Raw genomic sequence first — 144,179 nt, forward strand, 5'->3', positions numbered from 1 at the left:
CTCTGTTTGCTCATCACGCTTTGGTCAAAGTGGTTAGTAACATTTATTATTGACTTAAAGCAATATAATCAGTTTATTGGGAAATGTAGGTATAACATTAACCAAGTTGCAATGATGATTAGACAGCTATTGAGCCGCTACCACTCTAATCAATCAACAGGGATCTTAAGCATGTATACTAAGTTACATGAGGAAATCATAAGGCTGAATGCAACCTTGAATGGACAATTTCTCCGACTATGGCAGGTTACGTACTCGACCAAAGCGTTCACTATTGCCATTTGGTGGAAGTGCTTTGAGTTTTCTGTTTGGCACTGTGTCTGAGGCTGACCTTAGTACTATTAAGACAAATGTTCGTAGGCTTGCAGAAAATCAGGCAGGAATGGCACATGTTATACATGAAGGGCTCTCTATCCTTAATACAACAAGGATGCAAGTCTCAGAGAATCGCCACGCTATTAATGAAGTCGTTGACGATCTAGGTATGATCGAACAGGAGATTGCTAATGTCTCAGGGACATTGAGCAATCAAATAGCTAGGTTAGAATGGGCCACGAAGACCTATTTACAAATAGAATTGGCGATCGAAAATATTCGAACCTTTTTGTCCTATTTGGAACACCTCCAACTACAAATTAATATGTTGGCTTTTGGGCACTTGTCACCAAGCACCATAACGCCAAGTCAGTTACTGGCTCTACTGAACGACATCAAAGCTCACCTACCTTCTAAATTCCCGTTATATTAGTGAACGATCCTGTAGAAAATTTATGGAATTTCTATGACCTTGCTATGTACCACCGTACTGTTCGATGATAAGATATTAGTGATCACATCCATTCCGCTTTTGGATGTTAATGGTCAATTCGGAATTTACCAGGCTCATAATTTGTCGGTGCCACTAATAATGAATGGCATAAGCACGAAACCAAACGGCATCAATAACATGGTGGTAGAGTATCGGTTGGAAACAGAGGTGATGGCAGTCAATGCACAACGCACAAAGTATGCATTGCTGAAACCCTCGGAAGTACAGACATGTACAAAACCGTTTACGGGCTATTGCCGTATCCAAAGCCCAATCTACCCCATCAATCTCAGCCACCTATGTGTCATTTCCCTATTCATGAAAGATGAGACGAAGGTCCGACAGACATGTCACACGGAAGTCAGGCCTAATGCTATATTGCCTATGGCAGAATATCTGACCGCAGGACGTTGGGTGTTGACAACAAATAAGAGGTTGGACCTAGTAGTAGTGTGTAATAACAATAACCTGTTTTCTTACACTATAGCGGTTTTGCCCCCACTGGGAATAATTAAGTTGAATTTCCTCATTTTCTAATGACCATTTAACCTTACTCCCTTATTACCATAATGAAAGTCAGTATGAGTTGGAAGATAATCTCATACAGTCGGTCCATACACCCAATGTCTCAAACATGTTGCTATGGAAACCCTTTATGAAACCTGCCATAAAACTGAGCTTGACCAGGCTACCAGAAAAACTCAAGGGTATTAAGAATATTCCTATGAATCATCTGATTGATCAGCTGAATGATTTGCAGACTATAATACCAGATGATGAAACACCGGGTTGGAAGTATTTCTTAGGAGTAACCTTAATTATAGTAGGGATACTGGTAGGGATTTTTCTATATATAAAATTTATTAGACCCTGGCTAGCTAAACAAGGAAGGAGTAGGAGGAATGTCTTTGCTACAACCAACTTTGAGATGGCGCCAGTTGACACTGGAAGCGCAGGTCGCGCCTACAGAGGAACACTTCCTCTGCACCACTCTTGAGACGAGGAGACGAGGGGACCACGATCCAGCAGAGGTGGAACCAACTCCCGCCATACGGAGCATCTACCCGACGCTGGATACGGCTACCCAAGGACACCGTGAGGTCAACTAACCCCCGTTACTTGACGGAAGCACGACGGAAGTACAACAGAGAAGAGGTGACATCTCAACGAGCTGTCATCCTTGTATACGGTCTGAAGACCGTATTACACAATACACAACGCATGGCAGACGATCGGACACGTCGCTGTCGTCTTGCACCCCGGATCTGGGTGTGCAAAGATGTTTTATTATTTTGTGATTATATTTATGTGTGCGTATTAATTTCCTCTAAAGGTAATGAACAACGGTTGTGGTTGCATTGTACATATATAGATGGTATTAATGTATTAATCTGATTATTTGTAAGAAATTTTATGTGAAAAATGTCTTCAAATGGAAGGGGCGAATGTAACACTATTCAGTGTGGCCAGAGGCTGTATAGGCAGGTGGGCTCGTGGTGATCGGCACAGTAAAGAGATAGCCAGTGAACCGTATAAATGGAGGGGGAAACACCCTCCACACGTCAGGAAACCTCTGAGGGCTATATTGGAGAGTTTCCTGTCCAGGTGACCTAATGGTCACGATTGGAGAGTTACTGACTGACAGTTGCCGCCAGCTAATTGATGACCTTGATGCAGAAAGGCACAGAACAAGCAACACCAACCAAGACCAGATCGACAGAGCAGTCCCGGAGAACAGCCCAAGGTCTCTAACAGCCACCACAACTAACAACAGCCAGTCAACTTAGCTCCCAGCAGAACAACATACTAGGACAAGCTCTTGTCGCATCTGGTCGTGCCTGAACAATCACCACAGCCTTCTCACACAATCTCTGCCACGTTCGCCCGTTAAAACGTTTTGTAGAAACCAAGTGAATATAAAGTATTTTTAACTGTTATTAAAGAAACAATTGTAACCCTGAACGATTCGTTTGTTGTGCCTCAGAGAACTCTCATTGAAACTTAGAGTGGAGTGGAGTGAGTATGGTTTTACGCCGCTTTGAGCAATATTCCAGCAATATCACGGCGGGGGACACCAGAAATGGGCTTCACACATTGTACCCATGTCGGGAATCGAACCCGGGTCTTCGGCGTGACGAGCGAACGCTTTAACCACTAGGCTACCCGACCGCCCCTTTGAAACTTAGAAGAGAGCAGGCAATATTATCGTTCTGGGGACGAACATCAAACCATTTGGTTAAAAAGATATGGCAAGACAAAAACACTCGCGATGAAGCCCTAGCTCGGAAAAATCCGTCACTAAAGCCATCTTGGATATTAGATCGGGAACTCATTCAGCCGTCCTATGAGACTCGCTAAGTGCACTTCAAGCCATCAGCGGCAGAAACTGAAACTCCAGGCCAAACACAGTCAACAATATTCTGTACGAATATACAAAACTATCGAACCTAGGGCAACAGGTGAAGCTGTGTTGGATCCCCTCTCACGTAGATATTCATGGAAATGAAAACGTAGACACACTGGCGAAGCTAGCTCTAAGACAAAGCGGAGATACAGCCTATTCCCGAGAGGTAGACAATCGCTTGTGCCGCTTATAAAGAACATTTGGCCCAGGGATTAAAAGCACACATCCAATACTTGGATGCTGTTGGTCATCGTTTGAAACTTGGCTAGTGATTTATTGTGATTCACACATTGTACCGTGACGTGTAGTAGTGTAGTGTAGTAGTATGTGTGTAGTCGATTCTAGACCGTTTCTGTGCCGTTTTCGTGATACATAACGTTTTGACCTTTATTGACTTTGCAGTCTGACTGTGCTCCTAAATTTTCACAAAATTGTCCTCGCACTATAAACATCATCTTTCAGAAACGACTTGACCAATGAAGCTGAAACTTCACATGCTTTTTCCAAACTAATGAAGACAATGAATGTGTTCAAGAGATTTGTCTGTTTGTTTGTTTGTTTAACGCCGCACTCAGCAATATTCCAGCTATATAACGGCGGTATCAGGCTTCAAGAGATTGGAAGCTGACTTTCAATAACATGGCCACTACGGCACCTTCATTGAAAAAAATCGATTTCTGGCCGCTGCTCAGTCATTTCTGTTAAAAATGTACTGTTATGCTCTTCAATTTTATCACAATCTTTACCCAGAAAACATCTTCTGGTCCGAAATTACCTGACAGAGAAGTTCGCACGTTATGTTTCTCTTATGATGACAGTTAAAATCATAAACTAAGGTGTTTTGTAAAACAAATGGAAAACTTGAATTGTGTTAGAAACTTACTTCTCCTAAGAGTGAGTGAGTGAGTATGGTTTTACGCCGCTTTTAGCAATATTCCAGCAATATCACGGCGGGGAACACTAGAAATGGGCTTCACACATTGTACCCATGTCGGGGATCGAAACCGGGTCTTCGGCGTGACGAGCGAACGCTTTCACCACTAGGCTACCCGACCGCCCTACTTCTCCTAAGAGTGAGTGAGTGAGTTATATTTTACGCCGCTTTTAGCAATATTCCAGCAATATCACGGCGGGGGACACCAGAAATTGGCTTCACACATTGTACCCATGTCGGGAATCGAACCCGGGTCTTCGGCGTGACGAGCGAACGCTTTAACCACTAGGCTACCCGACCGCCCCTTCTCTTAAGAAGGTATATAAGTCTATATAAGAGGTATAAAGTAAATTGAACTGTTGTTCACTGCAACAATGTTCTTCAAAAGTACATTCATTCTTGCTTATTCAAAAAATAATGTGGAAATTTACTTGAATATGTGTTGATACCAATCCTCAGTATTAATGCAGAAAAGATTGTAATAACAATGCAAGTGGATGTTGGCAGTTTACACTATCCAGGTAAGCTACAGAGCCGTGCAGTGGCACAATTTCCCTTCAATTTCGTTATGAGAAAATCAGCGTGTATGCTTATTGTTTCACAGGTTCGCGAGCATTTTTGCTCTAAGGATAATACCGTCGTGGTTACGAGAAAAGGACACAGGCGGTGTATTTATACTGGCCCCATCGAAGAGCGCGTCAAACAGCTGCAGCAACATAGCAACACAGAAGAAGTACAGACAAACAAACAACAACAAAACTTTCAAGTTTCACAGAACATTCAGGCACCATTCCCAACAAACAGCAAGTACCGACAGAGCAGCCAGTCTTTTCGAAACAACACGATTCAACAGAACGCAAGAGACACGGAGGCTTCGGAAAATATCAAATTCCAACAGAACACTGTCACACTATCCTCAGGAGACACCAGCAACCAACAGAAGAGTCTCAAGGAAGATCCACGGATCCGGAACGGCAACCAACAGAACAGTCTCAAGCAAGCTCCAAAGAACGGCAACCAACAAAACGCTTCCATGATCGAGTTCCAACCATGCCAATACACGTGTAAGTGCTAAATGTTGATCAATCAAAGTCAATGAGTCAGTGTGGTTTTACGCCATTTTTAGCAATATTCCAGCAATATTCCAGCAATATCACGGCGGGGGACACCAGAAATGGGCTTCACACATTGTGCCCATGTCGGGACTCGAACCCGGGTCTTCGGCGGACGAGCGAACGATTTAACCACTAGGCTACCCGACCGCCCCTTGTTCAATCAGAACTCGGCCCCACACCGACTTGCTACTCTGTACTTTTCATTTGAATGGGTTTAGGGATTTGTCTCCATTTGACATTCGATTGACAAAATAATTAAAAAGTATTTTATGTGGTTCATTTTAAGGATTGGCCGAGCATTTATTTCGGTTTATTGACTTGAAAAACCGATGGTGAGAGGGTGTTTACTTTTTTTAAAATTTGGAATAACGTAATTCAAAATTTGGATAGTTTGGAATCAGAGCAATAGTTGTATCTTATACATCGTATATATTTTTTTGTAAAGATTACTTCAAACAGTCAACTTTTATATTATATCTTTCTTACATTATGATTCCACGTTTTTTCAACCCTGCACACTACCACGTTGACAGGCGTATCACGGGTTATTGTTTGCATGTTAATTAATAGTACATCCGGTATAGAATATGTCTTCAGCAACCCATGCTTGCCGTAAGAGGCGACCGACGTGATCGGGTGGTCAGGCTCGTTGACTTGGTTGATGCATGTCATCGTATCCTAATTACGAGGAATGACGCTTATGGCATCAATCACTGGATTTTCTGGTCAGGACTCGCTTATTTACAGACCGCCGTCACATAGCTGGAATATTGCAGAGTGCGGCGTTAAACAACAAACAAACAAAACTAAAAACCTTAACAGTAAATATATTTCATACTATTTATTAATTGACACCATGAACTCTTTTGTGTTGGATGCAATGGGTGACTTGATATAGTTCAGTAATTTGCAGTATAATAATAAATCTTTTCGGAATATGTTTACACCTTTCAGATATCAAGATTGAGTTCGATCGTTTAACTGCTCACAAATCATGCTCAGTTGACTCTAAAGGCAGCCTGACATGCGGAAAAGCAAGACGAGGGCGACACAAGGGGAAACGATCGGGACGCCGAGTAAAGCATTTCCCTGGGGCACTTGCAAACAGGTCTATCCAGCCAAGTAGCATACTTACTGTTATGACCTATCATATCACTGGAAAATCATGCGTGCTAGCCTTGTGTAGGGACAAGGGTAGGTTGTATAACACAATAATGTTAGTTAATGAAAACTGTTTCGGGATAGACATTCATCTTCAGGGGATGGGAAATGTTTGTTTGTTCGATTTCCAAGGCCAAATGAACCGAAAGATAAACAACAAGCGTCTCTGCAAGATATTAAGAAAGACAATCAAAATAACTGTCATAGTTGACAACGTCAAAGGAAATATATACTTCTATGAACACACACATCTAATACGTGTGAAATCCTATCGTGGGATTGAGGCTTCTGCTTTATGGCCAGTTGTGGACACTCACGGGCATTCAAAGGTAGAAAGCGTCAAGACATCTCAGGAACACCTCAAGGTTCTCATGAATACTGTCTTCACGTGTCAGTTGTTGCGAGATGAAGGGAATAGTTCTAGTAGCGCTGCAAAGAGGAATATGAACACACCTAAGAAATCGATGAAGCGGTGAAACAATTCGGGCGACGGACAGACAGACAGACAGACCCAAGAGGGTAAACATATCGGGGTTCATAAAAATCACATGTGCTCTGGGGTCATATCACGTCACGAGACAACAATGTATTGTATCCGTCATCCGGACGTCATCGTTGACGTCATTTGAACCTTATAGTGACGTGATGTCGGAATGACGTCAGCTAGAAACGACGTCATAGCTGAAGATTGTTGACGTCATTCGACAAATTGTGGTTCGCAGCATTTGCGACTTCTTGTCCTTATAGGTAAACACACAAATTCGTCTTGGTACATCTTCTGGTTATAAATGGAGCATTATATTCGTGCAGTAAACATATTATGACATGAACACTCATAAAATACCCTATACGTAGTAGTGTTGCACCCCAATACATAACATTAATGTTACATAATACACACATGAGCCACTTCATACGGAGTGAGGAGAGACTAGTCTAAAACGTATTCATGTACAGAAAACTACGTTTATAACGAACACGCTTATAACGAACTGGCGGATATAACGAACTGTTTTGGGGGTCCCGGCCATTTGCTGTACATATGCTGTATATATGCTTATAACGAACTACGGTTATAACGAACTAAAATTTGTGGTCCCTTTGAGTTCGTTATAACCGTAGTGTACTGTGTGTACAATATAAAATAAAATCTAAAGCTGACTAACAGCTGTATAAAAGACTTTTCCTTTTTGTAAAATATCATTAAGGTTTTGGGTGTAAATGGACATAAAATATTATCTTACGAAATATAAGCAGCTTTCTGCACATCACACACGTTTAACCCGTGAAACATGTTTAAAAGACAACGTCGCTCAGCATTATACACTGGTCAATTTAAAATAACTTGGCATTCACCTCAAACAACATTAACACAATGATGTCTTGTCATGTAAATGCATGTTGAGATACCGTCCTAATTCAGTTTGAATATGAACTGTGCCATAGCTAACCTCAGCCAAGGTGCGTCTGTGGGTTCGGGCAAAGGGCGAGTGGTGATATCCAATTTGTCAAATTCCCCAGATGTTGGACAGTTGAGTGGAGATGGCTTGTCAAACACTTACGAGATTTACCTATTGTCGTAATGGACCAGGGCCCATTTGCACAAAGCGATCTTAGCGCTACGACTACTGTAAGCCTATGTAAAAGTATGGGAGTTAAGATCATCTTAGCACTAAGATCGCTTTGTGCAAGTGGGCCCAGGTCATAAGGACTTAATCCTCTGTATGATTAAGATCTAATACATAAAGACGTTTGACGTTAAAGGGAAAAAATGGTCTACTCAGATACAATAGCAATATACAAGGTACACACAAGGGATAAGGTAGACCTCAATAGTTGGGCAACAAAGCCACCACAGTAGATGTGTCGCCCAATTCCATCACTATCAAATCATTTCACATTGTGACTCTTTCTTTAACTCGAGACTGTTGGATGGAGGCTGCATTCCTTGACTAAATATCTTGAGGTGGAGGTATAAGTGATATAGATGTTATCATGCGAGTGTGATTGAGGATGGTAAATATCCTGCATAAGGAATGAACATTGTATTTACAATTTAGCGAGCCTTGGCGAGGTTTCAAGCCGCAGAGGTCTACAAGCACAGATATGGCTACTGATCCAGCTTGTCTAGGCCTTGTGAGTGCCCTCGCAAAATTGTTTCGAAATTTATATCTCTAAAGTGCCTTAGCTGAGTCACAGTTAGACACTGATTTTCAGTATATTAGACTGTTCTTTGGATAATGATGGCAATTATACCTGTAGTTTATCCAGATTCCCGATGGTTAATGACAAGGGCGACGCCATGTTTGTTTATAAACACTGAAAGTAGTCCCTACTTGACCTTTGATATTTGCATCTCTATCCGCGTATGACCCCAACGGATATCGTTTTTATCCGTTGGCTTTATCCAGCCGAGAAACATACCCATTATATGATAAATTGTTTTACATTGCACACACATATATTTAACCAATGAACCATTTGATCATGAACGCGACGTAATTGTGTAAGTTCTCACCTCAGCTTCTTACAAGAATTTTGAGTTTTGTCAATTTACATGTTTTACAAATACAGACCTTGATTATATATTCAATACCAAAGGGCACACGAAGGTGAATAGTGAGTGAGTGAGTTGGGTTTAACGCCGCTTTTAACAGTGTCAGCTTAATGTTGGAGAGGAGACCGAAGTGATGCAGGTCTCAGACCCACGAGCACGGGTATGGTGCTGACAAACATAGAAACATAATCGGGGCGAACCGGGATTCGAACCCACGATCATAGGTTTCTGGCGTGCCAAGGGACGCAACTCAGCACAGCGACTCGCGGCGCCTTAGACGACTGGGCCAGCCGTGCCCCACAAAGGTGAATAACTCACACATTTTATAATGTACAGATTATTTTTTTTACAGAAAAATTAGGGTGAGAGTAGTGTAGATGGTGATAGTGCAAATAGTTGACGACCGGGTTTTAATGGGGAGGGGATCGGAGGAGGCTCAGGAGGGTTTATCAGTGGGTGGAGGGTTGGGGTTTAGAGGGGTTAGGGTGGTGGAAGGTTGGCGTTGGGGTGGTTGAGATGGTGGTTGATTGCATTATAGATGGCTGAGATGGAGATGGAGTTTTTGAGGATGGTTGAAGGGTGGGGTTTAGGGGGTATAATTGGTTGGATGGAGATTGTTGGTGTGGGGATGGTAGAGGGCTGGGGTAAAGTAGATGGGCCGAGAGGGTTGTGCTATTGGAGGTGGTAGATTTGCATGATGGTTGGGGGCTTGGGTTTTGCCGATGGTTTGGGGGCTGGGGTGTAGCGATAAGGTTGTTGGCTTGGTAGTTTGGGGTTGGGGGGCGGTGGGTTTGCGGCTGGGATGTAGGGATACTGTTAGTTGGGGACTGGGGATTAGGATATGGGTGAACTATATACTAATAAGAATAGTTTTGCCGTTTGTTAACATAATCCAGTGATGAAGCAGATAAAATAATAATATACAGAACAATCAAGGTATCCGATATTTCATAAATATATTTTTGTAAAGCTTTCGTCGCCTTCCTTTGAATTATCAGTACGGGTAATGACGAATCTTATACAAATAATATATAGTATTACGCTATTCAACTCAGGTTTGGCTTTTACACAACTTGACGGGATTCGAACCCAATTAAGGTTTTCAAAGAAAAGAAGGGTCAACGATCATTTCTCCCCATTATTTTTGAATACCATAATGATTATTAACTAAGTCTACCCGAAAATGCGTCGTTGATTTTGTTGAATAATGTGTAGCCATTGATGCGTCTTGGGTTCACCACTATCAGCCAGAGACTAAACAACAGCCAGAAGCAGTTCCGGAACGTCTCCTCTCAGCTAGCAAGGTGATGGCTTCGGTTTGCTAGGATTCCAAAGGAATCGTACTGGAGACTACCCCCCTCAATGTCAGACCATTAATGAACAATATTAATAATGCTAATCTGTTTTGGCAACTGCGTGAGTCTATCAAGTCTAAATGTTATGAAAAACTCACTCATTGTGTGTTGTGCCATCAGGACACTGCACCTGTTCACAAGTCTGTTGTTGCCATGGCTTCAATGTACGAATGTGGCTTTGAATTCATTCAACATCCTCAGTATTCACCAGATTTGACAGTGTCAGATTTCCACCTCTTCCCAAATTTACCCACCCCCAACAGAGCAGAGAAGAACGCCGGGTACAGCTATGACCACATTCCTGACGCTAAAGAGGGAGGTCATGGAAGATCAACAAATGTGAACACTGTAACAGTCTTCAACTTTACTGTTGGTGGTTTGACCACAAAGTCAACTTTTTTTACCCAACCTATTTTCTAATAGAGTGGTAATAGCCATGGCTTTCTTCCATTTGCTAAACCTAAACTGAATTAAATTGTTGCTGTTGTTGCCAGGCTATGATAATACTTCAGAAATAGAGGCAACAGAATTAGATCCAACATGCGAGTACATCCTGCGGAATGTTACCATCATGGTGATTTTCGATATTGATACTCATGAACGCATGGACCACTGAAGTCCACTGTGTATTTACATTCCCTGGAATAGACTGTTAAAGATGCACACTGGACGCAGGAAAACTAATAACGATGGTATTACCTTTTTAGATGTATCCAGAAATAATAATAATTTATATCATAAATGGTTGATTTGGCGTAGATAAAAAATAGTAAAACAATATGCAAGTGTGCTAACTACGCTCTTCCCTCAAGGAATGTACTTCTAACAACAACACATTTCGGTGTACCAGATTGTGACCCTGACATTGTATGGATCATAAAACTTTCAACAAACAAACGTTTATAATCGATATAGGGATTATCAAAATTGAGAAATAATGATATTTTGTAAAGTACGAAGAAACGATAATAAAGATGCGGACCTGCCCCAGCTTGATGAACTCATATGGTCATATTTTAAACGTAGTTCCTCATAACGATGGTACTAACTTGTAAGATGTATACAGAAATAATAATAATTCATATCATAAATGGTTGATTTGGCGTAGATAAAAAAATTGTAAAACAATATGCAAGTGTGTTAACAACGCTTTTTCCTCCAGGAATGTACTTCTAACAACAAGAAGAGACATAGAGATTATCAAAATTGAGAAATAATCCAGTAAAGTAAAGTACAAGAAACGATAACAAAGATTCGGACCTGCCCCAGCTTGATGAACTCATATTGTCATATTTTAATCGTAGCTATATAAAGTTGGGCCTCATAATCTCTCTGATCAGTATGATTATAACGAGGTAAAGGACGATCACACACGAAGACATTATGTTAACCATATAAAATGTCGCAATCATGTATTCTTTACTCTACTGGACATAGATACTGCAACTCTCATGCGTTAGTAAATGGTTCTCCACGTAAAAGTTAAACGACACAAGATTAAGCTTTGTTTGGTCATTGCAATCATTTATTTCATCTTCGTGGCTTGAAAACTGTGTTCATCGTATCCTATCTGACAACGCTAAGCACAATTGGAATGGGTATACTTCAAATTCAAGTAAATGTTCGACCTGCCCTATAATTATATCTTTAATTTAATTGTAAAGCTATTTGCAATTTATACCAAAGTTATTAACACTTACTTCTCACAACATATACTCAGTGTAATATGATAGCTGTTAGATAGAGAGGGAGAGGACGTTCAACAATATAATGACCATTGAATTTCAAATCTATTCGCGCCAGCTCTTATTTCGTCCTACAGTTAAACCGTCTAATAATTTGCCGCTGCCATTCGTTCCGGAAGCCGAGGTTGTATTGTCTTTTGCTATATTTCTTCAAACAGATCTCTGGTGTCCCCCGCCGTAATATTGCTGGAATATTGCTAAAAGCGGAGTAAAACCAAATTCACTCCCTCACTCACTCACTCAAACCGATCTGCCAATTCTGTGGACTGTGATTCTGTGATTTTGGTTACGAATCCATAACGTAATGTATAGAATATTAGACATGCTTCAGTTTGCTATCAAGTGTGTCCTGAGAGAGATAATTTACAATTTTCTTGATGATTACACCGAGGGCAACCTGGAAACTTATTTAATGAGGTACGTAAACTGTTTTGGGGTGGGGGCGAGGGCCTATTTACTATGTAGAGAAGCTAGGAAAAACATTTGATTGATAATGTATATACTCATGAATAAATCGTTTCATTTGTTGAGTTGAAAGTGTCCATATTCTTTACAAATGCATTTTCACGTGTGTTTTTTATGTTTTGTATTTTATCATTTAAAACTTAAGGAATATTTGCGGATAATAAAATAATAGAAACACACAATTATAAATTTGTATGTATTGACAATGCATACAGACAGAAGATGATACAAGTAGTATAACACATACACTGCCATACACTTAGCAGTCTTACAACATTGTAGATTCGGTGTACAACGCAAGCTTTACAGAAATATAGTCTCTAAACATGACATGAAGGCTCTACATACAAAGCCTCATCGGTTGACGCGTTTTCAAGATCAGCAGTTAATACATTTCACAGACGTTTCCCTAGGTACAAGTAATAGTAACAGCACAGTGATATACAGTTGGACATTTTAAACAACCAGATACCTACACATTGTCTCAGGAACTATGAAGCATTTTTTTTTTTTAAAAGTGTTTCTAAATTTGATGTTTCCATTAAAACTTTGGTACGTAAACATCAGTTCCATAAGAAATGCATGTAGGTAATTCCATATACTAGCATATCCGGCAATTCCACAATTCACATTATCAGCGTTACGGAAACCCCAGTGATTTCGATTGCTGCATTGATTTGTCTTTTGAAGGTGATTGTATGGTTCAACAAACTTATGGAAAATGTGATACATTAGAGTGTGATGGACTTGACAAGAGCATCGAGAGAATTAATGCCATAACGCTGGGGACATCTTGTACTGCCTATATCTTTCCCCTTCAGCTCGTCACCAACAATGATCTCCTTCCCCAGCTGCTTCTGACACCAGGCTATCACCTCATCATGGTAGGGTGTGGGGACGCCCGCGATCTGGGCTAGCCCTTTGGTCACCGCCAGGCCGTATGGTACATCCTCTGTCAAGTACCGGTAGCGAAAATCTGGAACAAATTTGCCATCTTCTGTTTCCTTCATCGGATGGACAAGGCCGTCATATGCCGTGTCTGTCTGCAAGACAGTTTGGAGACTAGTTGAATCTTTGATGTATGGTTTATGATCGCGAAGGTACCAGTCGTAAAGTTGAAGGACACCGGAAAGATTCACTTCCGGCCTCTGTGTCGCAATAGCTTTAGCCGTCGCCACTAACTCGTCACTTATACCGCCAAGATAACGAGCTTGATCTTCGTCAAGACCTTGATAGAAGAGGGGCTTCTTATCAAGTGGCTTACCATCCCAGTTCTTCCATTTGCCATACATTATCGGCGGATGGATTATAGCCTTCGTTGCAAGAATTGGTTCGATGTAATTATTTGCCACGGTAAGAATAGGTGCTTTTCCCATCACTCTCTGAACAGTTTCCATTGGATCATACGAAGGCATGCTCCGACCTCGAATTATACATCCCATGAGATTTACCTTTACCATCAGGATATGAACACATTTCCCAAATTCGGCGATCCTACATGCCCAAGGCAAAGACTCATACGACATGATGACACACTGATTGGCCTTGTCCTTAAGCACATCAAACACCTGGAACTCAAACCCAGGCTGACCGGGCATTCCAACAATGGTGGTGTTAGGTTGAATGTAGGGCTCAATGGCTTCAAGGTAGTTCTGATGGGCAAATGCTGGAGAAGTAAATATTATGACATCTGCTCCTGGAACCGCCTTTGATGCATCATTGGTGATGAAAGGCAGTTTAACATTGAAATCTATGGATTGTCCGTTTCTGATGCCAGTATCACCTTCGTCGATGGTAATTCTGAGATAATGATCCTTCATGATGTTCGTCCATCTTTCTGCACTGCCAGGAAACAACGTAAGGACCCTCGTTTCAATGTTCTCACGTGACGCGGCGAGGCCCGCTGCTGCATGGCCACCATTCCCTGCTCCACAAACAAGTACGGTAACTTGTTTTGCCATATATGAAGTTCAAAAGGTTGAAAATCTGAAAGTAGATAACACTTTATGTTGAAGGTGCGAGATGGGATTGGGAGCATTATATTTTCACATGCAGCCTACAATTGGCATAAATATGGAAACCAATTCCAAACATTATTATCCAACAAGGTGTATATTTGGTCAGTCAAAACTTAGCCCGGGATACTGACTGCACAATGACCCTACCACAAAGTGAATTCAAAATGGATTATTTTTACTACAGAAAGGCCGGCTTTCGCTGGGCTGACATGATCGTGCTGTTTTAGGACCTCGGGTACAATGTTTTCTACCCATAACTCTCCGCAATTTCCACATCGTATAGTCCTGTGCTTAAAGGAGTACAAAGCTCCGGCTAGTCTGTCTTCCAGACCCAAGAGAGTACAAACAGGGGTTAGAATGTTTTGGCAAGTCCAGTGTGCCTCAGCTCTGAAATTATGCATCGTTCTAGGCTCCATCTGAATTTTACTTAATATTTTGTGGATATATATTTTAAAACTAAATTATTTTATTTCTAGGACAAAAATGTTAGTTTAAGCTCAGGCTTCTACCCGGCTGTCAGACTGTACGCTGTTGGTTGTTCTTTGCAGATTTTTGTACAACAATCTTATTTCTTCAACTGGTGTTCAGTTCATATACTCAAAATATAATGTTTCAGGCAACTAAACGATGTTTCCAAGGATACGTTTGATGCCGCCCGTTATTAAGTAGCTCATGAAGTGCGCTTTTAACGCAGGATAAAGGACAGTCGGAGGTTTGATCTTTTAGCAAAGCAGAAAACAACAATCAATATGCCCTTTTTGTCGCCCATGATTCGTTGTATTTTTCAACACCCGTGTTGTTTTTATGTTGTTTAACGCCGCACTCAGGAATTTTTCAGCTAGACGACGGAAGACCAGACAATCCACTGTTTGACATCATGAGCAACGATCTACGCCACTAGGATACGATGACATGCATCAACCAAGTCAGCCAGCCTACTCCGCCGTCAGTTACCTTTTACAACAAGCACGAAGACCTATTCTAACACGAATCTCGCAATCTCATTAAATCCGATCTTAGTTATAGCTATGGCTTAACAAAGATTTGAGGACATCCCTTTACGGGTCACGTCACACCGACCTTGCGCGAACTTTGACCGACCAATAGAATGACCAATCAGAAGTCAGCTTTCTCGTGCTTTACGGCACTAATTTCAAATCGGCGACTACGCTTCGAAACATACTTTGGCAAATTCACGATTACAAATTTGAAATCTGAACTAAAGAACATTCTGGAATGGCTAATAGATTGTCTGGATTGTATGGATTCAGTTGTTAAACCCGTAACTATCGTTCGGAATACCCCGTGTTAAAGTTGCATGATTAGAAATCACATTCCGACTGTCACTTTCATAATCTGGTAAGCGATGCTCTGTTTGTCGGATGAAAGGTCGTTCTGACGTGACCCCTAATGGGATCTTGGTAGCGAGAACTAAGGTCTTTATTTACTAAGATTGCACGGGTCGTTATCTGCTAAAGCTCATAAACTGAGTTTCCCTCATCTACAGAATGCCAGTTTATGTCTGTTTTACAGGTATAATTAGTCGTAGCATGACTCCGTCCCTAAGAGAACCTGACAAAGACTGCGCACAATAAACATTCGCCTTCACTTGACATCGCCAACAACATGTATGCGGGCGACTTGGGATTTGGTTGTTCAGTATATTGGAGGTGTTTTACCGGGAGATCGACCTTTGATATTACAGCATAAATTGCTTTGATGTTGCCTGCAGGCAATGTGATGTTGTTATACGAGACATACTGGTGAGGGGTTGAAAAGTGCAACTGGGTTCCAAAATTGATTCAAATAGAGATTACATTATTTGAGTTTGAGCTCACCCACGACCAATCAGTGAGTTCAACTCATATGACATGAGTTCACTCACATAGTCACACAAGACGCTATTACTTTCAACTGTGGCAAATCAACAGATACGTCATATATTCGTTCCAACGTCACGCGAAAGAGAAATACACAGAACTACTTAAACACGGACTGCAGACTGCTGACATGGATGTCTTCCATTATGCCTCCCGCATGCTTCAATTGTCATGAACTGTGACAACTCAACTAAACATGTGTTCAAACTGTGACAACTCAACTAAACATGTGTTCAAACTGTGATACATGAGAAAACTGTGTTAGAAATGAACCACTCGCTTTGCTATTTTGTTACATCACAAAGGTCGATTTCACGGTCATTAACCAAATTGGAACGTCCACAGTAAGGCTAATTAAACAAAGGGTGGTTAGGTGAGATGGGGTTTACTTGTTATCTTTCCTGCTTAGCAAGCTGTCAAGTTTACAATTTAGACGAAGAGGGATTACGTTTAATAGAACAAAAGGATTAATCATCAGACTACCAATCAAGAATTCCAATACAATAATTGTAACAAATGAGAAATAAGTCCTTGACATCCATAAATTCTCTTCCTTAAATTAAAAATAGTCGCCATCAAAAACAAATATGCTACTCTGCTTCCTGAACATACTATGTAAGTCTTGAGTGGAATCTGGAATCTGTTCTGATACCATTGACCTTTATAATATTGAGAGCGCGTTTGTTTCAATGTAACTAGTCCAAAGACAAGTTTGTTTAGCGAATTGCGATTTTGCTGCGAATGTCAAATTATCGAGAGAAAAATCATAACATTCGTAAAAGATATTTAATAGTCCCAGTGGAGGTGCCGAAATCACATGTTACGTAATCGGCTTCCAAAACAAACCTGTTTGAGGGTGTGGCAGATATGCAGACTTGGTTGCAGCGTCCGGCTACTTCATAATTTATATTGTGATACTTAGTAGCTATGCATCCATTTTCTTTAAAAAAATGTCATGTTTTTTTATTGAATGAAGGAAGTTTACTGTCTAACAACACCAAGCTACTGCCATGTTTATCAACTCTCGTCAAGGCAGTCCTCATTGGACATTGAATATATTGTTGAGTGTGGGAAACGACCTTTGATCTTGACATCTCACTACTTACATCCTGTTTGGTACCATAAACCGCCTGTTGTGATTACATCACAAATAATCAGGGATTAATACAATAAAATGATGTATGTTCTCTGATTTTTCATAATATATTTCTGTTGTGTCTGTTCCTGCCGTTGGGGATGAGTTTTATTAAAGCCCTTTTCCAGTAGCGAATTATTTAAGTTCCCAAAGCAATCTATGAATGGCCAAAGATGTACAAATTACAAATGCATGTTTTCATTCCCGCAAGCGAAATGTTTGTTTAATATTTCTAAACTTATTAATGTAATAATTTCCAGTCCTATCACCTTGGTTATATTATTTAATGAACGTATATATGCATGCTTATGTACCACCGTTGTTTCTGAGAATAAATTCTAAATTGAATTACTAATTCTTGAAGTTGTGGAAACGATCATCTTTTTTTTCAAATTCGATTTCGGTCAAGCATTCGTGAGTACGCATTCCATGAAGCATTAAAATGTGCAAAGTTGCTGTGTTCATTTGACTTGGAGATAAGGATTATGGAGATACAAATGACGGAGAGGATTTCCTAGGCTTAACAAATGACATTATTAGTTCAAACTGATTATTAATACTGATAAATTAACAGTGATATTAAGTTACGTGTAAGAGTAAAGTATACTTTAAACGATGTACAGTACGACAGTTCGTATAATGGCTTCTGATGCAGAACACACGAAAGGTGTGCTTCACGCGATTCAATTGCCATGCATGCACATAAGATGTGTTTTACGCGATTCAATTAAGTAGTAATTCAGTTTTCATAAGATAATAAAGGAACTAATGTTAGTAGTTGCAATACATGTATAAACATGCTGCAGGCATACAGTATAACATGATATTCGGGTAACGTCGTATACAAAAAGGTCCTACCTGGAGGTAGAAATAGATGTAATGGTACAGGTGACGTAGAGCTATGTGCACACCGGGATCTTTTACAGGAGTAGGTCAATTAGATGGCGCTCACCTGGTCTTTTATTGCCAAAATGCTGATGACATAGAACGCAGTTTGCTCTGATTGGTCAAAATGTATTTTTATTGTTTTATATACGTAACTCAACCCAAGGATGATTTGACATGTGATTTCGTTTCTTGTGGATTTAACAATGCTCATGTAGGCAACGTAGTAAACATATTTGAATTGGCTTAGATAAAACAAAGGGGATTAAGCCGACGGCTACGCGAATCAAAGTCTCCAGGTGCCTTAAGGGCAACTACACGGTGCCTGCACGGTTTAACCTCACTGTGCCCTCACTCCAAATGTTGTTATACTGGATTATAGGGGATTAAGAGACACAGATCACTTAATGGCTTGGTATAGTCTGTGTCATTAAAGTGAACCCTCTTCTGAGGGTGAATTAATGTCTAACTGTTATTTGATGATAATAGGTGAACAGTTTTCTCATGTACATTATTAAATTCATAGGGATGATAAAAATTATATATGAGTGATTGATGTCAATCTTGGAAGTGTATAAAATGACATTTGGAAGTCATACTGCCATAACAAAATGGCTAATGTTCGATTTGTTGCTAATTCCCAAGGTGGACAGAACTTAGTTTTCAACGGACACAGATTCCGAATTAAGAACAGAAGAAACACCACCATACATTGGCGTTGCTGCAGGAAGGACTGTCCGGCGACAGGAGAGACGTGTGGAACCATTTTGGGACCCTGGATTCCAGGACAACCAATCACTTAGAAGGCTGGCACTCCAAGCTGATGAAATCGGGCCCAAGTCATCCAAACATCTTTAAATTTATTGACATTATCAAGAATGAACAATCACGTTCAGAGACATTATTGATGCAAATTCATGCCGGAGGACGACTGTCATCAAAGAGAAGGAAATATCTCCAAATTGACGACAACATCCTGATAGAGAAGGACAATTTGTTGACTGGCAGTCTGACACCATGTATATACTATTGAAATGTATATTTATTCATGCAATACGTAATCGATCAATATGAAATATATATGAAATTTTATGAAATATATGCTTCTGTTAAGTGAATGTACTGTTGAAATGTATATGAAATTTTATGAATCTGACAGATAGTAATTTTCTCTATATAGACATGCAGCAGACTATAGGTAATCCCCCTATTGTTACCCACTTAACCAAGGCCAACTGCACCTGTACCCTATAACAATAGGTGAGGTGTTCCCGCCTGCACACGAAACTGACATTTCATTTTCTTTGAAGTTTGCCTGTGTTTGTTTCGAGGATTACAATTTGGTAGCCATTGAGTAAAGTATTAGTAATGTTTTAATGAATAGATATTATCTGCATCATCATCTGTTTGTGTTCGGAGTGTACTTGGGGCTACAGCGCCGACAGACAGAACCCCATCGGCATCTATTCAAAATCTCAAAATTTCCAAATTCTATATAAGCAACCCCTAAAGCCCCCTCTTGGGTTGCTCACACCACTTTCGCCCCTTTCCGAAACACATTAAATGGCCTGGCCGGGCCCGTGTGCGAAATACGCATCAGTCGGAAAGCGCACGTTAAATCTCCAAAGTAAGTAAGTACAGACAGAAGACTATTTGTGTCTCACTCGTAGGATACATTCATAATATGTTTGTATGCACACAAAAACTACCTACGACCAATCGCCCAGCGATTTACCAGAGACCAAAATTACCAGGGACTTTCCGAGTTTATTCCCAGTTTGACCTCTCTTCATTTTACTATTCCCACTGTGACCACTCATCGTTAATTGGGATCTTTAAAAAAATAAAACAAAACAAAGTGTTTATATTAAGTATTTATTAACCGTTTGCATTGAAAAAGTTGTGTGTGTTTATTGTTAATTGTCACTCTTCACTTCACCTGTGTGACTGCTCACTGGTCATTTTAATTGTCAAATGCCTTTTCTACATCGCCACTGCACAGTGCTGTTCTTGTCCTTCCGTTTGTTGTATCTAAATCCATCAAACGAGGTGTCTAACCCGTGATGTTTACCGGTTACAATGTCACTTCTAGCATCCATAGTGAAATGTGACCAGTAGTTGTTGCTTTAAGTGTTTATGAGGTCGCCTTGTGCCTTAGCAATTTCGGCTGACCTGTTCCTCTTTAGGACTCATGTGTGATTTATACAATATTTATTTCCAAGAAAAAGGAATGGGATTGGTGAACAGGTTCAACCTATTTAAACACCTCTTCCTAAAAAGGACATTTAACAATTGTAAACTGTACATAAAATAATACATTTAGAGTAATTTTACCTACTGTTGCAAATGTTATGATGATATACAAGTCACACACAAATAGGTGTGTTATATGTAAGTTATAGCTTATAGACTTTTCAAAGGCATTTGACTCTGTCCATCGTTCTTATTTGTGGAAAGCACGATGTCAGCACGAAGATGTCCGAAATCAATTTATGGTAATATCAAGTCATGTGTCAGAAGTCATAACCTGTTGTCAAACCAATTTAAATGTAATTTAGGTGGTAGGCAAGGTTGCGTTTTAAACCCCTTCTTATTTCAATTGTTCATAAATGAAATTGTACACACAATGGAACATGAGCAGCTATATAGAGTACAGTTACATCCTGATATTATGCAAGTTTTATTATGACTCTTTGCAGATGATTTGATTTTAATTTCAGACACTATTGGGGGACTACAGAAGGACTTATCTATCTTAGATAAGTATTGTGTAGACTGGAGTATGTCAGTTAATATTGAAAAAACTAAAATTGTAGTTTTTCAGAAAGGTGGGCGGCTGAAAAAAAGTGAAAAATGGTATCTAAATGGACAACTTGTGGAATTCACACAAGAGTATAAATATTTAGGTTTGTATTTTAGCAGCAGGCTTTCATGGACACAGGCTTTAAGCAACATAGCAGTTCAAGCTAAAATGGTACTAATGAACCTACTACAAAGCATTTATTTAATTGTTTACAACCTTATTCTCCAAAATTTCTTTTCAGATGGTTTGACTCCAAGATATATCCTACATGTATGTCACTGTATGGGTAAGAAATATGGGCATTCCATAAAATGGAAGAAGTTGAGAAATTAATTTATATGCGTGTAAATGGTTATTGAATGTTAATAAATGTACATCAAGTAGCGCTGTATTGGGTGAATGTGGCAGATTCCCTTTACATATCAATGCAATGATGAGAGCTTTCAAATATTGGCTACGTTAAATGTATATGCCGGGTAACCGCTTACCTAAAAAGTGTTATGCAATGTTGTATTTATACGATAGTCAAGGAAAGAAGAATTGGGTTATTAATATTAGAACAACGTTATTTTCCCTCGGATTCGTTCATGTTTGGTTATCACAATCACCCGGTTATGTAAAGGTATTTAAGTTTAATAAGTTTAATATTCTTTTATATACAACCAACACAAAGCTCATTATCAATATCGCTAAATATCTGTATCACAGTAAAGAAGAAAGAACACGTATTTTATCATTGTGACTGTTGCCATAAATATGCCATACATTTTGTACAAAGGGCCTGTGGCCTCTATCGTACTGAATAAAGAATAATAAAAAAATACACAAATACACACATACATGTACATATATCCGTACATAAACAAACAGCATACCAGCATATCACACATACAAACAACTATTTGATCGATGTAATCGTTAAGAAGACATATTTAGATTTTAAATCTTTTAGATTTTGCAATGAACAAATGGACAGATTGTACAATAGCAAGGTTACTATCAGTAGATGTTGTAGCATTTCCATATCATACTGAATCCAAGTCATATCCGTTTATATAGTGGTACATATTGTTCCGAAGATTGCAGTAGTTGCGACATGAAAAGAATCAGAATCAGAATCAGTTTATTCTCAAAAACCATAAAGGTGGTACAAGAGCATATTACAATAAATAATTATGTATATGTACAAAAAGCAGACAAGATGGCAGTTAATAAACAACATGTGATTACCTAGCATTTTTATTACTAATGGACATTTTTACAACAGATCTCGATAAATTCTTTAGATCCTGTGTGTTTAAATTTGTTGTTGATAAGAGTTTTACAAATTTTATAATATTTAGCCATTCAGTATAATATGATGAGAGAAATGTTTGCCTCTCTCTTTTAAAAAAATTACATTTGAATAAGTAGTGAAATTCATCAGCAATAGATGGAGAATTACATAATTTACAGGTATAAGTGTCGACAATATCTAGAGTCTTATCAGAATAGTGAAATTTATGTTTCGAATTTTTCGATGGGGCTTACATCTCTTAACAGTCACACGTTACCAAAAAGTGAACTTCATCTTCAACAGTTTGGCCGTTACATAAATTATAGACGCGTTCAGAAACAGGGTTTTCGGGCGTGTATAACGACCTCTTTCTAATTCTAAGGGTAAAGTTCCACAGCGAAGTTTAGCTAAAGTGCTTCGTTGTGATCTATCCAGAATGTGACGTACATAAAATGAAACATTCAGTGTATTTTTAAGCAGTCTAAACGTTCTAAGCTTATTACCTGTAGTAGTATGGCCAGTGTCATTCCAAAGTCCACGAAATCAGTTTTCTTTATCAAGTTCTATCAATTTTTATTTCAAAATTTGGAAATCTATATTACCAATATTATACAGATAAAAAAAATGGTAGATCCAAAGAACCAAACATTCTTACAACTCTGCTGTCCCAGGACTTTCGGTATGATAGAGACCAATTTCTGATACGCGCTATAATTCTCTGCGGGGGAGCTGAATTCAACTTCTTCCAGAAACGCACAACTTCGATTTTATGTTTAGTAATAGTTGATGACCAACCCATCTCCCCTCTTTCGGCCAAATTAGGAGTAGTTTTTCCTACACCCAAGAAAAAGCGGCACGCTCTATTTTTGATGGCATTTATGCAACAAAATTCTCTGGTTCCCCAAATTGCTGCACCATACGTTAAGATAGGTTGTACAAGATTGTCGATTGTAGATGTTTTGGGTTGTAGCTATAGGCGTTTTGGGAGGACACCGTACTGGTTGCCTTTTTTAGAACGAAGGAAGTTTAATGTGATTACAAGCATTTGGGTAAACACTAATTGGGGAATGAAAAATAGACTCTTCTCACGTTTATTCACATATAACTATCTTTAACAATTTGTATCACAGTTTGAACACGTTTTGAAACAGTTGTCACAGTTCGTGGCAATTTAAGCAGGTGGGATGAAGCATCTGCATATGGAAGACATCCATGTCAGCAGTCTGCTGTCTGTGTTTAAATGGATTCAGACTTCTGTTAATGTCTGTATTTCTTTTTCCTTGGTGGCAATTTTTGCCCGGCGTCGATCGAACCTGTCGGAGCTCGTTCAGTTTCTCCTCTTCTTTGAGGAAAGACAGCATCTCGACGACATCAGGATGTGCCTTCTGTAACAACTGCATCAGTCTTCAATGCCATCCCTCCAAATGGTTATTGGTGCGGGGTCCGGTGGTCTGGAAGTGGTTGCACGAAATCAAAGGCCAAGTAATAGCGTCTCTTACTTACTTATATTGGAGATTTTACATGCGCTTTCCGACTGCAGCGTATTTCGCACACGGGCCCGGCCAGGCCATTTAATGTGTTTCCGAAAAGGGGAAAAAGTAGGGGTGTTTTAGTGGTTGCTTATATAGAATTTTGGAAATTTTGAGATTTGGAAAAAATGCCAAAAGGGTTTGGGGGGCGAACTAAGGGAGCTGAGTATGGAAGTTTGTTAGTTTGATTATGTGGTTTGGTTTTGGTAGTTTATTGGGGTTTTAAATGCGATTTATTAGTCCTGTTTTGATTAAGTATATGCCTAAGGCTTTGAATTTTTCTATTTTATTTTGTGGGTTTAGGATTGCTTCTAGAGTAAGAGCCTTATTTATATTTAGGGTGGTTTGTAGTGTAGTTCGGTGTGTTAGGTAGTGGGTGCAGTGTATGAGTGCGTGTTCTGGGGTTTCTTGTTGTTTGCAATGTGGGCAGGTTCCTGTTGCGTGTTTTCTTATTATTTTGAGGTGGTTATTTAGGTTGGTATGTCCTGTTTGGAGTTTAATGATTACTCTGTCGATTTTTTTGGACTGATGTAGAATTTTTGGTTTGGTTAGGTTTTTTTTGAGAACCTATTTGATTTGGCTATTTGAGTTTAGATATAGGTTATGCCATTTTTTGGTGATTTTTTGTTTGTTGACACTTTTAATTTCTGATTTGGAGATGGGTAGGTTTAAGCTTATTTCTGGGATTTTAAGGGATAGTTTAGTTTAGCGTCTCAAAATTATTCGGCATTTATACCCAAAACAACCAAAGTGAGTGAACTCACATTAGCAATGGTCATCCCATTATCACATTTATTTGAGTGACTGTCATGAGTGAGCTCAAGGTCAAATAATGTAATTTCTACTTAAATCATTTCACAGTTGCAACATCACATTGCCTGCATGTTTATGCCAAAACCTAGCTACTCGTTCAGCTGCATATATCAATAAGGGTATTCTACCTAGTTCGCCACAAGCCATAAAATGTGGGTTTGTATTTTTAAGACCACAGGCAATTTAAAAAACATCTTTTCAAGTATGTTCATATTTTCACACACCAAAATTTCACAGCCATGTAATGCAATACTATTACAAATAAGCATTATAAGTACGCATAATAATTAGTGTCTACGATCTAAATTTCCGTAATTTCCAAATAAGGAGATAGTCTACTGTTTTTGGACAGTCCGCGTCCCAATATAAAATCTTTAGTTTTGTTCTGTGTTGACGTCTAATTTTCAAATATTGCAATTCCTTTTTAAGAGAATCTGATGTATTCTGGAATTCAGTTGCAGGATCAACAAAGAGGACAGTGTCATCAGCATGCAGAAGGATTAAGAAACAGATATACATAAATGTACATGTAAATCGTTCACATCGCCAATTTTAACACTCGTGCATCCGTCTTTCATGAGGAATTTTTCAAGATCATTGATAAAGAGACAAAATACAAGCAATGTTCTCCTTGTCGCAAGCCTAAATAAAATAGGAAATAATAGGACACAACACCAAATGGCTAACGTTAGATTGATACTTTAACGACTGGAATACTAACGCTGGTATTTTATCCGGGACTCTCTATTATTCTCTATTATTCAACATAGTATTTTATGTCTAGCTGAACTACACGAAATTAACATATAGCCGCCAAATCGTTCTATTATTCTCTATTATTCAACATAGTATTTGATGTCTAGCTGAACTACACGAAATTAACATATAGCCGCCAAATCGCTCTATTATTCTCTATTAATCAACATAGTATTTGATGTCTAGCTGAACTACACGAAATTAACATAGAGCCGCCAAATCGTTCTATTATTCTCTATTATTCAACATAGTATTTGATGTCTAGTTGAACTACACGAAATTAACATATAGCCGCCAAATCGTTGATTTCAAACCGATCTTTTTGATCAACTGTAACATAAGTTCATTGTACCAGCAGAGCAACAAAGTAAGAATTATTTACAACTAGTTTTACAAAAAAATGGCAAAGTAATAAGTCAAAGTGACTTACCTTCAAAAACAGACAGAGAGGTTCTCAGGCGAAATGCAGGAACGACTCAATGGCAAGATACCCCTGCATTTATACCCGAGACCTCTAGTCCACGTTTGAAAGCATGTCACTACCCATCTGTCCAGTTTGGAATTGATAACAATGGCTTCCCACATTTTGGTCAAATTATGCAATTTTCGATGTGCTGACTTGCTTAGTTAATTGTTTTTTGGCTGGTCGGCTATGTTTGAAACTGGTCAGACGGGTCTAGAATTTCAGTAGCGATAGCTGATTAGCAATTGCTAGCTCGTTTGACTGGTTTCGACAGCCTGCATCTCCAAGCGTTACGTACGATGTATTATGATACAAGTCCTGTAAACTATACTGAACACCAAACGTTCCTGTGACATTGAATAAGATTTAATGCAAAGTTATGTTTTTTAACCAAATCTGAAACAATTTCGGTTTGCAACAGATAAGGACTCCTGTAAGTGTTCAAATGATTTAATTTGCCATACTGACTTCAGAAAATGTTTGATTTCTTAAAAAAAAAACATGAACATGCCAAAATGTCAATTTACAAATCAATAGCGTGTGTGTCCACCTCTGCTTGCGATGCAAGCAACATATCTTCGTCTAATGGAATGGACCAGGCGTCGCACAAAGTCCTGTGGGATATCTGTCCATATCTGCTTGAGCATGTTTCGAAGTTCCCGAAGTGTCTATGGAATACGTGGTTGACGTCGAAGGCGCCGATCTATCTCATCCCTTATGTGCTCGATTGGTGAGAGATCAGGGGAGCGAGCCGGCCAGGGGATGACATTCAAGTTGTTTTGTTGAAGAGTTCCTGAACAAGTCGAGCAATATGAGGCCGGGCGTTGTCATGTTGAAAGGTAATGCCTGGGCCATGACGGTAGAACAACAGGGCCGATGATCTCGTCGCGGTAGCGCTGTCCATTGAGATTTACCTCTGCCACTATCCAACGGGTCTTCTGTCTTCCTGTAATCCCACATCATACCATAACGCTGCCGCCCCGGAATCGATCTTCTTCCATGACACAATGATTGACGTAACGTTCACCTCGGCGTCGGTATACTCGAATCCGTCCATCGCTGTGGCTGAGGTGAAAAACGAGTCTTGTCAGTGAATAGAACTTGTCCCTATTGCATGGCCGTCCAGCGTAGACGCTGTCTGCTCCACTGGAGACGTGCTTGACGGTGGTTTCCTCTCAAAATGGGACGTCTGGCAGGTCTTCTTGCGACAGTCCCTGCACATCTGAGGCGACGACGTACGGTTTGTGAAGATATTCATCGCAGGCCATGGGTGCTTCTTGAAGTCTCTGTCGCTGGCTGGAATCGATTTCGTAGGTGTGTTGTTCGAATCCGGTTGTCTTGTCGAGTGTTACACGTGGCCTGACACTCCGAGGATGATCTCTGACTGCATTCGTCTGTTGACAACGTTGCCATAAACACCAAATGGTTCGCAGACGCTCATTTTCGGACAGGCGTGGTATTTAGTAATGTTGAATAATTGCGTAATTTTGTTGTTTTCTGAGTGGTTGTTGTCAGCACGATGCTAAACAATGCATATGGAATCCCGTTAACGCACATGTTTTTACACCCATTTTGGGGTAGTGAAATGCATGGGGCTTGCATAAAAGTCAATTTTTGCATGGAATGCATGCTTTTCTGTTGCAGTTGTGTTTTTGTGACTTGATTCCATACATGTACTACAATATTGAAAACCAAACTTTACTTGTTTGAAAACTACACTGAAAATTTGGTGTCACAGGAACTTTTGTTGTTGAGTATATGTAGCGTTTACTGGCTTGGGAATGTGAAACTTAAAGTAGTAGAATATATTTGAATTTGATAAAACTTGAAGAAAAATATAATGATTTTGACACTGTTATATCAGCGTTTTGATTCATAAAATATTTCACATATATTTCTACATTCTGTCCCAACCCAGGATTTGTTATTTTTACTTTTAACTCGGACCGAGGCGAACGGCACGCCCTTCACCAGACGTCACGCGTGCTGCATCAGTGAGCAGACGCACGATTTCATATGCAAATTCATCAATAGCACGTGCTGGGTCGTCATGACCTCTTGTTGACTTCAATAAATGTGGTCAGCATTGAGGCAGCTTCTGTATTGATGTTATTTACAAATACATTGACTTTATCCTTTTCATAATGTTTTGGTTTTGCATCGTGATGTTACGGGGATGTTTTGAACGGCACGCCCTTCACCAGTCGTCACGCGTGCTGCATCAGTGAGCAGACGCACGATTTCATATGCAAATTCATCAATAGCACGTGCTGGGTCGTCATGACCTTTTGTTGACTTCAATAAATGGGCCAGCATTGAGACAGCTTCTGTATTGATGTTATTTACAAATTCATTGACTTTATCCTTTTCATAATGTTTTGGTTTTGCATCGTGATGTTACGGGGATGTTTGAAATTTTATTTTGCTTACTATTAGTACTGACTATGTTTGTATTCCTATCATTTAAAGTAAGTGAAAACGTAACTGGGCAATGGATATCTGAGTACACATTGAGAAATTCAAAAATATCAAATTCATGAAAACATGGATGCACATACATGAAGGTAAGACATAATCATCTGAACGGTAATCTTTACAAGTAGCTTTACCAACTCCTTTGTCTTTATCTAGCCTGCCGTTACAAATATACATATTCTACTAACTTAAATCCTGTGCTATTGACTATTCCTTGATCTTGATTACTTCTTGTAGTTGGTAAAGATAAAAGATCGAGGTACAATTTTTAGGTTCATATATATCTTTCATTTCTTCATTATCTATATCCAGTTCGCCGATGATGTGTTTATCTACAATGAAGTAATCTTTCAGTGTTCTAGTCTTTGCATTAAACTCACCCATAAGTAAAATATGCTTGTGCAAAATGGATTGTTCTCAAAGGAAATAATATCATCTTTAGCACATTTAGAACCTGTTGGGGATAGATATAGTATTCCTAGACACAGGTCACTGTCAAAGTTAAATAATGATTTGGATCCACAGAGTCATTTAACATATTCACAATTGTAGTCAACAAGAGAGATATAGTCAGAGTATTTATTTCGGACTGCTAAACCAATCCCACAAGACTTCCTTTTGAAATTGTTTCCAAGTATAACAGATAACCTCTAATATCATTCTCATCAAGTGAATCTGTTTTTGTTTCTTTGCAAACGAATGATATCAGCTACATGTATATCAATTAGAGATGTACATTCTGGATATTCTAATTTCCTTCTATTTCAACATACAATAATTAAATTTTCGTTGTGTTCATGGAAATTCCTGCAATCTGATTAGCTGAATTGGTCACGTGTTATTGCATTCTTTTCCCAATGAATGTAAAACAATAAGCCACGCCCACCGCGGTGCACTACTTTTATTACTGTGGAATGTCGGGAATCCAAATATTACAGTCGAGGGAATTCCCTTTCTGCTCACGTGTATCGTCATACACAGGACATTAAGCGACTTTCATGCATATTCATTGTCCAAACTACCCTTTGAAACCGAAGGCCGAGAATGAATGAAACAGCAAACGTGCAGGCTCGCTCGCCTGTTTTTTTCTCGCTCGCTTCGGTTCAACTTCCATGTCTTCGGGTTTCATTTCTAACTAGCATTTCTCCAACTGTGTTTTACCGTTATCAGGGAAGTAATGTTTGAATCACGCAGTAATTGGCCATGTTATTTGAAACAGCCGCCTTCTCTCGGACATATTTCTTCCGGTTCGTTACAGTCTGACTGTTGCCTCTTGCCTTAATTGACATGTCCAATGAACATTGTTTTAATCCCACTCTCCGTTGATTGGCTACTGACTGTGTAGGCGTGTCAAGTTATGTGCATAAATTAAACGATCACCTGATTTATGTCACGCCACTGTATGTATTCCTACACCTGGAATGTTTGTCAATGTCGTCATTTTTGTCTGTTTTGATATATGCAACTGTTTTGGGTTAAACTATTGTAGATAAAACATGTTTTATGTTGTCGAATTTAATTATAAGCATTGACTGTATATACCCAGTCAATCCTTAATTAAGGCTGATAAACTTAAGTTTATTTACAGTGTTGGGAGAATAATGATCATTACACTTTTCCATGTTGTTTATAACGTCATGTACTTGGTATTCACAAGTATTCACACATATTCACAAGTATTCACTACCAATTCCCTCTTATAATAAATTCTTTCCTTTGGAATCCCCATCCGTTGATTACAAACCCTATCTACAGTCAGACAACATGGCAGTCTATATTCATTTCCAATTATATTTAGAGGTATATGTTATGTTTGATATTCCGGGTGGGTGGGGTCTAGGATTTTGTATTGAGACTCGATATTGTTTCAGCTTCAACTGCAAAACTTCCTGAACCGAGAGTGAGTATGGTTTTACGCCGCGTTAAGCAATATTCCAGCAATACCACGACGGGGGACACCAGAAATGGGCTTCACACATTGTACCCATGTCGGGAATCGAACCCGGGTCTTCGGCGTGACGAGCGTACGCTTTAACCACTAGGCTACCCGACCGCCCCCTTGACCTGAGAACTCATGTCTCAATTATGAAAAGAGAGTAGGTTTCTGAAGACGGGACACATTGCTTGGAAGCTGAAATGTCTCTATATGACAAACACGAGACAAACAATTCAGGAGAGTGAAAGACGAATTTTGATTTACTAAATATTTCCTTATTCGCTATTCAGTAAATTATACACGAATACTTATCAATGACGGTATGAATCGTTGTTCACAAAATCTATCACTGGATTATCCTGTCCAGAGAGTCTGTGAGTGAGTAAGGTTTTACGCCGCTTTGGCAATATTCCAGCAATATCACGGTCATGTCCATAAGGAAGTTGACCTGTTGACGGTATCTGAGGTATATTAGATTATTGTTTTATTGTTGACTCAAATTTTGCATGACATATTTATCAGACAAATCCCTTTGAATTGATAAGACGCAGATACATGTAACACAATTATGAAGATTGATGCATTACTAAGTGATTGCAGATTGCACAGATGTCAGAAATAGACCTAATTATCTATTAATCACATCTGATCATATTAATATACCTTAAGGGTAGATAAATGATAAGAGTTACATGCAATCACCATTGCTAATGAACTCATCATGATATCCATTGATGATATATATCATACCTAACGAGCTTTGGGAATATGCAATTGGAATGTTAAATACCTTTCTAGAATTAATCAGATCAGAAAATATCCTTCGAAATGCCACATGCATGTTTTCAGTGATGGCAGAAGAGTGTAGCGCACGTAGATGGACAGAGTGATGGTTGTAAAATTTCCTGCACATTGTCTTCGTGTATGGATTTATATAGATTTTAAACTCGTAAATGTTAAAATGAATATATATATGTTACTGTGTATCGTAGTGATCAATTAAAGGTCGAATATAATTTTATTATGTCGCTTTGCAGTGGTTATTAATATCACCATTTTTTATTCAGTTCAAATTGGCTTGTGATTGTTTGATTATCTGAAGATTGGCTGTTCCACGTGCGAATGTTCTTTTCTGGATCGAATAAATATTAAACGTATCTTCACTGTCACAGTGTACTGAATCTACCGTCATTGTAAAACATAAATACGGATCTGAAGACATCTGACCAGAAGTGATGGTATATTGAGCTTGAGCCCAAATATTCCCGGATCATGGAGTTTACATACGTTTTGTTAATTATGAATCGATGATGGTGTGATGTGATGACCACGACGTCCTTCTCTACTTGTAGAGGACGACGATGACATCAGCTATTATTATGATGACATAATGCAATCTGGAAGAGACGTCACTGTCTCGACAACGTGGATTGGTGAAAATAACGGATAAAGTTTGTATTCATATTTTAGATAAAGTATGTTCTTGTGATAATACTGACAATGAAATGCTTAAGTACACAATGCAACTCAGTGTTCTAAAAAGACATAAAACAATTCTAATGTCGATTTCATAGATTAAACATATTCAGAACCTTCTTAATTGGCCGATACTGGAATGATTACTCTTCACTAACATTAGAGTGTGGAGTATAGCAAGCAAGACTAATTTTAACATCTGGACTGATTTTGATTACTTTCAACGCAGACAATACTCAGTCAGGTGCATGACTGCGAACATGCGGATGATATTATGTACTTTATGCACTTAGAAATTTATGGAATAATATGTAAATGATATACTTCTACAAAGAAATGAAAAAAACTCATTAGATTATTTCATATTACTATAGTTCATTTGTCATTAACTGTAACCATAAGAACGAATCGGGTGTTCTTTAACTTCTTTTGAGTAGTATACGCCAGAACACTATTCTTAATTATATCAGAAACTGTTTAAATTATTTCATGATTACACTTTTAGATGTGTGAATCTGGATTTAATGGAGGTCAGTACTCCCCACAAACAGGGGGAAGTTCAGACATGATCAGCCAGATCAGTCTGTCCTTTGTGCAAGCATTCATGCCGAATTTAACATTTAGGACGTATATGATAACTTTTAATGCAATGGCCTGTCTTCCGACAGAGAACTATTATTAACCTCACAGAATTAGGGATTTGTTGGAATTTGACCGCCGCCACCACCAACGATGATTTATTTTCTAGGCCTACAACGAAACGATTGTTGACATTTGATGTTATTCTTCCATGGACTTCTTCCAAATGGCCTCGTGGAATGCGTTTGTCCTGACAAGGTCAAAGATCAAAGTCATAAAATAGAAGAAAAACTTAGAAAAACGTCTATGGTTACACTTTCTCAAAAGGTATTCATGCATTTGGCATTATACTTGATGTAAATCCTCTCTTGGACGGAGCACTTTTTGAAAAGGTTTTTCATTAAGTCAAAGGTTAAGGTAATTTTATAGTTACATCTTTATTAACAAATCCTACCATATCATATGTTAACTGCACTTTGGTCAAAGGAGCTAACCGTGCAATGTACGCCATATGCTATGAAATAGTCACGGTAACGAGACTAATACGTTTATGGTGACACTGTAGCAAAAGGTATTTATGGTACTTTAGTACATGTATTAACATTCATTAGGATGGGGCTCTCCTTTTGGAAAGCTTTTGATCAAAATAAGTCATTGGTCAAAGGTAAGCATTCAGATTTTCTTTTATACCATGGTTATATCATGTCAGTGTTTGATGAATGGTTACCTCTTCAGGTATGAAGAGATGGATCTTTACAAATCCTTACTCATGGAATGTTGGTGACGTGTCTGTCAACACTAACGGTCATCTTTGGGTGTATTATGGATACTTTTACTTGTACAATCCTGAGACTTTGATAATTGTTTCCAGACTGTAAGGGCATTTCATGATACTATTTTGCGAACTTCAATGCAACTTTTATTCATCAAAAAGGCACAATGTGGACCTGATTCTCCCCATAAAGTGTGGGTTCATTCAAGTTTGTTTTCATTTTCCTGCCATGAATAAATATGATATAAATATAATGTTGATACATATCATACCAACATTTCGGCATTTTATGCCTTATGGTTTCTGGGGAAATAAATAAAAACCGTTATAGAACACAGTTCTTTTTCCTATGCACTACTTATATCAACGGGGCAGGGCCTTCTCTCAGTCATTCATGTATTTGATATAAGCTTCGCACCAAATTAAGAAGAACATATAATATTTATGTTGTTGACTAATTTGTTACAGATAGTTTATAATCAAGAGTCCGTTGACACCGATACAACGATTTATTTTCATATGTGTTTCTTAGGATGAAAGTCCATAGCGACAAAACCATTTCTACCCTATAGAAAGTCCGTGTCTGATTCCGACAATTAGTATATCATAAGTGATTTCTTTTGATTATGGAATTGAGTTTTGTTCATGAATCGCTATCAATTGGTGATGACGCACGTTGTTCTTGAAAACAATGATAAGAATTTATGCTTGGAATAGATTTGAGTTTGATTGTAGTGCAAGATATCACCTGCATTTCATATTCATCCTATCAAAGGTTTTGGAGAAGACATCAAATATGTACATACACTCTTCAAGAAAAAGAAAGGCACGGGAAGATATTTAGTAAATGTATTGTATTTAAAAAAGTCGATATAATTAATTTAATATACATAGATACAAATATGAAATTTTGGAGCTCGATAGTCACATGTTGTCGTTGTACAAAGGCATTGAAAACTGTTCATTGTCATGTCACACAAGGTTGCACTGAACTCAGTATCTCGTGTGACCGACCCAGGCAGCAATCACGGCTCTGCATCTCCTCGGCACTGACTGGATAAGTGTACGAATTCTGTCCTGCGGAATTCTGCGCCATTCTGCTTGTAACGCGTTGGCCACATGTGGGAGTGTCTGTTGCATGTTCTGGCGTTGACGGACACGTCGATCGAGTTCATCCCAGAGGGGTTCGATTGGGTTAAGATCTGGAGATTTCGACGGCCAGGGCAAGTCGTTGATGTTGGCATTATGAAGGTAGTCTACCGTGACGAGAGTTATGTGCGGCGGAGCGTTGTCCTGTTGACACAGCTCCCTCTGGCGGTCAATGATTGGAAGAAGGTGAGGTTGAAGAATTTCATTCAGGTATCGATTCCCTGAACCACAACCAAGTCAGATCTCGTAGTGCAGGATATGGTCCCCAACACCATAACACTACCGCCATCGAAATTGTCGAATTCACGTACACAATTTAGGGCAAAACGCTTATTTCGACGACGATAAACACGTTGTCTTCCATCTCGCCGGTGAAGAAGAAATCGTGATACATCGCTAAACCACACTCGCCTCCAGTTTCTCAAATACCTAGACTGTAAGGTATGGCATCAATGCAAGCGTCGCTGTGATGGATCTGTTGCAAAACAGGGACGATAACTGGACCTCTGGGTCAGATTCCAGCCTCGCCAGTCTGGACCGATATCCTCCCCAAACCAGAGATGCTTCCTGTAGTCTCCTAAGCTGTGGCATTGCGATGACGTAGGTGGAACAGTCGAATGTAGCGATCCTGTGCAGGGGTGGTAACTCTTGGTCGGCCGGTTTTCGGCCTGCAGTGGAAGTGAACTGTGTATCGGTCCCAAGGGCGGAAAGTGGTGCTGTGGTGGACGTTTGAAGTGGCGTGCAACAGAAATCAGAGATTACCCTTTTTGGATACGTCCTATGACGATATTCCGATCGGCAGCGCTGAATCTCGGCGTTTTCGAACTTGAAAAATGTTAACAACTGAATGACACATTATTGGCTTATGCTTGCCATTTTATAGCCATTACCACGAGTTACGAATGTCATAACTTGCACGTGCATCTTGCTTTACTGTTTTTCTCATGACATTTTTTATCAAGTGTGAAAACAATGCCGTTTAAGACATTGCAAATTGACAATGGCTGCGTTTTGACGCGCCGTTTTGTTGAATAACCCGCTTACAACATTTTTCAATATCAGTATCAAATTTATGACCTGATTTTTTGGTGTAGTCAGGTTCAATGAATTACATACTTCCTGTGCGTTTCTTTTTTTGAAGAGTGCATTGTGGGCAAGGAGGCAGACGATGGACAAAGGAAAGTGTTACATAGGTGAGGTTATTTTGATCCTCGGTCTTGGTGAGCTAAAATACAAAATGTTGACATTTCAATTCCATATTTTCTAAACTCGAAATCGTTTCCTTGTATATTATTCAAACTCAAATGATTAAAAAGTGGCTTAAACATGATAAGGACTAACACACAATGTAGGGAAATTTAGAGCGACAAGCGACTATATACATTATTGATTTCACTAATTTTTGTGAAATGTTTACTTATAGTATGTATTTATTTGAGTACCAAATGGTACGTCATTCTCTCAAGTACAGGTACTTTGTATGTCATTGTGAGCAAGTAATGCGATGTCGAAATAAATATAATTTGACACACAAGAGAAAGCTTATCCTCTCTCAGAAGAATAATATTTATAAATATTCATGATAGGTTATCAAATTGCCAATTGCAATCTGCATGTCAACTATACGCGGCTCACATTACTGACCCACTAAGCATGTCGGGTAATTATGGAAATAACATGGAAAACGTAATCACTCTGTCACAATCTCTGTTTCATAATTTCAATAATTCGGCCATATATGATTGTTTGTACAGGGATTAATCTAAAGTTCATTCATTAAAAACGTTGATGACTTTGGGGCGGGATTATGATGATACCGTGGGCGAAGAAGACTTGTTTTCCAATGAAATTATGTTCCACTTTTTTTTATAAAAAATATGTATTACCAGATGAAAACCAACATCTGTTGAATTGAAGTAAGAATGCCCAAAACACAATCTCTGTAGATTCTTACATGGTTGTGACTTCTGCACATTAATTTTCTAACCTACGTCAAGTCGGGTAAAATGTTTACGTGCCGAATACTTGTATATGACAAAAGAAGTAATTTGTCTTGAAATCATTTTTGGGATGGCACATATGTACATTACATACATGCAAGGCAGTAAGGGGCCTTTAACTAGAACGAAAGTATCTCGATATCTGAGATCCCTGTTGCTATACTATTGGAATATGTGTAGCACTATTTTAATATCACCGTTACATGCTGGAATGTCCTATCGAGCTCAGTGCTTTTCTGGGGAAGTTGTTGACTTGTTAGTGTGACAAAAGGTGTTTCACATGTTCTGGTGTTTTATTTTCATATTATCGCATCTATCGAAGTAATTAACAGTTTGGGATGTTCAGGTACTTTCTCTCTTATATCAGTCTCGCATCTTCGTATGGGGTATTTCTGTATCATGTAATATTTACCCTCTCATAGTAATTCATAAGTATCAACCGGTCGTCAGTGGGTTGCGGGTGCGAAACCCTTACCAATATCAGATCAAGGCGACTCGGCATCCCACTACAGTGTGCGAAACCCCAACCAGCATCAGTTCAAGGCGACCCAACATCTCACTACAGTATGTGAAAAACCCAACCACAGTCAGTTCAAGGCGAATCGGTATCTCACTACAGTGTGCGAAACCCCAACCAATATATGATCAAGGCGACTCGGCATCCCTCTACAGAGTAAGAAACCCCAACCAATATCAGTTCAAGGCGAGTCAGCATCTCACTACAAGGTGCGAAACCCTAGCCAATATCAGTTCAAGGCGACCCGGCATTTCACTACAGGGTTCAAAACCGCAACCAATATCAGTTCAAGGCGACTCGGAATACCTTTAACCTTTAACCATATTGGAACCAACTTCCTTTATTTGTTGTCTAAAATGTCTAAATTGTCTTTTATCGTACCATCGATGAACTGCCACCAGGCTATAGACAATTACAATTCATCAATATCTTGAATACATTTGCTTAATGGCAGCGTAAGCCTTTACGTTTTGCAATTTTAACGATTGATTATTTATAAGATAAGAATAACTGGAACATATTCGACTGGCGTTATTGACTGTGTCAGAAAACATGAACTGAGATCAGATCTCCAGTCACCCTTAGTCGATGATATCAGACAGTTTTTTTCCTTAACCATAACCTTAATGACAGAATCTTGTCGAAACTGAAGCAAAGTTTTCATTTAGTATTGTATCGGTGAATATGTTTCCGTCAGAATGCTATTGATTTGGATTTGTTTCATATGTCATGTGTACATACCCATTTTCTGACGGAAAATGCAAAATTTGGGGTTATTATTATAATTGAAGTACTTGCAGTATTGTCTTTAGATTTTGTTTAAGAAGTAGCCATCTCTTATAGGCAACAACTGTGCTCCCATCCTTGTTGATCATTGTCTGTATGCCGCTAAATCGGAATTTGTGCTAGTATTGGCAAACCAAAACATGGACTTTTGGCCAAGAAGTCCACTTAACTTCAGGTACATCGATGTTCTCATATCGTCCAGTCACCGCCAAATTGTCAATTCCCTTCTACTGATTTACCCACCTGAACCAGAAATATCCCAGCAGATTTAAATGTGACGTATTAGTGACAAACATTTTATTTAATATGTTCTCGTATTTGTTATTTTGAATTTGATACATATTTCTTGTGATTATTGGGATGGTTTTGTCGCTTTTATTGTTACAAAAACAAAAAAAACAAGGTACTTTCTGAAACACACGCATAAAGCTGTAATGCATTCTGTGCCATGCCATTATGTTGCAGATGTTGTAAGGAGTACGCTTAAATGTTTATCTTAAAACAGATGACGGGGGATCTAAATCAAAACAGTTAGAAGTATTTCAAATTCATTTTAAATAAGCTTTTTCCTTAGGCCTCTTTCCATTGACACATACATTTATTTTATGCGATGCTTTTCTCTCAGTAGTTCATGTAACGACCAATCTGGCCCTTCGCTGTCAGTATCCAGTAAGGCAACATCAATCACTGACAAAACATTCATGACATACTTTACATCAATTTTTGTATTAAGGGACAATGCTAATGGACCTTTGCAAATGCAACAATATATGCAATGTTAGCAATAATACTACTTTCGTTCGATTACGTATTTGTCCAAATTACGTCTGCAGGGGTGTTCTCTTCTTTCTGCGAAGGTAATTGCTCTTTTTCTCTGACGACGTGTCAAAGCATTTTGATCCGAAGTAATGATCGGCACGGGTTATGTGGGATGTGCGAACGAAATTATCGTAGTCAATCGACAAGGGTATAAAAGACTCCTTGTCGTCCTTGCTGCATCACACGATCTCACAACGTCTTTGCAGTCAGCAACATCACCATGTGAGTACAAAACATATGTCGATATTGGTAGATATGTTTCTTTTCATGTCCTTGTGTTTGGTATCCAAACACAAAATGCCTAGTTTAAAACTGTTGTTGTTGCCAAATATTGCTGGATTCCAATTAGTGCTCTTTAGATGTATAGGTATGTTTAAGGGCTCAACCATTTCATATTCTGAGGGTAGGGTATGGGTAGTTGGTTGTGCTGGGTTTTTACAGAAGGAAAATAAACTGTCCCCTAACGTTCTTGAAAAACCAGTTGCCTGCCACAAAACTTACATGATGATTGTTGCAAGATGTTTTTCCTTTAAAAACTTCAGGCTCAATTGTTTTAGCTGCAGATGATATAATATCTAGTCTCGATACTAAATCCAAGCTCAAAACCTCCTGCTGACGACAGTAATTGACATGGCACAAGTATAATGGTTCATTCTCACTGCCATAATACTATTCTGTTTTCGTATTTTCATCATTAACAAATTAATCCATACTTTGTAAATTTCAACCATACGATGACAAACACACACGGTGACAATGTTAACTAAATTAACATCAAGACAATGGAATTAGTCTTCATTTTGTTGTATGACATTCATTCTGCTTTTTTCTTTACAGCCCTGTAAGAATCAAGATGCAGAGAATCACCTGTGTTGTTTTCGTCCTGGCCGTTGTTGCCATGGTATCTTCACGCAACCCTCTCACCAAGGCTGTCATGAAGGCCAGGGATGCAGCTGGAAACTCCGCACTTGTAAGTCTTCCTAGAAATCCAAAACCAACAGTAGAAAACTAAAACTTTCTCCTCCAATTATCATAAATAATTCAAATATACATATCTCTATTAGTTTTAAGCAGAGACCATATAATCTATTATATGGTCTCTGTTTAAAGTCATCTACTCGTTGTCATACCTTCGAATTCAACATATTCACTTCAAAATGAAGTATGGCTCTTAACATCATGTACATATAAATAAACACATATTATCTACTGGTGTTTTAACTGCGTCTCTACAATACTACCGTTATGAGTGCTTGCCACTGTTATTGTCTATCAGTATCCTTATTGTCTCGTAGACCGCTTCCGTGGTCTAGTGGTATAGCATCCAGCCGGAGAGCGGAATGTCCGCGTCATACCAAAAGACGTTAAAATATGGTACTTTTTGTTACCCTGTCTGGCTCTCAAGTGACGTTTTTTTTCCAAATAGACCGCCACCGTGATCTAATGGTAGGGCGTCCGCCCGGAGAGCATTAAGGGGCTAAAACAAAGACTGGCCGGCTCGGAGTCAGTATACTTTGTCTGAGTGGGGTATTCATGTTAAAACTGCGGCATGTTATCTCACTGAGCTGGCGCTATAAAATCGGTGTCAGACTAGTACAAGGACCCACATACACACACACGTGCATGAACGTCGCTACATAAGTGCAAAAATCGACGCGATTATTGGACGCGACGTTAAACCCATTTCACCTCAACCAATTGTCCCTTTTTCACGATCTGCATGTCTGATTATAAAATAAATATTACTTCGATATATTAATTGAGATATTACTTACCCAAATGTAAAGACACCAACTTAAGTAGTGAAGGGAAGTATGCAGGATTGTTCTAAAACACAAATAGATCCCATAATAAAATTAGGACATTAAAATAAGGTTGTGTAGCCACCTTGTGTTTCCGCAAAGTTTGAATAACACGTTGAACAAATGATGTGAGAATACTCCAGGTCAGAAGAACCGATTCACATAAGCCTTACTATTCACATATGTATTTATTTTCCTAGTCGGAGGGTGGTTCTGACCTGTACCGTGATGCTGAAGGCATGGCCGAGTCATGCGACGCTGGTGTGGTTTCTGAAATCGGTGGAATTTCCTTCGTCGATTCTGGGGATTCTGCTGCTGATGCTCTCGCATATGCATCCAAACTGGGTGCCCAAGCTGGACCAGTAAGTATTCTATTGACATGTGAAGTGGTAGCAACTCAGCTGTATGAAATCCCCTATTGGTATTGACGGTAGCGCCATTTACTACCGCTATCGCTTCCCTTAATCGAATTAGAACCGTGTGAGTGCTATATTGGAGCATTCATGCCAGTTTCTCTGTAGCGAAGAAATTGGTTGTTCATGGTTTAAGGTTCACACGTACCTCTTGCAAATTAGTATCCCTCAGGTCCCGGGATCTGTTAGACTTCATCACAGATTCGCCCTGGTTCAGATTTCAGTAAGGGGTCGAACATTCTTTAAAAAAAATATTTATGCTTCTGACTGTTGAAAAAAAAAAAAATCCTGCTACAAAAACTGACATTGTTGCAAGGTGTTTTCTTAAAACAATTAGGCTCATAGTTTTAAATAAGCAAGTATCAGGTTTTGCGGCTGTTGCTGAAAACAGTCTCTTTGGGCTTCTTTTTTGTATTCTATGCAGACCCGTTGCACTGTACATGTAAGTAAAATATTGTTCCAACCGGTGGAAATACATCTGGCATGGCAAGTATACATTCTTGAGGAGATAAGCCAGATACCTTTCTTGAAAGAAAAGAAACGTAGCTCGACGACTTGCAGTTATATATTGGTGTTATATGAATGTGCAAATGTGGCTTAGAGTAACTGTTCAAAGTCTTTCAAGGTGCCTTACACCATCGAAACCAGACCTCAAGAGAGAATGCTTTCACTTCTAGGTCACCGAACCTACGAAATAATACTGGAAATAATGTATCAACACCAAACAGTAAATGTTCGACTTTGGGCTTTATAACAAATCACGACTGATCGAATAATGATTCCTAACGCGAAGTTTTCTATTTCTATTTCCAGGCTGGCTCTTCCTCTATCGCCTGTGATTCTTACAAATGCCCGGATGGAACCGTCATTGGAGCCTGTGCCTTTGAGTAGAAGAAATGATTGCTGATAACAGAAAGGTCAGTGAATACAACGCCTAGAACGTTTGTGTCAGGGCTCACGTCGTAACGTCAACCACATCTTCCATGTTATATTTCATTCATAGTTTACGACGTAATCAATTAACAGTTGCACAACTAACCCCGTAAACCTACTTGAATCATACACAGCAATACTCTGATTTCAAATGAAATAGTTAAGTCCCTTTCAAAAGAAGTAAAATATACAACCTTAGGAAAACATTCCTTAAAGAATGAAGTAAAAGTATAGATTTGAGGAAACACGACATTACAGGACACCTTAAAAATATAGAATGTTTATGAACATATTATTTAAGAAAGATACATTCAGTTAAACATTCCAGGGTTATACATTCAGTATGTTTCTTTTGTTTCAGCTGAACCGAACGGAATTTCTCTTGGATATTCAGTCGTATTGTATTGAGTTGTGTTGATTAAAAAACGATGATCATCTAATGATAAGTGTTGATATTTTTGTTATGATTATGTTGGACCTTTCTTCGCATTTTGCAAAAGGAAAACAGTTGATGACACACAATCGGTCTGTAACTTAAAAGTATCCTGGAGACAAGTGTGGGTATGGGAATATATTCAACCATTAGCATTTGAACACAAGGGAACGGCGACTTACGTCCTTCACCAACAGACCGCCTCCGTGGTCTAGTGGATAGAGTGTCTTCTCGGAAAGTAGAAGGTCGGGGATCCAATCCCGGCCGCGTCATACCAAAAGACGTTTAAAGATGGTACTTGTTGTTACCCTGCCTGGCGCTCGGCATTAAGGGGATAAAACAAGGACTGGTCGCCTGGGAGTCAGTACACTGTGTCTGAGTGGGGTATTCATGTTTACCTGCGGCATGGTATCTCAGCGGGCATTGGTCTGGACCAGTAGAAGCAGTCACACCCACACCCACACCCACACCCACACCCACACCCACACCCACACACGTGCTTGCACGTCGCTATAGAAGTGCAATAATCTTGGACCTGACGTTAAACCCCATTTCACCTCACCTCATGTTAACCTGCGGCTTGATATCTCCAGCACTATAACAAGCAGCCACACACACACTACAATTGCATGCACCTCGCTATATATGAGCAATTATCTTGAACGCGACGTTATACCCCATTTCACCTCACCTCCTTCACCAGTACATTTTTTTTTAGATGGCCATTTCTTCACGTTGATGCTATAATTCCAAGAGGAAGCTTATTTGACGCCACACGATACGCCAACTTGTGTTTTATAAAGAGAGTTTATATCTTTTTTATAAGTTGGGTAAAGATTAAGGATTTCGTCAAATATCATGCAGTCAGTCAACTTTATTTCGTCATCTACCATCGACCACATCTTCTTTTAAAGCTATCGTATTGTCAGAGTCAGTGATAGCATATTGAACACATAGTGTGTCTAAGTTATTGTTAAATGACAACACTACGCGAGAGCTTTCGCAGTGAAAATACTCGGGAATATAATTTTGGTATTTCGTATTTGGTTGTTTAATTTACATGCGATTTTATCACAAACAAGGCCAGTGAAATCCAACTCAATCAACTACTCACTCACTTAAATAAAATCCAAGTAAGCCATGAAAAAAGGATAGAAAGGATTTTTTTTAAAACAAGCTGACTGTCTGGAACACTTCTTGCTGCCCCACATTGTCACGTCATCATTGTCGCTGTATGACGTGTAAAGGGTCATCTCAGGCAGAATTTTACAATTCTTAGGTAATGAAGTGTTTTAAGAAAGCATCTTTTCAAAATGTTCCTAGGAACATTATTGAGCGTAGTTTTCAATCCAAGGATAACTTTCCAAAATGTATCATGAATGTGTTCAATATGAGGAGAAGGATGAAACCCCAGTTTATGATCGGCATAACTTTGGCATAACTAATATGAGAAGAGAGTGAGCAGAACGTACCAGTGTTGACTGAATCAGCTGTATCACCTTCCATAATTGTTGTGCAAGCGTCATATACCAAGTCCAGATAAAGACAATTGGGCACCCATATATTTATAGTTTGGCACGATTTCGACAACTACATTGTCATTATTAAACTTTTCATAATATCTAAGCTTACCATCATATCTAAAACAACAGCACTTCATTTTTAACAATGTTAATACTTAACTTCCAGTTATCACAATATGCAGATAACTTGTCATGACGCATTTGCAATCCAATTGCAACAACACACACCTTCAGCAAGATTATGTCATCAGCAAATAGTGAGTGCGTGGGTTTAACGCCGTTTTTAAAAGTATTTATGTTATAACGCGGCGTGTCAGCTTTACGTGGGAGGAAAGCCCGAAGTGATGCAGGTCTCAGACGTTTACCACTTCGGTGAAACCCACGAGCGCGGGTATGGTGCTGACAAACCCTGAAACATTATCGGGGCGAACCGGGATTCGAACCCACATTCATAGGTTTCTGGCGTGCACAGCGAATCGCGGCGCCTTAGACGACTGGGCCACCCGTGACCCCACCAGCAAATAGAAGAATACAATAAATGTACATGTAGTTCCGACACAATTACATCCCAGAGAATCAACTGTATCATTTATCAAATTAGAAAATAAAAATGGGGTTAACTGACACCCTGGGAAGCACTTAAAAAGCCACCCTCTAGAAAGATACAGGATTTAACAAATGCATACATATTCTTTTGTTATTCAAACTATTCTACCTTTATGCCGCCTTTCCACACTTGAAGATCAAACCATTTCTGTACAGAAAATCCAAAGCACCCTCTACCCTGCCTTTTTCATGAGTATAAACTGACGTCCAAAAGAAACTTTACCTGAGTTTGAAATCACTCTTGCTCAAAAACAACAAAACATACATGCATGAAGTAAAGTGTATTGAGAAGATCAATATATCAACATAACCAACACTGAAAATGACAATCATACCGCGACCGAGAATGACGTCAGAGCCCCCCAAAGTTCAGAATCATGGACAATAGGCAGAGTACATAAACAATCGCTCACGTTCTATAACAAGTCATTAGTAGCATGTGTGACCACCAAATGCCTCAATCCAGGCAAAAACTCTTCGACGCACAGAAAAAGTCAGTCGTCTGATGAGGTCACGTGGGATTTGACGCCATTCTTCTTGGAGGGCCAAGATCAGTTCTTGCCGGTTGGTCGTCGAACACGACGATCCATCAAGTCCCAGAGGTGTTCTATGGGGGGCATGTCGGGTGAGCGCGCAGGCCACGGCAGGACGTTGACGTTGTTGGCTGCGAGGAAGTTAGTGACAATTCTTGCTGTATGGGCTCTAGCGTTGTTATACTGATAAATGACACCACGTGCCTGCTGTTGGAGAAATGGTAGGACAACTGGACGAAGAATGTTATCCTTGTAACGCTGAGCTGTCAAGTTCCGTCAAAGATGACCAGCGGTGTCCTCTCCTGCCCACAGATCCCTCCCCACACCATGACACTCCCTCCACCATATGGTACGACCTCCTGCACGCAACACGCCGCCGTTCGTTCACCCCTTCGGCGGTAAACATGCTGTCTCCATCAGCCCTAACCATACAGAATCGACTTTCGTCAGTGAAGACAACCATCTGCCAGTCACGTCGTTGCCAACGTCGTACAGTCCGGGCCCATCTCAATCGCAGACGACGATGTTGCGCTGTCAATAGCTGTCCTCTGTATGGTCTAAAAGCCCTGATTCCATGAGCCCTGAGTCTCCTGGCCACTGACTGTCGACTAACCCTGTGACCTAAGGCATTTGTCGCCGATGACGTCACTGTCCGGAAGCGATTTCGGAGGTGCAAGGTACGCAAGTACCGGTCATCATGGGGCGTGGTCACCCTGGGTCTGACTGTTCTTGGCCTGTCAGCGGTCCGCCCTGTCTGTCTGTAACGTTGCATCAAGTTGTTAACGGCAACACGGGAGCAACCGAAGGTTCGTGCAATATGGACGTGGGTGGCTCCCATCTGTACCATACCAAAGGCTCGTTCACGTTATTCGACTGTGAGTCGTGGCATTTCTTTTGTGTTGTTTTATCACTGTGGATGTCTGACTCGCCGTTGCAATCGTTTTATACCCTTACCCGCACGTGCATTTGCAGTTGTGCGTGGTGCACGTGTTTTTCACTTTTTCGCGTGTTATCTCGCAAACATGTAACAGACGATTAACATTTTCTGCATACACTATTGTTGTATTTAGGTTATGTGTTTTAGATAGACTTCATCGGAAAAAAAATTATACTTTGTCTGAAATTTATATTTTCAGTTGGTAAAGTTTCTTTTGGACGTCAGTTTATATTTTAGAATGTCAACGCCAGAGAATAAACAGTCTCATTATCTGCGGAAACAGATTCCATTGGGCGTAAAAGGCATAATAGTGGACACAATTATATGAATATATGATTTTCAGTGATGACACCGAAAAGGGTAAGTGTGCCCTAGTGTACTGGTAACACCCGCCACACACAATCTGCATGATTAAGTATGTGTTTGTTAGTTGTCTGACGCCACACAGCAGTACTCCTGCCATACGACGGCGGCCTGTAAACAATCGAGTCTTGATCAGAAAACTAAGAAATAGTGAATCAGACAATCCAGTGACATTCACCGATTTTGTTGAATCTAAAATCGATAAGTAAAGTTTCAACAATATAACATATTATCAGAAATGTGGAATTCTTTCCTGAATCCTGTATGTTCTTCCACCACCTACAAATAAAGTTGGTAAATATTTCCTTGGTCCTGGGGACTGCCATTGTTGAAAATAGAAAGCATTATACCATACGATCACTGTTCTGGAGATATGCTAAAACCGAATGCATTAAACATCTGTAATAACATCTCAGGATAAATGGTTGGGCATTATCAAAATCCTCAACAAATATTCCAGAATAGCCTGGGTCTCTGCTTAATTTCATGTCATCAAGTGCGAGCAATAGTTCCCCCATGGTAATATCTTTATCTTTTTCATTTGCAACATCCATAGAATTATCAACAAGGTCTTGGAAACAAACAAACAAAATTCTCAATTTATTAATATATAGCCACAAAGTCACTACATTCTCTGCTTCCTTGAAATAATGTTTCAAAATGAATAATCCTGTCATTGATACATATGTCTTTTGAGAGCAAGCATTGCTTGTTGGCTTCACGTAACATACTGTCATTATTCTTCAGGCACAACACCATGTAACACGTACTGTTCCGTCGGTGATATTGTGATTGTGACCAGTCCTTGTGTTGTTTCTATGCTGATGTATGTAATTTATAACTGTCTACTTGACTGATCCATGCATGAAACGCGTGGTGCCATCCACGTTCACATCCTCACATTCACAATCATACCATTTATTAAATGCATATACACATCCTCCCTTTAGGACTTCCTATTTTCCAAGTTGATATCCTGAGATACCAGACATTGTTATTGGCAAGACTAATACAGATTTCAACGAAAGGTAATTAATGGATGTTTATGGGGAATGTGACTGGTTAATGGTTAGATTCAACTTGTTCCAAATTTGTCACTATTGTAATTAACATTCTAATGTGTCATCGAAAAAAATCGATTCCAAATATAAATACAATTTACGAAAGCCTTTTTTTGTACACGCCGCAGTGATACTGATTGAATATTACAAAAGGCGTGGTAACTCACTTGTGTTTACTTCACAAGTATTAATTTTGGCGTATATCTAAACCATTGCAATATCACAACTTCAAAACGCCGACATCTTTCACTCCAAAATCTAAACAGAAATACACTGGATGGCATGGACTTTGTCCTATTTATTGCCATATACTACGCTTCCATATAATTTGTAATGTCAAACAACCCACTTCTAAAGGAACGATGCGCCCGTAAGAGGATACACAAGGCATGTACTCACCCCAAAAAGAAACGTGAACCATAGAAACATATAGAGAAGATGTACGTTAAGATGAGATGTTTCCAATGTGTACCAATTAATTATAAAACTAACAATCAGCCAAGTGTTACCACATAATGTCTTAAATATTCTTATCACGATATGCTGCATGTGATATCCAAACTTCACACGCTAATCCTGCACGAGACAAATGGTGCTTCTCGAGTCATGGATCTATGACGTCAAAAATGATGCGTTCATGAGTGTCGGTTCACACCACATGCCAGCATGTTCGTTTGTGCTTCCAACCAATCAAATATCTCTTGAATATGAGTAATTATTCATGTATTAACCAACATATATGGTATTCGCGTTTCTTTTGTCGGTGAGTATATATTATCTTGATTGGTTTGTCCACCGGCCGCCGTGTGTGTGTGTGTGTGTGTGTGTGTGTGTGTGTGTGTGTGTGTGTGTGTGTGTGTGTGTGTGTGTGTGTGTGTGTGTGTGTGTGTATGTGTGTGTGTGTGTGTGTGTGTGTAATACTAAACTCGCTCTTTCAATGTTTGCTAGTGCCAGTTCCTGCAGTACATAAGCTGTGTGTGTGTGTGTGTGTGTGTGTGTGTGTGTGTGTGTGTGTGTGTGCGCGCGTGCGTGTGTGTGCGTGTGTGTGTGTGTGTGTGTGTGTGTGTGCGTGCGTGCGTGTGCGTGCGTGGGTGCGTGTGTGTGCGTGCGTGTGTGTGTTTCAGAGTCTCAATGTAGCATTCACAAGACTGTTTGAGCAGAGAGAGGTCGAGCAATATTCCAGCAATATTCCAGCAGTTTCAACCTTGGTTTCGACATTTTGCAACATTTGAGGTACAATTATCGAACATGCTCGTACTTAGAAGATTCCAAGGCACATTTGTCAAAGGTCAAGATCACCTTGGAGGTAACTGTACGCCATGTGTCATGAACAGGTCAAGGTGACGAGTCTAATAGGTTTGCGATCTCAAAAGGTATCAATGCATTTATGTTAACTTATTAGAAGGCTTTGGTCAAAATAAGTCAAAGGTCAAGGTAAGAACTTGGGTTTTTGTAAGACATGGTTATATCATTGTTAGTGTTTGAGGTATGAAGAGATGAATCTCTACAAATCCAACCTCATGAAATGTTCGAGACATGTCTGTCAAAGGTCAAAGATCAAGGTCGCCTTTATGGTTATTATTGAAAATGGATGCTTCATCTCATTGCCAGTTATTGTTGCACTTTTCTTTGAAAAATCTGAGACTTTTGAAAATTGTTGGATCGCGAGGTTGTGCGCTTCTAATCTTTCAGACTGTAAGGAAATATCGTGAAACTGTTTGGGGAGCTTTAATGGCATGGAAGTGAAGGGGCTGCTCCTGTTTTTGCATGTATGTGCAAACATCTCAAGTTTCAACAGCGTTGTCATCAGTGGCCAACGTTGCATGTAAGTGCTTTAGTTCATATAGTCATTGTCATATTCAGTTTCACTGTGCCGTCTTTATAAGTAGACTCTGAACCATTTGGCACTTCTTAAATCGTGATCATGATTTCAGTTCGATTTAGTTCTTCAAGACTGTTTCATCGCTCTCGGGATTTTACTCAAATAAATCTTAACAATTTTAATTAATGAAATTTTATTTCATCATAGGCACATTTTGGACCTGATTGTCCCCTTAAAGTTTGGTTTGACTCAAGGTCCTTTTTATTTTCCTCCCATGAATAAATATGATATGAATATCATTTTGATACATCTCAATCCAGCGCTTCGGCTTTGCTTTCCAAGCCTTGTGGTTTCTCCCCCTTGAAGATCCGGGGTAGAATAAGTCTTCAGCAACCAATGCTTGCCGTAAGAGGCGACCAACGGGATCGGGTTGTCAGACTCGCTGACTTGGCTGATGCTGGTCATCGTATCCCAATTGCGTGGATCGATGCTCATGATGCAAATCACTGGATTGTCTGGTCCAGACTTTATTATTTAAAGACAGCAGTCTTATAGCTGGAATATTGCTGAGTGCGGCTTTCAACAACAAACAATCAAGAAAGGAATAAAGCCTGTCAACAATTTGTTTAATTTTTACAGGTAAAATAATAAAGTTTACATTGTACGCATCAGCAGATTAGAAATATTCTGTAAATACTTCACATTCTGTTATATTATTTAGACGTAGGCAAACCAATTCCAAAGAGTTATCAGTGACAATACTTGTTATACAACACAGGCTATAAGCCAGCAACATCCAAAGTTATGCCACCTCATCATAAGGGCATCATAAGAATCTATAACACTTAGTCTTCCTGCGCGATACCAGAAGGGTGTGACGTCATCACTTGTGTTTATTCTCAATACGAGCCAATATCAACTCATTGATATTGAAAGTTGTAAAAATACCGGTAGACGATTACTACATTAATTATTATAGTACCCCATGTCGCCCAGGTTGACAATAAGTTTTACTTTTCACTTCTTATATAATTATATCAAAGGGGCAGTCTTCGACAATGATGTTAGCGCATCGCACCAAACTAAAATAATCATCTAATATTTCATACTAATGAAATCATACTAATTTCTTTCAGATACCTTATAATCACATGCCCATTTTACATAGATAAAACGATGTATTTTTAGATGCGTTGCTTATTCGACGATTCCGGCAAGTGATTTCTAAGGATTAAGGAAATGATTTTTGTTGTTTTATCAATTGGTGTTGACACCATGTGTTCGCGAAAATATAATAATCAAAAACGATTTGAACACTAGGAACAGAATTTAATTCTATTGCAATTCAAATTGTCACCTATTTTTCACGTTCATCCGAACAAACGTTTCGGAGAAGACATCAAATATGTTCGTCTTGTAGACAAGGAGACGGACGACGGACACTGCGCTTGCTCAGTGTTATACATGTAGCTCATTTTGATCCTCCGTCCTGGTGAGCTAACATACAAAAAGTTGAATTTTGAATTCCCTTTTCTAAAAACGACAGACTTTCATGGTATACTATTCCAGCTCAAAAGATTGAAAAATTGGCATAAACAATAAACGAGATTAGGGCTAACATACACAAGCGACTATTGGTTTCACTAATGTGGTTAAGATTTTGTTTATTAATAGTATGCACGTATTTGAAATAAGTACCAAATTGTATGCCATTCTCTCAAGTAGAGGCACTTTTTTATGATTGATGTCATTGTGAGCAATTAATGCACTATCGAAATGAATATAATATAACACACGAGACAGCTGATCCTCTTTCATAAGAATAACTTTCATAAATATTTATAATAGGTTATCGATGACACGCAATTACAGCATTTTTTTCTGATTGCTATCTGCATGTCATTGGTCTGGTTCCAACCTGCGCGGCCCACATTACTCTGTGTGTGTGTGTGTGTGTGTGTGTGTGTGTGTGTGTGTGTGTGTGTGTGTGTGTGTGTGTGTGTGTGTGTGCGTGTGCATGCGTGCGTGCGTGCGTGCGTGCGTGCGTGCGTGCGTGTGTGTGTGAATCTAGTGTCTTCAATTGTATTAGATTTAGGATGGAATACAATTTGGCACACAGTTCCAGCTGTTAACACCATCGACATACACTCCCAGTGACACACATGTCCCGACCAAGCTGTACTGCCTATTTGTAAAGATCTCTGTCCATCTATCTCCATCCTCCATCTATGTCAATCACTCACCATCAATCTATTACTAAATATAAACCTCAATTGTAGCGTACGTCTTTAACATATTTTTCTGCAATTTTAATTAATCTAATTTTTACAATTGATTATTGACGAGATTAGAATTACTAAAACATACGACTGGCTTTGTTGACTGTGCCAGGAAACAGATCTGTCAGCCACCAGTCACCCAAACTCGTTGGATATCAGAAAATGCTTTCCTTCACCAGACGAAGCTGGTGGTCTTGTGGGCAGAATCTTGTCCAAATAGAAGTTAAGTTTTCATTTGGTGAATATGATTTCGTCAAAAGGCTATTGTTTCTGATTATGTGTTATATGTACAATGCAAAAATGTTATAGTTTCGTTTTATCATCATTGAAAAACATGCAGTAATGTGTTAGATTTAGGCAAGAAACAGACAACCCCGATTAGGCACCAATTGTACTCCCATCCTTCCTGATATTTTATGATGCATTATGAATCGGAATTTCGGCTCAGATTGTCAAAGTCAAAACATGGGAATATCTATCCAAGACGTTTAACTAAAGCTTCATGTATATCGTTCAATAATGTTCAAATAGCCAATTCCCTTCTACTTATCCACCTGCACTAGAAATGTCCCAGCAACCAAGATTTATAACACGATGGTTGGTAACAAAAAAGATGTCCGGTGCAATTCCCTAGTTTGAACAATTGACTTGCCTTTGCATGTGTTTGTGACATTGAATATTTTGAATTTTACATGGAAACTCATATGTTGCGACTGGAGATTCAAATCCATAACGTGACCTTTGGACATTTGCAAATTAACACTTTATTCAATGTTAATAATAATAATACTTTTTTCGATTACGTGTTTGAAATAATTACGTCAGCAGACATAAGCTCTTCTTCCTGCGAATGTTAATTGCCCTTTTTGCCTGGTGGCGTGTCAAAGCATTGTGATCCGACGTAATGACTGACACGGGTAATGGCAAATGTGCTTTCGAAAATTATCATAGTCAATCGACAAGGGTATAAAAGACTCCCTGTCATCCTTGCTGCATCACAAGATCTCACAACATCCTAGAAGTCAGCAACATCTCCATGTGAGTATTGGCCTTGCTAGATTTGTTTCTTTTCATGCTGTTTTACTTCAAACGCAAAATTCAAAGTATAAAACTACCGTAGTCTTTAAAAAATGCTGGATTTAGTGCAAAGTAGGGTGTGCAATTGGGTGTAACGCCCCTTTGAGCAGTATTTCAGTTTAATCACGGCGAGTCAGCCCAAAGTCCAAAGCGATGCAGGGCAAGACATTTGCTGAATATGAGCGAAATCCGACGTTGCGAGTGAAGCGAAGTTTTGTTGCAGACTGATCTGATGGCTTTCATTGTGTCATCACTGATTCATTCAAATAATGTTCATCACTAGTGTGCCTTTGACGCCTAATGGAATCCAGACTGATTATTCTCTGGCGTTGGAAACACACCTGCATTGTGTGAATGTCCCATATATCTCATCTAAGTAATACGGAATAGAACGATTGGACTGACGTCTTCATCAGTATGTTGATATTACCAGGCTTTTACACGTAAACCTATTGATGACGACAGTAACGGTCATGTAGTGTTCATTATTACAGGTGTAATTGTTCATTATCTGAAACGCCAACGTACAATTCAATTTTAGTTTTTTTTCTCATTAGAAAAAAATCAATCCAGACTTTGTAAATTTCCAACATTAGATATCGCACACACGCTGTGAAGATAACAACGAACTTATAATCATGAAAATACCATTAGTTTCCATTCTATGATATGCCACTCATTCTGTTTTTCCAGCCCTGTAAGAATCAAGATGCTGAGAATCACATGTGTTGTTTTCGTCCTGGCTGTTGTTGCCATGGTATCCGCAAGCAAAGGATCTCTCACCCAGGCTGTCATTAAGGCCAGAGTAGCTGCTGGAAACTCCAAACTTGTAAGTCTTCCTGGAAATATAAAACCGTTCGCTTTTTTAGAAGAAAACGAATAATCTTTCCTCCATAAATATTGAAAATATACACCCTATTAGTTGTAAACTACCCGTTGTCATACCTTCAACATATTCACTTCATTAAGAAGTATCGCTCTTAATATTATGTGCATTGAACTTAAATAATTCTTATATATCGGTGAATTTCACTGCATAATAGAAATTGTGTCTCCATAACAGAATCTTTATGAGTGTGTACTTCCCACTTGTCTATCCGTGTCCTTAGTGCCCCGTTATCACGATCTGCATGTCTGATTATTAATGTTCATTAATTCGATATAATAAATGCAATATCACATACCAAAATGTTATGGCGCCAACAGGGGTTATTGTAATCATATCGTCACGATATGGCTGAAATATTGCCGATGTGACGTAAAGCTTTAACTCACTCACTATTGTAATCATAGTAGTAAAGGGGAGTTATATAGGATTGTTCTAAAATATAAAGAATCCAAGTGATACACATGAGATTGTATATCCTGAACATGTTGGAATAAATCACGTTTACTCCAGGTTAGTAGAACCATCCAGGAAGTTCAGATTCACACACGCCTTACTTTTAGCATGCTCTTGTTGTATTATATTTTGTACTCTGGCAAAGCGTTTTTTTCCCAGTCGGTGGGCAACGGTAACCTGTACCGTGATGCTGAAGGCATGGCCGAGTCATGCGACATTAGTGTGGTTGCTGACATCATCGGTGGAATTGCCTACGCCGATGCTGGGGATTCCGCTGATGATGCTCTCGCATTTGCATCCAAACTGGGTGCCCAAGCTGGACCAGTAAGTATTCTTTAGAACTGTGAAGTGGTAGCAACTCAGCTGTATGAAATCCCTGTCGCTCTAACGCCATTTATTACCGCTGTCACTTCCTTCCATTCGAATTATAGTCTTGGGCGTGATATATTTGATCATTACATGTCGGTTTCTCTATTGAGCAGATATTGGTTACCCATTGATTTAAGAATCGCAACTACCCCTGCAAACTTGTTTCCCTTAGCTGTAAAGGTCCGTTAGAATTCGTCACAGATTTGAATTGATTCAAACGTCAGTAAAGAGGTAATGTCTTCTTCTTGAGTTCATTCGGCTTCCATCCATGTTTACTGTGATTTTTTAATGATTCTATTCTCGGCCTGAGATAATTTTGGTTCAAATAATTTTGTTGATTGAAGCTGTTGACGGGTTGACAAAGTGGTTAGTCTTTGGCCAATTGGCTTCTTTTAGTTATACATCTACACTGCAAGCTGCAAGCTACAATATAACTGAAATGTTGTTTTAACTGGTGTAAACAAAAAGGACAAAATTCCATGTTCATACGAAATCGATAGTACGATTCCGACTTTATCATAAGCATGTGTTCATGAATCACTATCAAATAGTGATGATACCCGGTGTTCGCGAAATGGTCAGGGTATTCAGCTCCAACGGTGGCGACCGCCATAAACACATACAAAGGCATATTAATTGTTCGCCTGAAAACACACGGGAGCATGTGGTACAAAATAGGAAATTGCATCGGAATCATTCTTGTCACTGATGCGACAAATGTTGAAATATTCCCACAGTTTTACCATAAAACGTTTTGAAAGCTTTATTGAAGCCTTGAATGTTGTAACCTTGATCACCAACTTCTGAGCAAGTGTTGTATGACGCTCTTTGAAATCTACGTAGAGAGGCATGTTCTATTGTACCTCAAAAGTTGTGAAAAGTAGACTCCAAGGTCTGGAGCTGCAGGGACATAAAGAGATAGTCGACTATTAGAAAGTTGAAGTCATCCCACTTGTCATATACAGTAATGTGGAAAGTGTTTTTTTCACTCTGAATCATTATACATAGATCTAATATGAATAGATGACGCGGTCTCAATGGTCTCCTTTGTTTCTAGTTCAGGTGGGTAAACCAGTGGAAGGGAATTGGCTATTTGATGGTTATTGAACTCTATCAGATTATCAAGATACTTGAAGCTTAAGTTAAACTTCTTGGCCAACTCAAAAACAAAGAAACAGCAACAAAGGGGAGCACAATTGATGCCCATGGGGATGCCTACTTCTGGCATAAATGTCTTACCCCTAAATTTTACATAGATGTTATCAATGAGGAGGTCCAGCATTTCACATATTGGTTCCTCAGTAAACTCACACAGATCACTTCAAATGGGTATTGATGGCCTCATCTGGTATGGCAAATATACATTCTTGACTAGATGAGCGAGATACGTTTGTTGAAAGAAAATATTATATGTTAATATGAACATGCAATTGTGGCTTTGAGTAATTATTTGCACGTTTTTTCAGGGTGCCTTAGCCATTCTAAACCGCGTGTCAGGTGTGACGAGCGAAGGCTTTCACCACTAGGCCACCCAACAAACGAAATAATACTTAATGCAGTGGTCCAACAGAAACAGTAAATGAGCTTTATTACAAATAACGACTGGTCGAGTAATGATTTCTAACTTGAATGTTTCTGTTTCTTATTTCAGGCTGACTCTTCTTCTATCGCCTGTGATTCTTACAAATGCCCGGATGGTAACGTCATAGGAGCATGTGCCTTCGAGTAGAAGAAACGATTGAAGATAGTTGGTAGGTCACTGAATGCAATGTCCAAGAACCGTTATGTCAGAATGCACGTCGGGACATCAACCGTATCTTCCATTTTGTTTCATTCATATTATACGACGTAATCATTTAACAATTGTCACAATGTACTCTGTAAACCCATTTGAATCACACCTAGCAATACTCTTATTTGAAATGAAATAGTTAAGTCATATTAAAACAATGTAAAATATACAACCTTATAAAACATGAGCACAGAAAGGCCATTTAGAAAGTGGTCAAATGTAACTAAGGTTATAGTTTGGATAACACTTTCTTAGTAAAGTACAGATTCTCGTACTTTTTTAAGTCCCATCCAGGATTCGAATCCACACTGCCAGAGTGAGGCACCTAGTCCCCAGCACACAATCAGCGATCTCACCCACTCAGTCACCGAGCGAGGTTTCCACAAAATGTTAAGCCCGACAACTGGTAGTCTAGATCACGTACTTTGTGTACGAGAATCTGTACTTTACTAGGAAAGTGTTACCCCAAATATAACATTTCTTATAAAACATTCTTGAAGGATTGTGTCTCAGGATCAATTAACAGTAAATTGTTCAGCAAAATATGTTTCCTTGGAAAAAAACGCACCAAGTTCTTCCACTTGTAACATTATTTGTAACATTTATTGCATTTATATATCACTATTGTATAATGGGCCAGTGGTCTCTTTACTGAAACAAAAACAAACTCACATATTCTTTGAAGATTATGTTTAACTGTAGGAATGTTATCTGTGTTCATTCATCCAATGTCTATGTCATTGGCTTTGTCATTACGTTGTTATCTTTGTACATTCATCCCACCTTGTGCTGTGTAAACATCATGATATACATATAGTACTCTTACACTCACTAAGCATTCACCTGATAAAGGAGCGAGAAGTACCTCTGAAACGTCGCATAAAGAAGTTGCTATCCATAAAAAAGTGTCATGTATTCGAATATTAGGAAGTAAATAGAGATTTAAGAAAACATACGTTTATGGGTATAATGAACATGTTATTTAAGAAAGAAACATTCAGTTAAACATTCCAGGATTATACATTCATTGTGTTTCTGTTGTTTCAGCTGAACCGGACGGACATTCTCATGGATATTCAGTCGTATTGTAATGAGTTCAATTGATAAATAAACGATGATCATCAAATGATATGTATTGATATTTTTCATGATTGTGTTGGGCCTTTCTTCGCATTTTGCAAGACGAAAACCCTGATGATAGCATCAGCAACAATCCATACCATAGTTCGAGTTCGATGACACACAATGGGTCATGTGAACCAATGAAAAAAGGGGCTTTTGACTGACCAGCAACCGTAAATAACCTCTCGATGTCCTACAGGCATGTGTTGGTCATGGGGAAAAAATCAACAATAAACATATGAACACAAGGGAACGGCGACGTACTTCCTTCGCCAGTAAGCTTTTGAGGACGTTTCTTTAACTTGATGCCTTTATGATTCAAAGAGAAAGCTTATATAACGCCAGAAGATGCACCAGATTTTGGGTTGATAGTGAGAGTTTATATCTTTTTTATAACTTGGAGTAAGGATTAGGGATTTTTGTCAAATGTAATTCAGTCAATCACCTTTATTTCTTCATCTGCCGCCTTCTACTAGTGTTACTCTTTGTTGCCATGTACATGTCACAGTAACAGCACTCTGAATACATAGTGTGTCTTAGTCATCAGGAAATGAAAACACTTTCAAAACGTGAGTTTGAACCCATATCCACTATTAAAGCTTATACAAAATAATATATAAAACTACTCGGGTATACGTTTTGGGGTATTTCGTGTTTAATGTTGAATTTAATTGCGATGTTAAACAAGTGTGTGGTAGAAACACAATTTGCATGATAATAAAGTAGGTGCGTGTCTGTTACCTAATGGCACACAGCAGTACTCCTGCCATATGTAAACAATCGAGTCTTGATCAGAGAACCAAGTAATAGTGGACTAGACAATCCTGTGACATGATAGCGTTTTTACTGATTTTGTTGAAACTAAAAACGGTCAGAAAAGTTTCAACAATAAAAAATATCATCAGAAGTCTGGACTTCTTTCCTGAATCCTGCCTGTTCCTTTACCACCTAACTTTCGAGAGAAGACCACGTCTACAAATAACCTTGACAAATATTTGATATGCCATTTCCAGAAGAGTAACCGGCGTATAGTTCCTGGGGTCCTGGGAACTCCCTATGTTGAAAATAGAAAGCATTGTACCATATGACCACTGTTCTGGATATATAGCACGTAAAAAGATCCCATTAAACAACTGTAATAACATCTCAGGACAAATGGGTGGGCATGCTCAAAATCCTCAACAAATATTCCAGAAGAGCCTTGGGCTTTGCTTAATTTCATGTCATCAAGTTCCCCCATGGTAATATCTTTATCTAATACATTTGCAACATCCATAGAATTATCAACAAGGTCATGGAGACAGAGCTAACAAAATTCTCAATTTTTTTTATATATAGCCAAAAAGACAGTACATTCTCTACCTTGAAATAGTGTAACAGTTTCAAAATGCATAATCCTGTCATTCACAATTATCTCTTTTAATAGTACAAATTGCTTGTTGGCTTCACGAGACTAGAATGACTTTGGGCACAACACCAAGCTTGTAATACATTCCGTTCGGTGATGTCCTGATTTGTTTGCACAACAGGCCTTGTGTTATTTCCTTGCTGATGTATGTAACTGTCGGTCTACTTTACCGATCCATGCATGAAACACGTGGTGCCATCCACGTTCACATCCTCACATACACGATCATACAACGTATTAAAAGACATACACCACCCCACCCCCCTTATGGTTTCATGGTTTCCCAGTTGACCGGTGGCCAGCCATTCCACCTTATTGACATTGTTATAGTCAAAAGACTCATTGATTTCAACGAAAGGCAATTAATGGATATTTATTGAGAATGTTCGAGGTAACTGATTTGATTCAACTTGATTTCCGAGTTTGTCACAATAATCATTAAGGTTCGAATGTGTCATACCGAAAAGATTCGAATGCAAATATGAATAAAATTTATGAAAGCACTTCTTGGTACCCGTCGTAGTGATATTATTTGAATATTGCAAAAGGTGCAGTAAACTCACTCGTGTTTACCTCACATTACATAACTTTAATAACCTCTTCAAAATGCCGACATCTCCCACGCCACAATCAATAACAGACACACACAAGCTGGCATGGATATCATATTATCAATATCCAAACACAACCCTTTAAGGCTATTTGAAGCGTGTTACTGTCAGCAGCCGAGTTCACCTCTAAATGAACGATACGCCCGTAAAAGGATACACGGGGCATGTTTTACTGTATATTCCAAAGCTCAGTGCAATCACATATATATAACAGGCTTCAGCTACAGAATATAGTGATGATCTGCTATCGTTCAATAATGCCTAAATAGCCAATTCCCTTTGCCCAACTGAACTAGAAATAAAATAGACAAATGAAACCGCATAATTTGTTTCATATATATATATATACACACACACACACACACACACACACACACACACACACACACACACACACACACACACCTGAGTGAGTGTGTGAGTTAGGTTTAACGCCGCTTTTAACAATATGCCAGTTATATCGCGGCGTGTCAGCTTAATGTGGGAGGAAAGCCCGAAGTGATGCAGGTCTCAGACGTTTACCACTTCGGTGAAACCCACGAGCACGGGTATGGTGCTGACAAACCTAGAAACATAATCGGGGCGAACCGGGATTCGAACCCACAATCATAGGTTTCTGGCGTGCCCACGGGACGCAACTTTGCACAGCGAATCGCGGCGCCTTAGACAACTGGGCCACCCGTGCCCCCTATATATATAAAGATTCAGAATGACTATAAAGCATCCATAAGACTGTATGACAGGCGGGATGACTTCAATTTTCCAATTGTCAATCTTTCCTTTGTGTCGAGCAATATTCCAACAGCTCCAGTCCTGGTTTCTACATATAACAACATTTGAGGTAAAATTTTGAGCATGCTCGTTCTACGAAGATTTCAAATAGCGTCATACGACATAAAAGTTGTTTGTGTGATCAGGGCTGCAACATGAAGGCCACAGTAAAGCTTTCAAAGGTTTTTATGGTACACATATTCCGAATCAAGGAAAAAATGATGTCCGATACGGTTCCTGTTTTGACTCGTACCAAATGTTCTCATGGCCTTATTTTCAGGAACACAATTGACTTGCTTGTGCATGTGTTTGTGGCGGGTGCAAACGGTGTGGAAGGATGCGCTCACTTTATCGCGACACCGTTTTTCAGCACCAACTTATAGTGATTCAGAAACACATTCCCATAACATAATCGGAATCGCAAAATTGACTCTGTTTTGACAGAGATGTCTTATGGAAATGGATGATTTTAGGCACGTTTTAACAGATAGCATGAACAAAATGAATAAAATACAAACACAAGACAAAGCAACAAATACTGTATGCATGACAACAAGGCGACATGTTGAACTATTTTATCTCCAGAGATATTACAGAATCTAACCAAGGGGTTTAAGGAAACCTTGACCTACGATAAGGCATATTTGTGGACACAGAATAACATGAATCAAACATAGTTGTGTCCCTTCGACTGTCGCAACAACAGGGATCTGTCAGCATTTCAACGATAATCTTCAAAAAGTCTGGGCTTTTTGCATTGTTCCTCAATGTCCAGTTCTTACAAAACCAGATATGTCGTCCGTATTCATATACCTCACGACAGAATGTGAATTTGGGAACGTTGCGGTACTTTACAAGGTATTTCCTGTTTATGTGTAGATGAAAAGATAGAAAGCGACAAAGCAGTTTCCATGTAAGAAAGATTCCATAAGCAATCAAAAGCAGAGTCACTATCAAATAGTGATGATACCAAGAGCTCGCGAAAAGGTGAGCCCAACTTATAGTGCCCAACAGGTGGCACCCGTCACAAACACATGCAATGGCAAGTTAATTGTCACCTGAAAATAACTCGGGAAGATCTAACAAGTCTCTTTTGAAATACTTGATGATTAATGTCTCATTTGATCCATGCCTCGACCCGATTATGACCCTTGGTTTGTCGATCTCCACAATCCCCACACGCTCGTGGGTTTCAGCAAAATAAGTAACCTAGCTATTAACAAGCCGCATTATTTTGAGCTTCCCTCACACATGTATTGCTTTCACCAATATAACAGCTTCAACTTCCAACTCTCTCACTCACTCACACACATTTAATAGTTGATGACGTTGTGAGCATATTATATTTTTTGGTACTTGTATGGTTATATTTATGACGATCCTGTAAAACATGTTAAAGAGATACAACATAATAGCTTAACACATTTACCTTGTCACTGATTAGTTACGAGAAAGTCTTTCAAAGAATTATATTATCTACACTGAAACATGTTCCGCATGAAAAGGGACATAAACAGATGATGGGATTTACAGGACATTTACGTTGCCGTTACCTGCCAACATTATTACGGCTTAAAGAGTATTACAGCTTTTAAAATGTAGATTATTTGTTATGAATTGAGAGTTTTCTGACCTCCTTCTGTGATGGGAATACTAATCCATTCCGATAATGCAGATTCTTAGCTCATGAATTAATACTAATCACGTGCATTACGAATGTACTCACTACAACGACCAAAGCGCATAAAATGCACGTGTATTACGAATTTAAGGGCTAATTTAAATGCAGCATGGATATCGAAGCACGAAGTTCACGATTCCCCTGTACGCTCGTATGACGAATGTACTGCAAGGAATTTCCGTGCATAATATTTGTGTTATTTATTTATTTATTTATTTATTTATTTATTTATTTTAATTTTCAGGCACTCTTTTAAATCTGAATACGGAGTATTTTCTGACTTCGGTGCTGTTAACGCACCAATAAGCGTACATTCGTTATAAATAATTAGATTCAGCAAAACTCCATCCATAGGACGGCGATCTGTAAATAATCGACTTTTACCCTTTAATATTAAACAGTATCTAAGGTATATTAGTTTTAGTTGCAATGTTGACTTAAATTTTGCATGATAAAGTTATCAGACAAATCTTTTTCAATTGACGAGACGCAGATACCGCAATTATGTATATTGATGCATTTAAAAGTAATTGCATATAAGATTACATATAAGAAATGCACCTCATTATGTATTTATCAAATCTAATAATGTTAATATACTTTAAGGTGTTGATCTATCATAACAATTACTTGTAATCACAATTGCTAATTAGCCCATCATCTCATCCATTGATAAGCTATCTTATACCTAACGAGCTCGTGGTATGGGAAAGAGGAATGTTAAATACCTTTCTGGAATTAATCAGATCGGAACATATCCTTCGAAATGCCATCTACATGAGCTATCGATGATGAGAGAAACAAGCGCAGGCATTTAGGACGAGGCCGTCACAGATTACACGTAATGGTTGTAATATATCTCCTCACAGATAAAACGCGGATGCACCTGCACATTGTCCTTATGTATGGTTATATATTGTAAGATATTGAAAACCCGTAAATGTTACAATGAACATATTTTACTATATATCGTAATAATTAATTAAAGGTCGAATAAATGCAACACATATAATTTTATTTATGTCGTTTTGCATTGGTTTTGGGACAATCTTTTCTTCGTTTCAAATTGGGTCGACTGATTCTCTGACGATTGACTGTTCCATATGCAGCTGGTTTATGTATTCAGGTTGTATTAATGTGCTAAGTGAGTATCATTGTAAAGCCAAAATTACGAATCTGTCGAAATCTGATTGGTTAAGTGGGGATGGTAAATTGAGCTTGAGCCTAAATATTCATGGATCATGGCGTATAAATACGCTTCTTGTTGATTATCAACTCAATGTTACTTTGTCACCAGATCTGATGAGCACGACATATTTCTCTATCAAAGACGACGGTGCTGTCAGCTGTTATTATGATGATGATACGGAAGAGGTAAAATGGGTTTCTACAAAATTGTTGCACTTACACAGGGACGTGCATGTGTGTGTGTGTGTGTTTGTGTGTGTGTGTGTGTGTGTGTGTGTGTGTGTGTGTGTGTGTGTGTGTGTGTGTGTGTGTGTGTGTGTGTGTGTGTGTGTGTGTGTGTGTGCTTGTACTAGTCCGGACTAATGCCGGTTTTATGGTGCTAGCCCACTGAGATACCGCAGTTTAACATGAATACCCCACTCAGACACAGTATACTGACACCGAGTCGAGCAGTCCTTGTTTTAGTCCCTTAATGCTCTCCGGGCGGACGCTCTACCACAAGATCACGGTGGCGATCTAATTCGAAAAAAAACGTCACTGGTTTGTTTGTTTTTTATAATTTCCGTTCCACACGATAACTAGCGGAAATAACCGATAATCTTTGTATTCATATCGTAGATATTCTATATTGTGTGTCAAGATATTGACTAGGAACTATTTTATTACTCAGTAAGTGTTAATGATTTAAAAAAACATATTAAAAAACAATCATAATGTCTATTTTAAAGATTAAACATTTCCAGGGCCTTCGTATTAGCTCAATATTGAAATGATAACTGGGCACATGTAACTATCCGTAATTATTGTGTGGAATATATCTAGCTGGACTAATTCTATCATCTCTACTGGTTTTGATCAATCAGCTGCAGATGTCACGAGTGAGATATTAATATGCGGATGTTATTAAGTATTTTATACACTGTAAATTAAAATAATAACATTTGAATACTAATTTGTACAATACGTTATAATGATTTTTGAATGATGTCTGAACGAGCAAATGGTTTCCTTTGTGAGTGAGTGAGTTTTATATATATTTTCGATCATAGCAGGATAGACCACTCGGTTCTCTGTGCATACATTCATAACGAGTTTCCAACATAGACATTTTATTTTCAGAAACCTCAAGAGTGACCAAAGTTAAGTGATTGTGTTCACATAGTAACTTTCATCAGTGTCACAGGCATGATTCATTCGAAACTCATTGCAGTTCTCAATGGTTTAACACTGTTTTAACTCTTTGGGATGTGCCGTTTCTGAATATGACCATGTTTAAAGATATATAAACACTTATAATTAAAGAAATTTAATTTCATTAAAGGTACATTGCTGCCCTACATACCCCATAAAATGTCCGATGTCTTGGTTTGATAAAAATTTGACCTATACCTATATATCTAGGAAAGGAATTCAATTGTTAATGTTCCTGCCGTGAATAAATATGAGACCCATTGTGTAAACGTTGTTTCATATCATACCAACGCTTCGGAATAATAGGTATTGTGGTTTTCTGAGACATAAAATCGACCTTCCAAAATTTGTTATCAAATAAGAAATTACCATGTACACATTAAAGTTTTGTTATTTACTTAGAAAGAGATTTCAATTCCCTTCCACTGATTTATCTACCTGAACTGGAAATAAAGGAGACCAATGAGACGCTTCATCTGCTTCATATTTCGATCTATGCATGTGACGAAACACTCTCCACAAGACTGTTTGACAAGAGGGGTGACTTCATCGTTCCAACAGTCAACTTTCCCTTTATGCCGTTTTGACGGGTGCCACCGGTGGTGCAGGATACGCTCACCTTTGCGCGAACACCTGGTATCATCACTATTTAATAAGTATTCAAAAACACATGCTCATGATATAATCGGAATAGTACAATCGAATTTGTTTTTGGTTGCTTTTATTATCATGGAAAGGGTTTTGTCGCTTTTATTAGCAAAATGTTCATAACGTCAACGCTGGGGAATCATCGGTCTCCATTATCGCCCGAAACAGATTCCACGAGGCGTAAAAGTGAGAGAAAAAAGGAAAATTATATGAATGGTCAAATGTTTTCCAAACGGTGCCAAGTCACCATGTTATTGGATATCATGGGACCAATCGCACATGTCATTCTTGCGCGACACCAGCATGGTTTACGTCATCAGTAGAACTTATGGTATTAATAATACTAGCCAATATTTAAAACATGCTCAAAGTGATAACAAATAATGGTGGATGATATCAGTACATTGATTAAGACAGAACTTACGTGTCACGCATGTTGTCAGTATCTCTACACTACAACAATTCTCGAGGCAGAGCCTTCGACAGTCTAAGTTGATATTCGTACCATATTGAAAAAAGAAGCATTTGGATATTCAAAACACCTAACATTTATGAGACAGACTAAGTTCTTTCAGATATTTTATAATCAAATCCCTGTTTACACAGGTAAAACGATCTTTTCATAAATGTGATGCTTGGGAATAAAGATCCCGAGTGAGTACAAGAAAATAATTAAATTTGATTGTATTGCTGGAAATAAAAAGTCCAAATGTAATACGGCGCCACGGCTTGATGGTATTCGAAACCGGTTTTGAAAACTGTTTCCATGTGTCCAAACACCAATCCTTCATCGTTAAATTATCTTGTGGATACAGGGGATGTCCCGCCTTGGTTGTGCAAACTTCGAACAATATTTCTCCCAAAGAAAGGTGATTTGACTAACCCTAAAATCTTCCGCCCTATTTCTTATCTGAATTCACAATACAAATTCAACTATTTACAGTATGTCTTCCAGATCTCGTGTCATCAATGACATTTTTTACATGGAGCAGAAAGGAGCCAGAAAGGGATGTTAGGGTTGTAGGGATCAATTGCTAGTTCAGTAAATGATCCTTGAAGAGGCTTAACATACCACCCTAGCCTCTCGGTGTGTTTGATAGACTACAGGAAAGCTTATGAATCTGTAACTCACGAATGGATTTTAAAGCCATTGGAATGGATTGACCTCCCCGGGCGACTACTCGTTTTACTCAAGTCTTTAATGATTTGCTAGTCATTTCAACTTGAGATGTATTCGCAGGTGCACGTGGTGACTTCGAAACCCATTTATGTTAGAAGAGGAATATCGCAGGGCGGTTCTTTTAGTTCTTTGTTTTTCTGTTTGTCATCATATCCTTTAAGCTTTTTGCTTAGCAAAAAGGAAGGTTATCATCATGGACCTCCCCAGCCCAGCTCCCCAACACAACCTACTCACCTCCTTTACATGGATGACCTTGAACTTATTGCCAAAGGAGAGTCAACACTAGAAAAACAGATTCCCATTGTCGAGTACATTTCAAATACCATTTGCATGTCTAATCCATTGTACGACCCAGAAAATGTAGAGGGCGTCATGGAAAATGATAAATATATAATTCCAACAAACATGATCTTGTCCTTTTTTTATAAAACCAATGAAATCATTTATATCATTGAAATTTCTGTCACTTTTGACACCAGTGTGATTGACAAGATTGAGGACAGACATTGCAAATATGCAGACCTAGCTGTCGAAATGCATTCTAAGTACCAAGTTGTCCGACTCTCCATTGTTCTTTGTGCCTTAGGTTTGGAACTTCCCACTCTGTTGCCAGATATTGGGAGAGTACCAAGGCTTGCTGCCGGGAATACAGCCTTCTGACAATCTTTGTAATGCAGAAGGCTGCAATGTAGGGGAGTCTTCACATTCTCCGAAACGTTCGCGGTGGGTCCGACATGGCAGCGCTTTCTGGGAGAAGTCTCATTCGCTGTCTGGGCTGCGTGTAGAGGGGGCAAGTGCCCCGAGCTGATAATGAGCCTAACCAGCCGGACTGTGCCAGGGTCACCCAAACTCTCATTTTACTCTTGCTGCATTTATTTATTCTAATCTGTACATAATACTAGTCTATAATTTGTATGGCGCATATATCCATGCGTTGTTCATGCTCAAAGCGCATAACAATAAGAAGTCATTTGGAGACAGTAAGTCTAAAGAGGTTTTGAGTTGTGAGCGGAAAGTAGAGAGTTCACTGCAGTCACCTAAGTGTTGTGGTAGACTGTTTCAGGTAATGGCCGCTGAGTAAGCAATGGAACTTTTGCCATAGTGTGATGTCCGAACATTTGGTACGATGAGCGAATTCTTCTCTGAGCGGACATATGTTCTTGGGACATACACATGAAGGAGATCAGCAATTTAGGATGGTGCTCGTCCCGTGAGTCATCTGCGGACATAACAGAGAACATTGAATGTTACCCTGTGTTCAACTGGAAGTCAATGCAGGTTGTAGAACACAGAAGTGATTTGGTCAGTCTTGCGAGAGTGAGTAACTATTCCGGCTGCTGTGTTCTGCACTCGTTGTAACAGCTGGGATCTTGTTTCACTCACCAAGCTATTACAGTAGTCCAACCTCTTCATAACTAAAGACAAGACAAGAAATTTGCCGATGTACCCTTTGTTCCTTAGGATGTGAAAACAGGTTCTGACCACATTGTTGACATGATTGTTGAAAGACAATTGTGGATCCAGGGTAGCACCAAGATTCCGTACTTCTGCTTACAGGCGAGTGTTAATGTCACTGAACTGAAATGACCTATTGCCACATTGCGCTCTTAGGTCCATTAGACCAACCAAAAGACATTCGGATTTACTGTCCTTTAGCTTCAGCTTGTTTCCAAACATCCATTACTTATGTTTGTATTTGCATCTGATGGTTCGGGTCTAAAGATATCATGGAGCTGCGTGTCATCAGCATAGAAGTAACGACTTATCTGGTGCTTATTAATGACAGTACCTAATTCCTTAGTGTATAATGTGAATAATACTGGTCCAAGCACGAAACCTTGTGGGACCCAAGACAGTGACCCATCAATAAGAACAGTTTGATATCGAGATGAAAGATACGACTTGACCCAATTCCATGTTATTCCATCAGCCCTGAATTCATTTCTGAGGCGTGTAAGAAGACTGTAGTGGTAATTGGTATCAAAAGCCGCACTTAAATCTAACAGAACCAGTAAACCAACATTATTTTTGTACCGATTCTTAAGTCATTACGAATCTTGGTTAGAGCTGTCTCAGTGCTGTGATTGCTTCGATAGGCAGACTTGGAAGGTTCATAGAGATTGTTACCTGACAGATGCTTGGACAATCTTTCACCAACTGCACGTTCAATTAATATAGAGATAAAGAGAGGTATGATACTGGTCGGTTGTTCTTAAGTTCATCAGGGTCCAGGTTAGATTTCATAAACAATGGCTTGACAATAGCTGCTTTAAAGACTGATGGCGTGACGCTGGATCAAATACTTTTGTTGATGATGTTTTTAAGTACAGGTAGAGGAATATCCAAATTGGCCAAGATCACTGTTGTGGGAACTGTATCAAGTACATACGAGGTGGGATTGCACTTTTTAATAAGTTTCAAAACGTCATCGTCCGTAAACTCTGAGAAGAAGTTGAGAGTTTCATGAACAGAGTGATCAGTGATTGCAGAAGTGATGTCGTCAGTAACAGCGCTGCATCATGGGTGTACGAATCTTATGTATCTTTGCAACGAAAAACTGCTAAAATAGGTAGGCGAGGGCCTCGGAATCTCCTGTGTTGGGAAGAGGCTGAGAAGAATCCAAGCAAACTTAACATAAGCTTATATATATCTGAATTTTACATCCTATTATACATGTACTGCTAAACACCACCTATAGTACTATCCATTCAAAGGTTTCGGAGAAGACATATTGTAGACAAGCAGACGAACTGACGGACAAGGCACATCGCTATTAATGTAAGCTCACTTTGAACCTCGGTACTTGTGAGGTAAAAAACAAAAGTTGTATAAATCATATGCGAAACTGTGGAATGTAAAAGTATATAATAACACACCACGGGAAACTTGTCCTCTTTCATAAGAACAACTTTCATAATTAGTTGAAAGGTTATCGATGACACGCAATTACAGCAATTTGCCAGTTGCTATCTGCATGTCATTAGACGAACATACACGGTTCATATCATTGATCCACTGAGCATGCCCGGTAGTCGTGAAAATAACAAGTAATGTTTACTCATTTTCGAAAAAAGCTTATGGTCCTACGTAGATAAATAAACGTCGGTACATACAGATAAATACTGATTTAGAAAAAAGACTTCGTGAAGAATGAGAGGTTTTTTTTGTGGGGGCAAAGGGGAGTGGTTCGATTTGGTGATGGAGTCGTGGTGTCGGCCACCCAAAACAAATGTATTTTTTAAATTAAAAAACAAATGGTCAAATTACAACCAAAACTGTTGTTGAAAATAAAAATATGAAAATAGAAAATAAACTTCCTGACTAATATTTTTCAATGTTGAAGTCAACAAAAGTGACAAGTCCCTTTCAAATGAAATCTCTGCTAAAAGCACAGTCGGTTGTAGATTCAGATTATATCATGAGCATGTCTTTATGAATCAGTATCAAATAATGATGATGCAAAACACATGCAAATTCAATTGTTCACCTGAAAAAAACACCTCGGGAACACATGGTACAAGTCCAAATAGGCAATTGCATCATACATCTTTTTTGTCACTGGTGCGTCAAATTTGTAAATGTCCTCCACATGTCAATCATAAAACTTTTTGAAAGCTTTACTGAGGCCTCGAATGTTTCAACTCTGGTCAAAAATCTTCTAAGCAAGACTCGTATGGCGCTCTTAGAAATCTTGGTAGGAAGAGCATGCTCGATTGTACCTCAAACGTTGTGAAATGTAAACACCAAAGGCTGGAGCTGCAGTAATAAAGGGGAAGTTGACTGTCGGAAAGTTGAAGTCAAGGAAAATGTCTGTGTGTCCCATACCAAGACAAACAATTCTGCCTTGAAATCAATTTTTGGAGATAACAAACAAATATGCATTACGTACTGGGGACAAACGTGAAGAAAAGAGATAAGGGGACTTGAACTATTACAATAGTATGGCGAACGTTGACATCGTGTATGCAAAAGTGTTCAAATATCTGTACCGCCATTACAAAAGCACTGCGATAATATCATTACCAACAATGACCATTTGAGCATTTGTGTAATGCTACATATCAAGCTCAGTGGATTGCTGGGGGAAGTTGTTGAGTGATAAAGCTGACCAAAAAAAATCAAATAAGGTGAACATTTTTGTCATTATATTGCGTCTATCAAAATTACCCTTACCTAAGTGGGGTATGAATGTCAACTTTTGATGTCTTATCGCGTTATCGATGAATTGCCATATGGCTATAGACACATTTAATGCATCAATATTTTTTATCACATGTAGGACCCTCGTGTATACAAATACGTATGCGTGAATACATATGCTTTAATAACCAGTGCGAAATGATACTGCCACCCTGAACAGTGTGTATTGTATTCCTAGCCAAGCGATGTCAATGGATACAATTCAAGTTGTTAAACCAAATATAATCCAGGTGACACGAGGTGAACATGTCCCTACTACCATTCACTGGTTATGTGTAAAGATCAAGGGCACTATGTCAATGTAGACCGGTCACTGCAAATGACAGAAATTAGCATCGGTTAACTGTTGTAATTAGTCCATGCCATGAGCTCTTGGTGCAATGATAGTTTTAGTGCAATGCATATTATTGTCCGCATCCTCGGGGCGGAACACTTAAAGAAATCCTAATAAATGGGATTCAAGAGCCCTTGCTGTTTTCGGGGTTGTTTTCAAAAAACGTTTCACAATCGAAAGCATGTTACATCTACAAGTCATTTTTATATTAAAAATGAAAGAAAAGAGAGGCGTTGGACAAAGCCAATGAAAATATCTGCAACGTGCGCGTTTCTCATCCCCCAAAAGTTGTATTAAACAGCGTTTAAAAGAGCGTGTCAACTGAAGTGACTTGATCTAGGACACCGAACGTTGATGGTTTCGTATTCTACATATGCATGGACACAGTCCAGGCCATAGGGAAACGTGACTTGAATAGGTTACAACAAGTTTTTCAAATTTTTTAATGGTAGACATGTGGAGGACATTTCTAAATATTTTTTTAATTTGACGTTTACACGATATACAACTTTTCCATTGGACGAGAGGTCGGTCACATGAAATGTTTAATGGTAGACATGTGGAGGACGTTTCTAAATATTTTTTTTAATTTGACATTTACACGATATACAACTTTTCCATTGGACGAGAGGTCGGTCACATGACCGCGAAATTGTCGTTCATAAGTGCATGAACGACTCAGTTGACGTTCATACGTTTTTCACGAGACCGTGTTCTTGAAATGACGTAAACACTGACGAACTACTTCCACAATCCTGGGGAAACCCCTGGCCATTCCCTAGCACGAATACATACAGAAGCGTTCTTTAATCACCTTTCAATAATCGAGCCAGTTGATCAATGATGACTAAAACATGTTACCGCCACAGGTTCATTAACAACGTCCGAAATCTCTCCTGTCACGTTTATCGTATCGGCCATTTTGACGTCTTGTACTTGATGTAAATGTATTACGACGCGCTGTCATTGTGACTGACTTACCGAGGTAGTTCTTAACAGACCTTTCCCATCTAATGAGGATATTATTTGAGTACATTTGTTTACAGAAACTAGAAAAGTTGTCCCTGTTGAGCATACATGGCTCATGTCACTTCTCGTTTTGACGAACTATTTTATTTTGCGATACAGCTGGTTGTTGTATGGCTGTCAGTGTAAACGTGAAGTCCTTGGTTGATACATGTCATCGATCCCAATTGCGTGGATCGATGCTCATGATTTCAATCACTTTTTTACAGACCGCCGTCATATAGCTGGAATAGTGCTGAGTGCGGCGTTAAACAACCAGCCAACCAACCAACTACAGCGCGTCATCACTCTTATGTCTTGTTCAGATTGATTGATCGATTGGTTTGCTGATTGGCTTGCTTGCTTGCTTGCTTTCTTGCCTTGCAGCTAGGTTGAGGAATTGATTGAGTCATTAATTGGTTGTGTTCTTACATTTCTTACATCAGCTGAACGGCAGTGTTTGTGGATAGGTAACAATCATAGCAATTAAAGTCAAATATAATCAGTTATAAGACAATACAGGCTAACATTGAATCGAAATAGACACATTTTGCTTCTTAAGTAGAGTATTCATCTGGGTTTGTGGGAGTGAACATGTTTTCTTGAGAAAGCAATTGTTTCTGATGAATGTATTTTGATGCCACGTGTACAAATCCTTCTTCAGTAACTGAAGCAGCAGAAGGTACAGGCAGCAGAACACTGCGCAACAATGTTATCGTTCGGTTTTACGACAAAATTAAGTTGGGTATGTTATAACTGAATGCAGTACTGTTGCAGGCATTTACCTAGGTATAAGTCCCGGGTCAGTGGAATGAAAATGCGAGTGCCAGGGTACCGTACCTACACCACATACGATATAAAACATGTGTGATGCCTGAGGCTTATTAAATATGGAAATATCTTTATTTGGATTATTAAGTTATTGGATGAAGGCAATATGACATGGACTCAACAAACTTTGTATTTCTTATGTGTTTGTGACGGATGTCCCCGGAGGGGCAGGATACGCTCAGCCTTTCGCGAAACCTTATCATCGCTTGCTGACGATATTGTCGGAGTCGTGGACACTGCTTTTGGTAGACATTTCTTATGATTATGGAAATTGTTTTTGTTTATCAGATTAGAAATAGGAGTTAAATCTAATGTGAATGCTACAATTGAATTATTTTCAATGATTTACACATTTACACTCTTTTGCGTCCCATGGTTTTGCAATACGTATTATTGGCGTCCATCCTCAATTTCGAAGCGAGTAGGACGCAATATTATGCGTCCGGTAAAAATTGATATTGTTATTACATGCAAAGATCAGGGCGACTACCGGCGTAATGTAATTTCTCGTACACTCTCACAAAGTTGTAATGTAGTCTTTTTTGTCATTTTGTGTGCAGTCCGTTAACTCATATGTTGCAGATGTTGTTAGGAGGGTAAAAACCACGTAAAAATGTTTCTCCTAAAATAGTCGCCGGGAGATCGAAATCCAAACAATTTGGACGTAATTCGCATTTATTTTATATAGTCTCTTTCTACAGACTTCGTCCCTTTGGTGCATGTATATCATTATATAAGATAATTATAGCTTCGTTGTTCCATACATCTAACGAACCAATCTCACCCTTCGCTATTAGTAGCCAGTTAGGAAACATCCAACACTAATTAAAACAATCATGACATATTTTGCATCAATTTTTGCATTAGGGACAATCCTAATGGACCTTTTAAAATGCAACAATATATGCAATGTTAGCAATAATACTACTTTCTTTCGATGACGTTTTTGTCCAAATTACGTCTGCAGACATGTTCTCTTCTTTCTGCGAAGTTAATTGCTCTTTTTATCTGACGACGTGTCAAACCATTTTGATCCGTCGTAACGATTGACAAGTGTAATTGGGGATGTGCAATCGAAAATTATCGCAGTCAATCGACAAGGGTATAAAAGACTCCCAGTCATCCTTGCTGCATCACAAGATTTCACAACATCCTTGAAGTCAGCAACATCACCACGTGAGTACAACTTTATATTGGCTTTAGTATATATTATATTTTTATACCTTTGCTTTTATCGAACATAAAAATGTGTAACTTAACACCATTTTTGCCAAACTGGATTTGAGTTAATGCTCTATGGGTGTATAGTGGTTTTAACGCAGATGTGAACATTATTTATGGTTGGAAAGCCCGAAGTGATCCAGGTTTTAGAATGTTAAGACATCGATCAAAATCCTTAATGTGACAGAAATATGATAGTGCTATTGAAGCGAAGCTAGTTTACTGCTCCTATCTAAAACTGATTCTTTCGTTTCCAATTTTATGGTTTTGATAATACAATAGTCCTTAACTGAAACAGTTTTGGCAATTTAGATTTTATTTTTTATTCTTTTAAGAATACATTTAGAATATGACTTTCCAAAATAAAACTTTTCATTCATATTTGCAATACTTGTCATTTCGTACTGCCAAAACCGATTGGTTGGTTTGTTGTTTAACGCCGCACTCTATATGACGGCGGTCTGTAAATAATCGAGTCTGGACCAGACAATCCAGTGATTGATATCATGAGCATCGATCCACGAAATTGGGCAAAACCGATTGGAAACAAATAAATGAATCATATGACCTTCCCTTGTATCAAATTGGGTTTTTAATCATAGTTATCTAATACCTCAATATGTATGTATGTAAAATGAGCAAGTCAATACGATAGTAAACAGATTATTGTGTCCAATATCTAAATAATCTTTTCCCAAATCGGAGCACGGTTTTACTCAAATATCAGCTATAAATTCCTAAGGTGCTTCTCATTGAGTGAAGGTTTCATCTAGAACGATAAAACTGACGTCATCAACTGTATGTTATAATTAACATTCTGTGACATGTTTGACCCATGCTGGAGATTGTAAGAGTAATGATATTGATATTCAGTTTTACCTTTTAACCTCACGAGAAACATAAGTTATACTTTATGCAACTATTACACATGTTGACGCCAGCAACGACGTGGCAATTGCGAAAATTCTCCATGTTATGGTATGACGATCTTTCTGCAATGTTCTTCACAGCCCTGTTAGAATCAAGATGCTGAGAATAACCTGTGTTGTTTTCGTCCTGGCCGTTGTTGCCATGGTATCCTCAAGCAAAGAATCTCTCACCAAGGCTGTAATTGGCGCCAGGAAAGCTGCTGGAAACTCTGCACTTGTAAGTCTTTCTGGAAATCCAATTGTTGTTTGCTTACCATAGTAAATCAGAAATCTAAAACAGAATTATCATTAATATTGCATACGTTTGTCCTAGCTAATAGTTTCTCGTAACCTACGCGTTGTCACCCCGTCAACGTCTTTACTTCATAACGAAAATGTACAGTACACTTTACAATGTGTGAAGCCTGTTTGTGGTGTTCCCCCACGTGATATTACTGGCATATTGCTTAAAGCAGCGTAAGCCCATACTCACTCACTCACGCACTCACTCACTCTCTCACTCACTCACTCAAAGTAACTGTCACGTCATTCTCACTGATGATACCACTATACCATGTTGGAGAACGTATTCAACGTTGTGTTTTGTTTTAAATTATATATATATGGTTATACAGGTGAATACTCACTACATAAACAAAATGATCTCTCTACAACAGAACATTTAACTTGGCCGTAATTGTCACTGTTACCGTATATCCGTTTCCTTGTTCACGATCCGTTATGAAAGATTCTTAATTCGATGTATTCCACAATGTAATGACACCAACAGGGGTTATTATTACTGCAGTAGTGGAGGGAAGCTACACTGCAGTACTCTACCATACAAATAGTCCATAAAATGAAATTAATTTGTTACAAATGAGAAGCCACTTTTCGTTTCCGCGATGTTCGAACTACACGTCGTTGGAACAAATGGTGGGAGAGAACTTCCGGTTTAAAGACCCATTCCGGAAGTTCAGACTCAGATAAGCCTTACATTTACCATGCTCTTGTTTATATCAAATCGTGGTCCCTTGCAAACATATGTATTTGTCCACAGTCCGAAGGAGGTTCAGGCCTTTACCTTGACGCCAACGGTTACGCTGAGTCATGCGACGCTGGTGTCGTTAAAGAACTCGGTGGTGTTTCATCCAGTTCAGATGGGGATTCTGGTGATGATGCTTTTGCATCCCAACTGGGTGGCGAAGCCGGACCAGTAAGTTTTGTTATAAAGTTTAAAGAGATGGCAACTCAACTGTGTTAATTCCAATTTAGTATTACCAACAACGTCTTGTACTCCCGCGATTGTAGTCTCGCTTTCGAATAATCGAATTTTAGGTTTTTCCGTGTTGAATATGAGTAGTCATGTCGGTTTCTGTATTAAGAGGATACGAGTTGTCCAGTAGTTGAAGGGGCGGTCGGGTAGCCTAGTGGTTAAAGCGTTCGCTCGTCACGTCGAAGACCCTGGTTCGTTTCCCCACATGGGCACAATGTGTGAAACCCATTTCTGGTGTCCCGGTTCGCCCCGATTATGTTTCTAGGTTTGTCAGCACCATGCCAGTGGGTTTCACTGAAGTGGTAAACGTCTGAGACCTGCATCACTTCGGCCTTTCGTCTAACATTAAGCTTACACGCCTCGATATAACTGGAATACTGTTAAAAGCGGCGTTAAACCCAACTCACTCACTCACTGACCCTTGGGCTCTCTTTTTACAAGGCATCTCCGGTGACACGCTGCAATGTTAGTGAATTAGTGTTCAACCCAACTCACACAGTCAACTTCAAACTGAGTAGATAAGCACGATACGTTGGTTAAAAAAACTTTCCATTTTTTTTTTTTTGCTTTTCATCTTGCAGAAACATTCTGTATGTTTATATCAATTTACAAATGTGGCTTAGAGTAGAGATTCAAAAACATTTCCGCATGTTTTTTTCCAAGGTATCGAAACTTGGTCTCAAGCGTAACGAGCGACTATTTTAACCTCAAGGTCACCCGGCCCTACGGAATAATACTGCAGGCAGTAGTTGAAAAGAAACGGTAAATGTAAGACATTGGGGTTTATTACAAACCTAACGTGAAATTTTATGTTTCTTACTTCAGTCTAGCGCTTCTTCTATCGCCTGTGACACACAGCAATGCCCTGATGGCTCCTTTCTTGCTGCCTGTGCCTTTGAGTAGAAGAAAGGTGAGAACGTTTGATGATAATAAAAAGTTGGTTTGTTTGTTGTTTAACGCCGCACTCAGCAATATTCCAGCTATATGACGGCAGTCTGTAAATAATTGAGTCTGGACCAGACAATCCAGTGATTGACATCATGAGCATCGATCCACGCAATTGGTATCGATGACATGCATCAACCAAGTCAGTGAGCCTGACCACCCGATCCCGTTAATCGCCTCTTGCGGCATGCATAGTCGCCTTTTACGGCACATATGGGTTGCTGAATCAAACATTAACCTAATAATACTCTGATTTAACATGTATTATATTAGACATACAAGTCGATGTAAAAACAAGTCAAATATACAACCTCATAAAACATTTCTTCAAAGATTGTGTTTGCTTGTGAAGGATGTCCTGTAAGTGAAAGAATAAAGAGTTAAGGCAACGAGACGTGTTGCCACACCCTCAAAATATACTTACACTAATAATGAACGTATTATTACAGAAACAAATATTCAGTTAAGCATTTAATAATATTCATTATGTGATAATACTCTGTACTGTTTTGTTTCAGCAGAACGGAAGGAGACGGGGTTGGACGCTGAGATATTCCGTCGTTTTATAACGAGTTGTGTAGATAAATAAAAGATCATAAATGATAAATATTGACATTTTTGTGATTGTTTGTACCCTTCTTCGAATTTTGCAAGAAGAAAAAGCTGATGGTAGCATCAGCAACAACCCATACCATAGGAGTTCGATGACACACAATGGATCATGGGAACCAATACAAAAGGGGCTTTTGAATAACAAGCAACCGGTGGTACATATATCTTCAGATATATTTGAAGACAGTTGAAATGACGATTTTATACACAAAAAATGCTAATTTGTTACAATTAGGTATCGTCATTATCAGTGTATGGTTGTAGAAGTACGGGAAAACTTCCAAGGGTGTGTCCTAAGTCCAATTCTGTTTTCTCTATTAATATTAGTATCTTGCTGCAGAAGCTGCTGGTTCATGTGATAAGGGTGTTCAAATATCACCAGATTTATTGGCATATTTCTATTTCTCTTTGCCGACGATGTGGTTCTAATTTAAGATAGTGTACTTGGACTTCAGAAGCGGTTAAATGTATTGCACAAATATTGCAAGTCTTGGTCAGTTACTGTTAATAAGTCAGAATGAAAATAGTTGTATTCTGGAGTGGTGGAAGCTTAGCCAGAGTCCAAACGGGGACATATGGTGACTGTTCAAGTTGTTGACAATATAAATTACCTTGGCAAATACACACAAGTAAGTTAAGTCGTTCTCCAATTTGTAGATAAAATGCAATAAAGGCCAAGAAAGCATTAATTGAAGTGCTAAGGACAATGTATTGTTATGAACAGTTTCCATACAATGCTTACTTTAAGGTTTTTGATTTTCAAAGTATGCCAATTTTACTAAACTCTTCTGAAATATGGGGCTACCAAAGACAGGAGTGCATGAAAGGGTTCATTATATTGCTTGTAAACATTTTCAGACTACTATGGTTTGGGGAGGAAATGGAAGATACTTATTTATTATAATTCTTAACTGAGGTGTATTAAGTTTTGGGTAATGATTATACATATGCCAAGCAATGCATATACTCGTCAGGCATACACGATGTTTTATGTCTAGGATTCTAGTTTCGGTTTTGTTTTTGGCTTGGATCTTCCAGGAAGTGGGCTGTGTTTGAATAGTATTCCAGTTATATCACGGCGTGTCAGCTTAATGTGGGAGGAAAGCCCGAAGTGATGCAGGTCTCAGACGTTTACCACTTCGGTGAAACCCGCGACTTTGGGTATGGTGCAATGTGTTTCCGTTTGTAAAACAATAGGTAAACAATAGACTTGCCTTTGCATGTGTTTGTGACGGATGTAACCGCGACGCCTGTTATCATCACTTTTTAATAGTTATTCATAAGCACATGATTTGTATTTTGGTTTGGTTTGGTTTGTTGTTTTACGCCGCACTCAGCAATATTACAGCTATATGAGGGCGGTCTGTAAATAATCGAGTCTGGACCAGACAATCCAGTGATTGACATCATGAGCATCGATCCACGCAATTGGGATCAATGACATGCATCAACCAAGTCAGCGAGCCTGACCACCCGATCCCGTTAGTCGCCTTTTACGACAGGCATGGGTTGCTGAAGACCTATTCTACCCAGGATTTTCACGGGTCTGATTGTAATGTAGTCGTAATCGTACAATAGACTCTGGTTTTAAGCAGAGATTTCTTTTAATTATCGAAAGAGTTTTGTCGCTTTTATTTAGTAATATTAGTGGTCGGAAATGCGTTCCGAGTGTCAGTCCACTATTCTCACGGATTCAAAAGTAAAATTATCTGCAGACGAAGGCAATGCCTGATATAAGTCACATAAAGCCTCGCTACGCGTATCCTGGCAATTGTTTCGGATTTCGCAACGCGTGAGTAACCATCCCCTGTTCCGATTATAATTGCAGAAGTGCGAGTAATTAAGGTGCGATCTGTACGTCGCGCAATACTTCCTTTAACTCGGAGGCCACTGGAGTAATACTGAATGTAGTGCCTCTGGTAAATGACTACATTAATTAAAAAATTTTTTTTTAAAAACATGTTAGCGCACATTTTCAGTGCAAAACGACTCATGCTATCTTAGTAGAAACTTTGAGTGTATACCACGAAGAAAGTGTGTGATTCAACTCAATGTGTTGAGAGTTACCCGCTCTTGCGATGCAGAAGAACTGACGCAAACTGCAAACAGAGGGCGCTGGTCTTTCTTCCAGGCTTGAACTGACGTTGTGGCTTGCAAATGACGTGAGGTGAAACGAGAGCCTTTACACTGTTTCCTGTAGTCAAGGATAGGAGTGCGTAACAATGAAGCACATAATTTGGTCGTGTGACTGTGCCCCGTCAATACAATATGAGGTTATGAAACACAGTTCAGTGGGTCGAAAAACTCTATCTCTATCGCACACAAAAAATCACAATCTACGCAAAAAGTATGATTGGGGACAGATGAGTCAGCACTTTATCCGTGTACCACTACAGTCAGTAATATATCAGTTATATCACGGCGTGAGTGTTGTTTAACGCCACAGTCAGTAATATTTCAGTTATATCAAGGCGTGAGTGTTGTTTAACGCCACAGTCAGTAATATTTCAGTTATATCACGGCGTGAGTGTTGTTTGACGCCACAGTCAGTAATATTTCAGTTATATCACGGCGTGAGTGTTGTTTAACACCACAGTCAGTAATATTTCAGTTATTTCAAGGCGTGAGTATTGTTTGACGCCACAGTCAGTAATATATCAGTTATATCAAGGCGTGAGTGTTGTTTGACGCCACAGTCAGAAATATAACAGTTATATCAAGCCGTGAGTGTGGTTTAACGCCACAGTCAGTAATATTTCAGTTATATCACGGCGTGAGTGTGGTTTAACGCCACAGTCAGTAATATTTCAGTTATATCACGGCGTGAGTGTTGTTTAACGCCACAGTCAGTAATATTTCAGTTATATCAAGGCGTGAGTGTTGTTTGACGCCAAAGTCAGTAATATTTCAGTTATATCAAGGCGTGAGTGTTGTTTGACGCCACAGTCAGTAATATTTCAGTTATATCACGGCGTGAGTGTTGTTTAACACCACAGTCAGTAATATTTCAGTTATTTCAAGGCGTGAGTATTGTTTGACGCCACAGTCAGTAATATATCAGTCATATCAAGGCGTGAGTGTTGATTGACGCCAGTCAGTAATATTTCAGTCATATCACGGCGGAAGTGTTGTTTAACGCCACAGTCAATAATATTTCAGTTATATCACGGCGTGAGTGTTGTTTAACACCACAGTCAGTAATATTTCAGTTATTTCAAGGCGTGAGTATTGTTTGACGCCACAGTCAGTAATATATCAGTCATATCAAGGCGTGAGTGTTGATTGACGCCAGTCAGTAATATTTCAGTCATATCACGGCGGAAGTGTTGTTTAACGCCACAGTCAATAATATTTCAGTTATATCACGGCGTGAGTGTAGTCTAACGCCACAGTCAGTAATATTGGTTCTAAATTTATATCACAGCGACTTGTTAACAATCGAATCTGGATCAGCCAGATCAATGCCTGAAATGCTGATTTTTACAGTAGGATTATTTGATACAATACGGTATCGTCGTTAACGGATCGGAGGTTTAAACTGTATGTACGAGAACAACTTCATATCGGAAGCACACTCGGTGAGACGGTATGGCAGAATTACAGAGGTATGTAATTACTCAAATCACTAATTACTCCGATTCGTTTAACGTATGTATAATATAAGGAAGATGCTGGCGTTACATGAGGACACACTGTTACTTCTTTTGTTGAAATCTGGAAACAAACTGATTATTATTCAAATGCATGCGTGGCATGCGTGGCGATAGTTAGGGGTTGGTGAAGTGAGTGTGTGCTGTGCTATGTGCGTGTGTATGTGTGCTGTGTGTGATATGTTGTGTGCTTTAGTATGAGTGAGATGATGATCTTGTGAGGATCACATCAGACTTCGCGTAATGTACACTTAATGTATGACGTTATACAGTTTGGGAGTCGAAGAATGAGATACATGACGCCAAGTTTCAAGTAACTTAAAAAAGATCCTACTGGACTCACGGAGTTCATCGTCCCATTAATTATGTTTGATACACACATATACGTGTATATGAACAGCTACGTTAATAACCATCTTGTGTTGCTTGGGATTTAGTAAAAGGCACGTTGACGCATCCCTTGACCCAAAAACAAAAGGTCTTACAAAGTTTTTCAAACCGGTAAACTTCCATACTCACAATGATGTCATCACATTTAATTGCCCTTTCCCTTCTAAGATAATTGAACCTTGTCGTGTTGTTACAAACATTGAAACTGTTGGATTATCTGTTCGTCGATGCATATGCATATTAAGACTATGTATAATTCCTATTCGTACATGTATATCTGTGAACTGTCCAAAAACATGGAGGCTACAGATCTACACTTTAAGGCTTTCCGTACAAAGAGATATATATTGCTGGGTCCACCAAATGTACCACCAAACCCCCTGTCTCAAAGGTGAGGTGTGGTGAATTTAACGTCGCATTCAAGATTATTGTACTGATATAGCGACGTGCGTGCGTGCGTGCGTGCGTGTGTGAGAGGGGGGGGGGGGGGGGGGGGGGGGGGAGAGAGAGAGGGGGTGCCAGTGAAACTATGAGTTGTCACTTATTGCCATTACAGCTCCCGGTCGAGTGGCACACAACGTATAAAAGACTATGGGGCCTTCTTTAATGGGATTACAAAAAGAACGGTTTCAGCACCTGCTTTGAGATATAACGGTCTGTATTGAGCATTCATTAACTTTCCTCTAAATATTGCCCGAAATATATTAATTGTACTGAAAGGTTTCCATAAACTTGTTTTTGGGGTGACTTTAAATGGGGTCTTTGTTACTTTTACGTATTTCGCTTTAGGAACGCTTATTTTGACATTCAATGTAGGTTTTTGTATCCTTGGATAAATGCCAGGGTGCCGTTGTACAAAACAACCTTGGCGCTACGACAGTCGTAAGTCTGTGTTAAGGCAATCCGAAATATGTCTTTAACGGAATACTGTATTAATCCACAACTCTGGGAACAATAAAAAAGGTTTTTAAAAAACAACAACAAAAAACAGGAAAATCTTGTTTACCGGGAATACAATAGATTTGCATGCATTTTCCAAAAACGATTATATTGTAGACATAGATGTGTTAGGCTTTTTGTATCATCACATGATTTATCACTTAATAACGTTTTTCTCGAGTTTTCCTTATTTTAAATAAACAAGCTATCATGTATTTCTCAATGTATGTGTAAAATAAAGATGACATTTTTTTATTTTTTTTAAAGGTATGGGAGTTTTGTACAACGGCATCAAGGCCAGCTATCTCATGACGTTATCAAAATCGAAGGACCTTCTGTCTCTAAATTCGTTAATGATGCTTACATGAGATATTTAATTGATCCGCACCTACATGTACAAGGCGCACGTTGACGTTGATTTCTTCAACTAAAACACATATTTGAACTTCTTTGTCTGTAATATTTGTTATGTCACATTCTTTTGTCAGAAAAGTATATATTACATTTGATTGATGTTTATGTTGATAATAGTTCAGTTTTGTATCATTCAGCACAACAGAGTAAAATTCCAGAAGCTGATCGAGTACTAATGGGTGGCGGCTTTCCACATAGTCTACAGTTCCCTGTGGTCAAGGCTACATACACACTGAGGTAATCACCTTTATACGCAAAACATCAGATAACATATACAACCGATAGTATTGACGGTCGCTGCTATTCGCTGTGCAGAGGTGCGTCCCTTGGGCACGCCAGAAACCTATGATTGTGGGTTCGAATCCCGGTTCGTCCCGATTATGTTTCTAGGTTTGTCAGCACCATACCCGTGCTCGTGGGTTTCACCGAAGTGGTAAACGTCTGAGACCTGCATCACTTCGGGCTCTCCTCCCACATTAAGCTGTCACGCCGTGATATAACTGGAATACTGTTAAATGCGGCGTTGAACCCACTCACTCACTCAGTATTGATGGTTTGACGTGATCGTGTTCATAATCATGGCATGATCAAGACTCGTCTCAGTAAAATACACAATTATCTTCATATCTGGGTTGGTTGGTTGGTTTGTTGTTTAACGCCGCACTCAGCAATATTCCAGTTATATGACGGCGGTCTGTTAATAATTGAGTCTAGACCAGACAATCCAGTGATTAAAATCATGAGCATCGATCAATGCCATTAGGATCGATTACATGCATCAATCAAGTCAGCGAGCCTGACCACCCGATCCCGTTAGTCGCCTTTTACGACTGGCATAGTCGCCTTTTACGGCAAGCATGGGTAGCTGAAGACCTATTCTACCCCGGATCTTCACGGGTCTGATTGTAATGTTGTCGTAATCGTACAATAGACTCTGGTTTTAAGCAGATATTTCTTTTAATTATCGAAAGAGTTTTGTCGCTTTTATTTAGTAATATTAGTGGTCGGAAAACCCGGATCTTAACGGGCTCATATCTGGGGGTGGGTGGGTAGCCGAGTGGTTAATGCGTTCGCTCGTAACGCCGAACGCCCGGGTTCGATTCCCCACATGGGAAATCAATGCCTGTTTAGAATTTGGTAAAGTTATATCTTGGTCTGTTCAATGTGTGCGAATCTGTGTCAATGTACATATAACCAAACATAGATGAGATCAGTGCTTTACAACCCACGCACATTTCAGAAGGTCATACATCTATTTTTTTGTTCCCGTCTATCGTGTATCCCATTAAATAGATAGCCTGTCTTTCTTACATAACAATACGATGTGAGTGTACATTACAGCGATGGTGCCGAGGTCCATATGGATCCCGAGGAGATGAAATCCTGTCTACAGTATAACGAAGCAAAAGGGTTGGTGTTCCGTATTTGAATAAATAACCAGGCTGTGAATGATTGAACTATCAACTATAACATTCATCGACTTACATGGACTTATGGACCCGTGAAGATCCGGGGTAGAATAGGTCCTCAGGAACCCATGCTTGTCGGAAAAGGCGACTGTGCTTGTCGTAAGAGGCGACTAACGGCATCGGGTAGTTAGGCTTGCTGATTTGGTTGATGCATGTCATCGTATCCCAATTGCGTGGATCGATGCTCATGATGTCAATCACTGAATTGTCTGGTCCAGACTCGATTATTTACAGACCGCCGTCGTATAGCTGGAATATTGCTGAGTGAGGCGTTAAACAACAAACAAAAAACATGGACTAATGGATTTCCACACAATGTAAAGTTGGCATTTTGAGTGTTTGTCTCTTTTTTTATTATATTTGTTTGGATTATGGAGGAGTTATATATTTGTTAACAAATACTTTGTAATATTTCGTATTAGTGGTTTCAGTTTTAATTCTTTCAAAACAAAATAATTATTTTTGTAAAAACTACACCAACTATTTGGCAAAGGTTTTCAATTTTTACCGTCAGATTGTGTTTCTTCTGCAATGCTTCCAAGCTGCGGTTATGAATCACACAAATATGATAACACACGGATTTGTCTTGCAAATAAAGGACACGGACGGCCTTCGTTGTGTAAATAGTACTTTGTGACTTTCTCAACAACTAGACCTATATAACATTACACAACTTGATAACAGGTTAGCCGGGATACGGAAGTGGCTGGAGGGGTTGTACAGGCGTGTCCACAACCCTCCCACAATGGATAACAGTGACCTGCCCTCATCCCTCGCCCTACTGATGACCAACGGTGGACGATGGGGGGCTGTCCAGGTAGGCGGATTCAGTTACCTGTTGCCGACTCTGTACTTCCTGTCTGTTTCATTTAACTGAAAGGTAACGTCTTTCTATCATTGATGCTGTTTCAATAGTACATGTTTATCAAAATTAATAAACGTTTAATGATGGCATGACACTGTTCAGATGAAACCATTTTTTATGCATTGAATTCGTGAATCCGATCTTTCAACTATATTACTATATCGGAATGTGACAGAATATCTTTCAATGGTTATACACGAGAATATGATCGTTATTCAACTTTCAGGTTCTGAAAATGGTTCTGGAAGATGGCGATTGTTTTCTCTCTGAAGAAGTTACATACCAAAGCCTCATTCCCAGTGTAAGAATAAGCTGTATTTGACTTTTTGTAACTCTCAGCAATTTGATTGCTTAAAGAGGACATCTTTGTGTCCATAACGAGATGAATCTAAAGCTTTGGTTTGGTTTGTTTGTTGTTTAACGCCGCACAATATTACAGCTATATGACGGCGGTCTGTAAATAATCGAGTCTGGACCAGATAATCCAGTGATTGACATCATGAGCATCGATCCACGTAATTGGGATCGATGACATGCATCAACCAAGTCAGCGAGCCTGACCACCCGATCCCGTTAGTCGCCTTTTACGACAAGCATGGGTTGCTGAAGACCTATTCTACCCTGGAATCTATCTAAAGCAATGTTGGCGAAGCCCAAACTCGAACTACTTTAGTAGCAGGGTGTTCTCATTCATGTTCCCTTCCACATTCGTCGAGCAACTGGAATCGGGAAACCTTAAACAGAAAATGTAAGTATTAATGTTCCGTAATCATACGATTGCGCCTCAACAGTTCAGCTGCACGACTCGTGAAGATCCGGGGTAGAATAGGTCTTCAGCAACCCATGTTTGCCGTAAAAGGCGACTATGCTTGTCGTAAAAGGCGACTAACGGGATCGGGTGGTCAGGCTCGCTGACTTGGTATATGCATGTCATCGTATCCCAATTGCGTGGATCGATGCTCATGATATCAATCAATGGATTGTCTGGTCTAGACTCGATTATTTACAGACCGCCGTCATATAGCTGGAATATTGCTGAGTGCGGCGTAATACAACAAACCATCCAACCAAACCAACCAACCAACCAATTGCGTAGATCGATGTTCATGATGTCAATCACTGGAGTGTCTGGTCTAGACTCGATTATTTACAGGCCGCCGTCATATAGCTGGAATATTGCTGAGTGCGGCGTTAAACAACCAACCAACCAACAACCAATACTTATATTTCAGTTCTTACCTCGGAACATTACAGTTGCCCCAGTGAGAAGTGATAATGGAGGGATGGACCCTGTTCACCTCCATCAGGTGATGTCTGAATGGAATGCGGAGATACAAGGAAGGCGTCCCCATCTGCTTTACATCATCCCTTCTTTCTGCAATCCAACGGGCACAATTATGACAGAACAAAGGAAGAGGAAGATCTTCAACGTTGCCCGAGAATTTAACATCCTGATCTTGGAAGACGATCCGTACTACTTCTTACAGAGCGTCAGTGTTGTAACCGCTTGTAATTGTTTACTAGGATGAATTGCTTTCATAAATGAAACTTTGCAGCCGGTTATAAATGTTGACTTTGGCGAGATACTTTTAAGGAAACAGAACACATAATCTCATTAAAATCATATCTTAATTCTTGCTACCCCTAAACAAAGAGGACATCTGAGGACACCCCATTGCGGGTCACGTCAGTCCGACCTTGCGCGAACTTTGACCGACCAATGGAATGACTGACAAGAAGTCGACATTAGCCAATCAGAAGGCAGCTTTCTCGTGCTTTACGGCACTAGTTTTAAATGGGCGACTACGCTTCGAAACATATTTTGACAAATTCTCGATTTAAAATGTGAAATCTGAACAAAAGAACATTCTAGGCTGGCTAATAGATAGTCTAGATTGTATGGATTCAGTCGTTAAGCCCGAAACTATCGTTCGGAATACCCCTTGTTAAAGTTTTTGAGGTCGCATGATTAGAAATCTAATCCCGACCGTCACTTTCATGACCCGGTAGGCGACGCTCTGATTGGTCGGATGTAAGGTCGTTCTGACTTGACCTCAAATGGGATGTCCTCAGATCTTTGTTTTGCGGTAGCGAGAACTAAGAACTTATTTTACTGAGATTGCAGAACACATAAAGTAAATACATTTTCCCCTTTTTAAATAATGTATTGCTGATTAGGCAAAAAGAATTTCATGAATAAAATATTGCAGCTCCTTATGCATGTAATTGGTACTTTCGACAGATTGGAAATGATCAATCTACACCAACTTGCTGGTTGTAATTGTTCCAATTATTATAAAATATACTTTCATAATGAGTTGATGTCTCAAAGTTGTTATAACGTACAAAAACATCTTTATAAACACATTATACTTAATTGCCAGCCAACACCGATACAGGCTTCACTCTGATATACGGTTATGACCTTCCATAAACAAATTAAATATCTCCGCTTTTTTATTCAAGCATCCACGGTTTTAACCAATAAGGAGACGATAATCGTTATTAAGAAAGCCATGTTTGTTTGATATAGCGGTATATATCAGTCTTAACTTTTCTTGCAGCCTCTGGTCCCAAGCTTCCTGTCGATGGATACGGATGGGCGAGTAATTCGAACTGACTCATTTTCGAAGACGCTATCTCCAGGGTGAGCAACGTTTGCCGTCAAGTTAAAAACTAAACGAATTAATCTTGTGCAGAATTAATTGTTTTTGCAAATAATCAAAATTTTCGTTTTAAGCCAAATTTTATCCCCACATCACAATTTCTTTCCAATTTCCCAGTATAACTTTGTATGTTTGACTGAAAATTATCAGTTATGAAATTGTGACATATACTTCAGTATGTTTAAATAAGAAAACTACTTAAAGCGCAGTAAAAGAGCACGCCGACCCACAATCAAGCAGGTGAACCATCCGATCCCCGAAATTTCTAAGTTACCAGGGGTATTAATGATTATCATCTGAGTACGTGCACGTGTATGCCCGTGAAAAGCCGGTTAGAATAGGTCTTAAGCAACCAGTGTTTGTCGTAAAAGGCGACTATCCTTGTCTAAGAGGCGACAAAAGGGATCGGGTGGTCATGCTCGCTGACTTGGTATATGCATGTCATCGTATCCCAAAGGCGTGGATCGATGCTCATGATGTCAATCACTGGATTGTCTGGTCCAGACTCGATTATTTGCATACCGCCGTCATATAGCTGGAATATTGCCGAGTGCGGCGTTAAACAACAAACAAATGTACGCATTAACGTTATCATACCAAAATGGAATAAGATTGTCCTCAACTGTATCTCACTGACAGGTGTCGTTTGGGATTCCTGTTTGGGCCAAAGCAGATTGTGGACAAAATGGCAGCTATCCTCCATCTAGAATCGGGGGGACCAAGTGCGGTATCACAGGTCAGATGCGTTTTTTGTTGTGTCGGTTTAAGTCGTAGTAATTATCATGCAGGCGACAATGGTTTTTTGAGTAACCAGGGCATGGTGCCTTGGTGTCTGAACGGAACTCTAACAATTATATGTGATCTTCCTTCTCACCATACTCTGTGTGTCTTCTATCTACGTGTGTGTGTTCAGATGAGTTGTGATAGGCCAAACGAATTTTTTTTATCGTTGCACATGCTACTAATCACTAGATTGTTTGGTCCAGACTTGATTGTTTAAAGGTAGTTGCCGTCGTATTGCTGACTGCGGATTTAGGCATCAAGTTAACACTTATATTTTATGAAAATGACTGAGTAGCGGGTGGTACAGGTAAAGCAGGACATGCTTATCCATTTCGCGAACACCTGGTGTCATCGTTGATATTCAGAGATCCATTCACATAATTTTCACTATTTTACCGTTTCCGCACAATTTAATCTATTTCGGCAGAAGATCGAGACTGGTGATTCTCTGGCGTTGACCTTTCGAATTCACCCTACCCGCCTTCAAACACCTTTTAGGTTCACAGAATATGACCCATGTGTCTCAATGTTGCCTCACCCATCTTCAAACACCTTTTAGGTTCACAGTATATGACCCATGTGTCTCAATGTTGCCTCACCCATCTTCAAACACCTTTTAGGTTCACAGTATATGACCCATTTGTCTCAATGTTGCCTCACCCATCTTCAAACACCTTTTAGGTTCACAGTATATGACCCATGTGTCTCAACGTTGCCTCACCCATCTTCAAACACCTTTTAGGTTCACAGTATATGACCCATGTGTCTCAATGTTGTCTCACCCATCTTCAAAAAGCTTTTAGGTTCACAGTATATGACCCATGTGTCTCAGCGTTGCCTCACCCATCTTCAAACACCTTTTTGGTTCACAGTATATGACCCATGTGTCTCAATGTTGCCTCACCCGCCTTCAAACACCTTTTAGGTTCACAGTATATGACCCATGTGTCACAATTTTGCCTCACCCGCCTTCAAACACCTTTTGGGTTCACAGTATATGACCCATGTGTCTCAATGTTGCCTCACCCATCTTCAAACACCTTTTAGGTTCACAGTATATGACCCGTGTGTCTCAATGTTGCCTCACCTATCTTCAAACATATGGTAGTGTGACTCTATATTTACTTTTAACCTACAGGTGATGATCTACAAGGTTGTGCAGGCTTGGGGGTACGAGAAGTACCTCAACCACGTGGCGAAGGTGGCGTCATTCTACAAGCAGAGAAGTGGCATACTTCTATCCTATATGGACAAACATCTGCAAGGTACAGCTCGTGTTTCATTGGAGAAACTCAGTTTTTGGAGGCGCAAATTAACATGAGAAAGTGCCGCAAATATAAACTGCAGTTATCATGTAATGGGTAGGTTTCTCGGCAGGATAAAACCAATGGATAAAAACGATATCCGTTGGGGTCATATGTGGATAGATTTGCAAACATCAAAGGTCAAGTAGGGACTACTTTCAGTGTTTACAAACAAACATGATGTCGCCCTTGTCATTCGGCGATCGAGTCAGAATTAACCATCGGGAAAATCTGGAGAAACTACAGCGATAATTGCTATCATTATCAAAAGAATAGTCTAATATACTCAAAATCAGTGCATAACTGTGGCTTAACTAAAGCATTTTACAAATTTTGGAGATATGACGGCGGTCTGTAAATAATCGAGTCTGGGCCAGTCAATCTAGTGATTGACATCATGAGTATCGATCCACGCAATTGGGATATGATGATTTGCATCAACCAAGTCAGCGAGCCTGACCACCCGATCCCGTTAGTCGCCTCTTTCGACAAGCACAGTCGCCTTTTACGGCAAGCATGGGTTGCTGAAGACCTATTCTACCCCGGATCTTCACGGGTCAAGTGTTTTAAGTATCGAATCGTGTTTAAGTATTCGTATGACTTAGATTCGTGTACATTATGGCAGGGTTGTTAGTGTGGTGTGTTCTGAACCGGGAATCTATAAGAAAAACACGATGGAACAGTCCGTAGCTCTGTGTTGCACAAGTCAAAATCAAAATCGTGTTTTGAGAGCAGCACAAGATACAGTTACCGCAGCTGAAAAGAAAATGATCCAGATTCGAGTTACAACATATGATCCAGGTTCGAGTTACAACATATGATCTAGATTCGAGTTACAACATGGGTACTATGTGTGAAGCCCTTTTCGACCTGGTGTCATCACTACTTTCAATGTGAGGATAAGATGAAGAACTTCTTTATTACAATTAGGAGCTTTCAGTGGTTCATTCATGTTATGTTCACCGTTGCTGTGCCCTTTAAACCCAATTGAATCTGGTCGTCGTATAATCGAGACTGGTTATTCTTTGGCGTTGACGTTTATCAGTGTGTTTGATTTCTATGTCAAATCTGTGTAAAACCTGTATGTTAAATAGGACTATCGAATATAGTTCAATAGTCGATACACATCTGAATTTATATCCCATCAATGAATGCAGGTCTATGCGAGTGGACCCCCGCGGGCGGTGGGATGTTTCAGTGGGTGACGTTACTGGGCGTGGACAAGTCCGAGCCAGTTGTGGACAGATTGATGGAGCGGGGTGTGTTCGTCATGGATGGCTTCATCTTCTCCGTGGACCTAGCATCACGACCCAACATCAGGCTCTGCTTCGCTCGAGTGTCGGACGAAGAAATGGAGAAGGTAAGAGCGGGTGCATTGCGACATTTTCGACCGTGCATTCATTAAGCACAACTTTAAGATTTTGCTGGTTGCGAATGTTTGGGCATATGTGAACGTTATTGTTTAAATACAATTTTCAGGCTGTTTCAACATTAGCTGAGGTTCTGAAGAAAATGACGGGTATCCAGTGAAGCCAAAGCTGCATCTTCTACATCAAGCCAAGACCAAGATATGAAACTCGCTCTTTTCGTGAAAAACTGGTGATTATTGGGGAGATATTGAAATTTATATTTGGCTGTGTTTTTTAACTCCAAATTTTCCATTAACAATAATGATCAAGACATGTACAGATGATTTCTATTTTTTAAAAAGGAAGTCATGCCCTCACAAACTCACTCTTAATTCGTCGACGTCTTAAGACAAACTAGTAGTCCGGCCGGTTTAATGACAAATATGTTGAATGAAACGAATCTGTATTCCACAATAAAATAACCTTTAAATAGACATAACGTGTTAGTTTTTTTCCAGCTTTGTCCCGCTTGGAAGTAGTTTGATAGGGAAACATCATCAACTTACCGTTACATTTCGAGAAATAGACGGGGCATTAAGGATGTGTGTGTGTGTTTGTTGTTTAACGCCGCACTCAGCAATATTCCAGCGGTCTGTAAATAATCGAGTCTGGACCAGACAATCAAGTGATTGACGTCATGAGCAATGATCCACGCAATTGGGATAGGATGACATGCATCAGCCAAGTCAGCGAGCCTGACCACCCGATCCCGTTAGTCGTCTCTTCATACAGAACGAAACAGGCTTTGCTGTGGTAGGCGAATATAAAAAAACAACGCCCGAGAATATTCAGTCTCGATTATCTACCGAAACAAATTCCCTATGGCATAAAAGACAACATAGGAGATCATGGGCGGATACAGAGGGGGGAGCTGCGGGGGTGCGCATACTCCCCCCCCCCCCCCCCCCCCCTTTTTTTTATTTCGAAAAAATCTTTATTTCTGTATAAATTACCACCAAAGACAATAAATAGATGTTAATTGTGCACACACACACCCCACCCCACCCCTTTTCAAAAAAGCTGTATCCGCCCATCTTCTGTAATCCATGTTCCCCATTATTTCTAAGCTCAGAGGCATACATCACCACCTTTCGAACACGTTTGATCAAGCTACACTACCACTGCACAGGACCCGTGAAGAATAGGTCTTCAGCAACCCTTGCTTGCCGTAAAAGGTGACTATGCTTGTCGTAAAAGGCGACTAACGGGATCGGGTGGTCAGTCTCGCTGACTTGGTTGATACATGTCATCGATCCCAATTGCGTGGATCGATGCTCATGACATTAATCACTAGATTGTCTGGTCCAGACTCGATTATTTACTGACCGCCGTCATATAGCTGGAATATTGCTGAGTGCGGCGTTAAACAACAAAACAACCAACCAACCACTGCACAGGCACAAATGTGTGTACGTTAACAAACAAGAGTTGCTTCCCTTGCTCCATCTTCTCTCCGACGTTCCTCGGCCCGCCGCAATACACCGACGCTCCTCGGCCCGCCGCAATACACCACTGTCGCAATCATGATCCTACATTCTGAGACACCATATGCCACAACACGACTGCTACAACACATAAGTGGCATAAGCCTCCATTTGAGAGCTTTCGTTCTCAAACTGTGGATTTTAACCAAATGTTCGTTTATTTACAAGTCAACCAAACTACATTCAACGAATGCAACTCGTTTTAACAGAATTAAATCGAGGAAATCAAATATGAGTTCATCAAGTATAAATCATTCATGATCTTGTCATTTCCTGTCAGTGTCTTTTCACTCGTTTTTCTTTACGAGGTCAAAGGTCGCGTCACAGGTCTGTTCGAGTTGCGGCCGTACATCCACACATCTCCGTGTTCAAGTTTCGCCTTTGTGTGTGTCTATAACCAGTTTAGAAGCATCAACGGAAATAGTGTGTTTGTCGTTAAAGGCGACTAAGCTTGTCGTAAGAGGCGACTAACGGGATCGGGTGGTCACGCTCGCTGACTTGGGTGATGCATGGCATCGATCCGAATGGCGTGGATCGATGCTCATGATGTCAATCACAGGATTCTCTGGTCCAGACTCGATTATTTACTGACCGCCGTCATAAAGCTGGAATAGTGCTGAGTGCGGCGTTAAACGACAAACTCACTCACTCACTCAAGACTTAATAAAATTACAAACCAATGAACTATTACACTTATACAGAGAGATTTTTAACTTATGTCAAATGAGTGAGTGACTGGGTGGATGGATTGGTTCTTGGGTGGTGAGTGAGTGAATACTGCAATAACATTAAAATGTTCATATTCTACAACACAATTTATTAATCAATACCACTAATATTTATAAATATAATATTCTGTTTGTTCGGTGTTTTAATGTGTCTTGACCCGTAAAGATCCGGAGTAGAATAGGTCTTCAGCAACCTATGCTTGCCATAAAAGGCGACTATGCTTGTCGTAAGAGGCGACTGACCGGATCGGATGGTCAGGCTTGGACTTGGTTGATGCATGTCATCGTATCCCAATTGCGTGGATCGATGCTAATGATGTAATATAAGTCACTGGATTGTCTGGTCCAGACTCGATTATTTACAGACCGCCGTCATATAGCTGGAATATTGCTGAGTGTGGTGTTAAACTACAAACAAACAAACAATTTAATGTCCCGTAGAAATATGTATAGTTTTAGGTCAGGTTTTGTTTCTGTCTACTTAGTATTCCATGATATAAATGTACATGGAGGGAGGGAGTTTGGTTTGAACAGTATTCCAGTCATATAACGGCGTGTCAGCTTAAAGAGAAAGGGAAAGCTTAAAGTGATGCAAGTCTCAGATGTTCACCATGGTGAAATCCACGACCAGGGATATGATCCTGGCAAACCTAGAAACATCATCAGGGCGAACCTAGGCTCCGGACTAATGATCGTAGGTTCCAGGCACTACCAAGAGAATCTCTACACAGGGAATACGACTGGGCCACCTGTGTCCCGTTTTGTCAAATGACATAATCCAAAAAAATACCGTATTCGACGTAATAAGCGCCCATGGCACTCTCAAAATTAGAAATAGGGGGCTTTTATAAGAATATTATTTTGGTGAAAAAAAGAGTTGAAAGTCAAATTTCGTGGTTTATGCTGACAGCCTGAAATGTTTATATACGACAGATATATTATTCCAGAATTTAATTGCCCATTATTAAGGGTGCATATAACACACGAGTGCGTATTATACGCGAATAAATCCATCTTATGTACATTGATCAATCGGAAGGGGTGATAATTGGGATTGTTCACTTGTCAATATATTAGCAAATATCGCCGTAGGCGCTTATTAGAGCGGGGCGCTTATTACGTCGAATACGGTACATGTTTTATTTATTTATTAACTACAAATAATAATAATGGAAATTAGATCGACCAGGTACACGCAGGAAAATACTACAATATATGTTTGTTGTTTGTTTAACGCCACATTTAACAACATTCCAGCTACATAACCGCGGCCTGTAAATGGCCGAGTCAGACAAACCAGTGATTCATGGTATAAGCAAACGCCGTCGGGGTAAGATGTCATGTATCAACCAAGTGACCGAGCCTGACCACCCGGTCCAGTCAGGCGCCTCTTATGACCAGTATACGTCGTTTTGGACCTAACACAACTCGGAATGAACACGTACTAGTTATGGATCAGTTAACGATTTAAAAGTGAATGTGTGTAATCATAATAGATATTAGGCCTGCCCCTCAGTGGTAAACATAATATATTGCAAACTTTGTTGTTGTGTATCGTGTAATAACAAGTGTAAATTTCATTACATTCGGATGTCTCAGACATATATCTATAATATCACCTTTCCATTGCGTTTAAACCTGATTCTTACTGTTAACATTCATTTTCACATAATTATTTGTAAAAAATCGCATAGCTTCAATGTAGTTAATATTATTCGTTTAGTGTGTGCACTGATTCTGGTATGAAATGTAACGTACATATTCCTGGCATCTAAATTATTTCCTAAGTACTGGAATTAGGAGTAATTATGAACCTGACAATATTCTGATCACTTATCATGTGCATAATTGAACTGGATAAGGATAGTGACGAACTCACTTTATCTCTCATCCTAATTATCTGGTAAAGGCTAACTCTACTCTATCAAGGAACATTTGTTAGACGTAAAACAAATCCTTAAGTGCACAGTGCAGGAATCGCTGAGTGTAGTTACATGTCCTATTGTTGGGAATTCGTTACGCAGTATCAATATCTTAACTTAAATAATGAAATTAGTAGTGTGGGAATAAAGGAAGCGAGCGTATGCAGATAGGCAGATTGCTGTTTCTGAGTCGCATCAGAATCATCCGCATGGAGTCCAGACGGAATAGGTCCCCAGTACTTATGCTCACAATGTCTGATCATAAATATTATATATATAATCAAGTTGTATTGTGTCTCGTGAAGATCTGGGTTAGAATAGGTCTTCAGCAACCCATGCTTGTCGAAAGAGGCGACTAAAGGGATTGGGATGTCTGGCTCGCTGACTTGGTTGATGTATGTAATTGTATCCCAATTCGATACTTTATAGACCTCCGTCATATGGCGTGAATGTTTCTAAATGCCGACGTAAATGACGTACAAACAAACAAACATTTACTTGTATATATGCATTCATGTAGTAGTTTGATCAATAATGCTGTGACAATGATGTTTCCACAGTTGACATACTTGCGTAAACTACGCACATGGAATACATGCTAATCAGTGTGAACACTAAATTAATGACAATATGAAGTGACATTTATTCCCATCAAGCTTCCAGTTACATATCAGATATTGGCATTAAGCACGGGTACTTCAATTTTATTGTTGTGCACACTAAAACAAAATATTAACTTTGAGTCTTTCCGTGGGTGCCATTTGCTAATAATGTATCATTTAGATAACATTTATACATGCAAAGACGTTGACGGGTACTCTGTCGTGTATTGCAATCAGAAAGGCGACCAGTAAGATAACTGTAGGTCTTAGTTTAAAATCATTTGTCGTGTACATCAAATGTGCTTAGTGCATCCAAGTGGTTTCCCTACATCTTGGAACACTCTTTTGCAACTGAAATGTCGCGTGAACCTAAACCACACTTGTCCACCCTACCCTACCCCAGTACACCTTTAGCAACACTTCTCCACCCTACCCCACCCTTCCCTACCCCATCCTCCTCCACCCTTCCCCACCCCATCCCACCCCACCCCACTCCACCCTACACCGCACTTCTCGACCAAATAAACAAATAAAGGTGAGGAACACACAGAATTAGTTTGTTCAACAGCTCGCCTGTGCACAGTCGGTGTCCAAGGGTGACATTTGTAATTGTAGACAGAGGAACAGCAAGATTTAATGCGTATGCTTCCATATACACACAGCAGCTTAAAATATACCAGTTGTGTGATACCCTATGAAGTCGAGAACGGACGCCCCACGCCCGCCATTAGATTGCATTACGTGCATTAACCCATGGAAATATAAGCGTAAAAAAAACCCGTTCCATTATTCATAAGAAATTTCAGCTAAGTGCACAGTCGATTATTTGATTCCGACTTTCTCATGGATGTGCGTTTATGAATTACTTTGAAAGAGCGATAATACCAGGATATATACTCCACATGTCTACCATAAAACGTTTTAAAAGCTTTACTGGGGCCTTGAATGTTTCAGCAAGACGCGTATGACGCTCTTTGCACTCTTCGTAGAAAGAGCTTGCTCAACTGTACCCCAACAAAAGTTGTGAAATGTAGACACCAAAGACTGGAGCTTCAAGGATGTTGCTCGACATAAAGGGAACGCCGACTATTGGAAAGTTGAAGTCATCCTTCTTGTCATACAATCCTGTGGAGAGATTTTTGTCACTCTGAATCTTTATTCATACATTGTAGATCTAAACATGTAACAGATGAGACGATCTCAATGGTCACATTATATTGTTCACTGTGTGTGTGTGTGTGTGTGTGTGTGTGTGTGTGTGTGTGTGTGTGTGTGTGTGAATCTAGTATCTTCAATTGTATTAGATTTAGTATGGAATACAATTTGGTTACGCAAAGTATTAATTTATGTTATAATATGGCCAAAGCACTTCAATTTCAAAGTTAACACTCGCCTCATATGTATCGACAGGTCTGCCGCTGGTGTTCGCGATTCAGATTAGATGAACGTGTTTTGGGTGTCTCCGATCGGTATGATTGGCAGTTCATCAACAGCGTTGATAATGTAGTCATTGTCACGTGTTCATCGGCTAATTAAAATGTACAGCTAGTTGGTATTGTTACAGGCCAATGGTGCTGTTCTTCTATCTACAAATGCCAAAGAACTAGAAATTATGATAGATTCACATAATTGCTGTTCTAAGGTCTCAGTATAAATGTATCTAAAAGCAAATTCCTGATCTTTTGTGGCATCAAAAAGTATCAAGACTGGGACCTCACTCGCTGTAAAATGCTGATAGCTGTTAATATCTCGGCGTTACATTTCAAAAGCAAATCACGTTTGCTTCAGAATCTACTAAGCATAGCTATACGTTTCAGACAAGGTCGGCACTATAAAAAACTAAGAGATATAAAAACATATACCACGATTACACAAGACATGAATTCCGCAATCAGTTCACGTGCCCAGTATTTTAATCAGAAAGCCGCAAATCCAAGCATACTTAAACCGTCTAACTTATTCAGCACATAAAATTCGGAATATAAAAAAGTTGTCGAAACGTGTGCTTTAACTGAGTATATTTAAATCCCGCCAAACCTATTAAAACCAAATGCTTTCTTCTACATACATCTGCGTCCTACTGAAAAACATATATTTATTTATATACATATTTTGTATTGTACCCATGCATGAATTAATTCTATGTAGGTACTTAGAATACACGTGTGCCTAATATACCGATGATAGCCATCTGGAGGTATTACAGTAAAGTAATGTTAATCAAATATTTTACATGGAGTGCCCCTTTACGATTCTTACCGAGATGAACTAATTGATATTTGCGCCCGGTGTATTAGATATTTACTTTTATCCATGATGCTACATCGATAGGTTGAGTATGTGTTAGCAAATTTGATTAACTGGAAATAATACAAGTGTACGTCTGTAAACGCGTGTTGTGAGTATGGATGTCTACACCTAATTGTACTCGGCGAATATTGAAGATACCCCGTCGATATAAATACTTTTAAAGTTGTACACCCTACTGGATAATGCCAAGTTCCATGCCAGAATCACGCTATCCCCAAAACAGCCTATAAAGCCCCTCTGTTTATGGATCTACACATGCCAGTCAAATACGTAACAAAAATAACACGGTCAGGTAAATAGCAAATATACCATTCAGTTGGGATTTTGGTATGTGTAGGTGCGCAGGGGGTTGGGAGAATGGACAAATTTAAGTCATAATGTACGAAAGAGCGATGGACTGTCTCCAAGATCCACAATCCATAATAATTACAATCAAGTGGAATTAATACAATGTGGATTCCAAAAACGGATTTGCTTGAGTCTTTGCAATCCAGCCTTTGGTGGTTATCGGCTAAATGTCCATCGATGCATAAATACACAGGGTCGTTATCATCAGCTGTTACAAATGATTACAACTTTACACAATGACCTCTGTTTGTTCATAATTCAATTTTAGAATTGAGAAAACAGTTCAATCTTCGAAGTCTTATATTGTACTAAGGACTTAAGGCCTACAGTTTCTGAAATAGACAACAAAAACCGATGCAACATGTATAACATGTAGCAGATACTTACATCAGGACATCTGCACGCATAACTGATATGCGAAACAAGACATGCAATGTGATAGACGGTTAAATAACATATCCTGTAGATTCCTGCTTGAATATGTATGCTATGGTATGTGCAACCGTTTGTACAGACATGAGGTTACGGGTTAATGACAGTCGTATATGTCACGTTCGGCTACTCAATGTATACTCTGCCAAAAAAGAAACGTAAAAACGATTTTAGATGTATATTTTATATAATATATTATCATATAAATAATCAACAAATGTAATGGATTGTTCAAAATTAGCACACAACATTGTCATTGACCCAGATCCATATGGGTTACGTGGAACAGTAGATTTTCACGATAAAGGTCATCTCTTCTCAATATCATGTATAGCCACCATTAGAGTCCACTACCGATTGGCATCAACACCCCATGGAAGTCAGATCCCGAATTGCTCGTAGTCGTTGATCCAGTGCATCCCATAAATGTTCGATTGGGTTTAAACTGGAGACCTGGAGGACCATGGCAGGACCTGGATGTTCAAAATCCTGAAAAATGTTGTTGTCAGTCTTGCCGTGAGAGGTCGGGTGTTGTCTTGTTGATAAATGACGTTCGTTTATTGCATAATGGGAAGAACGTGTGGCCGAAGAATCTCATCCGTGTAACATTATGCCGTTAGATTCCCCAGAACGTGCTCCAAATCTGTTCTACCAGTGTAGGAGATGGCAGCCCACATCATTACACTACCACCCCTAAATCTGTCTAATCCTATATGCAGTTTCGTGCCTAACGTTCTCCGCGACGCCTGTAAACACGACGTCTACCATCTGCACGGCGAAGCATAAAACGTGGCTCGTCACTAAACCAAACTTGTCTCCATCGCATTTCTGACCATACCCTGTGACACTGACACCATTAACGTCGCAGTCGACGATGCAGGTCCGTAAAAATGACACTTCGAACCTTTAGCGCGTAAACGGTTTTTCCCGACGCAATCCTGGCCGTATTGCCGTAGTTGTAGAGGTAGCCGTGGTGGTTATTTCTTCCTGTGCTCTAGTAGTGATACTTAGTCGACCAGATCTGGGAAGGTCACGTGTGTGTGATAACCGTCCAGGGTCTTGTAATGGTGCTTACTGATGATTTCCCTGTTTGCAGTCGGCCGGTGGCGTTGTAGCATTGGGCTTCCGTCAGTCGTGGCATGTTAATTGTGATGGCATGCAAATGAAAACCCAACGTTTATATACCCCAACAAGTGATGTTGCACGTGCAAGTCATGTAGGTGTGTTCCGGTGCCAGGCTCTCACGTGGCTGTGTCTTTTTATTTTTCCATCTTTTCACCACATTAATGCAGTACCTCATTCTTTTATCACGAATCAATCCCAATCCAAGCGGAAATGACGAATTGAATTTTTTCTTAATTTTGTATGGATGTCGGCAACACTTTGTCTGATATATACGATTTTTACATTTTTGCGTTTCGGTAGTTACAGAGTAATGGTGACGACAAGGGGGAGTTGTTTACCGTACAATAAAACACTGCAGAGAGAATCAACTTGACAGGCGCAGCCCCGAGAGGTTTATTGTCCCTGTAGTGTTTTATTGTACGATAAACAACGACCACGAGTCGTTTATTTGTTATATGAGATTACAACATCATGTACAGCCTCTTTAAGGATGTTCACATAATGTACGATCTTTAAATAATATTTACCCGTATTTAAATAATGATGACTCCCTGAATACAATCCGACTGCGGCAATGTCGGACAAGTTCTTTTTATGAACAGGGTTGGTTATTTAAGTTGGTATTTCTCGGATATTCTCACAATTTCGATCTCACAATGGGAATAAACAAAAGTGAGTGTGTGAGTATTATTTAACGCCGCTTTCAGCAGTATTTCAGCACTATTGCGGCGGCGGACACCAGTAATGGGCTTCACACATTGTGCCCATGTGGGGAATCGAACCCGGGTCTTCAGCGTGACGAGCGAACGCTTTTACCACTAGGCTACTCCACCGCCCCTTAAATCAAAAGACTTTTGCGTTGTTGTATAGACGAAGACCACCAGATCGAATCATCTCGTGGCACCCGGATCTTTTCATTGTTGTTTATTCTTATCATGCATATATATTTTCACGCAAACAACAGCAAGAAAGAAGAAACTAAGTCTTCGTTGTTTATGAAGCTCTGATATTCAACATTATAATTACACTATTGCCCCGGGACATTTGTAATGCTATATATGTCTTATCAAATGACAACATTGTTTTTCAGTTGAGCTTCAGAAATATATCTGAGTGCCAATACCACTGTAGCTCAGTATGCATGTATCATTATCATGCAGTATGGTAATGCTGAAGATGAACTGCATTCATGTATGCAGCCACTCATGTTAATGTACATTTCTACTTCATGTGTTGACATGTACATGTTTGTACGAAATGTTACCACGCAATTGTTTCATAAACTGTGATAGGCGTTAAGAAATGCAGCTGAAGAAAACAGACATATTACTTCTTGTCTGTTTGTTTTTTTTATAACTGCTATGAAAAAAAGAAAATATACATCTATGATTAATGGCGGATACACATGAAGCAAATAATATATGGTTATACGATGGGATGCATTTGAAATGGGTATGCTGGTTGTGTTTTGGACCTGAAATCTGCTGTGTTTCGGTGTTTAAGTCTTGAATGTTTTGATAACGTTTGTAAATTTGTCTAGGTTTCAGATGTATTAAATATATAATGTGTTTGGGTCAGGAGCAAAGTCAGCTCCATTGAAGGTTGTCGATACATTTTAAACAAAAAGAAACAAGTTCAATGAAAACAATAGAACCAAAAACATTCCTTCATTGTAATCGATGCATCAGAATTGCCTATGGGCCGATGGCGATACAAACGGATAAAAAGTTAAAATGTAAATAGCAGACTTCGATACCACGATATGCTACCGAAACTATCGATAATTGAAACAGAATAACCGTTAATCACTTCACATTTTAGACCTTTCCCTTGTTTGTACAGGTGAACAATTTCTTTGCCTTTGCACATGTTTGGGAAATGTACGAATCCGATTGTATAATTAGCATGTGTACATGAATAACTATGAAATAGAGATGATACCACGTGTTCTGGAAAAGATGAGTGTATCCTGCCCCACCGGTGGCACCCGTCACAAACACACGAAAGTTCAAGTCAGTTGTTCACCTGAACACACTTGGCAAAGGTCGGAAATGTGAAGTGATTAACGGTATTTCTGTTTCATTTTATAACTGCTATCGATAGTGTTGGTCATCTGGAAAAAAACATGGACTTTTGTCAATAATGGAAATGTCCTCCACATGGCTACCACAAACTTTTTGACAGGGTTACTGAGGCATAGAATGTTATAACCTTGATCAAACAACTTTTGACAAAGCGACATTTCACGCTCTTTGAAATCTTGGTGGAAGGATCATGCTCTATTTGCCTGACATTAAGTGATAGATGACTATTGGAAAGTCATTCGTCTTGTCATACAGCCTTGTAAAAGGTGGTTTGTAACCCTGAATACATCTTAATATGAAACATGAGGCGGTCGCACTGTTCTCCTTTATTTCAAGTTCAGATTGGTAAATCACAGGAAGGGAATTGGCTATTTGACAGTTATAGATAAACATGAAGCCAAAGTTAAACGTCATGACCAAATTGCCTTGTTTTGATTTGGCGAAGTGTTCATCCAATGGACGTCGTCTTACCTTTTCATTGCGAGAATTAAGACAGTAAACTGATGATTATTTAGTATTAAGTATTATGAGTATTAAGACTATCAAAAATATTGTTTCAGTGTTCTGGAAGTCACTTTTCTTCTATTGAATACACAAAACCGTGGTATCGTGATAATCTCTTCCTCGAAACAATTTTAGTGAGTGAGTTGGGTTTAACGCCGCCTTTAACAGTAGTCCAGCTATATCGCGGTGTGTCAGCTTAATGTGGGAGGAAAGCCCGAAGTGATGCAGGTCTCAGACGTTTAACACTTCGGTGAAACCCACGAGCACGGGTATGGTGCAGACAAACCTAGAAACATCATCGAGGCGAACCGGGGCTCTAACCCACAATCATAGTTTTCTGGCGTGAACAAGGGACGCAAATCTGCACAGCGAATCGCGGCGCCTAAGACGATTGGGCCACCCGTGGTCCCTGGATCAATTTTGAATTTTATAACCCAAATAATGACAATACCTTACCGTCTTCATTAATGAGGGTTCACAGTTAATATTCGTCCACTGTACTTCATTTTGCGCTTCTCGTAAGCTACTACGGTACTGAAATGCCTGCCAATGAAAATGTGTATCACTTTCTGACAAATAATAGCATCAATTAAACAAATCAATAAATGAGTATTGGTGTCAGTATAACAGTGCTTCGGTTATGTCGGGTCAGCTTAATTTTGGAAAAACAATCCGTACTCAATGTCTTAGAGGTGTGACCAGTGACATGGCGCTGATGGTCATAATCGGAAAACTAGGGATTCGAACAACTGATTACTGGATCCTTGAAAAGAAACGCACCTCTGCAAAGCGAAATGCGGCCACTGAGACCCCTGCTCTACCAGTTCCCCCGACATAGAGTCATATGAGGAGTTATATGAGCTCACAATGATCATATATGACTGAGAGAACCATGTTATAGTATAGAGTTAGAGTTGAAGAGATAGTTAATCATCTTCATTATGTGTAATCATATGATTAGCTTAACAATTATGCGTCATCACGTTCCCAACACGAGCAGCTGCTTCACAAGTGTTTGATGGTTGTACGTTCAATTTTTCCACATAAAAGGTTTTCTGAGTAATTAATGTTTTGTCAATAATTCTATCATTACTGCATCAAACTGATACACGTAAGAGGCCACAGCTCAATTACTTAATCATGCTTGGTATGTTGATGTTTTTAAATTATGCTTTCAAGTTGCAATGGTTCAAAAGACATGCCTTTAGCAGAAAGTTCAACTTATTTATCCTCCAATACTAGAAATATCAGAGACCAGTGGAACCACCTGATCTGTTTTAAATTTACATCTATACATAATGATTCAGAGTGACAAAATACTACCCACAAGAGAGCATAGCAAGAGGGATGACTTCAGCTTTCCAAAGTCAAATTTTCCTTTACGTAGAGCAATATGCCAGTAGCTCCTGCCTTCTACAAAGAGTTCCAAGAACGTGATACGGCTCTTGCTGAAAAGTTGTTTGATCAGCGTTACAACATTCAATGCCTCAGTTAAGCTTCCAAAAAATGGCATGGTAGACAGTTCCAAATTTGATGCATCAGTATCCATGATGTCCGTTGAAATTCCCAATTGTACCATATTTACACGTGTTTTTGTTCAGGTGAACATTTGCCTTGCCTTTGTATGTGTTTGTGACGGATGCTACTGATGGGTCAGGATACGCTCGTTTTTCCCGAACACCTTGTATCATAACTATTTGATAGTGATTCATAAACACACGTTTATGATATTGTTGGAATCGTAATATGGATTCTTCTTCAGTAGATATTTCTTATGATTATGGAAATGTTTTTTGTCACTTTTGTTTATTGTTGTGGAAATGTTTTTTGTTGCTTTTATTATCCCCCGCCCAACAAAGTTGGTGGGGGATATAGAAACGGGCTCCGTCCGTCCGTCCGTCCGTCCGTCCTTACGTCCGTCCGTCACGTTTCGTTTCCGGAGCATAACTTAGAAACCGTTCATTACTTTTTTCATCAAACTTTGCAGGTCTGTCAGGTACATGCTGACCTGGTGCCTTTTGCTATTTAGAAATTTTAGAAATCTTTATTTTTTACGTTTCCATGGCAGCAAGATGGACTTAGGTTCCAAACTTTTCTTTTTTTAAATTTCCATGACAAGTTCCACCTCGGTTAAAAAAGGTTAGGGTTTGTTTAGATTTAATTATGTCATAAATTCTGCAACAGGGGCGGGGGATATAGCCACTTTAGTGGCAAACTCTTGTTAAAATTCATTCATGGTTATTATTTGACAAGACAGCATGTATATTAGGGGACAGTGAACCGTTCTTCTTCACTTCTTTATTCCCTAACAAAAGACAGTATCAATGTTATTGTTTAGAAATCACACCGTGAACAGGGTAGTTCTTTCTTCAAATGCTTTAAAGGTCATATATGACATGGCACGGACGTGTTTTTATAGCTTTATTGTGTAGACGGACACAATAAATTAAAGAATGTAGCATTTCTTTTCATGTACGGGTGCCACCGTTTGGGCAGGATACGTTCATCTTTTCCGGAACACCTGGTATCATCACTATTTGATAGTGATTTATAATCACATGCTCATGATACAATCGGAATCGTGCAATCAACTTTGCGTTGAGTAAGGATAAGAATTTATGGATGAACAACTTCTTTATTACAATTGAGAGCAAAGACATAAATTATTATCCTTACTTCGTACTCCAGCTTCTAAATGCCTAAATGCCTGCGTTGAGCCGAGATATCTTATTACTTCGGAAAGGTTGTGTCGGTTTTATTCAAATCAATAGGATTTTCATGCATAAATATTACTATCGACGACTTTTTAACTATAGTTTAAAACACCATTGGGTGAAAACGAATGGTACTTACAAAAGGTGTTGATCATCACAATGCTTCATTTCCTTGCATCCATTGCAGCTATGAATGATTGTCACCTTATTATGTATTTTGATTCCAGTGAACGGTGGTCTATATCCGGTAAATTGAACCTCCAGGAAAAAAAGGGTAGAGGATTACAATGATTTTTTTACATGACAAAATAAGGTCACCTTTGGTGTGCTTCATTACGCCTGAATGCCTGATAAATGTTATTATAAAGTCCAAATCTAATACGGCCCCAGGGCGCCTTGAACTTCTTGCCAAAGGAGAACCCACACTGAAAATACAGATTCTCTTTGTCAAGTCCTTTGCTTATGATACTGGCATGTCCTTTGGGCTCGACAACTGCAACATTCTTCATATGAAACGTGGCAAGGTCGAAGAGAGAAAATCTGTCCGTTTACTTGAGGGAGGAGTTATTGACCATCTCGTGGAAGGTCAGGCCTATACGTACTTACGGATGCAGGTTAGAGACAAACTCCAGATTCGCCATATCAAAGACAAACTGCTGGCAGTGTTCAAATGTTGACTGTAAAAAATCTGGAGTTCATAGCTGAACGCTCGCAATAAAGTAAAAGCCACAAATACTTATGCTGTACCCGTCATTTCGTATTATGTTGGTGATGTTGATTAGACGAAACAAGAAGGTATAGACAAGGGTATAGACAAACTCACAAGAGAAATCATGTCAGACAATAGATCCCATTACCCTCGCCCTTCCCTCAATCACTTATAATTACAAATTATAATGGGAGGACGTGGTTTGATTAACGTGTAAGCTCTTCATGATAGAATTGTAATGTGAAATTTTCCACACATTTATTTGTCTGATGATCCTCTTGTGAACCATGACTCATGATGAAAACAAGGCATTCAACAGTTTTCTTAAATGAGCCAAGGATGTTGGACATACTTTTAATGTAAATGTTGATTTTGTTGATGGTTCTGTACTGCTTGACAGATATGAGTGCCAACCAAGCGAAGTGCCATATCAAATCGGTCCAGACTCAGTTTTTCAGGGAGAGGCGTTTTGAACGACCACTGCTTCGAGTTTATGTACAGTGTGTTGAGAAGCTGATGGGGTCGGCTGGCTGAAAAACGCAACAGAAGGCTTTCTGTTTGCTGCTTAGGACCAGTAACCTACCACTCGAAACCGTCAAAATGTGATTTTACTTCAAAATGTAAATATGAAATACAATGAATTTAATGAGACTGCCCAACACATTGTCAGTGGATGTCCAGCTTTGGCACAAACACAGTATCTTAAGCGACATGGTGGAGTTGCTCGGTCCTTTTATTACCGTCTTCGCCATGCTTGTGGTTTTGACATGGAGTTCCATCCACGGTACGATCCTGAATATGTAGAGGGCGTCATGGAAAATGATAAAGATAAAATTCTTTGGAATAGGCCCGTACACAGCTTCAGACCTATCCAGGCCACCAAACGTGATCGCGTCCTTATTGATAAATCCGATGAAATCATTTATATTTTGACACTAATTATGTTTGACAGAGTCAAGAGAAACATGGCAAATATGCGGAGCTCGCTTTCGAAATGTCAAGCTTGCACACCAACTACCAAGTTGTCCGACTCCTAATTGTTCACGGTGCCGTTGTCCGACATTTGGAGAGTACCCGGGTTTGCTACCGGGAATACAATCCTTCTGACAATCCGGGTAATGCGGAAGGCTGCAGTGTTGGGGAGTCTTCACATTCTCCGAAAAGTTCTGGGTGGGTTTGACAAGGCAGCGTCTCCTGGGAGAAGTCCCATCAGCTGTCTTGCTGCGTGCGGAGTGGGCAAGGGCCCTGAGCTGATGATGAGCCGAACCACCCTGACTGTGCCAGTTCACCCGAACCCTCTAAGCTGCATTTTTATAATCTGTATATAATAACAATAATTCATTATAGAATGTGCTTAAATCAGCGTATTGATCAATGTACTGATCATCGCTATAAAGAATTAAAGGCAGTAACTAAACTAGTGAATGCCAATTTTCACTGATAAGTACACGTAGATATCTCATTAGTAATATTATACTAATAAGCTCACTAAATATCAAATTACGTCATAATATGATCGAGCATTTATTGGTAAAATCGGTACAGTAAAAGGACATGAATACATTTTTATTAATGGTATAATTATATAAGAGAGGCTTCAATAACCAGGCCTACGGAATTCTTGGAACAGTGGAATCAGCTCTCTTGAGGTAAGAACATATGTTAGCTCCGATTTTACAAGATGAAATATACAATGCCATGAAATCATTTGTAGTTTATTTTTTTATTTCTTATGTTTTCCATGGGTTCGTTAATACTTTGAATATATAATTTATTTATATATAATAATTTCTTGCTTTAAATCTATACACATCGAAAGTCGTTTAAACAATAATTATATAAATTCAGCACCAAACTCTTTGCAATTTTGTACAAATGTCACTTTATTATATATTTAGTGTGCGGTGCAGTATGACGTCTAATTTCAAAATATGTCACTATTTTTAATGTTTGAATAAGGGTCATAACATAATAATTAATGTCTTTCTAAGATAATCTAAAATACGGTGGCCAAGTGATTGCATGACCAGACAGAAAGACGACATAGCCCAACCTGTCAATTTCCGTATCTGCTTTGTTTAATTAACGTTTAATTTGGACATGACAAGGGGATAATCCAAGATTGACTTTATATTTCGGGCGTGCAGTTCAATATCGGGTGTGTCCATGTTGGGCGATACATGCACGACACCTTGCAACTGTTGATTAACTTGTGTATGGTTTTAATGCAATGCGCAGTGCAATTAATTTCATGAGACCTTTGCTATGTGTCTTTTTTAGACCTACCACGCCCTACTCACTTTTTTCTTGTCCAAACATTTGGGCAACTTGGGATATTGACGTCCCTCCTCCAACAAAAGTGTTTAGGGGCGTGGCCTAAAGCCACCGACCCAACGGTGCATGGGTGAGGTGACAATTGTTTTCTTTGGCTGATATGTAGACTTGTGAAGACTTAGAAAGGTATACGGATACGTCAGGAAGCGGTCAATATACAAGTGTAGCAATTTCTTTTCTGTTCTTGACACTGTGAACAGTTAAAATAGCAATTAATGTTCGAAACGAGCTTTTTATGACTGAAATATTTGGGTACCATAAACGGTGACTGCCCCGCATCTTGACAAGGGTAATCCCCATTGTGTTCGTTAATCAACATACATCTGTCCATCCAGCTTTCGTTTACTTCAAACTATAAAATTGATATATGAACAATTGATAAAAAGAATGAGCACCGTACATTTGTCTAATTTTACATTTAACATTTCCAATTACATAATTCACAGCAAAAAAAAACATAATTATTCGTGAAAACCCAAGTGCCGATCCCCCATAGGATTTGTAACAAACTGCAAATCAACCTCCTTATTTGCAACAGTACAAGTGGAATACTGTTTTTTGTCTGTAATTCCTTTACCGCCCAAATCATACTAAATTGTTATCATGTTCACTCATTCATTGGGATAAATTTTAAAGGTTTTCACACAGTACAGTATATGTGAATATAGTTCACCTTTTGTGAAATATCACCAATTGGTTGTGTCATACGTGAGCCCCCACTAAAAACCCCTATTACCAGTCTTACCAGTGATCAATCTCCGGTGAATTTGTACCAAACACTATAGGCGCTGGACAAGTAGGAAGACCCTGCAATAAACCATTCTCTGGTTCATGCTATTTCTTTTTCTCAAATTTAATTTTTGTCAAACATTTGTTAAACGTATACCCTGTGTGTGTGTTTGTTGTTTAACGCCGCACTCAGCAATATTCCCATATGACGGCAGTCTGTAAATAATCCAGTGAATGACATCATGAGCATCGATCCACGCAATTGGGATCGATGACGTGCATCAACCAAGTCAGCGAGCCTGACCACCCGATCCCGTTAGTCGCTTTTTACAGCAAGCATGGGTTGCTGAAGACCTATTCTACCCCGATCTTCACCGGTTACGTATGCCCTGAACATGTAAAATCTTCAAAGTTGCTATGTTGACTTTACTTGCCCTTAAATAACTGTAATACTTCGGAGTGCTATCATTTTTCATTCTTTCAACACTATTTTATTGTCTTGTTTAAATTTTGGATTGTATGTCCAGAGAGAGAAGTTGTTTATGTAAGTAGGATACACGTTCCGTTTTCTGACATTTGCTATAGATGTCGATATAAACCATAAATAACAATTGTATATAGTGAATTTATCTGACACATTAAATCAGGATTATATGGTGAATAGAGAACTATACATAATTTTATATAGCTTAAGTATTCTTATAAAATAGAAAAATGTTTCATTCTGTGTACTTTTGTTCCAGAAGTGTGTATACAAATTAAGGTTTGAGTTCATACGCACTGAAACACATGTTTTCAAAATGAAATTGTCAGAACGAGTTTGAATTTTCTGGGTATTTTTCCAAAAGATGTTATTCCAAATTGCATATATAAATGTACTCTTGAATTAAAAAATGTAAAGGAACCTGACATTCGGAAAGACATCAAACTGGTGTTAATTTACACAAATGATTTGTTTGTTTGTTTGTTGTTTAACGCCGCACGCAGCAATATTTCTGCTAAATGACGGCGGTCTGTAAATAATCGAGTCTGGACCAGACACTCCAGTGACTGATGCCATGCGCATCGATCTACGCAACTGGGATACGATGACATACATCAACGAAGTCCGAGCTTGACCACCCGATCCCGTTAGTCGCCTCTCACGGCAAGCAAGGGCTGCCGAAGACCAATTCTACCCCGGACCATCCCAGGTCTTACAAAAATGAAAACACATGGTTAACTTCAGAATCCTGGCGTGATGGTATACTAGTCTGTATCAGAGTGCTGAAATGAAATTGATTTGACCTGGGCCACCCGTGCCCCCTATTATAATATAGGAACTGTCAAAGTAAAAAGTCTGATTTTAAAGTGACAGCTTGGCTTCTTTTCATGACGTTGGTTGATCTTCCAGATCACTATGATGTTGGGCATAGTTTTTCTTGGTGTCTTGGGCGTGTCCATGGCCGATGTAATGACGCGAGAGAATAAGGAGATCATTCTCAGCCTACACAACGAGGGACGGGAGGCACTGAATCACAACCAAGTTCCCAACGAACCTGGAGCGGCTGATATTCCTGATCTCGTGAGTAGTTGAATTGAGTGAGTGAGTGAGTATGGTTTTACGCCGCTTTTAGCAATATTCCAGCAATATCACGGCGGGGGACACCAGAAATGGGCTTCACACATTGTGCCCATGTCGGGAATCGAACCCGGGTCTTCGGCGTGACGAGCGAACGCTTTGACCACTATAGGCTACCCGACCGCCCCAGTTGAAGTTAGAGATCCCTGTCATGATATCATTGTTATCATACAAAGTACAGTACGAACACTGTTTATAACGAACACGCATAAAACGAACTGACCGATATAACGAATTTATTTTTAGCCCATGTGTTGCATATATGCTGTATATATGCTTATAACGAACTACGGTTATTACGAAATAATATTAGTGGCCCCTTTGAGTTCGTTATAACCGTAGTTTACTGTATGCTGTATATATGCTTAAACGAACTACGGTTATTACGAACTAAAATTAGTGGTCATTTTCAGTTCGTTATAACCGTAGTTTACTGTATTTCAAGATAATGTCGAGTGCATGAAATGTATTCATATACTGTACGTTTAAATACTGTTTATGTCAGACATGGAACGAAAACTTGGCGAGAAAAGCTAAGCAACATGCAGACACGTGTCAGTTCAAGCATTCAACAAGCCCTAAGTACGGAGAGAACCTGTATATTGAGAAGTCAAGTCGGTCGGAAGCAGAGGTTATCAGGAGAGGTTTCATCGCTTGGTGGGAGGAGGTGGGCACGTTCCGATTCAATGACAAGTCATGCAACCCTACTCAGAGTTGCCATTACTCACAGGTACTGATGCTGTTTTTTCCAAGGGTCCTTCCCGTCTTTATATTTTGTTGAAACTATATGTGCACCTACAAATATAATACAAAGCTAATTGGTTTTTATTTAATACAACATCAAACTTTGTTCAGTTATTGTTTTCACGTGATATTTATAAAGGTAAACACGGGAACAAGTCAAAATAGAGAATTTCATGGGATATCATTTTGGCCAATGATGCGTCAAATTAAGTTTACCTTTTTAAATAGGTGAGCATTTTCTTGCCTTTGCATGTGTTTGTGACCGGTGCCACCGGTAGGGTAGGATACCTCCATCTTACGGTTTTCGCAAACACTTGATATCATCACTATCTGATGGGAATATATAAACGCCATCATGCTTAAGATCTAGCAATGGACTCTGCGTTTAGCAGAGCTTACTTATGATCGTGGTGATAAGGAAGAGAATTTATGGATGTCAGCTTCTGATGAAGGAGTAAGCATGTACTCCGAAATGTTGTGTTCCTCATAATAAAGAAGTTGACATCCATAAATTCGCTTTCTTATGTGTATCACTACTAACTGCCTTTCAAGACATCATGGTAGAAGCTTTGTCGCTTTTATTTATTTCGTTGATGGGTTTATTATTTATTTATTCATTCCATTTTAAATTTCTAAACGTACAACCCTTCTTTATCTAAGACGATTGAAGGTGTACTGGCGGATCGCATTTGCGTTACAAAGATGCCTATTTTTATAAATGAAAATTTGAAATTGTCTCGCACGTATTGATGGATACAAGTTATGGCAAAGTGTCTGGATATGTTGTTTTCCGCATTAGAGATATACAGATGTTTGACAATAATACGCACTAAACAGCATGAAGCTGCAGTCCAAATCTGAGCAGTAATATAGTCGATACCGTCATCGTTGTTATAAATTTTCAGTTATCAGTATCTTTACGTGATAACAGTTACTTCCAAAACTGTGTGTACATGTTCCTTTTTTATTTGTTTCGCGCGAACCTACTCGAAGAAATTTCTGAAAATATGGCTGACATAATGAAATAAACATTGGTTTCATAAAATAAATACGTGGGCTCATGCGGATAACATTTATCATGTATTTCACTGTTCCGTTATCAACTTGACGCAACTGTGTTCTGATGCGAAGCATACATAACTTGATATAAAATGCTGTACACCTTTAAAGACAGTGTGTCTGAATTCATGATTCATCTCTCGGATTGATTGATTGAGTATGGTGTTACGCTTTTAGCAATATTCCAGCAATATCACACCAGAAATGAGCTTCACACATTGTAGCCATGTCGGAAATCGAACCCGGGTCTTAGGCGTGACGAGCGAACGCTTTAACCACTAGGCTACCCGACCGCCCCTCATCTCTCGGAACTACGTAACATGTTGGAACTAATTCACAAGATCAAGTGCCTTCACAAATCACGTTGCTCTCTTTGTCTGTCACCCTGTGGCGTTTTCTTTTAAACTAGGACCCAGTACCCCGAGTTTGTGTTGAGAATCGAGTCACAATTTGTTATAAAGTGTTGTCTGGCTCATCGTCGTGACCCAACGGCATGGGGCAAATGACTATCCGTCTGGCAAGTGTTCGAATATTTTCAGGCCATCATGGATATAGTGTTCCTGTTACATTTCACAGACCCGTGAAGATCCAGTGTAGAATAGATCTTCAGTAATCCATGCTTGTCAATCAGTTTATTCATATATAACTGTAAGGCCACAGGCCCATAGTACAGAATAGATGACAATGTGGAAGCGGTTAGGAATGTTACAAGGATTCATTTCTTAATAACATGGCATGATATATAAAGAGAGAGAGATTTTGTATAGCCGTTTTGCTCACATGTGAAATTAAAGAGATAAACTTGTATTTATTTGGATGTACATAGTATTTCTGTTCAGTATATTTTTTCCTTAAATTAAGATATTCACAACATACAAGTAGAAAATGAAATTCATCTTCGACAACATTTAAAGAACATTGTTTACATAATCTTAAACATTTGGGTATTTTGTTGTGCCTGCCAACTTCAACCATTAACCTGTGTGAGCTGCATCTAAATTGTGTTAATGATATTCTGCATTTTCTTATATTTACATCAGTTAAATATTTTTCTGCGCATATTTGCATTTTAAAATATCTATAATATTCGTATTTGCTAGAAACATCTACAGTAGATCTCCATGTTTGAAAGTACATGTCAAAAAGCGTCTGTCTTATTTTCGAGATGAACATGGCATGATTCTCTAAGAAACATTGGTTTTCCCAGATGTAACCATACCCACATTTATACAGTAGACATTTAACATTGTATGCCCAATTTTGATCTCCATTCTTTTCATACAATAGCATCATATTATAACATTTTTTTGGCAATCTACCTACTGGCATTTTTAGTAATTTTAACCAGTATCTTATGATTTTTAAATAGTGATATATATACAAGGGCATGCGACCACATTCACCATAAACCATTACGTTAGACGTACTATGTTTAACACCAAGAAATCTTTTGCATGCGTATAAATGTACGGATTTAATTTCTTTAGCCTCTGCAAAACCCCATATTTCTGAACCATAGGAAAGAATAGCAGCTATTTTTGTGTCAAAGATTTTGAAGAAAGATTTATAAGCACACTCGCTAAAATGTTCAAACGTTTTTAAAATGCCCAATAGCATCTTTTTAGCTTGGATTGCTGCATTACATATATGTCGGTTCCATGATAATTTACTTGAAAATATTACACCAAGATATTTATATGAGGTTTCAGTTTTGAGTAATTGTCCCCGAAAGTACCACTTTTCGTTTTGTCGTAAGAGGCGACTAACGGGATCGGGTGGTCAGGCTTGCTGACATGGTTGATCGTATCCCAAGGTCCCAGGTCATTGTATCCCAATTGCGTTGAACAATACTCATGATGTCAATTTGAAGTATTTGATAGTGATTCATACAATCTTGCTCATGATATAGGCATATTCGTGCAATGGCTATTCACAGATAATCTAATCGCTGCAGTTTTAAAATAATGAATTTATCATCTCCAGGTAGTCTGGGAGGAGACCCGTGAACTTGGCTGTGCTTTAAAGAACTGCCACACTATCCCTCAGTTCCGAGGCTTTACGGACGTATGGTTCCTGGTCTGTTACTACGACCCAAAGTAAGTACATATCCTTTAATTCACGCCCCCAAAGACCCCAGTGTTGATGCTTGTTAGTACATATCCTTTAATTCACGCCCCCAAAGACCCCAGTGTTGATGCTTGTTAGTACATATCCTTTAATTCACGCCCCAAAGACCCCAGTGTTGATGCTTGTTAGTACATATCCTTTAATTCACGCCCCAAAGACCCCAGTGTTGATGCTTGTTAGTACATATCCTTGAAATTCACGCCCCAAAGACCCCAGTGTTGATGCTTGTTAGTACATATCCTTTAATTCACGCCCCAAAGACCCCAGTGTTGATGCTTGTTAGTACATATCCTTTAATTCACGGCCCCAGTGTTGGTGCTTGTTAGTACATATCCTTTAATTCACGGCCCCAAAGTACCTAGTGTTGGTGCTTGTTGTAAGTACATATCCTTTAATTCACGGCCCCAAAGTACCTAGTGTTGGTGCTTGTTGTAAGTACATATCCTTTAATTCACGGCCCCAAAGTACCTAGTGTTGGTGCTTGTTAGTACATATCCTTTAATTCACGCCCCCAAAGACCCCAGTGTTGGTTCCTGGTCTGTTACTACGATCCAAAGTAAGTACATATCCTTTAATTCACGCCCCCAAAGACCCCAGTGTTCATGCTTGTTGTAAGTACATATCCTTTAATTCACGGCCCCAAAGATCCCGGTGTTGGTGCTTGTTAGTACATATCCTTTAATTCACGCCCCCAAAGACCCCAGTGTTGGTGCTTGTTAGTACATATCCTTTAATTCACGCCCCCAAAGTACCTAGTGTTGGTGCTTGTTAGTATATATCCTTTAATTCACGGCCCCAAAGACCCCGGTGTTGATGCTTGTTAGTACATATCCTTTAATTCACGACCCCAAAGACCCCAGTGTTGGTGCTTGTTAGTACATATCCTTTAATTCACGACCCCAAAGACCCCAGTGATGCTGCTTGTTAGTACATATCCTTTAATTCACGCCCCCAAAGTACCTAGCGTTGGTGCTTGTTAGTACATATCCTTTAATTCACGGCCCCAAAGACCCCGGTGTTGATGCTTGTTGTAAGTACATATCCTTTAATTCACGGCCCCAAAGATCCCAGTGTTGGTGCTTGTTAGTACATATCCTTTAATTCACGGCCCCAAAGACCCCAGTGTTGATGCTTATTGTAAGTATTTATCCTTTAATTCACGCCCCCAAAGACCCCAGTGTTGATGCTTATTGTAAGTATTTATCCTATAATTCACGGCCCCAAAGACCCCAGTGTTGATGCTTGTTGTAAGTATTTATCCTTTAATTCACGCCCCCAAAGTACCTAGTGTTGGTGCTTGTTAGTACATATCCTTTAATTCACGCCCCCAAAGATCCCAGTGTTGATGCTTATTGTAAGTATTTATCCTTTAATTCACGCCCCAAAAGTACCTAGTGTTGGTGCTTGTTAGTACATATCCTTTAATTCACGGCCCCAAAGACCCCAGTGTTGGTGCTTGTTAGTACATATCCTTTAATTCACGCCCCAAAGACCCCAGTGTTGATGCTTGTTAGTACATATCCTTTAATTCACGACCCCAAAGACCCCAGTGTTGGTGCTTGTTAGTACATATCCTTTAATTCACGACCCAAAAGTACCTAGCGTTGGTGCTTGTTAGTACATATCCTTTAATTCACGGCCCCAAAGACCCCGGTGTTGATGCTTGTTGTAAGTACATATCCTTTAATTCACGGCCCCAAAGATCCCAGTGTTGGTGCTTGTTAGTACATATCCTTTAATTCACGGCCCCAAAGACCCCAGTGTTGATGCTTATTGTAAGTATTTATCCTTTAATTCACGCCCCCAAAGACCCCAGTGTTGATGCTTATTGTAAGTATTTATCCTATAATTCACGGCCCCAAAGACCCCAGTGTTGATGCTTGTTGTAAGTATTTATCCTTTAATTCACGCCCCCAAAGTACCTAGTGTTGGTGCTTGTTAGTACATATCCTTTAATTCACGCCCCCAAAGATCCCAGTGTTGATGCTTATTGTAAGTATTTATCCTTTAATTCACGCCCCAAAAGTACCTAGTGTTGGTGCTTGTTAGTACATATCCTTTAATTCACGGCCCCAAAGACCCCAGTGTTGGTGCTTGTTAGTACATATCCTTTAATTCACGCCCCAAAGACCCCAGTGTTGATGCTTGTTAGTACATATCCTTTAATTCACGACCCCAAAGACCCCAGTGTTGGTGCTTGTTAGTACATATCCTTTAATTCACGACCCAAAAGTACCTAGTGTTGATGCTTGTTGTAAGTACATATCCTTTAATTCACGACCCCAAAGACCCCAGTGTTGGTGCTTGTTAGTACATATCCTTTAATTCAAGGCCCCAAAGGTCCCAGTGTTGGTGCTTGTTAGTACATATCCTTTAATTCACGACCCCAAAGACCCCAGTGTTGGTGCTTGTTAGTACATATCCTTTAATTCACGACCCCAAAGTACCTAGTGTTGATGCTTGTTAGTACATATGCTTTAATTCACGGCCCCAAAGTACCTAGTGTTGGTGCTTGTTAGTACATATCCTTTAATTCACGCCCCCAAAGTACCTAGTGTTGATGCTTGTTAGTACATATCCTTTAATTCACGGCCCCAAAGTACCTAGTGTTGGTGCTTGTTAGTACATATGCTTTAATTCACGGCCCCAAAGTACCTAGTGTTGATGCTTGTTAGTACATATCCTTTAATTCACGCCCCCAAAGACCCCAGTGTTGGTGCTTGTAAGTACATATCCTTTAATTCACGGCCCCAAAGTACCTAGTGTTGGTGCTTGTTAGTACATATCCTTTAATTCACGGCCCCAAAGACCCCAGTGTTGATGCTTGTTGTTAGTACATATCCTTTAATTCACGCCCCCAAAGACCCCAGTGTTGATGCTTGTTAGTACATATCCTTTAATTCACGACCCCAAAGTACCTAGCGTTGGTGCTTGTTAGTACATATCCTTTAATTCACGCCCCCAAAGACCCCAGTGTTGGTGCTTGTTAGTACATATCCTTTAATTCACGACCCAAAAGTACCTAGTGTTGATGCTTGTTGTAAGTACATATCCTTTAATTCACGACCCCAAAGACCCCAGTGTTGGTGCTTGTTAGTACATATCCTTTAATTCAAGGCCCCAAAGGTCCCAGTGTTGGTGCTTGTTAGTACATATCCTTTAATTCACGACCCCAAAGACCCCAGTGTTGGTGCTTGTTAGTACATATCCTTTAATTCAAGGCCCCAAAGGTCCCAGTGTTGGTGCTTGTAAGTACATATCCTTTAATTCACGACCCCAAAGACCCCAGTGTTGGTGCTTGTTAGTACATATCCTTTAATTCACGACCCCAAAGTACCTAGTGTTGATGCTTGTTAGTACATATGCTTTAATTCACGGCCCCAAAGTACCTAGTGTTGGTGCTTGTTAGTACATATCCTTTAATTCACGCCCCCAAAGTACCTAGTGTTGATGCTTGTTAGTACATATCCTTTAATTCACGGCCCCAAAGTACCTAGTGTTGGTGCTTGTAAGTACATATCCTTTAATACACTGCCCCAAAGTACCTAGTGTTGGTGCTTGTTAGTACATATCCTTTAATTCACGGCCCCAAAGTACCTAGTGTTGGTGCTTGTTAGTACATATCCTTTAATTCACGGCCCCAAAGTACCTAGTGTTGATGCTTGTTAGTACATATCCTTTAATTCACGGCCCCAAAGTACCTAGTGTTGGTGCTTGTTAGTACATATCCTTTAATTCACGGCCCCAAAGTACCTAGTGTTGGTGCTTGTTAGTACATATCCTTTAATTCACGGCCCCAAAGTACCTAGTGTTGGTGCTTGTTAGTACATATCCTTTAATTCACGGCCCCAAAGACCCCAGTGTTGATGCTTGTTAGTACATATCCTTTAATTCACGACCCCAAAGACCCCAGTGTTGATGCTTGTTGTAAGTACATATCCTTTAATTCACGCCCCCAAAGACCCCAGTGTTGGTGCTTGTTAGTACATATCCTTTAATTCACGCCCCCAAAGACCCCAGTGTTGATGCTTGTTGTAAGTATATATCCTTTAATTCACGCCCCCAAAGACCCGAGTGTTGATGCTTGTTGTAAGTACATATCCTTTAATTCACGCCCCCAAAGACCCCAGTGTTGGTGCTTGTTAGTACATATCCTTTAATTCACGGCCCCAAAGTACCTAGTGTTGATGCTTGTTAGTACATATCCTTTAATTCACGGCCCCAAAGTACCTAGTGTTGGTGCTTGTTAGTACATATCCTTTAATTCACGCCCCCAAAGTACCTAGTGTTGGTGCTTGTTAGTACATATCCTTTAATTCACGGCCCCAAAGTACCTAGTGTTGGTGCTTGTTAGTACATATCCTTTAATTCACGGCCCCAAAAGACCCCAGTGTTGATGCTTGTTAGTACATATCCTTTAATTCACGGCCCCATAGTACCTAGTGTTGGTGCTTGTTAGTACATATCCTTTAATTCACGGCCCCAAAGTACCTAGTGTTGGTGCTTGTTAGTACATATCCTTTAATTCACGGCCCCAAAGTACCTAGTGTTGGTGCTTGTTAGTACATATCCTTTAATTCACGGCCCCAAAGACCCCAGTGTTGATGCTTGTTGTTAGTACATATCCTTTAATTCACGCCCCCAAAGACCCCAGTGTTGGTGCTTGTTAGTACATATCCTTTAATTCACGCCCCCAAAGACACCAGTGTTGGTGCTTGTTAGTACATATCCTTTAATTCACGCCCCCAAAGACCCCAGTGTTGATGCTTGTTGTAAGTACATATCCTTTAATTCACGCCCCCAAAGACCCGAGTGTTGATGCTTGTTGTAAGTACATATCCTTTAATTCACGCCCCAAAAGACCCCAGTGTTGGTGCTTGTTAGTACATATCCTTTCATTCACGCCCCCAAAGACCCCAGTGTTGGTGCTTGTTGGTACATATCCTTTAATTCACGCCCCCAAAGACCCCAGTGTTGATGCTTGTTGTAAGTACATAGCCTTTAATTCACGGCCCCAAAGACCCCAGTGTTGATGCTTGTTAGTACATATCCTTTAATTCACGCCCCCAAAGACCCCAGTGTTGATGCTTGTTGTAAGTACATATCCTTTAATTCACGCCCCCAAAGATCCCGGTGTTGATGCTTGTTGTAAGTACATATCCTTTAATTCACGCCCCCAAAGATCCCGGTGTTCATGCTTGTTGTAAGTACATATCCTTTAATTCACGCCCCCAAAGATCCCGGTGTTCATGCTTGTTGTAAGTACATATCCTTTCATTCGCGGCCCCAAAGACCCCAGTGTTGATGCTAGTTGTAAGTACCGAATGAATCGGTATCCATGCCGTGACAAAACAGTGATTCCAAGACCCTGGATCAGGGATGGTTCATCAAGTATTTCAATATTATCTTGTTTCAAATAACGATGACATGTTCCTCATGTTTTTCGATTCAAGCGCACCTCTTTGATACATTCCATCCGAGCAAATTATATATTCAGTAACAATTCCTGTCTAAGAAATGATATATTTGTGTTAATGTTCCAGGGGTAATTGGATCGGAGAGGAAGCATACCAGCCAGGTAAATACATGTTAATATCTTATTTGAAACTCAACTGCTAATAAAATTAGCATAAAATTTGGCATAAAATGCTTCGCCCTAATTGCAAAAGTTCTTGACTAAAAACGTGTATGTTTTGGTTTTCGAAATCTGGCGCACATCTGGACTATTTAGATGGACTATTCAGGATGTGTGAATACGTTCCTCGTTCCAAGTGTGGAAGACATGGTATTCGGCATAGTAACATGAATATTGCTATATTCAATTCGAATTTGACAGAAATTCCTTGATGTGATTGGATTTCCTCTGCATTTTACTTAGTATGTTGTTCTATTGTCAAGGTTTAATGACGGTGCCATATTACTGCATGAATGAATTATATGTTCACAATTTATATACATGTGCAGAGTGCCATGGAATTTTTTTTATTAACAATGTCTATCAAGAATGCCTGGTTCGAAAGAGCTTGTTGGGCATCGGCTGGTAAATAACACCCGGAAATACGAATATACATATATGTTTATTGTCTAAGTGAATGTATGTGCCGTTAACTTGACCGGTATAGGCATCGTATAACATTTGTTTGTTTGGTTTACAGCTAAATAAAGACTTCAAAGGATGGATACTAATAGACGACGTTGGACTGGATGTTGTCTATTAAACATGTTAATGTGAAAACAAAATAAAGCAAAGTGAATGCAAAAAGGCGCATACTCAAACGAGACTTATTCATGTTTTATTTTCTCCGACGCACATTTCAAGAGAGTTTGTGCCAAAGCCAGTATAGTCCCTGTTCTGGAGACTACTGTCCCCGTGAAGCTGTGGCTGGTGATACTTTTCATTGTTTTCTGTGGATCTATCAAACTAAGCTCATATAACAGAACCATTATTGAAAACAGTCTCAAACTCACTCACTCACTCACTCACTCACTCACTCACTCACTCACTCACTCACTCACCCACTCACTCACTCACTCACTCACTCACTCACTCACTCACTCACTCACTCACTCACTCGCTCACAGCTTCATCCAACACTATATCTTCCTGAAAGTGTTACCGTTGTCTAAAATGTAGGTTCCGTTCCGCCGACCCTTACATATTTAGACGCGGAGAGAAGGAAATCTTCAAATCACTATTTTATAATTCTTCTGACGAAAATCTTGCGCCCCCTCCCCCCCCCCCCCCCTTTCCAATTAAAAAACAAACAAAATACACTCTCACACACAAGCGCGCCAACACACATCAAACAAACAAACAATCAATGTCCATGCTTCCGGTTATTCTGTAAATAAACGCCACAAGGCCCTTTCCATAATGATAATATGAAGAAGAGGAAGAAGAAGAAAAAGAAGAAGACCAATGAGACCGGATCCACAAACCCTGTATACCTGGTAACGGAGACAACATAAGGCGAAGGGCCAGATTCAGACACAATTCAATACGGCATATATACACTACAGAGGAAGACTGTCGCGGCTGTAACGAATGTTGAAGAAATATATGTGTCCTCTGTCATTAACACATACCATAATCAGCTGTATATTGACGCACAATAAACATCCATAGCCGTACCATATGTAGGGAGATAACCCGGCGTCGCTCTACAAGCATCATCATATAGGACCAACAAGAACTGCAACAACATCCAGAACTCTACAATGTAGATACCGCCTGATCTCACCCAAGCGATATCTCCTGTCGGAGCTAGTTTTGGATAATAAATTATGCATATATTTACATATTTCTTTTATCCCTCCCCTTCCAAAGATAAAACAGTTGGTCACTGAACTAAATTAACCTGACGCATTTTGTTTTGGATCTTTACAGCTGTGACTATATCAACAATTTGTGCGTGTTTTGCGTACGTGGACACTGCTGTACTCAGTACACACGGACATAGTGTAACTTGCATGCTGTGCCATTGGCTGACCTCATCCCTACTTGTCATTCCGTCCAGTATTTAGAGAAATCGACATCAGAACTGGATACACTTGCTTCAGACATCAAGTGACTATTACATGACACAAGATGGCGTCTTGACGCTGATACAACTGCTGCTCGATATCAAACTGAATACCGAATTGTATTCACCAAGAAAAGCGTTTTCTCAAAATCCTTATCGTTAAGCAGTTCACAATGAAAGCACGATCGTTATTCTATTGCTATCCGAGATAGATGTATTATGTAGGCATCCGTTACAATCCAGTAACGTCTGTTATTCAATATCAAGAATCTGACAACCCAAATCTCATAACATTGGCAACAACGTTTAAGTTCCTAGTAAGACGTCAAAAAATGTTCAATGTTTAATTCAAAATTACATAATTCCGGCGTTTGCACCATTGCCCAAATCCCACACGATTCCCACACGAAATATGTCAAAAGAACAGAGATGTCTTTGAACTTTTTTGGATGTGAACAATCTATGAAATGTTTCACGCATTCCACCACCTCATTACGGATAACGTGCCGTCTAGATGTGTGACGTGGTCACTCTCGTCCGCCGTAAAACTAAAAAAATGGAGATTGAATAAATATACATAAATATCAAGCATAAGAAAGGGTAATTGCTGTTTATAATTGCACACATTATAACAGCGTCAGCATATTGATATCTACATTGTGAAATCGTTGCAAATTAAGAAGTCAATCTGATCTCTTTAATCAATTAAGCTGTGCGTTTATATAGTGACAAATGTGCCCATCGCAGCCTGTCTTGCTCACGCAGAAACAACTGTCACCAAGGTAAGGAATAACTTCCTTCTACTGGGATTTGGGCGGTGGTGAAGGGTTTGCTCGGCACATCCGAGACTGGTTCGGTTCTCCACATAGGTACAATGAGTAAGGCCCATTCCTCTGATTATGAGTGAGTTTAGCATCACATCGGCACTATCTCGCCATACTGTGACAACAGCAAATTAGACATCTGTTTTAATGCTGTCGACAGCAGTAATCCAATCAGCAAAGTATCACATATTTATGAGTGAATATCAATGGTCCAAATGCTTAAACATTCTAACCAATCCTGATATCAATATTTACATTTGATACCAGTATCATACCCGTTATTGGCCAACAGAAACCAGTTTATTTTAGGAACTGTAGACAATAAGCATATATTACAGATAGTCTTTTTTTCATTTTAACATAGATTGATGTACAAACAGGTATTTGCTTCGGAGTATATTCATTTGTTGATTATACCGACCCTGTACATTTATGCACCTATCGACATGTATGGAACTTAAGTGTTTAAGAGGCCACGGGTTGCCCAGTCGTCTAAGGCACCGCAGAGTTACGTCCCTTGAGAACATCAGAAACCTATGATTGTGGGTTCGAATCCCGGTTCGCCTCGATTGTGTTTCTAGCTTTGTCAGTACCATACCCGTGCTCGTGGGTTTTACCGAAGTGGTCAACGTCTGAGACCTACATTACTTCGGGCTTTCCTCCCACATTAACCTGACACGCCGTGATATAACTGGAATACTGTTCAAAGCGGCCTCAAACCAAGCTCATTCACTCACTTTAGTGATAAATACTTACATCCTTTTATAATGGACAGATGTAAAGAAAGTGGTAGTCATGTTTCATTTCCTTGTAATTGCATAGTGCTCAGATAACTTCCATATTGTAGCAATTGCCTTTATTAACATTGAAGTCATAGGGCCAACATCAGAATTTAGCTAAAAATACCATCATGTATTTTGTAATATAGTCGCGAAAACATTTAAAAGAGAATATGGAAAACAGTAGGAACTCTTTGCATTGTTTTGTTTAAATATAAAACGTCAACGCCAGAGATTAGTCAGTCTCGAATGTTTTTCGAAAAAGATTCCATTAGGCGTAGAAGTCATAATAGTTATGAAAACTGTTTGATGGAACAACTGAAAATTAATTACGCCTTCGGGTGTTGGGGACTAGGGTAGGAATGTCCAGCCCTACCGGCAGCACCCGTGACAGACCCAGTTGTGTTTGTTTCCCGACGCCGCCATACGACGGCGGCCTGTCGAGTCGATTCTTGTCGAGACAATCAAATGACGGAACAGACAACAAAGTGAGACGACAACGCATTAACCGACTTTGCTACAACTAGAACTGAAAACGATACGTTAGTTTTGAATTACGTCTGCGTACAAGTGAAGATATTCTGCTGCTTACAAGAAACGTGTAAGAAAAACGTGAACGCTGATAAATTACCCCTTGCTACAACACATTGTTCCATCCACACATATGTAAATTCCAAACTGAAAAATAGAAGTGTAAACTGTATTTAATCGTTAAATATAGCTTCACTAAAATCAATGTACAAAGACTCATTGTTCATATACCTCGCTTGCACACATCACACGTGTCTTTTCAACGTGTTCAATACTACATGTACAATTGATGTATGTGTGTGCGATTATTTTCAACGAAGATGTTATTTACATGAATTAAAATAGCATAGTAAGACATTAATAATGATATAGGTGAGGAGAAATGGGCTAAACGTCGCGTTAACGATTATTGCATTCAGCTGGCGGAACCGTTAACCATGTAATAGATAAAAGCCACAAAATACTTTCAATAACCATAAGAAATCTCTGCCAAAAGTCCATCGTTAGCATGCGTCTATGATTCATTATCAAGCAGTGATGATTCCAGATGTTCGCTAAAACGTGAGCATATCCTGTGCCACTAGTCACAAACACATGCAAAAGCAAGTCAATCACCCGTCACAAATACATACAAAGGCAAGACAATTGTTCACCCGAAAAAAGGGCATGTTCAAGTCAAAACTGGGAACTGCATAAGACATTATTTTTGTCACTGGTCCGTCTTGTTTTGACGCACTCACAAACACATGCAAAAGCACGTCAATCACCCGTCACAAATACATACAAAGGCAAGTCAATTGTTCACCCCAAAAAACGGGAAGGCATGTTCCAGTAAAAAAATGGAACTGCATAAGACATTATTTTTGTCACTGGTCCATCAAGTTTGGAAATGTCCTCCACACATCTGCCATAAAAAGTTTCGAAAGCTCCTCTGATGCCTTGGATGTTGTAACCCTGATGAAACAACGCGTATGCCGGTTGTATGTCGTTACATTGTCTGTGTTCTTACCCCCTCCTAGATGAACTTCCTGGGCGTGGCTGTCCTCACGGCGTTGGCCGTGGCATGTGAGGGTGGTGTCATGAAACCACAACTACAGAAACTCATTCTGAGAATGCACAACGAAGCACGGAATTTACTCAACGCCGGGCGTGTGCCCGGACAACCAAGGGCCACCGGTATTCCAAACTTGGTAATACAAAATATGTTGCCATTCCAATGTATAGATGTTTCCTACAGACATCATAGCTCCAGCATAGTCCGGTTAAATTGTTAATGATGAAAAAGATGTGACAGAAAGCATTTTTCATCATGCCTCTCATCTTTATGACATGCTCAAGATAAGGAAGAGAACTTATGGATATCAACGTCATAATAAAGAAGTTGACATCCATAAATTCTCTTTCTTGTTTGTATCACTTCTAAACGCTTTTCAAAGACTTGATGCGCAAGATTTATCTAATATTTCGTGTAAATATCTCACTTCTATATTATATAATAGAATATATATTTTTTCATGCCTATCCATAGCTTATATTTCTGAATTATGTTAACGTTATTATTCAATGTCAATTCAATATTCCCAATTCTTTACAATATATGATGCTGCTTGAGTGCTTTAATATCAGTCGTTACCTTTTTCATGTTTAATGTCTGCTGAATCGCTTCAGCAAATATACACCCTTGTAGTTAATGGAACGAGTCAGTAGATACCTTCTACCCACAGTCTTGGGATGAGGGTCTTGCCAGGAAGTCGAAGGCATGGGCGAATGGATGTCAGTTCAAGCACACCTCCACAAAGGAGTTTGGCGAGAACCTGTACATGGAGATGTCTCAGAAATCGGAGTCAGACATTGTGGTGAACGGCTTCCAAGGGTGGTGGAATGAAGTGGACGACTTCAACTACAACGGTGCCTCCTGCATGAACACAGCCAGCTGCCACTACTCCCAAGTATGTCTTCTTCTTTTTTAACGCCGCGTTCTGACGGCAGCCTGTAAATTGATTGTGATTAATACTTATAAGCAACGATCCACGACGTCGGGGTACGATGACATGCAATCAAACGATCCACCCGAACCGTTAGGTCGACTCTTACGAAATGGGGACAAAAACTAACCCAGAATCCCCACGGGGTGCCAGGTGGGTGGACTCCCACGATCAGTTTTAACAGGCTACCCTTCACTATTTTTAACCTCATGTTCAGATCTCACAACCATCACTTACCTGTTAATAACTTAAAATGATGAATCAATTTTGAAAACTAAAATATTTGGCTTTCAAGACAATACGCCAACTTGGTACACAACATACATGTGCTAACATCTAGTCTCCAAAATGAACATATTTTACAGAAAAAAACAGTCGTTAAATTATAGTTATAAAATATAATAAAAAGGAGCCAAGGGACTTTCTTCATTTTCTGATCCTGCAGTAATCTAGACTTGAGAAATATTATAGACTTGCATGGGATGTATTGGATATATTTGTTTCAGATTCTGTCTGACAGACTAGCGTGTCTCTTTAAGGTTCTTTAATCGTATAAGGGTCAAGAAATGTTTGGAAATCAGACACAAAATAAAAGGGTCACCGCCATTTAGTTTTTTTCCTTTCTGTCGCGGACGAGCAGTCAAGACGCCCGATAAATAATGAACGTTATGATTCCACCATGTAGCTGAGGTCGAGGACGTTTACACTGCAGCACAAAACATTATTTGATCAAGGTTGAATGCTTATACCAAAGTACAGTGACATACAACGCAATGAAGATACATACACCATTTCGCCATTCTCCATAATATGTTTTAACTGATTTCAGGTGATCTGGGCCGAAACTACAAAAGTGGGTTGCGCAATGACCAAGTGTAATAGAATTCCCCAGTTGCCTGGAGGAAAGAATGTTCAATATCTCGTGTGTTTTTACGATCCTAAGTGAGTATAACTACCAACGTAATTGCTGCAACACGACGTAAAAGTCCGTCCTCATTTTCACCTTACTGATCTCTTCTTTCTCGGCTCAAGAGCCATGCTTACAGTACCGTGTTCAGAAATGTGAGCCAAATAACAGATTTGCCCTGATTATGTTTCTTGAATTTTGTAGCCACACTCGTATTTAATACATATTTAAAATTTAAAATATTTACACAACTGACAAACAATATGCTGAAAGATTTCAAAATTAAATGTTAATATCACACTGGCTATCAATTACTTTGTTTCAAAATTTCAAAAGAGTTTAGTAAGTGAGTGAGTAACCTCGGTCTAACGCCGCTTAGAAGAAGAGTATTGCAAAAACATTTGAACGTATTATTTTGAGATTTGAGATAGGTATGTTACAATGTGTAACACGACTGGGTTTGAGTCGTCAAGCCAAATGGTTATTCACAGTGCCCTATCATCTGAACTATTGTCAAGTTGTGTGTAAATGGATAGACGTAGGTTTATGCAAAAGTAAAAATATGGATTGGAAGTGACACTTTCGTTTTCCAATACACTAGAGTGAGTGAGTGAGTATGGTTTTACTACGCTTTTAGCAATATTCCAGCAATATCACGGCGGGGGACACCATAAATGGGATTCACACATTGTACTCATGTCGGGAATCGAACCCGGGTCTTCGGCGTGACGAGCGAACGCATTAACCACAAGGCTACCCGACCGTCCCCCAATACACTAGAGACATTGCAAAGGCATGCGTGTCGGGTGTCATTTTTTTAACAGTTTGAATAATCTGACGTATAAATATTAAACGTCAACGCCAGATAATAACCAGTCTCGATTATCCGCCGAAACAGATTCCATTGGACGTAGAAGGACAAATAATGGTGAACATTAAATGAATGGATCACTGAAAGTCAGTGATGACAACCATGTTCTATCATGCATCAATCTCACAATGATCATTTTGTTGAATTGTAGAGGCAACTGGTACGGGGAAAAGCCATACACACAAGGTCAGTTAAATCGCTATTTTATTTTATTAGACATATTTATCTTATTTGTGATAACCAACAACAAAGATATTTACTTCGAATTTTATTTCCATTTCTTAAAAGTGAAGATGGGAAATGTATTCAATTGTATGTTTTGTCAACAGGGGAACAGTCACTTGTTTTTTTACCATGGGCATACGACTCTGAGCTGATTTCATACACGACCTGTTATATATAGTACTTTTTTAAGATACTTGGTATGTTTGAACCTTTGTTACAGCATAACCTCCTGATCTGGAACAAGTGGTCTGAGCTACATCATGGGACAGACACACCACATCTATCACACTCACGGATATGTATTGGTACTGAGTGAATGGCCGTTGCATATTGTAACTATGTACACATCTCATTTCAATCTCATTAAAGAATGACAAGAAAGTATCTTTTGTTATATATTCATAGTCGTAATAATTATTAAAAGGTAGACACAATTTATGGATAACAACTTCTTTAATTACTGTGAGTGAGTGCGTGAGTTGGGTTTAACGCCGCTTTTAACATTATTCCAGTTATATCGCGGCGTGTCAGCTTAATGTGGGAGGAGAGCCGGAAGTGATGCAGGTCTCAGACGTTTACCACTTCTGTGAAACCCACGAGCACGGGTATGGTGCTGACAAACCTAGAAACATAATCGGGGTGAACCGGGATTCGAACTCGCAATCATAGGTTTCTGGCGTGTCCAGTGGACGCAACTCTGCACAGCGAATCGCGGCGCCTTAGACTGGGCCACCCTTGCCCCCTAATTACTGTGAAGGCGACGTTTCAGTGTCGATCCTTATACCGATGTCACCCTTGCCTCACAGCGGTATAAGGATCTATAACGAAACGTGGCCTTTAAAGTAATTAAAGAAGTTGTTATCCATAAATTGTGTCTACTTTGTCATCCGTCAACTTCTAAGTAATGTCTATCAAACAGTTAATTATGGGAATGGTCATGTCGCTTTTATTTAACTGTTGCGTGTCTTACGAAGCAATGTCTACAGCCTTACTTGCTTTCCGTGGCTTTTAAGTTGTATTAAATGGAGGCAACATTGAAGCCTGGCTACAATAGACGGGGTGACCCCAATGAAGTCATTTTACATATTATCATTTGAGGGGAAATATGTTTTCAACATTTCCACAGTGAGTCTACCCAACCGATCTCGATAGTTTTACGACAAGCTGGTCGTCTCTTACGGCAGGCATAGTCGCCTCTTACGACAAGCATGGGTTGCTGAAGACCTAAACCTATGTAAGGCGACTGTTAACTTAAACTGTATGGGAATATCAATCTTGCGTCTGCTTGTTTACTATCAAGGCAATGTCTCAGATTGATACAAGTCACTGACTACAATGTCTAGACCTTGATTTGAAATGCTACCCTGACCGGTGGACAATAAATGACCTCCTTTATAACTAACTACCTTGTAATACTTTCCATAATCATAAGAAATATCTGTTAAAAGCATAAACCATTGAAAGATCTTAAGCATGATACAAGGTGTTCACGAGAATGTAGTATATCTTTCAAAGCCAGTGACACCCGACACAACACATACAAAGACAAGTTAACTGTTCACCTGAGGTGATGTGAGGTGAAATGGGGTTTAACGTCGCGTCCAAGATTATTGCACTTATATAGCGACGTGCATGTACGTGTGTGTGTTTGTGTGGCTGCTGTGTACTAGTCCGGACTGATGCCGATTTATAGTGCTAGCTCACTGAGATACCATGCCGCTGTTTAACATGAATACCTCACTCAGACACAGTATACTGACTCCGAGCCGACCAGTCCTTGTTTTAGCCCCTTAATGCCGAGCGCCAGACAGGGTAACAACAAGTACCATCTTTCAACGTCTTTTGGTATGACGTGATCGAACCCCGGACCTTCCGCTCTCCGGGCGGACGCTCTACCACTAGACCACGGGGGCGGTCCACTGTTCACCTGAAGAAACACGGGAACGTATAAGGTAGAGGTCAAAATAACAAATTGCATCGGACCATTTGGTCTCTGATGTCCAAAATTCTTTGGTCCCGAACATGAAACAGTTTGAAAGCTAAGCCTTGAATGTATGGTAACGCTCTTTTAAATATTCGTTGAAAGAGCATGCTCGATTGAACAACAAAAGTGAAAATGTAGACACCAAAGGCTTTGGCTGTTGGAATATTGTTCGGAATGTGGAAGTCATCCATCTTGTACAATCTTGTTGATATTCTTTTCGTCAATCTGAATCTTTATGTATAGATCTAAATACGAAACAGATGAGGCTGTTCCAATGTTCTCTTGTATTTCAAGTTGATGTGGGCAAGGAATTGGCTATTTGGCCATTGTTGAAGCTTTTGTTAAACTGCTTGTCCAAATTTCCGTGTCTTGATTCAGCATATCCCAGCAGAAATTATGATTCATATGCATAAACAAACAGAACAGGAAGGGGTGTAGGTGTGTTTGTTGGCGTGGGGGGCGTGGGGGGCGTGGGGTGGGGCGTGGGGGGTGGGGGGAGTGGGGACAATGTGTGCCCGTATGGATCTTCAAATTTTAAATGGATGTTATCAAAGAGGATGTACAAAATTTCACAGATTGTTTTCTCGTTAAGCTTCAGATGGAGTTTGTTTTCATTTTGGACAAAAAGTCATGATCGTTTCTGATGCAACTATATCCAAGATCACGCGCAATGGAAAGGACGTTTTTCCTTCAGTAACGGGAATATAGTAGCGGCTGTTTGTCCATAGTGACCTGGGTGGCTCTGATCCTCAAATATCACTGTCATTGCGAGTCACATAATATTACCTGTATGTAGGACAGGAACATTAAACTCATCCAATTTCATGAATACTTTCATGTAAGCTGGCGGTTTACATACATCTGGTCATTCATCCTGACATAGTGTTTCATGTAATGATTCGGAGAGGATGCCTGGCCACCAAAGGTTAGTCACAATCCAACTATCTTCCGACACCTCACGGGATTCAAGTTTCTATTGGATCAGTGTACATATAAGGCAACCGGCGTCTTGGTCTAGCGGATAGAGCGTCTTCCCTGACAGTGCAAGGTCGGTGGTTTGACTCTCTAGCGTTAAAGGGATGGCGCTGGTTGGTACTCCGCCCGGGGCTACGTGACTAATTAAGGGGCAAGCTCGGAATCAGTATACTATTGTAAGATGTGAAGAATCCCGTCTGTATCTTCTCTGTCGGTTGCATATGTGCAGCCTAAATGGTCAGTGAATGTGCTTGAGCTATTTCATTTAAAAATTAAAAATAAAGTTAATATTTTGAGTTCGAATAGAATTATTGTATTATTCGTAAATATTATCTAATATTTGTCACATTGTAATCGACAAATGTGTTTTTTCTTTTATGTTATCATAAACAAATCAAATCATATATCAGGTTCAATAGTGTCAGTGCCAATCACCAGCATTGTCCCGACAGCGGACCGCTGCGGTTTGCCGGTGCTGATATAGCCAACGGCGGCCCGATGTAGGTGTGCTGGCTATAAAACTATAAAACTGTCATTAGCCTGGAATGGTACGCACGCACACACGCACACACGCACACACGCACGCGCACACACACGCATGCACACGCATGCACACGCACACGTGCATGCACGTCGCTATTACAGTACAATACCAGTACTCTTGAATGCGACATTAAACCCTATTTCACCTCACCTCACATACAGGGCAGACCACTGTGTTTTAATTGTTTTTTTCAGATCGTGTTTCCCATCTGCACACATGATACATATTCTCCTCGATGTGATATGAGGGCCCAGATTATACAGCTCTACCGTTTATGTTTAAATGTCACAGCATCCACCACTCCAACCTCCCTCTCTGTCGTCACGACTACAATCCTCGTGTCGCTTTAATGTCCGCTAATTTACATTCCACTGGGATGAACTTTGAACAAGGATGTCTTACCGCAATATGTTCACACATAATCAGAACTAAATGAACTCGTTTGTGGTAACCGCAAAGAATGTTTGGCCATTACGCTATATGAAAAGCAATGTTAATAGTTTAACATTTAATTATTTGCAAACAGGTGGTCGATTACGCAGATGCACTGCGATGATATAATTGGTTGTGTCGCTTTTACATGTATTTTGAATTGTTTGTTGTTGTTGTTTGTTGTTGTTATTATTATTAGTTCTTTGTCCGCTTTATCTCAAAATAAGCGTCTTCAGCAACCATTGCTTGCCGTAAATGGCGACTACGCTTGTCGTAAGAGGCGACTAACGGGATCGGGTGGTCAGGTTCTCTGACTTGGTTGACGCATGTCATCGTTAGATCCAGTGGAATTGATTGTGGAAATGTTGGTAAGTATGCGTGTGAGGATGAGTGTTTTTCAACGTCACATCGTCCTGCAAATATTCGATTCTGAGTCTTTGTTCCCACGCTTTCAACGAGTTATATGGTACGTACAGTCAATGAGATATTTTCAGACTTTCATGTGACGAATATTTGGCAGTTGCCAGTGTGTTATTGTCCATTCTATTTTAGAGGATAACATAAAAACCAAATATTCTATTGAATTAATAACTATTATGTTTGCCACGAAGACTCGGCTACTCATTATGACTGTTTCAGCTCACAAAGCCTTGTACACTCAGACAAGAAGCGTCTTTAACGTTTCAATCAACGAAATATGAACCAAGGATTTTCTATCCCAGTAGGTTTCACAAAACTTTATCTGTGATACGTTGATATTTTTCGTCGATTTAACTCTTTAAAACAAAACAAACACCATACATTTATTGTCCATGAACACGCACATCCGTTTCAGCCAATGATATTAATTTTCTCTGCACCTACAGTCTTTGAAAATGCAATTTGCTCGTTTTCCTTCATATCAATGTAGAGGTCCTCGAGTACATGTACTTGTTTCAGCTTGAGCAAGCTCTGTCTGCTATAAGACAAATCGTCATCACTTTTCGCCCTGGTTTGATACTTTAAATAAAAGCGACACAACCATTTCCATAATCAAAATAATTAATTAAAAGTAACACAACCCTTTCCATAATCATAATAATTAATTAAAAGTAACACAACACTTTCCATAATCATAATAATTAATGAAAAGTGACAAAACCCTTTCAAATAATCAATTTAACTGACAAAACTCTTTCCATAATCATAATAATTAATTAAAAGTAACACAACTCTTTCCGTAATCATAATAATTAATTAAAAGTAACACAACACTTTCCATAATCATAATAATTAATGAAAAGCGACAATCCTTTCCATAACCATAATAATTAACTGAAGGCGACACAACCCTTTCCGTAATCATAATAATTAATTAAAAGTAACACAACCCTTTCCATAATCATAATAATTAATGAAAAGCGACAATCCTTTCCATAATCAAAATGATTAACTAAAGGCGACACAACCCTTTCCGAAATCATAATAATTAATGAAAAGTAACACAACCCTTTCCATAATCATAATAATGAATGAAAAGCGACAATCCTTTCCATAATCATAATAATTAACTGAAGGCGACACAACCCTTTCCGTAATCATAATAATTAATTAAAAGTAACACAACACTTTCCATTATCATAATAATTAATGAAAACTGACAAAACCCTTTCAAATAATTAATTTAACCGACAAAACTCTTTGCATAATCATAATAAGTAATTAAAGGTGACACAACCCTTTCCATATCATAATAATTAATGAAAAGTGACAAAACCCTTTCCATAATCATAAAAATTAATTAAAAGTAACACAACACTTTCCATAATCATAATAATTAATCAAAAGTGACACAGCCCTTTCCAAAATCAAAATAATTAATTAAATGTGACAAAATCTAGTCCATAATCACTAATAATACTGAGGCCTTGACTGTAAAATCTTTCGTACCTCTTGTATTCTTGTCAATTGTGTTTAGGTAAAGCATACCTATGTCAAATATAAGAACATTCACCGTTCTTTCAGATGAATGACAGATCAGCCGATGCATTTCCCTAATATATGACGTTAACACACGAAGGTAATGACCTCTTTATCATTTAATATCCTTCATTAAATAACCCAATTTCAACACGTATTTGCAATCACTGAACTATCTTTGAACTGCCACATTTAGTATAAAGTGCCAAATGCTTTGAAGCCGTGTTGTTTTACAGAAGCACACACACACACACTATTTGGAAGACTCTAAGCTTTTAGGGCAACATTAGGAATAGTTTCTCTTGCAAGTACGTGTTGCAGCTATTCATGGAACCAGTGAACAGTAGTTCCTGCTAGTTGACCTTATTGTTTATTCATCAGATCGTGATGCCAAGTCTACCGGATTGGTTTACGACAGTGATGACATTGTTTATTGTATGATACACCTACATAGACACTGGTATGTAGGTAAATATAACCGTCAACTTCAGAGAAATACAAGTCTTGATTATCCGCCAAAAAAATCCATTGGGCGTGATGTTGTAAAACTTTGTTGTCGAAGCATGGTTTACTAGTTGACCTGTAGAGCAGCTCTGTAAACAAATATAAAACGCTAACGCCAGTGTATAACTCTCAAGTATACCACGAAAAATGATTCCACTGGGCGTGAAAGTACAAAAGCGGTGAAAATTATTTCTAAGGATGACTGACAAGCTGGAAAGCTTATATATAACAGAAATACTGTTCAAAGTACCAAAAACCAAACTCACTCACTCACTCGCTCGACCTACATCGCCGCTATGGATAAGACATGAGCGACAAGTATAATTGACAGGCGCATAACTGGAATGTTTTTCATTGTGATAAGAACAAAAACATAAGTGGACATAATTATAACGCTTTACTTAATGAATGTTGAGATAACTACACCCTATTAGAGGAATTTTAAGCCACCTGTATCATGTTAACAAATCCATCTTATCAACGCAAGTGTTAAAGATCGACATGTGAAATTCCTTTCAAATACAAAATTGGCTAGAGTGGGTTAAAAGCGACTCAATGGCGCCTCTTTTGCGATACAGTCCCGTAGTCGACAGATCATCTGACCAGATAATTTAATAACCGATAATTATGACAATGAACCAACTCGAAGTATATGTATGTGTATGCATGCGGGCTTTGGTTTATGTAATTGTTTACAATATTTTTCAGAGCTGGCTGTCAATAAATCAAGACATTTTACATCCTTTTTATTTCGGTCATTAATATCATTCATATGTATTCCCGTGAATCAATAAGCACCCTGAAAAGACTCTATCGTCTTGACATTTTCTTACCGAGGATTTTTGAGCCTTGACGGAAATTGCCGATTCAAAATACCAGTCGACATCTGTTCTGTTTTAATCACGATAAAACTAGTGTGACAATTAATATATATTATCCACGCTTGAAATAGACTAAAGTCACGTGGAATTGAATTTTGAAGTCGTCAATTTCCGGTAAGGTTTAAACGTCCTCCGTATGAAAAACTATTTGTTGTGTAAATACACGTCTCTCCTGCATCAGCTGTTGATTTGTAAATACAATATCTGTATCCGAGTTTAATGTCGTGCCACGGACATGGAAACTACAATTGTAAACGTGAGAACTGATGTCATATAATTTACGCGTGAAGCCCTTTCCCGACAAGGGGCGCTCGGGTAGCCTAGTGGTTAAAGCATTCGCTCGTCACGCCGAAGACCCAGGTTCGATTCCCGACATGGGTACAATGTGTGAAGCCTATTTCTGTGATATTGCTGGAATATTGCTTACAGCGGCGTAAAACCATACTCACTCACTCACTCACCTTTCCCGACACTTTAACGTCCACATTAACAGAAGCGGTAGTAAAATGCCGGTATTGATATTGTTTCTGAGATACCACGAAATAATCGTTCGTTTTGGTTCTTTGTCCGTTATGTATCTTATCACACTGATGATCAGATTTGCATTTGTTTCTATCTCATGTAGTTTCGGGGTTCTTTTGGGCCTACTATATCAGAGAAATAGTATGCCCATGTAGGTTTGATATAATGGGACCGCCTCCGTGGTCTTGTGGTAGAGCGTCCGCCCGGAGAGCGGAAGGTCCGGGGTTCGATCCCGGGCCGCGTCATACAAAAAGACGTTAAAAGATTGTACTTGTTGTTACCCGCTCGGCATTAAGGGGCTAAAACAAGGACTGGTCGGCTCGGAGTCAGTATACTGTGTCTGAGTGGGGTATTCATGTTAAACTGCGGCATGGTATCTCAGTGAGCTAGCACTATAAATCGGCATCAGTCCGGACTAGTACACAGCAGCCACACATACACGTGCATGCACGTCGCTATATAAGTGCAATAATCTTGGACGCGACGTTAAACCCAATTTCACCTCACCTCACCTTGATATAATGCTGCATACGCCAACTTCCATTCACTGACAATCGCTATCACTCGAGTCGTCACTTGTTGTCAGACTCAGCACTACCGCAGCGATATGTCGTCGACCTGGAACTAATAAAGTCTGGACTAGACAACCTAGTGGTTGATACTATGAACATGGGTCAATGCCATCGGGTTACGATGACCCACCAAGTCACCAAGCCTGACCACCCGATCCTTAAGTCGTCTCTGACGGCCAGCATAGGTTGCTGGGACCAATTCGATCCCCTGAATCCTAATCTCACAAGTATAACACCATCTTGGCATAGCGATATCTTTTCATCGGAAGGTTGGCGCTAATTTTCAACGTGCGTCTACTCGAACTGGCTACATGCCACTGGTCTATTCGTTGTTCGTTGTATGAATTTTGTTTGTTGTTCAACGCCGCACTCAGCAATGTTCCTGCTATTTGACGGCGGTCTATAAATAATCGAGTCTGGACCAGACAATTCAGTGATTGACGCCATAAGCATTGATCTACGCAACTGGGATACGATGACATGCATCAACCAAGCCAGCGAGTCTGACCACCCGATCCCGTTAGTCGCCTCTTACCATAACCACAGTCGCCTCTCACGGCAAGCATGGGTTTCTGAAGATCTATTCTAACCCGGATCTTCACGGGTAGCGCTGTATGAAACGAATTCGTGGATGTATCTTTTTGTCCAGACAGTCATGTACGAACACTTTTTGTATAACATCCGGTGTTATTACAGAAGCGTGATAAATGTCATATTTTGATATTAGATTTCCCATATATAGATATTTAGAATATATAGAAAATTCAGTTAATACTAGTGGTACTACTCAATAACTCACCCAGAGGGCTGAGGGATAGCCAACATTACCTGGTAGCAGGGAGGGCTTTCTGGACTTATTCTTCAGTATTCCTGTACTTATTTATCAATCTTTTCAAAAGTTGAAACAGGGTCATAATTTAAACTCATGCTCAACTGAATTGGAAAAAAATATAACCTTGAAACAATAACATTCTATATGAACTCGTCACATATCATCAAGGATAAATAAAGATTTATACGTATGTATGTGAGTGAGTGAGTGCGTGAGTTGTGTTTAACACTGCTTTTAACAATATTTCAGTTATATCACGGCGTGTCAGCTCTATGTGGGAGGAAAGCCCGACGTAATGCAGGTCTCAGACGTTTATCACATCGGTGAAACCCACGAGCATGGGTATGGTGCTGACAAACCTAGAAACATAATCGGGGCGAACCGGGATTCGAACCCACAATCATATGTTTCTGGCGTGCCCAAGGGACGCAACTCTACACAGCGAATCGCGGCGCCTTAGACGACTGGGCCACCCTTGCCCCCTCGTATGTATCTATATGTATCTCAGTTCGCAATGAATGTGGGGAGGTGGGGGAGGCCGGTCCTATAAATAATAATAACGTGCCTTCTACTAAGATTATATTATGGTTCTAAATCGTAATTTGAATCCCTATATTGAAAGAAATACGCCGAAAACAATTGACGAACAGTAATTTATAGGTAATGGATTACCTTGGAAACTTGTGTTGACATTTTTCAACAAACAAAACTAAACACAACAACAATAGCACCATGGTACTGCAGCTCAAACGGAGTATATTCAGACCTATATGCACAAAGATAGCAGTTCACATGTCTGGAGTAGGTGAAAGGTGTATGTATGGCTATTTTGAAACTTCTTGGTTTAGAACTTTTAACTTTATCTAAAGATAAAACAAGTTCATCAAATCATGAACGTTCAAAGTTGCGTCAAGGACAAATCTGCGGCCTCTTCCAATTGATGGCAATAACGGACATAAAGAGACACTAATTGCAAGTAGATCATTACACACCGATACAAATATCGACTGAGCATGCTTGTATCCCGACTTATACGTATGTAAAGGTCAATACTGCAAAATGAGAGAATGTCTCTGAGAGCCAAAGAGAAACAAGTGGCGATATTAAAATTCAAACTAAAGTGTTTCACTTCGGTACATATGGGGTTAGATGAATTCGGACACATGGATAAAAGAAGGAGCGATTTAAACACTGCGGAGAAACGGTAGAATCGGTCAAAATAACGTTGCAATTTTAGACGAGAAGATGTTTACAACGACAAAAAACAGCTGAAAAGAAGAGAGCTGACCTTCGATTGATGGTAGATAATATCAAAGCATTGTTAATTCAAAATTATGCTAAACGTGAGGACGACCCTGAGACCAGAATTTCGTTCTCATCTATTTCAAAATACAAGGCATATATTTATTTTTAAACTCATTTGACCTCGTTAACGTTGAGGTTACGGGACTGCTTCAAAAGGTCCGACCAAAGACTTTCAATCTGGCGCAAAATGATTTGCTGGGGAAGAAAACCTGTCCGAAATAGGTTGAAGTATCGTGATATGTCCGAAATATGCTTGAATTCGCTGATATGGACAACGAGACCCAAAGGGAACGGTTTCATATGGATAAGCATAATATGAATATATTTATCAATATAATTCTGTTTGTGTGAGTTCAAGGGATATGAAATGTAACATGCACGCACATCTCGCAGAACTATAAAGATAGGTCTGTCATTGAGGACAACCGCCGTCATTAACACTGATGACATTTCTCCATCTGATTGATGTACAAACGAACCAAGGGCACCTGGCCACGCAGTACATCCCAGTAGTGTCTCCAGGACAACCGGTACTGTTGGCATTATTATTCCTTAGCGAAACCATCACAAAAACATGGGGAAATTCCATTTAGGACAAGCAGCTAGCTTTTCCTATATTTTTCTGAAAACAAACCAGCCGATATTTGTGATTTCAAATAAGTACGAACCAATGTATTTTCGTATTGCACGGATGGTCTATCGTCTCGTCCCTTCTTAATGCCATATTGATCAAGAAAATCGGTAAAACGAGAAACTTTTTTTTAATCTGGCTTAACTACCACTCTAATAATATCTCTTTTACCGAGTAATATTATTCTGTATTTCAACAACAAAGCGAGACAATTGCATATACTAAAGCTCAAGATGCTATAGTCATCATCTCATTTAATGACATATATGTCATACATGTTTTGAATAACGCTCAATTGAGGATCAAGAGTTTCAGCCTTATTATCGTCCTTTGTTAACGTGTATGTGTCTTCTACTGGGAGTTGCTGAAACGTTATGAGCTTAACTACGAAGGACGTATATTACACCCTTAACAGATTGCCTGTATCAAGTCAAACACTTTCCATGCATGCAACCAAATAAACAACTAGGCAGAATATTTCTGCAGGCGTCAAAAGTGACTACTGGTATTTTCTGTTAATGAAAATGGACAAATTTGACTACCGCGGTGTCCTTCTTTTGTCCTTGTTGAGTGAGTGAGTGAGTGAGTTTGGTTTAACGCCGCTTTTAACAGTATTCCAGTTATATCACGGCGCGTCAGCTTAATGTGGGAGGAAAGCCAGAAGTGATGCAGGTCTTAGACGTTTACCACTTCGGTGAAACCCACGAGCACGGGTATGGTGCTGACAAACCTAGAAACATAATCGGGGCGAACCGGGATTCGAACCCACAATCATAGGTGTCTGGCGTGCCCAAGAGACGCAACTCTGCACAGCGAATCGCGGCGCCTTAGACGACTGGGCCACCCTTGTCCTTGTTAAGAGCTGTGCAGCGGAGTTCAAGAATGGAAGAGAGAGCCTGGAAGGTGATCCAAGATCAGGAAGACGTTCAATTTTGATCACTAAGTGTTGATAAAAAATGTATTTGAATCATGACATTTAGAAGTAAAACACATAAGAGAGAGAAATTATGGATGTCAACTTTATTATGAGGAACATAAACGTTTATGTTCCGGAACGTTGTGTTGCGCATAATAATGAAGTTGACATCCTTAAAATCTCTCCCCTGTTGATAAACTACATGATGTTATTATGAAGATCGACGACTCGCGTGACATAGCTAATTGAATCGGCATCTCTGATGAGAGAGTAGGGACCATTCTGTGGAATGCACTGGACATGACAAAGGTATCAAGGGTTCTGGAGAAACGCTCCAGTTTCGTCATCTGTCGTAAGAATGTTATGTCGTTTTGAAGCAGGCCCAGTTGAAATTCTTGGGCGATTTGAAACTATGGATGAGTCTTGGATTCACTGGTATCAGCCAGAGACTAACCGACAGTCAAACGTCTCCTACTCCGGCGACGGCAACGTTTCATGATGGCTTCGGTTTTCTGGGATTCCAAAGGCATCCTACAGTGGACCATCTCCTGAAAGGACAGACCAATAATGGCCACTATATCATTGCTTAGGTAACTGCAGGAAAAGATCATGGCTAAACATCGTGGAAACCTCACAAAATACATGTATGTGTTGTTCCATCAGGACAATGCACCCGTTCACAAGTCTGTTGTCGCCATAGCTGCAATGGATGACTGTTGCTTTGAACCCACTGGCCATCTTCTGTATCCACCAGATTTTGCATCGTCAGATGTCCTCCCATTTCCATTGAAGAAAGAACTATCAGGCAAGCATTATGCAATTGATGATGATGTCATTTCTACTTTGGAGAACTATTGAACACCATCAGAAGAAAGCTTTCTAAACCCGTGGGATCCAGGCACTCCAGTATCCTTGGCAGAAGTGTGTGAACCTCGGAGGGAATAACGTTGAAAACATAATAAGGAACCAACTGAATCCACGCAGTCCATCATAGTTAGGCTCAAACATTTTCAGACACCTCTCGTATATCAAAACCCCTGTGTGGTGACAACACATTAACGTGTATATGTTACAGTGAGTATGTAAGATCAGTCAATTTACACATTGACTGATTTAACATATTGACTGATCTTACATATTGACAGTAACATATACACCACACAGGGGTCAGTCAATATGTAAAATCAGTCAATGTGTAAATTGACGGACATTTTCACTCAGGAATTTACAAAACGCCAAAATATTCCATTCCTTTTACAATTATTTTCTTCATCTATTATAAATGATAACTTATTCCAAACATTATATGGTCTATTTCATCACCCAGACAATGAAAATTGAAGGATTAAAAGAAACCTAAAGTCAATGGATATTTATTTTAATTTTTGGCTCCTAATCCTAGCATAATTAGTCTTATGTGATGTTTAAGCTTTTGTGAACTTTTCCGTTAATCTGAAGGGAAAATAATTGTAAAACGACTGAATATTTTGGCGTTATGTAAATTGCTCAAGTGAAAATTTCAGTCAATTTACACATTGACTGTAGCATAACACGATTACAAAGGAATACATTTGATTTGTATTCCACATGACGTAAAGGAAAAACATCAAACTAATTTATTTCATTTATATACGACGAAGAAAATGATGTATCAGAGGATGTTGGTTCTGTCTCGATAAAGCATCGAATGAACGTCCTGTTAATTACACTCGACCCATGTATCCGGAAGAGTGAATAAATGCTATGTTCAGACCTCCGTGAAACATAATTCAATGGACACTTTAACCCTGTTAATATTCTTGGTTGAAATTTGTCCCAGCACGAGATTGTTGCATGTCCATATCACCAGTTAGTTATTGTTATTTATTGCAAACAGGTGTTCTGTGACTTTTGTTATTATGTTTTTTTATTTATTTAAATACTTCTGATTACGTCGTTTCGTGAAAAACAGCATTTCACAAATATGTTTTTGAGAGAAGTCACGCAATATCAAAACGAAAGTGTAATCCGATATTAAGATGAATGTGTATGTCAGTCCTAATTGGTCCTCATTAATGGGTACAAATATTCGTTATCTATGTCGGTTATCTCTATTGGTCTCTACTGGTCACAGAGGTTACATCCTTGTCCACTGACGTAGATAGTAGTATAGAGTTTCCAATTGTTCTGATAAGCGTTTCCGGCAGAATTCCTCATGGAATGGTTGTTTTTGCAACTTCAGAATGTGCATTGCTAAGAGTTGCTAAGTGAAATATTTTAAATTTGCCCTAAAATATATGTTTGCCATCATCCCACATTTGACATATGGCCCCGATACACACATATAGAATGTACAGGTGGATCAGCTGTTTTCTTAGAAATAATTATATAGTTGTTTTTTCTAAGAATGCCTACATTGTACATGTATATATATAAAGATGAGTATCCTGCCTCTACGGAGGCACCCGTCACAAACACATTCAAAGGCAAGTCAATTGTTCACCTGAAAAAACATGAGAACATATGAAGTCAAAATAGGGAATTGCATCGGACATCATTTTTGTCACTGATGCGTCAAATTTGGAAATGTCCTCCACATGTCTACCATCAAACTTTTTGAAAGCTTTAATGAAGCCTTGAATGTTGTAACCTTGATCAAACAACTTCTGTGCAAGAGTCGTATGACGCTCTTTGAAGTCCAGGTCTCATGAAGCAGCGGCCTACGGTCAGGAGCATCATCCAGCTGCAGGGAATTTGGTCGTTGACCCGTGCCCCGGGCAAACCATGGGGCTATTTGACTGTGAAAGAGTAAATGTCAATACAAGTCAATAATAAAAATATCTGGAATATGGATACTAAGTGTGTTTGTGACACACAAAACAAAAAATAATTCGTGACGGCACTTTGTAACAATAACCCGTCGTTAACTTAAGAGATTACAATACCCTTCCGAATAATCGAGCCGAATTGCCATTTCGAAATTTTCAATATTAAAGCATTCTTTTTAGATTTTAAGAGGCATTAACACTAATGTATTATGTGCACCCAATGCAAGATTTAACTTCGGGATAATACATACTTCGACATAACAATAGGCTACTCATCCTCACTGGCATGGTCATAGTAGTCCCCGTGAAGCTTTTAAAATGTGTTCTGGTAGACACGTGAAGAACATTTCCAAATTTGACGTATCAATTACAATCCTAATGACCGCTGCAATTCCCTATTTCACTTAAGGGAACACCTGGTAACATCACTGCTTGACAGTGATTCATAAACACATGCTCATGATATAGTCGGAATTGTACAGTGGACTATGCTTTTAGAATAATGGAATGGGTTTGTGTTGCTTTAACTTCATAATACCATCTACATGTATCTCTGTACCACTTACACACATTCTTGTACAAACTCATTCATTCATTTCGCACATATCCCTGTATCATCTACACACATATCCATGTATCGACTATATCAAACCTTGTACCATCGACTAACATTCCTGTAACACCCATATATAACCTTATACCGTCTACACACCTTCCTGTACCAACCATATCTAACCTTGTACCAAATACAACCATTTCTGTACCGACCATACCTAACCTTGTACCATCTACACACATATCTGTATGAACCATATCTAACCTTGTACCATCTACACACCTTCCTGTACCAACCATATATAACCTTGTACCATCTACACACATTCCTGTACCAACCATATCTAACCTTGTACCATCTACACACATTCCAGTACCAACCATATATACCCTTGAACCATCTACACACATATCTGTATCAACCATATGTAACCTTGTACCATCTACACACATATATGTACCAACCATATCTAACCCTGTACCATCTACACACCTTCCTGTACCAACCATATCTAACCTTGTACCATCTACACACATATCTGTATCAACCATATCTAACCTTGAACCATCTACACACCATCCTTTACCAACCATATCTAACCTTGTACCATCTACACACATA

The 144,179-nt window shown here is 39.4% G+C and overlaps 6 protein-coding genes across 10 annotated transcripts; 5 read left to right on the forward strand and 1 right to left on the reverse strand.

Annotated features, from left to right (window-relative positions):
• Positions 1-13,031: 13,031 nt before the first annotated feature.
• Positions 13,032-26,157, reverse strand: LOC124143581 (opine dehydrogenase-like). 2 transcript variants are annotated; one of them, XM_048399252.1, is made up of 2 exons: positions 26,070-26,157; positions 13,032-14,530 (listed from the first exon to the last, which is right to left on the reverse strand). In XM_048399252.1, the coding sequence occupies exon 2, from the start codon at positions 14,503-14,505 to the stop codon at positions 13,276-13,278; it is 1,230 nt and encodes a 409-aa protein (XP_048255209.1). In that variant the 5' UTR covers positions 14,506-14,530; positions 26,070-26,157; the 3' UTR covers positions 13,032-13,275. The 2 variants fall into 2 exon arrangements, with proteins under 2 accessions (XP_048255209.1, XP_046368566.2); XM_046512610.2 differs by lacking the exon at positions 26,070-26,157 and adding an exon at positions 18,436-18,501.
• Positions 26,158-38,676: 12,519 nt separating this feature from the next.
• On the forward strand, positions 38,677-77,023 carry LOC124141072. 4 transcript variants are annotated; one of them, XM_048400207.1, is made up of 5 exons: positions 38,677-38,833; positions 39,449-39,581; positions 75,256-75,411; positions 76,297-76,381; positions 76,935-77,023. In XM_048400207.1, the coding sequence occupies exons 2-4, from the start codon at positions 39,465-39,467 to the stop codon at positions 76,372-76,374; spliced, it is 351 nt and encodes a 116-aa protein (XP_048256164.1). In that variant the 5' UTR covers positions 38,677-38,833; positions 39,449-39,464; the 3' UTR covers positions 76,375-76,381; positions 76,935-77,023. The 4 variants fall into 4 exon arrangements, 3 of the variants coding, with proteins under 3 accessions (XP_048256164.1, XP_048256165.1, XP_046364925.1); XM_048400208.1 differs by having other exon boundaries at positions 76,938-77,023; XM_046508969.2 differs by lacking the exons at positions 75,256-75,411; positions 76,297-76,381; positions 76,935-77,023 and adding exons at positions 40,614-40,775; positions 41,640-41,743; positions 42,121-42,199.
• LOC124141065 lies at positions 52,250-57,022 on the forward strand. Its single transcript, XM_046508958.2, has 5 exons — positions 52,250-52,354; positions 53,087-53,222; positions 53,895-54,059; positions 55,756-55,855; positions 56,944-57,022. The coding sequence occupies exons 2-4, from the start codon at positions 53,103-53,105 to the stop codon at positions 55,831-55,833; spliced, it is 363 nt and encodes a 120-aa protein (XP_046364914.2). The 5' UTR covers positions 52,250-52,354; positions 53,087-53,102; the 3' UTR covers positions 55,834-55,855; positions 56,944-57,022.
• Positions 77,024-80,544: 3,521 nt separating the features above from the next.
• Positions 80,545-91,351, forward strand: LOC124141088 (kynurenine/alpha-aminoadipate aminotransferase, mitochondrial-like). The gene is made up of 12 exons (XM_046508988.2): positions 80,545-80,633; positions 81,625-81,722; positions 82,559-82,658; positions 83,763-83,831; positions 84,575-84,707; positions 84,982-85,056; positions 85,988-86,245; positions 87,320-87,402; positions 88,061-88,157; positions 89,343-89,469; positions 90,666-90,868; positions 90,988-91,351. The coding sequence occupies exons 1-12, from the start codon at positions 80,617-80,619 to the stop codon at positions 91,036-91,038; spliced, it is 1,311 nt and encodes a 436-aa protein (XP_046364944.2). The 5' UTR covers positions 80,545-80,616; the 3' UTR covers positions 91,039-91,351.
• Positions 91,352-107,416: 16,065 nt separating this feature from the next.
• On the forward strand, positions 107,417-120,769 carry LOC124141096 (pathogenesis-related protein PR-1 type-like). Its single transcript, XM_046509001.2, has 6 exons — positions 107,417-107,528; positions 110,336-110,506; positions 111,069-111,293; positions 114,350-114,462; positions 120,037-120,071; positions 120,649-120,769. Exons 2-6 carry the CDS (start codon positions 110,342-110,344, stop codon positions 120,654-120,656), a joined length of 546 nt encoding a protein of 181 aa, XP_046364957.1. The 5' UTR covers positions 107,417-107,528; positions 110,336-110,341; the 3' UTR covers positions 120,657-120,769.
• Positions 120,770-122,692: 1,923 nt separating this feature from the next.
• LOC124141140 (GLIPR1-like protein 1) lies at positions 122,693-128,519 on the forward strand. The gene is made up of 6 exons (XM_046509054.2): positions 122,693-122,798; positions 125,170-125,340; positions 125,875-126,099; positions 126,965-127,077; positions 128,065-128,099; positions 128,359-128,519. The coding sequence occupies exons 2-6, from the start codon at positions 125,170-125,172 to the stop codon at positions 128,361-128,363; spliced, it is 549 nt and encodes a 182-aa protein (XP_046365010.1). The 5' UTR covers positions 122,693-122,798; the 3' UTR covers positions 128,364-128,519.
• Positions 128,520-144,179: the final 15,660 nt, after the last annotated feature.

The sequence above is a fragment of the Haliotis rufescens genome, unplaced genomic scaffold (assembly GCF_023055435.1).
Source record: "Haliotis rufescens isolate VD_foot unplaced genomic scaffold, xgHalRufe1.0.p SCAF_2, whole genome shotgun sequence".
Classification (NCBI taxonomy): domain Eukaryota; kingdom Metazoa; phylum Mollusca; class Gastropoda; order Lepetellida; family Haliotidae; genus Haliotis; species Haliotis rufescens.

Bases quoted from the DNA above. Each gene is read 5' to 3' on its own strand.
- LOC124141096 (XM_046509001.2), top strand. From the start codon at position 110,342: ATGATGTTGGGCATAGTTTTTCTTGGTGTCTTGGGCGTGTCCATGGCC. The intron at 111,294-114,349 runs GTACTGATGCTG...TATCATCTCCAG, and splicing joins AGAGTTGCCATTACTCACAG to GTAGTCTGGGAGGAGACCCG. The intron at 114,463-120,036 runs GTAAGTACATAT...TTAATGTTCCAG, and splicing joins GTCTGTTACTACGACCCAAA to GGGTAATTGGATCGGAGAGG.
- LOC124141065 (XM_046508958.2), top strand. From the start codon at position 53,103: ATGCTGAGAATCACATGTGTTGTTTTCGTCCTGGCTGTTGTTGCCATG. The intron at 53,223-53,894 runs GTAAGTCTTCCT...TTTTTTTCCCAG, and splicing joins CTGCTGGAAACTCCAAACTT to TCGGTGGGCAACGGTAACCT. The intron at 54,060-55,755 runs GTAAGTATTCTT...TTCTTATTTCAG, and splicing joins TGGGTGCCCAAGCTGGACCA to GCTGACTCTTCTTCTATCGC.
- LOC124141140 (XM_046509054.2), top strand. From the start codon at position 125,170: ATGAACTTCCTGGGCGTGGCTGTCCTCACGGCGTTGGCCGTGGCATGT. The intron at 125,341-125,874 runs GTAATACAAAAT...TTCTACCCACAG, and splicing joins CCACCGGTATTCCAAACTTG to TCTTGGGATGAGGGTCTTGC. The intron at 127,078-128,064 runs GTGAGTATAACT...GTTGAATTGTAG, and splicing joins GTGTGTTTTTACGATCCTAA to AGGCAACTGGTACGGGGAAA.
- LOC124141088 (XM_046508988.2), top strand. The intron at 86,246-87,319 runs GTCAGTGTTGTA...CTTTTCTTGCAG, and splicing joins CGTACTACTTCTTACAGAGC to CCTCTGGTCCCAAGCTTCCT. The intron at 89,470-90,665 runs GTACAGCTCGTG...CAATGAATGCAG, and splicing joins TATGGACAAACATCTGCAAG to GTCTATGCGAGTGGACCCCC.
- LOC124141072 (XM_046508969.2), top strand. From the start codon at position 39,465: ATGCAGAGAATCACCTGTGTTGTTTTCGTCCTGGCCGTTGTTGCCATG. The intron at 39,582-40,613 runs GTAAGTCTTCCT...TTATTTTCCTAG, and splicing joins CAGCTGGAAACTCCGCACTT to TCGGAGGGTGGTTCTGACCT. The intron at 40,776-41,639 runs GTAAGTATTCTA...TTCTATTTCCAG, and splicing joins TGGGTGCCCAAGCTGGACCA to GCTGGCTCTTCCTCTATCGC.
- LOC124143581 (XM_048399252.1), bottom strand. From the start codon at position 14,505: ATGGCAAAACAAGTTACCGTACTTGTTTGTGGAGCAGGGAATGGTGGC.